Below are 103,512 nucleotides of genomic sequence, written 5' to 3'. Positions count from 1 at the left end.
TCTGAGGCCTGGCCTGGGAGGCCCCCCTCCTGACCCTGCCCTCAGCCACTTTCTGGAAGAAACTCTCCAAGAAGCCCTGCCTGGGCAGCAGCCAAACACTGCCCTGTTTCCACTTACAGCAGATTTTCCTCCTTTGTTCTCCTGCTCCACCCTCTCCCAAATGTTTCCACTTGGGGCTGAGACCACTGGAGGGCCAGGGCAGGAATTTCTGCACCGCTGCTGGTGGGCCCCCATGTGTTTTAAAGAGTGGAAATGAACTGGATGGGCAGGCGTCAGTGGAGTAACAAGGAGAAAGGAGCAGTTCCCTTCCTCCCCTTCCCACTTCCAGCTTCTCCTCCTAGGCAGAAGTGGGCCCTGCAGGTGCCAGATGGACAAGGGTAGGTGGGAGGGCAGGTGTCTTCTGGCGTCAAAGCAGAGGTGCTGGCTTCTTCCTGGGTCAGCAGAGACCCTTCAGTGCAGCCAAGCTGGGGACAGGGCCCTCTAGGACCCACACTGACATTCTGAACTGTGACAGTGCTTTGGCGCCCCCCCAGTGCTAAGTGGGCCCTCTATGCAGAGTCCCACACCCCAGGCTGCAGCACAGGGCTGCCCTTCCGGTGACCAACGGGCCCCACAGGTGGGATGGTAACCAGAGGGTGCTGACCATCTCCCTCTGAGGGCAGTCTGGGGAGCTACACCTTCTAAGCACCAGGAAGACAGGTGGGGACCTGGCAGGCTAGATGTGCAGTGTTCCACATTCTCTTGCCCCTCTCCCCCCGGAACTGGTGGGAGGTGAGCGCCAGGCAGAATCTCACCCTCCAGGTTTCTTATTTAGTGTCCCTGCACACAAGGTCCAAGGCCCCAGGGCCTCACCCTGGGGACCCCTGGAGTCCTTCTGCTACACCCCCAGCTGATGAGGCCTAGGGGCCCTGCTTGCTGCAGGCCAGGCTGTGCCCACTATCACCATCCTCAGGTTATCAGCCCCATGGACAGCAGTCGGGGCCAGCAAACCTGAGCGCAACTCCCTTCTTTACTAGCTGGGTGGTTGGGGGTACGGTCTTTGGCCTCCCTGTGCCTGAAGTTTCTCCACCTGAATCTGGCCTGCAGATCCTCAGTGTGAGGGGTGGGAGCAGTAGATGCAGTTTGCCACTCCTGTGGACACCTGGGCTGGGGAGTCCTTTTGGGGACTTTTAGCTAACAACCCCTGCTTTCAAGTCAAATTTGGTCACTTACCCTTAGTAATCTTGCTGGTGTCTGTGACTGTGGTGGCAGCTGAGCTCTCCTCCCAGCCTGCCTCCCCACCTTTCGTCCCTCCCGCTGAGCGCAATTCTGTCAGGGTCTTGGCCTTGTCTGTGCCTTAGGGTTGGTACTCAGTATGTGGCCTCTTCTGGGGCCCATCTCTTCATCCCTGAGTACATGTTCCACAAGAGCTGCTTGTTCATGAACCCGAGACTTGCAGTGCTGCCCCCTCCTTGGCCCAGCTGGCCCTTAATGCCATGTTGGCAGCCGGGCTGCAGTCAGGGACCAGGTCCTGCCATGATCTCACGGCTCCTGGGGTCCATCACGTGGCCCTGCCCGAGGAGTGCCTCTGGACAGGCTCTTCTGGGGCCCAGCCTGCGGGTGCCATCCCAGGGCCTCTGAGATGGCTTGACTAGGTGGTCTCCTGCCATCTGAACTCAGATGATGCATGGCTCCCAATACCCCAAACACCATCGGGGGTGCCTAGCCAGGCCCACGGTACCCCTACCCCACCCCTCACCCCCACAGAGGAAGAAGCTGAGCTGTGTGTGTGCAGCGACAGCTTTCATCTGTGATGACATTGTTCTGGCCCTGTCCTTCCACATCCAGGCTCCTGTCAGTGCCTGGAGAGTCCTCCTTGAGAGGATGAGAGCAGGGTCAGTGTGCAAGCCAGTGCCCGGCTGTTTGTGTGAGATATCTCCTGGAAATTTGTATTTACAGTTAGTGCTGCTGAATGATGGACAGAAACAGACCCCAGACTGTGTCAGTAGGGTGAGGCTGGGCACAGAAAGCAGAGTTCCCATATTTATTATCATACATACATACATACATACATATATATATATTTCATGTGTATACACAGATAGTCTCTCTTGGAAGTATTAAAAAAATTGATCAACCTTCAATCTATAAAAAATACCTACTCTACATGATAGAAAAATCTCTCTTCCAAGTTTACACTGATTTACACCCAAGGCTTTCCCCAAAATATACAATACGAGGCAACATCTTAAGTCTTAGAGTAGAAGGTGGGCCATGTGGAGGATGAAGGATGAAGGGCAACACACATGCTTACACACACACATGTGCATACACCTCACATACGCACTTGCACGCAGCAGTGGCCAGTTTGTGTGTGGGGTCTTGGCCCACCTGGGAGCACCTGGAGGCCTGTGGCCAGTGCTCGGGCTCAGGTGGGCAGCAGGCCCAGCATCCCTGTGGGGGTGACACTGCTGCTCCTGGTAGCACAGGTGCCAGGCAGTGTCAGCGTACAGCTGGGTAAAGGTTTCCTAAAAGGAACCTCCAAGTCGCTGGGGAAGTCTCGTTATCTGCTCCTGATCTCTCTCTTTGGAGAGCCTGCCCTGCCCAGCGTCCTGCAGAATGCACCTCGGGAAGAATGATGACTGCTAATGATTTAGATTCCCAGAGGAAACATTTGGACTCTGGCCTGGGAAAGTGGGACTTTACCGGGGGCTGCCAAGATCTGCACAGGGAGGGGTAATTCAGGAGGCCAGGAAAGCCTTACCCATGGGGAGGCCACACCTCACCATGGCCCTGCCTGCACCCCAGGAGTCAGAGAAGGCTGACAATGCCCCCCTCATCCAGATAGTACTTTCTACAACATTAGATTCTCAAGTACTGATTTCAGAGCAGAGGCTCCTGCCCCAGCCCCCACAGGAGGATGAGAGCCCCCAAAGGTTATTGTAGCAAGGATGCAACTGGAGACCCCTGGGCCTGAAGCTGGACTGAGATGCTTCTTCTGGCTGGGTGGTGGCCTGAGCAGCTCAGGGAGACAGCCCCAGAAAAGCTTGTGGGAAGGGGGGCCCTGCTGGTCAGACCCTGACTTGTATCAACTTCACTGCCTGTCTTTCACCTACCACCACATCTGGTGCAAAGGTCCTGGGGTCTCTAGATTGTCCAGGAGTGGCTGAGATGGGTGGCACCATGTCGGGGTACCTGTGAGGACATAGATGGCTGCACCCCAGATGGCAACCCATTTCCTTCCTTTCTCTCTGACAGGGCAGGAGAGCAGGAGGGTCTACTACGTGGGAGGGAGCTCATGGAGGGGCTCATGCCAGCCTGAGACACTGTCCCCACATCTGCAAACAGTAGGCGGCCAGAGCTGAGAGCAGGCCCAATCCCACTTGCACCTGCTGTGGGCTCAGAGCACTGGGCTTCCTTTTCCTTCTCCCTCTTCCACCACCCTGTCTTTCTGTGCTCCAGCTCAGCTGTGTGCTCTGGCCTCAGTGGGTATGGGACCTGCTATTCTTGGCCCATGTGTGCCATGGCCATCTCTGGGGTGTTGGTGGAGTCCAGAATCACCCTGGGCTGGGCTTGTCTGCCTCTACTTGACCTCCAGGATGGATGGGTTGGTCTCCATGATGGCCACAATGATCCTGTCGATGTAGTCTTGCAGGCGGAAGTTGATCTCTTCCTGCTTCTGAATCGCTTCCATGAGCTGTGGGAAAAGCAAGGGGTTGGCACTGGGCACACTGACTGGGGATGCTGTGGAGTCCCAGGTGTGGGGGAGTGGGTATGTTACCTCATCACGGGAAACTGAGCTGATCTCTGCGGCCAGAGACTCGGAGAAGGATGTGGAGAAGAGGTTCTTGGCACCCTGGATGCTCAGGTTTATGATCTGTCCATTGAGCTCATCATTCTGCTCCTTCAGGTTCCGGTTGTCCTGGGGTGGGCGGCACAATAGCATGATTCCTGGGCAGTGACTCCCCACGCTCCCCTCTCCCCATGCTGGCTGTCATGAGGCTTTTTCCAGGTAAAAGAGTATCTGCCCAGCTGTACCTGCTTCAGCCTGCGGACTTCCTGCTCCAGCTCACTCTCCCGGGTGCGGCTATTGTACTCCTGCAGGCCTACGCTGCTGCTCCGGCCCCTCCTCTGCTCTGCCTCCAGCTTGAAGAGCTGTAGATGCTCTAGCTGCTTGCGCAGGTCCTCAATTAGCTGTGTGGGACAGCAGGGTGAGCAGTATCAGCCCTGTCCCTGGCTTCAGAACCTCTGCATTTGTCTGAACACCATTTTTGAGGAGGATGGTAACGCCATACTTCCCAAATGCCACCATGCACCAAGCCCCTCTGTCCAGCCTGACAGTTAAAAGCAGTGGGTCCCCAGCTCATTCCAGATAGGCCCTATGTATCTGGGAGTTCACTGAGTGACAGCCAGGGCCTCTGGGCTTGTGCTCACCTCCTGTGTTGCCTCCTTGTCCTTCTGAAATTGGTGCCTTTCGTGACTCAGCCTGTCACCTAGCTTCCTCCTGTTTTCCTGCTCATCACTGAGCCGCAGCGACAACTCTTCAATCTCATCCAGCAGCTTCTGCTTCTCCTGCAAGGTGAAACACTTGCCATGGACATGCCTCACCTGCCATCCCACACACTGACTCAGGTGCATGTCTTGAGAGTATCAGCTTGCTGACGTCCACGGGGCTGCATCTGAGCTTTCTTTCCTGTGAAAGCTGAGGTGCACGTACATAGGCATGCTCTCTCAGGGCCTGTGCTGACTGCAAGTGCAATGCACATGGAAGGTGAGCCTGGGGCGCTCCCAATGGAAGGCACCTCCTCCCAACAGTACTGTTTCTAGGGGAAGGCAAGAGCAGGACCTGACCCATGGCCACTCAGCAGGAGCTGCTCACAGTAGCCAGAACCCAGGTGGTCTCCAACTTGCTCAGGGTTCAGAGCTTCCCAGGAGACACTTTGCAAGAAGCGGAGGACAGGGAAGGAGAAGCCTCTCAGTGAACATCTGCAGAATGGGGCATGAGGGGTCCAGCTGAAGTCAGCCCCTCAAGGACATCAGCCCTAGGTTCAGACCACAGGTCAGTCAAAGCATGAACCTCTGGGCCCAAAGATCCCACGTCTGTGGAAAAGCTGGGAAGCAGGAAGGCTCCAGCATCTTCCAGCAAAGGGGTGGCCCAAGCTGAGCTTGTCCCCTCACACACAGGCCTGGTAGGGCCCGGCACCATCAGCCTGCTCTTTGGAGCAGCACAATCCCCTGGCCTGTGGTGCACCCCTTGGCTGGCCATACTCCTGCAGACTCATTAGCTGGTCACATGATTGCCCTGCTTTGGGGAACCTATCTCAGCGTATCCCGATCCCCCAACAGGCAGCAGACCCAGAGGGTATGGAAAAGCACACAGGCCAGCCTGATGGGCCTTGGCTCAGCATTCTTCGCTGGCAGCTTACCTCCTCCAGGCGTTCGATGTTGGCCTTTAGACAGGGTGTGCAGGATCTCAGCTCACTGTTCTCCTCGTCCAGTTGCTGCAGCCTGGGACATAGAATGAGGCTGGGACCTGTTCCCTAGGAATGCGCCTCCTTGGGGTGAGGGAGGCCGAGTGTCTTGGAAACCTTGCTAGGGGCTGCCCAGGGATCCAAAGAGGCTAGCCTCCAGTGCCTACAGCCCAGCCCTTACACACATAAATGCTCTGGGCAAAAACTTTTCATAGGCCAGGATGGTTGTTAAATACACTTTGGGTATGGGGAGAATTTCAGGTTTACAGCAGTTGCAGACACAGTGCAGAGTCCCTGTGGACCTCGGGCCCTTTGAGCTTCCCCTGGAAGCATCTGCTCATCACTGCAGCAGGTTCATCACAGCCCACGCACCCACATCAGGACACTCTGGTCACCAAACCATGGATGCGATTCAGCTTTTTCACAAGTGCCCCTCTCTGTCCAGGATCCCTCCCAGGACCACACCACACTTAGTTACCACCTTTGTCCCCTAGGGTCTAGGGCAGTCTCTCCAGCTTTCCTGGTTTTTAATGACTTTGACAGTTTTGACAAGTTTTGATTATGTATTTAATAGAATGTCCCTCGAATTGGGTCTTTCTGGTGTTTTATCATGGTTAGATGGGTTATGGTTGGGGGAAAAATTCGACAGAAGTGAGGTGACCCTCTTATCACATCAGATCAGAGATGCCGAGTCCACATGACTCATCATAGGTGATACTGACCTGGATCACCTGGTAAAGGTGTGTCTGCCAGGTGTTTCCTCTACCAAGTTCTACTTTTCAAATCTATTCTCTGAATCTGGAAGCTGGTCACCTAGTCCAGCCCACACTCCAGAGAAAGGGAGGACGCAGCACCACTTCCCAGGAAGGGACATTGCCATGTACTGTATTTGGAGTGCTCTGTGAGGAAGGTTTGTCTTCTCCCCATTCACCAACCATCACATTTAGTTACACTCTGGGTCATGGTCCAATAGTATCATTAGTGTGTTGCTCAAATTGTCCCACCTTTGATCTTTAGTTGGCTCATGTCCCAGGTACATGTACACGTCCCGGGTACATGTCCTAGGTACATGTCCCAGATACATGAACCTCTGGGCCCAAGGATCCCACATCTGTGGAAAAACTGGGAAGCAGGGAGGCTCCAGCATCTTCCAGGAAAGGGGTGGTGGCCCAAGCTGAGCTTGTGCCCTCACACACAGGTCTAGGGACTGTACCTAGGTACCTACATGTACCTATCACTGTGTGTGTATGCTCTTGTTCAAGCACTTCCCTACTTTCTGGTACTACAAGATGATGCTCCAGGCTCCACTGGTCTACCCTGTCCCGGCTGCAGAGTCAGTCCCTTCTCTAAGGAGCCCTTGTTCCTTTCTGTAATCCAGTTGTCCTCACCACCCTGTTACTCTGTAGCCCACCTCACTGAGGAGTGTCTTCCTGTACACCATAATGGACTAAGGCCATGATGGGAAGGTCCCTGTCCTGATGACCCAAGGCTGCAGGGGCCTCTGAGGGCCTGGGCAGCCCCCTAAGAACCCCAGGCTTCCTCTGCCCCCCACCACACTCCCAGGGAGTTGCAGGAGGCCAACAGAGTCCAGGTGCACAGAGCCACTGACCCTCGGTGCATAGGGCAGGCAGCAGGTTTGGCCAGAAGAAGGAGTGAGTCCTGCCTCACTCCCCTAAAGCCGCAGGAAGCTCCGTCTGTGGTATGCCCCCGCAGGCTGCTATCCTGCAGGACAACCCAGCTGTGCAGGCTCTGGTGTGGACAGATGTGGGAGGCAGGATGGCCTTGCTTCTCAGCACCCACAGCCCCAGTGGATAGGGCACAAAGGTAGCCCTACAGCAGTCCTTTGGGAGAGGCTACCAGCATGCACATAAGAGAAATTGCTTTGAGTCCACTAAGCAGCACTGTCCTGACAGCCCAGGCCTGGCTGCCCTGGGTGGTGGCATCCCACTGGATGTCTGCATGTAAGGGAGCTTCCCTGTTCAGGGCGACCCTGGCACAGCTCTGCGTGCAGCCCACTCCTGCCACTCCACTTTTGAAAATGCCCTCCTAACTCTTCTTAGATAAAGTCAAAGTGTATCTTCCCAGCTTTAAGAGTTGGAGAGGAACATAAACTTAAGAAGAGTCCTCTTTCATGAATATTTAAAACTACTGTATTTTGTATTCTAAAAGTGGTACTGACTCAGCTAAAAAAACGTTCTATGAAATCCCCCCTCCCACGGCCACTCAGGGGAAGCGCTCTGGGAGGGGGCGCCACGGTGACCTTCTTCACCTTCCTCTGTGGTGGCCATCTAAGTTATCCGTGGGTTTTCTCCTACGGAGTTTTAAGAGAACCATCACTCCCATGTATAATTTTATGCATGTGCCACTCGCCTCCAGCCCAACTGCCTGGGTGTGGCACTGCCGTCTCCGGGTAGTATGGGACCGCTACCCCTGCTGTGCCTCCCGGGCGCGCTTCACGTACAGTGTGCTCACCCTTTTCGTCCCCTCCTTTCCTGACTTATGTAAGGCTTCTGCCTCCAGAGAAGTATAAAGGTAATTTTTTCAAGTAGCCTTAGAAAAAAAATTGGTATTTTCACTCAGATAACATCGATTAGAAAGAGATTTAGAGAAAGTCATACCCATGTAAGTTCAGTCTTTGAATTCAGATCTTTTGTGGCCTTTAGTAGAGTTTTACAGTTTTCTTCACATAGGTTTTCTACTTTTTCTAAAATAAAATTTGTTCCTAGACACTGTGCCTTCCTGGGGTGCAGAGTGGGGTGTAGCAACTACTGCATTTTCGTGTTGTCACGAATGGCTCTGGAGAGCCGTGGTGGCTTAGCCTACCTGGCCTGCAGGTTCTCGATCTCAATGCTCTTCTCTCTCTCCATCTTGCATAAGAGCTCCTTCTGCTTCCGTGTCTCTTCCAGGACCATCTCACAAGCTCTCAGCTCCTGCTCCTTCAACTGCTCCTCGAGGGCATTGGCTCTGTGAAGGCCAAGGGAGGATGTGAGAGACTTTCTGCCCTTCCACCAAGGGCAAGATGCTGCCTCAGGACCCGGAGAGAGCTGCCCCTACCTGGAGGAGGGATAGGAAGGCCGTGAGACTTCCCACCCACAGCTCTCATTAAAGGCAGTTCTGAAGGAGGAGGTGCCTCACCCCCGTATCCGCTCCCTGCATTGAGGGTGGTGTGTGGACAGGAGACCCTCTCATGGGCACAAGCCCAGGAGCACTCCCAAGGTACCTTGCACTGACACTCTAGGACCTGGTGTACAAACCAGCCCCACCCACCTCGTCTACAGCAGAGACAGAAGCAGGTGTCAATAAGAACACAGGGCCAAAGGAAATGTTCTCACAGGGGCCCTGACCCTGGCCCCTTCCCAGACCACTGTGCCCACCCACGGAGGCAGGAACTGACCTCCCAAAGACAAGGGCTCCTACGCCCTGTTATGGACGATATCGAGCCCAGAAGCTGTCCCCGCACACAGGGCTTCCCATCTGCTTCTTGGTGCCTCACACCAAAGAGTACACGGGTAGCCACAGATCCCCAGCTGCCACAGGAAAGCTTTTAATACAACATGGCCAAGGCCAACAGAAAAGGACCTCTAAGAAATGTATATCACACAGGAAATAGGAGGAAAAACCCTGTAACTGACAGAGGGCTAGAACACCACATCCACAAAATAGGGCTGATGTCACAGAAGGAACACACGACAAAAAGTAACTTAGAAATTAAATATGAAAAACACTTAAGTTCAACAGAAGAGCTGAAGAAGAAAAGCAAGGGTATTACAGAGAATTAAAAAAGAACAGAGCCCTGACTGGTGTGGCTCAGCAGCTGGGAGTCATCCTGCAAACCAAAAGGTCGCCAGTTCGATTCCCAGTTGGGGCACATGCCTAGGTTGTGGGCCAGGTCCCCAGTTGGGGGCATGCAAGAGGAAACCAATCAGTATTTCTCTTGCACATCGATGTTCTCTCCCTCCCTTCCCCTCTCTCTAAAAAAAAAAATTAATAAAAATAAAAATATTTTTAGAGAGAGGGGAAGGGAGGGAGAAAGAGAGAAACATTGATGTGTAGTTGCTTCCTACACACCCCCTACTGGGGACCTGGCAAGCAACCCAGGTATGTACCCTGACAGGGAATCGAACCAGCGACCCTTTGGTTCGCAGGCTAGCACTCAATCTACTGAGCCACACCAGCCAGGGCAATATAAAATATATATTTTTTAAAAGGCAGAGGATAAGTCCAGAAAGTCAGAGGAAAGGTCTAATATTTTATGAACAGAAGTTTAGCTAGATAAGAAAATGAAAGGCATTGTATGGAGAAATAATTCTAGAAGCCTTCCTCAAGCTGAGGGGCACACTTTCTAAGAGGTTGAAAACCTCGTGCCCAGCGCGGAAACAACAGGAAGCCCTCAGGTGTTAGCATGAGAACAGGGCAACACAGCGGTGCCAGGCGTCCGGAGCACAGCTTGGGTTGGAGGCAGCGGGGCCACTGAGTTCTCAGGGAACCTATTTCCACGCTGGGTGAAACAGTCTCAGATACGCGAGGTCTCAAAGAACCTGTTCCCATGCACCCTTTCCCAGGCAACAATGGGGGATATCCTCTTCAGAATGTAAGCGAAAACCAAAAGAGAAGAAAATGTGGGATCCAGAAAATTTTAAAAAATCAAATGCAGAGGAAGCATTTGGAATTCCTGGGATGGAGGAAGAGTAGGAGAGCTGTGTGGCAGGGCTGGCTTGGGCTGACAATGTTCCATGTGGGGAACACCAAGAAACTGCAGCAGAAGCGCACTGTTCAGGAGAACTGGGGCCGACACCAAAAGAACATCCACAGGAACTGGACGTGTCTGACCTTGGGAAAGGATGAGCCATAGGACATAGGCTTTCAACTACTTATGTGGATAACTGGTAAGTGCCCATCGGATTAGACTAATCTCACCAGTCAGCTTGAGAAAGGAGTCTGGTGATCTACTCAGACTTCCCTGGACAAGGACAGAGAGGGAGTAACAAACGTCTCCAGAGACGAGGCACATACTTGGTGCCGCACTGCAGCCCAAGCCCCTTCACAAATGTGGCAGACCCTACCCTGGCTCTGCAGCAGGGCCTGGGGCAGGCCCTCCCATGAGAACCCTGCGACTGCACGAGTGAACTAGTTTTAACTCCATAAGTGATCAGTAGCTTCCAGGATGAAAACATCACAACAGGAGCTGAGCACAACCCTGGAGCACATGAGGCGCATGCTGCATGAGTGTGTGCGTGCCTATGTCCCACACTGTTCAGAGCGCTCAGAGTGCACTTGTTCAGGTCATGGGTGTGGAAACCGGGGCTTTGAGGACAGGGCTCTTCTTGCCTGAGGTCACAGAATGTGTGGCAGAGCCGAGTTTTTGTTCCAGCAGCCTGGCATGGGCAGGCCGCTTCTCTCGTGGAGATCCCAACATACCACACTTCCTGCCTCTCTCAGGCCCCTGGGGGCTCCCCAGAGCCTCGCCCCCACAGCACCAGATGTACTCAGGTAGCACAGCCTGACAGCTGCTGCTTCTGGCATGGGGTTACACTGAATGACTAGTTTCAAAACACTAAAACTCACACAGTATTCTATAAAAAGTCCACAAAACAGGAGAGGGGAGGTAGCCCCCACCCCCTCTGTGCAAACACAGTAGCTAACCCCTGCTTCACACATCTGTTATTTCTTCCTCAGTGTTCTCACTGTTAGAGTCAGACTGTGCATTCTGCTGTGAACCCAGCAGTCCCCACTTGTTTCTTGCTTCTGTGGCTAAGCACCTGTAAGCACCTGCATGCCCCAAGGATGGGTCATGCTCCCACTGCAGGGGACTCTGAAGGCACTGGACCCCACTCCCAAAGCCCCCACTTGCTATTTGAGGCCCTGGGCATCCTCTCCCCACGTAGCCTCTGCCACCCCTGAGGTCAGGCCTCCCTCCACCAGGCACTCTGTGCAGGCGGTGTGAGTGCTGGCCTCAGCTGCTCCTGAGAGATCGGTGAGGCGGTGTCCTCTCCTATTTCTTTCCTCTGATGCCCTAAATCGGCTGGGGATAGTACTAAGTTGGAGCCATGCTCAAAAAGGTACCCAGAACCATCCCCTGGCTGGCTCCCAGCTGCAGGATGGAGGGCAGCTCCAGGTGAGAGCCGACCTCTGTGCAGCAGTCACGCTCTGTTCTGTGAGGTGAAGGGAACTGTGCCATGCTCACCTGTGCACCAGCTGGAGATTTTCCTGCCTCAGCCGGCTATGTTGCTCCCCATTGGCAGCAGTGTCCTTCTCCAGCTCTGACACCCGCTTCTCCAAGAAGACAACCTTGGGAGCAAGACAGTGTTCACTCAGCTGGAATTGGGTCTACCTTGTTCATGGACACTATCCCCATAAACGACATAGTGCGGCCCCCACAGACATCAGTGTGAACAGTGAGGATTCCATGGCCTCAAAACCCCAAGTGCAGATGTTAGCAGGGGGCTGGAGAGGCCTGAGTGACCTGATAGCGCCTTTGTGATGACTCTGTGATAGTACATAGGGGAGCCAACTATGGGCCCCCCCACAGGAAGGGGCACCTGCTCTCTGCCAGACCCAACCCACAGAGGCGGCATATGCCAGGGGACTCAAGGACAGAAGAGCCCCAGGGATTGATTCCTCCCTCTCCAGGGAGCTCACTAAATAGATGGGAGACAGACATCTACAAAAGTGGTAGGAGGAGTGAAGGCCACCAGCCTTGAGAGCCAGAGAAGGCTGTGCAGCGCAGATGCTGGAGGTGCTATAGAGAGGAAGTGAGGGGAGTCGGGAGGGGGTGAGAAGGGACAGGATGGGGTGAGAGGTGTGTGCTGCCACCCTCCTCTTCCCCTCTTTCTGGAGCTGGTCTTTCAGAAGTTTGGGCCCATTACCACCGATGGCTGTCTGGCTTGGCTCCACATAACCCATAACCCAATTACCTGGCTTCTCTCTTGGAAAAGCCCATTCCACACAATGTTTGGTTCTGCCATCACTTTAAGCTAAGTACCCTCGTCCCCCAAACCTCCAGTGCCCCCTGATCCCACCTCCATGGGCCCTGCTGAGCACAGTCTCTGAGTGTCAGAGCACCCAGAACTCAGCACATAAAATTCGGGCTGAGAGCCACTGGCGCTCACTGTTCTGTCCCTGTCTTCTTTCATGTACGTGAAATACTGGAGAACGGTAGGGCTGGAGCAGAACCTAATTAGCACTTGCAGCGCCATCACCACCTCCTGCTGTGCTCTATCTGCTCACCAGGACGTGGCCAGGAGCCCCACAGGCACCTCGCCCAACATACCCCCATGTGCCCATAGTGGGCCCACACCCCAGGGCCACGGTACCCGGCACAAGTCCTGAGACTGAGACCTGCTGTCTACACGTGGCCCCCTAGCCCCACCATGCAGGGCCTACCTTGTCCGCAATGTCCTCTTCCATGCCCTCCACGGGCTCTGGGGGCGGATCCTGCAGGGCCTCCATGGTCAGGACCCCTGACTGGTGCAAGTGTCTGTGGAGAAGAAACAACAGCCCAGTCCAGAAAAGGTCCTTCAGCAGAATAAAGAGAGAAAAGAGTGGGGAGCCCAATGCAAGTTCTTCAAATGTGAGCATTTCCAGGTCTGAAAAGCAAACCCAGTAGCCTGGGTTTCCACCAAAGGGAAGTCCGAGCAGGACGTTATTACCGAGGGGCTGGAGCCACTAGCTGCACTGTGTCTGCAGAGTCCTCCTGCTGGTCTTTGGAGCCTAACAAGCCCAGCCTCCCTCCCCACCAGCTGATGGGGCGAAGGTACTTTGTACTTAGGTAATAAAACATGACGTCTTCCTCCCTATGATACGACATAATCTCATCTTCCACTGCGGGCCCGTGAAGTATCAATTAAGGATCATGACTTTTGCACGCAGCGTCACCCACATACATGCATCTGTATTTGATTTTTCAAATACACTCCCAATGGCAGCAACAGTGAGAGACCAGAGGGGTCTCTCTGAGGCTGCAGAGGCGGGACTGTCTTCTGCCACAGCCAACTCCAACCACTGGCCCCAGTGGACACAGGTCTCCAGCAAAGTGGGCCACACTGGGCGGCGTGCAGCCCGGGGCGTGAGTGAGCACTAGCCCTGGCTGTCCTGCGAAGGAAGTGGCTCCACACCCTGGAGCTCCTCCTCCGCTCCTCAGCCACGGGTGCCGCAGCAGCTTGGGCCCTCCACGTCCCAGATGTGGGAGGCCGCGAGGAGATGGCTCAGCTAGGTTTCTACCTTCCTTAGTTTCACCAGCGGTAGCTTGACTGGGGCAAAATATGAAACTAAGGCAGAAAGTAATGTTAAAATTGTAACAAAGTATGGTTTGGAATTAATATTATATTAGTAAGAACACGGATGCTTTTCTGAAAGGGGTGATGTGACAAAACAAGTGGAGAAGGTGGACTGATGACGTTCACCTAAGCTGCCTCTGGACTCTAAGCCCTTAAGATGATAGAAAAATAAATAAATAAAAACAAAATGTTTATATCCCCAAAGAGGAAATGGCACCAGGAAAGAGATGTCCAGGGCACTAGGCAGTAGGGGGCAGAGGCAGGAGGACCGCAGCCAGCCGCTGAGACACGGGAAGCTGGCCTGTTTGCTCTGGGGAACCCAGGAAGGACCGGCACCTGAGAATGGGGCGGCAGGGATGAGCACAGAGGCTGGGAGGGGCAGTATCCACCATACCCTTGAAAAGCAGGACTCTCCTAGACCAGGAGGAGCCCTGGACTCAGGACACAGGGCCTACAAATGGAGTGCACCCACAGTCTGCACACTACACGGTGGGCCCAGCACAGCACCCCAAACGCCCGCAGTCAGGCAGGACCCTGTACTAGGAAAATCGGCCGGCCTGGCTGGAGAAAAGACCTGCTGACACAGGGGCTTGTTCACACTACCTGTTGGCCAGGGGCTGACTGCTGGCTGTGAGCAACCCCTTCAACATGCAGAAGATTTACTGGATGTCAAAAACTCCAGTTGTTTAAGAGAGATCTCTAACAAGAAGGACAGCCAGACGAGAATTCACGGAAGAGATGGGAAGGGCTGGTGGTGTGTGCGTCATGGCAGGCAGAGCCAGAGCAGGGAGGCACGCGGCAGCAAGGATGGAGGCATGAGGGGCCACAAGCAGGAATCCCAGAAGGAGCAGGAAGTGGAACAGAAGACAATGTAAAAAACAAACAAACAAACAAAAAAACACGCCCCCCCCCAAAAAAACAGGCAGAACTAAGGGACAGAAGCTTCCAGACTGAAATAGCACATCCTTCATTCAGCCTAGCATAATTAATGGGAGTGGGAACCCACAAGACTCATCATAAAATTTCTTAACTACCGAGATACAGAAAACAACTTATAAGCTTCCAGAGAGAGAAAATGGTCACAAAGAAAAACCAGAAAGCATTAGACCTCTCAGTAGCAGCCCTAGTATTAGAAGACAATGAGCAATGCCTCCAAAACTCTGAAGGAAAATTAGTTACAACCCAGACTCCTATTCCAAGCCAAACTATAAGAATAAAATATCTAGCAAGGTCCCCAAAATTTATCTCCTGGGCACCTCTTTTCTCAGCAAGCTACAGGACTTTTGCTGGACAAAAGGATGAGATGAAAAAATAGGAAGACAGAGTATCAGGGAACGAGAGGATCCAACACCTGAAACAAAACATCTGGTTCACACATTATGTGTGTGGGCGGGGGGGTGAGGACAGCAGGACCACCGCCACTGCTACGCAGGCTGCATACACCTGTGCTGAGGGCGGAGGCTCTGGGAGGAAAAGACCAGACAGGCACAGGGCTGCCTCGCGGCCCTGCTGGAGGGCGGGAGGGTGGAGGCAAGAGCAGCACAGAAGATGAAGCAAATAAAAACATGAAGACAATTACTGACTCCAGGGGAAACAATGACTTGTCTTAAAAAAGAAATACAGTGACATGTTACATGGCTTCCTATGAAGAATGCTGGCACCTTATAAACCCTGTGAAAATTATTTTTAGAACAAGCATGTCAGGGGAGAGGATGAATGTATGAGCTGTTACCTTTCACCATAGGACTCGGTAAGTAGTATCCAAAACTGAAAAGTGGAGAAATGGTCACAAAAGCATGTTCTCTAGAAACCCAGCATTAGGCACATCTCCTTCCTCTTCTCGTAACCTTGGGGAGCCGGCAGGGGTGGGAAGGGCACAGCCTTTGAAGGAGGCAGACCCAGACCCCGGCTCCATCCTGCTCTAGCTCTCTGAGACCAGGGCCCTCCTGGCTTTCTGCCAGTGAGCGGGTTAACCTGCAGCAAACATGCAGGGACATGGGCCCCCTTGTGGAGAATATCAATAAAATAGGAGGGATGTCAAAAACTCTCAACATCTACTTCCCCATCATAAATTCAGGTCCTAATCCACAGCTTTGGAAATTCTTTTCACAATCTGTCCCCTCAAATTATTTTGAATCCCAAAACATGAGAGGCAACTGACAAGTTTTAAAAAATAACTTGTTTTTTTTTAAAGAGCTAAGATTAGTGATACATCTCAGAAGAGTATCTCAGTAAACAGACAAAGGTTTCCTACCTCGCCACCTTCTTGCTGGAGAGCCGCTTCGTCGGACTGTGCAAAATCAAAATAAACAGAAAAATCATGTTAGAGAACAGACGGGGAGGAAACAGGAAGTTCAGGCTGCAGAGATATGGGGATGGGGGTGCGTTCACAGGCATGCAGCACCCTGCTTGCGAGGCCAACTCCATGCACAGAAAGGCCCGCTCAGCAAAACATTCAGGGACATGGGAACAATCTCAAGGGCTGGTCAAGGCCTCAGCAAGTCACATTATTCCACCCCCTCCAAAGTCATTTCCAGTAGAGCCACAATCAAATCTCCATTCAGAGGATGACCCCAGTGCCTGCACCCACCAGCTGGTTGCACTGGGTTCAAGCCACTGGCCAATGCCGTATCCCCACGAGGGCCAAGACTGAACAGTTGGCCCCCACATGAAACATGACACGGGCCTGTTTGTAACAGCCAAGCGTTGCCATCACTTTTAACTTCACCACTAACACTTAACACTCCAAAGTCCTACCTGGGCATCTTCCCCAGTGCCAGTGCCCAGCAGCTTCCCTGACACATGCTCTGGCAGTTTTGTAGCAAAGTACCTCTGGCGAGACCCCTCCCAGTGAACAGCTTTCTAGGCAGCCAGAGAGCAGACTTCTAGCAAGTTCTAGAAGGCAGATTCCTAGTAAGTCGTGTCTCTAACCCTCCCAACCCCTGTGAGGCACCACAGTGACACTTCTGCCACCCAGCTTGCCAGAGCCACACCCTCTGAAGCAGGGTTGGATCTCAGCCCTGGGTGGGGTGGCTGCTCCCTACAGAGTCTATTCCTCCCTTCTTCCGGGTTCTCTCTACTCTTACTAGCTGATCCCGGTGTAGTTAGTTACTCTTTTAATTACACTTACCCTGTTCAAATCACCGTGTGGCTCCCTCTCCTGACTGGACCCTGACTGATAACACAAATCTAATTTCATCCTAATAATACAGAGACCCCCCGAAACAAATAAGCTACAACAGACGCACCACTCAGTCTCCCTAACGGGCCTCTCAGGGAATGGGCGGTAGTCCAGTGACAGGGTTTAGAACGTGAAGATGCACCTCTGGGTGAAGCAGACTTCTACACAATTTTCTACAAAATGAACTGCTTTTACAGAGGCTCCCAGGTAACCTGGGAAATACGCTAGCTATCAGCATCTTCTAAGGCTCACTGATTAGAAATTCTATATGATGTCAAAGCTTCCAGATACAGTTTGGACTAAATCACATTTTATTTTCCACTACTCAAGACAAAATACATTTATTCTGAGGCAAGTCTACGGAAACCAACAGGCAAGATTCAGATCTTTTCAACTGAGTGTTTAGGGGGGAATTTCCTGACTGACAGTTGTGTCCTTACTACAATAATGATTTTAATGGTATGTTAACCAACCTTGGTAGGGTCTTTCGCAGGGAACTTTCAGAGGGGAGACCCCACTGGACTTGCTGGCTATATTTAGCCATGTCCCTGTCTGTTTTCTGCCTCACAAGGCCTAACAGAGGTGACCACAGCCGTTCTGGGACAGATTCTCCACATGGAAAAAAAATCATTTCTATGTCAAAAATCTTCAGAGAATGAGAAATGCAAACCTGTACTGAAACCCACTTAGCAGGAAGGCAAGTCTTCACATGGAAAGAAAAAATGACCCCTCACCAAAGCACCCAAGAAAACATACACAAGAGGTGAAACTGGTTTTCCCTAAAAGAGAGGCCTGCAGATCTTGGGAATCACCATACACCCCATTTTCTCCAGTCTCTCTGGCAGGCCTCCCCCTAAAAACCACTTCCAGTTTCTCATCACAGCTGCTGGGACCCCACCAGGCTTCCCTCTGAAGCTGCTGATGGGCCACAGATGTTGGGGTCTCGTTGTATCGTCTCCACTGAACTGGGCATTTGCTGCACTATCGCCTGTGTTGTGTTGCATGGAACGTAAGAAAAAGAGTCAAAGACGTTATTAAATGCACTGGAATCGGAACTAGAGGAAAAACAACACGTACAACAGGACCAAGGCCATGGGACCCAACAGGAAGACTGAGCTGGCCTTGGCTGAGGCTCTAAAGGGACAGGCTCCTCAAGATACTAAGTGACCTCTGACTGGTGTGGCTCAGTGGGTTGGGCATCGTCCTGCAAACTGAAAGGTTGTTGGTGATTCCTGGTTAGGGCACATGCCTAGATTGCAGGTTTGGTCCCTGGATGGGGGCATACAAGAGGTGATTGGTTTCTCTTGCACATCAATGTTTCTCTTCCTCTCTTCCCCTCTCTCTAAAAATAAATTTTAAATATCTTAAAAAAAAAGATACATAAATGGTTTTTAGAGGACTACTCTAAATCTTAAGTCATCAAGATGGTTCACATTTCTGCCACCATTTATGTAACCTCCCACGAGTCTGAGACCCCTTCTTCCTGGAAGCTTCCCTGGATTATTGCATGGTAGCCCACAGGGCTGACCAGCATTGGCATGTACCAAGTGGCTCACCTAGGGGCTTGCCCATATGACCAGCTAAATCAACAGTATGCTTAATGGGCATGTCAATACATGAAAACTACCCAAAAAATGTTTTCTATGATGGAGCTTGTGAAATTGTGAGGAGCCAACAAAAGGAACTGTCTCCTCTGGAACTCTGGCTTGAGCTGAGATTGGGTAATGGAGGTGGAAAGGGAAGCAAATGGTCTAACACAAACTGGGCCCAGGAGGTGGAGGAGGCAGAACAGACTGTTGAGTGCAGAGAGCAGCAGTACATGCTGGGATCCTGGTGGCCTGTTTCAAAAACAGGGCGGCAAAACTGGATTCTTCTTTTAATGGAGTCTGAGGCAGCCTTACAAAAGCAAGTTCAGAGGAGGGGCTCATCTACAGAATGCATACCTGATTTAAACCAACACTCCTGAAAGCTGACTGCAAAGTTGTTTTTAAGGACCAAATCTTACTTTAAATTTCCCATGCTGTTTCATGTGACTCCCAATTAAAGAAATATTTCAGTAAAATTTAAAAAGTATCTCTTTGTCAGCAAAGAGTTTCACATGGCTAGATTTCCTCAAGCAGGATACACAGTGTCTAAAGGTCGTCAGCAGGGAGAGAAGCAGCTGATTAGACTGCGGCATGCACACAGGAGCAAGTAGGGCGAAGGGCGCCAAACACAGGCTCAACACATGCAGGGCGGGCGGGGTGGGGCCAGGGAAGAGTCCTGCATCTGCACGCTCACCTTCAAACCACAATTCAGGCCCAGCTTCCAGAGGGAGCACCCCCAGAGTTGGCTAGACCGAGTGAGTGGCACCTGGGATAAGAACAGCCAGGGGCAGCTGTGGACAAGAGTCCCCCTCACCCTTGAACACAGACCAAGGCCAGGCACTACATCAGTTACCTATTCTTTTCAAGATCATTCAGGCGAGCAGAAAGATCCTCTAGGCGGTTGATTTGTTTATGGCACTGGCTACAGTAAAACTCAAAGGCCTCATCAGTGAGGATGCTGTGCAGCTTTGCGGCAAGCGGGTCGGTGCTAGAGAGACAAGAAGTGTCAGTTCAGGAAACAGCAAGGACTGGTCACGTTACCTGTGACTCCACACAGGGCTGGAGTTAGCCAGGCAACAGAGTGTTGTTAGGTAACTGACTGTGGAAGAGTCTCACTCTTACTTTCAGACTGCTGTGAACCCACCTCCTTCAACACCACCCATGACCCATAACGTGCACCACCAGCTCAGGCTGTGGGGGGTTCAGCCACACACCTGCTCCTTCCTGGTCAGGTGCTCAGAGGAAACGACTACCAGCTCAGAGGGTAGTCCATCAGCTACCCTTAGCAGGAAGTATGTGCCTTGATATGCTGTACCCTCCTTTGTCAAAAACTCATCCATGTGAGAGCAAAGCATGTCTTCATGTGGAGTGTTACTCACTGTACTGTAACTGCTTTAATAATGGCTCTAAAAGCAACCAATATCAAAGACTACATGTGAATTATAAATTAGCAATAATTCTGTCTTTTTTAAAGACCTTTGTTAAAAAGTCAGAATACTAGCCCTGGCCAGGTGGTTCAGTTGGTTGGAGCATCATCCTGTGCACTAAAAGGCTGTGGGTTCAATTCCCAGTCAGGGCACACAGCTCGGTTGTGGGTTCAATCCCTGGTTGAAGCATTTACAGGAGGCAACCAATTGATGTTTCTCTCTCACATCAACATTTCTCTCTTTCTCCATCTAAAATCAATAAAAACATCCTTGGGTGAGAATTAAAAAAAAATAAAGAATTCTAGTAGCCTCCCTGGGCTTTCAGGGCACTGGTGATACACCTGCCAGAAGGCAGCAACGTCCCTGGGGCATGAAGACCCACAGGCTTTGAAAAGCCAACTTGGAAGTTCAATTTGAAGAAAGGTTAAAGGAAACCATCGATTGTAGCATAGATGTTGCACTTGAGACAGAAAACTGAAACAGTGGACAAAAGACAGGAACAAATAGGAAGAGATTACCAAAACAGAACAGAAACACACACGAGGCATTGCCAAGTCCTTTGGCCTTGAGTGTGGGTATGGGAAGAGGAGAGCTACTGAAAGAAAGCTCACCGCTTCACTCACTCTCATTCCCAGAGACGCCTGTGGAGGGCTCCTCACCCTTCCCTGGTGGGCAGCTCAGGGGGTGGCACATGAAGAAAGCAAGGGGGACCCTGTCAGGCAGACCCTCCCGGCACTGGCCCCGACCCAGGTAGGTCCCCTAGGCCTGGGTAACAGTCTGGGCGAAGGAAGAATCTTATAGTTGCCAATTTCAAGATACTTGGCCTTTGTCAGCAAAGATGGAGAATTTCAAGAACTGGAGTGCACAGGAGAGAGGTGACTGTTCAGCCAGGCAAGGATCCCACCTGAAGAGAGCCATGTTCTCTGATGGGCCGGCCACCAGTGAAAGGCTGCCAGGCCCACAGGACAAAAAGCGCTGGTTTTCTCCCAGCGCCTCCTGTGAGGAAGGACAGCTGGGAGCAACCAGCTCCATAAGTGAGAATCTCGCCCTTTGGGTATTGTAGTGGAAAGCCATAACTTCCCAGACAGTATGGGGATGTTAGGTCATTATAAGGAAATGCATCCAAAGAACTGTTTGTGATGTTAAAGGCTCCCTCAGAGGCCGGTCAAACCACACAGATTTTCAGCTACAGAAATAAGGTCCGAGAGTCTAATGCACAATGCGGCGACTGCAGCTGACAGCACCATGACTGGAATGTCTGCACACGCATGCGTGCCCAGCTTCTCACAAAGCCAGCCAGCAACCACAATGAGGTCACAACTAGTGGCTCAGGGACCCACAAAGCTGAGTAGCCCGGCGTAGGCTCTGTGCCATGTGGTTCAGCTGAGGCCTCCCAAATGTGGAGCGATCTGGGAATACAACTGGACAGGAGAAACTTCAGCTAACGTTCACCAAGGCATGAATCTTGAGATTTGACGGTATGTTATACCACAGTGAATAAAAGAAGTTCCCTCTTACCAATTTATGAACCAAAGGGGAAACTTCCCCACAACTAAATACGGGGAGACAGATGCAGGAGGAGGACATGCACACCGGTGCAGGGCTGCGTTACCTGGGGGCGAGAAAAGCAGCATCTGCGCAGCCGGGCTCCTCACTGCAGAGAGTCTCTGGGGATAGTTCCGCCTCACTGCCCTCACCATAGTCCTCGAAATGCTCCTCGCCACCTATCACCATGACGACGGACTGGCTGTGCAGGTGGGATCTGAAAAGACAAAACAGAAATGACACCTTCTGACTCAGGGCCATGAGCAGCCCCCCCAACTGAGGATGTGACTCACACTTTCTAGCAAAAATGCTATGAGTCACATGTGTTAAGTTCAATGTTCTGGTAGGCACCTCAGGGAACCAAGATGACACCTGGACAGTGGAGGAAAGGGGAATCTTTTCAAAATAAGGTTGAAATGATTGAATATCAATACAGGAAAAACTATCCCTACCTCACACCATACACACAAGAGACATAACAGTCCTGGCTGGTGTGGCTCAGTGGATCGAGCGCCACCCTGCCAACCAAAAAGTTGCTGGTTCAATTCCCCATCAGGGCGCATGCCTGGGTTGTGGGCCAGGTCCCCAGCTGGGGATGTGCGAGAGGCAACGGACAGATGTTTTTCCCTCTCTTTCTCCCCGCCTTCCCTTCTCTCTAAAAATAAATAAATAAAATCTTTAAAAAAAGGGCTAACATATAAATATGAAGGCAAAACAATAGGCTTTTATTTATTTATTTAAAAGATTTTATTTATTCATTTTTAGAGAGGGAGAAGGGAGGGAGAGAGATATCAAAGTGTGAGAGATACATCGATGGGTGGCCTCTTGCACGCCCCCAACTGGGTACCTGGCCTGCAACTCAGGCATGTGCCCTGACCGAGAATCAAACCAGTGACCCTTTTGATTTGCAGGCCAGCACTCAGTCCAAGGAGTCACACCAGTCAGGGCTAAACAATAGGCTTTTAAAGGAAAGCATAGGTAAACATTATAATGATGTGGAGGTAAGCAAAGATTTCTCAAGCAGCACACAGAAGTGCTAACCACAAAAGGAAAACTGATAAACTGGACTAGAGTACAACAAAATGAAAAATATCTGTTCCGGCCCTGGCTGATGTGGCTCAGTGGATTGAGCACAGGCCTGCAAACTAAAGGGTCACTGGTTCAATTCCCAGTCAGGGCACATGCCTGGGTTTGGGGCCTGGTCCCCAGTAGGGGGTGCATAAGAGGCAACCACACACTAATGTTTCTCTCATTCTCTTTTGCTCTCCCTTCCCCTCTCTCTAAAAATAAGTAAATAAAATATTTTTTAAAAAGATGGGGAGCAACCAGAATCCACAGCATTGGCAGACATGTAACTACTCCTGTAAGTCCTGACTATAACTGTCTGAACTGCAATAAGTGAAATAACTTCTAAAGCTGAACATATGTGTTCCAGATGTACCACTAAAACACATGCAATGTTTACAGCCCCCCCCCCCCCATAAAACCCAAACTGTTAACTACCCAAGTGTATACCAACAGTAAATTAAAAGGCTGCAGCCCTGGCTGGAGTGGCTCAGTGGACTGAGTGCCAGCCTGAAAACCAATGGGTCACGGTTCAATTCCCAGTCAGGGCATATGCCTGGGTTGCACCTCCATAGGGGGCACACGAGAGACAACCACACATTGATGTTTCTTTCCCTCTTTGTCCCTGCCTTCCCCCCTCTCTAAAAAAATTTTTTTTTAAAAAATCTGTGGCATGTTTATACAATGGAATGCTCTAATAGTGAAAGGAAATGAAAAGAATATGGGTAAACCACACAGCCACAATGTTAAATGAAAGAAGCCAGGTGTAAAAGGATACTTCAATGTAATTACACATTATGTAGAGTGCAAAACCAGGAAAAGCAATGCTGCCATTACAAAGCTAGAGAGCCTGGGAGGGAAGCAACAGGGGGCCCCAGGTGCAAGCATGTCTGTGCACCTTTGACAGGTGCACTCACGTGTCATTATGTAATACTTCAATTAAAGAGAAAAAACAAAAAACTGTGAGGACCAAACAAAGAATTAAATAAAATAAGCAAAACAAAATAAAAACCAACCACTTCCAAGGTTGCTAAGCACAGTGGCTTTCCTAGTAGCACAGGGCAAAACCACAAGCTATGATTTGGGCCCAGATGAGCCACCAGCACCACTCCCACCCTTCCCCTTTCTTTCACTGGTCCTCAAGTGCATGGGGACACCTCAGGTGGTGGGGGGAGAAAGGAGTTCTGATTAGGGAGGCCATAAAGATGAGGTTCTAAGATCTTGACAGCAGACATTTACTGAATATTGCATCGTGCCTGGTTTATAAGAGCTATGATGACAAAATCTAAAAGACCAAGTTGTTCTCCTAGAATTCCTGTCTCTATATAGTCAAAGTAGTTGTGTAGTGTTCGTAAGTGCTATCATCCACCGTCAGCAAGAGGGGCATCTCCTGACAGGGAAGGCAGCTGTGACCAGAATATTGCATAGGTCATCTTGCAGGGTCCACACTCTCTCTCATGTCCTGTGAGGATTCTAAACCACTCTGACACGAACCCCTCCATGAACTCAACCTCCCATCAGACATGTCCATATGCTACCTTATGCACAACACCAAGGCCTTGCTGGGGAGGATTACAGACCTGCCTGGAAGCAGCAGCAGAGCACCATGGCCAGGCTCCTCCATAGCATCCAGGCATTCGGAGGGCATGGCCGAGCCACCCGCACTGTCCATGTCCCCTTCAGGCTGCAGCTCGGGATGCACCAGGGTGCTTGTGTCCTCATCGGTGAAGGTCTCGCACTCGCTGTAGGTGCTCTCGGAGCCCATGTACGCGCTGTCTGTCACCTCATTGGCCTAGAAGAGAGTGCCAAGAAGTCAGTCCTGGCACCCTGGAAATAATGATGCCCACATGTGGTATTCGGTGCAAAAAGGCCCAGTGCCCCACACAGCACAAGGCTGCTGTGGGAATGGAAATGAAGACGTGGAGAGGGAGCTTTCACGTGGGAGGAGTCCCTACTGTATTTCTAAAGATTAGCTCATAATACAATTCAATATTTTTTTAAATGAAAAAATAGGGCCCTGGCCGGTGTGGCTCAGTTGACTGGAACATTGTCCTGTAAAGTGAGATGTCATGGGTTTAATTCCTAGTCAGGGCAGAATGCTGGCTTGCGTGCTCCATCTCTCACACTGATGTTTCTCTCTCTCTCTCTCCCCTTCCCTTCCCCTCTTTCTAAAATCAATAAGCATGTCCTTAGGTGAGGATTTAAAAAAAAACAGGCACATGTCCAAGTACGCAAATCTACTAGAGTAATTTTTAAAGTTGGTTATATAAATATACCTAAAAGTGATACAAAGCATCCCAACACATGATAAATCCCAGGAGAACTACCCATTTTGTGGCTTCTAGCAGCAGAATTATTTATCTCCACGAGCTGGCTGGTGTGGCTCTATGGACTGAGCACTGGTGTGTGAACCAAAAGGCCACCAGGTGGATTCCCAGTCAGGGCACATGCCTGGGTTGCGGGCCAGGTCCATGCAAGAGGCAACTGACTGATGTTTCTCTCACACACTAATGTTTCTCTGTCTCTCTTTTTCTCCACCTTCCCCTCTCTCTAAAGTAAATAAATAAAATATTTAAAAAATAGATTCTAGAATTATTTATATCCAAAGAATTAGCATTCAAAAGTGTAAAAGTATGCCTTTTTAATTTAAAAAGTCACCATGAATATCTGTTCCATATGTTCAGGATATTGCTTTGAAATTCAATTACGTGGTCTAACTTCAAAATACTAGTTAATCAATTATTTAATCAATCTATTATATTCACTGGTTAAATGTCTACTTTCCCACTAAACATACCTTTATTTTACCCATATGGACTCGGCATCTAGCACAGGGCTGGCACACAGCAGGGATAAAATACTTGTGAATTGTACATATGAAATTAAAATTAAAGAGCCATTAAGCAGGCCATTTTAAATTTATAATCTCAATTTTAATTAAAATGCAATTTCATTCGTTAAGAAACATTGCCAACATGTCATGCTTGAAAGATTCTGAGTTTAACAATTTGCAAACAGGTTAAGATTTCAGAAAGCAGCTGGAGAAAGTTGCACTTTGTACTTGGATTCAGGTATCATGGAGGTGAACAGTCTGCTTCGATATGCTGTGGTAACAAAAAGTCGAAGTCCTGCCCTGGCTGGTGTGACTCAGTGGACAGCCTGAGAACCAAAGAGCTGCCAGTTCAATTCCCAGTCAGGGCACATGCCTGGGTTGCTGGCCGGGTCCCCAGTTGGGGGCGCACGAGAGGCAACCACACATTGATGTTTCTCTCCCTCTCTTTCTCCCTCCCTTCCCCTCTCTTTAAAAAATAAATAAAACCTTAAAAAAAGAAAAGCCGAAGTCCTTGGTTACCTTTGGGGGTGGCTAGAAGGCCTCATACTGCTGTGCCCCTGGGGCTCCTCGCCCCACCGAAGAAAGGCAAAGGGCCCTGGCCGAGCCAGAGGGAGCCTGGTGTTGCTCGTGAGAGGCCCAGCTCCACCCTCAGTCTGCTGTCTACCAGCCATGTGACTCCAGACTGGGGTCTCCGCAACTCTAAGCCCTGTTGTCTCATGTGTAAAAGGTGAGACTGTAAATGCTCACCTCACACAGTTGCAATCTATCAATAGAGACCCCAAAGGCAGGTCCAGAAACAGAAAGTGAAAGGCTGTGAGATTCATGTGTCACTGGTGGGTAGAATCCCTGCTAGCTGCTTATAGGGCCAGGACAGAATAGGGAAGGACATGAGATGTACGTACTGAGGTGTTCAATGACATCACTCATCTTTTTAATGGAAAACCCAATCTTCCTCGGAATCTAAGGCAACTAAGTTCACTTCAAAATCTGAAACCAGGAAATCACTTCAAAAAGTGCTCGAAGTGCTAGTCGGCAGCACAGGCAGAGACGAGACACCTGGGCCAGGCAGGAGGCACTGGTATGTCAGGAGGGGGCCCAAAGGGGAAGCCCAACCAAACAGGCACAAAATCCCAGTCAACTCCTGACATACTCTGAGGCGTGCCTGCTGACTGGTGACCCACTGGCACTGCTCACTCACATGGGATGCTCCCCAAGAACTGCCCAAAGGCACGAGGAAGACCCCTGCCCCAGACTTCCAACGCTAATGACAAAGACCAGTCAGCTACTCGATACTCAGCTGAAAACTCCTCCAAGAGCACTGCTCCTTACCTGCAGGACAATCCCGTGGACCTCCCCCACCTCAACCTCAGTCCTCAGGCCCAGGAAGCAGGCAGGGCCCACACACCATAATCCTCACCACATAGGACCATCGGGGGCCCCCTAGACATGACTGGGGGCCCTCATAATTGGTTTTCTGTGGGGAACAAAACTTGACTCTTGAGTTCGGCTTTTAGAAAGTCAACCAGCCCTGAGCAGAACGGCTCAGTTGGTTGGCCATCGTCCCGCAAAGTGAAAGGTTGCAGGTTCCATTCCCAGTCAGGGCACACGCCTGGGTTGCAGGTTCTGAATCCTGGTGGGTATGTATGAGAGGCAACCTATTGATGTTTTGCTCCCTCCCGTCCCCTCTCTCAAAAAAAAAAACTAAATAAATAAAATCTTTAAAATTAAAAAAAGCCAACCAACCAGCACTTCTAACAGATGCACGATGCTCCTCTCTGAACAGCATGGACCCCATGTCCTCAATGGCAGCTCAGCATCTATAAGAGCAAATCAACTCAGCACCTAGCCAGCATTTGTCCCCAGTGAAGGGAGGAAGGTCCAGGCACTTGGGCCTGTTCATTTCACCTGCAAGGAACTGCCATCAATTGTGCAGCTGAGGCCAGGGCTGGAGCCGAAATCCTCATGGAGCTTGGCCAGGACCGTTCAGGATGGAAACAGTTCTCCGCTGACACAGGAAAAATAAGGCAGAAGCTTTACAAACCTGAGTGCTCAAGTCAGGCACTCACAGACTCCATTCTGGGCATCTCCCCACCCTTCAAACAGATGGAGAGGGGAGACCACTCCTCCACCTTCACCTCCCTTTTTAAAGCCAACCTGTTCCCCTGCACCAAATGAGAGTCTTTCACAGATGAAAACTGTTCCCTACTTCACAAAAGGCTTTATGTTTGCACTTACACCTTAACTTGCCCCAAATTATAAACAAATGGGGTCATGGAAGTCCTGTCCCCACAGCACAGCTATAAACACTCAGACACCCTGGTGGGGGTACTGGTAAACAGCCTCTTACCCGGAGCTTCCTATGAAGACTGAGGGCACAGAGAAAGGCCCGAAGGGAACAAGAGACTGATGGGCTCCATGAACACCTAGGACAAAACCCAGGGAGGGCCAAGCGACCAGGAGGAAAGGGATAGATTATTTCCCAAGTGCTGCCCAACCTGTGCGACTCCTGAGGGTCAGTTTCTACTGGTGAAGGCTGCCCTGAATAAATGTCAGCCAGCAGGTAGTTTTCCAGGGCAGCTGGGTAAACACCTGTTTTTCGAGAGAGGCAGAAAGTCATCTTAGACATGGTGCATGCTCACCCACAGTCTACTAGACACAACGTAAGAGCAGCTCACAGGCAGGCCCCATTTGTTCATATGAGTCACCAGACAGGACCTAGTTTTGCCCAAAAGCCCAAAGTCTATGCCACCAACTATAAAAACATTTACAAGTCACACACATTAAGATGAACTCACATAGAAATCTAAGTGCATCTTAGAAAACTTCACTACAAGTTAATGTTACCTTCACCAATTAACAATCTGCCAACAGACGGACAAGGAAGGCCGCGTACAGAGCCACCAGTGAGGAACATGCGTGGCCAGCCCTGCCTGGGGTCCATCTCTACAGGCTACGGTCCCTCAGAGGGAAACTGACTGCTGGGCACGGTGTGAGCCGGTGTCCCAGCATGACACAGCCTCCTCTTACCCTCAGACGCTCGCCCGGGCAGCTCTGCAGGCTGAGCCTCGCTCCATGTACCAGCTCCAGCCAGGACATGCTCCCGGAGACGGCCTCCCATTGTATTGGATGTTCTAGGGCCTTCCGTCCAGACTCTCAACTGACAAGTTGTGCTGGAGTTTCTGCCAAACCTGTGTGTTCACCTGAAGGTACATCACTGCCAGTGAAAAAAGTTTAACCTGCTTCCAGACACGCTCTGTTAAACCTCCTGGAATGGCAGTGGAGGGGGTGGAGGACGGGGGGGTGGGGTCGAAGTTCAAAAAGTATTTTTGCTGGCTTTTTAACAAACAGTCATGTCTCAAAACAGAATGGCTTTTGTTCTTGACGCTCTAACCTTTCTGATAACAGTCTGCATAAAAGACACATTTTCCTGGTATTTTATTAAGGTAGCTCTTTTCTCTAGATGCTGGAAGTGGGAGAAAGGGGGAGGCACAAGGAGGCACACAGCAGGGACATTTCTTATCAGTTCTGTTTGCACCTGTCCCGTGACTTTCCCGCCCCTTCCAGAAATCCTGATACACAAGATCCTGATACACCCCCTGCAGGCCTCTAACTCCCCTACCTCACTCAGGTTCTCAGGCCAGGAGTTTTCTTTTCCATCTCTGAACATCAGCAACAAACCTTAAGTTACCTCCTCACCTCTTCCCCTTCTAGACACACCACATCAGTGGCTTTCTCCTAGGAGTTCTGTTACAGGCGACAAGCCAAAGGGATGCTCAGGGAAATGCTGGAGCTCCGGGACCCACCGAACGGCTCCGCTGGGAAAAGACCAGAAGCAGCAGCCCACCAGCAGCTCCCTGCGCCAGGCCCCCTGACCGACACTGCCGCATGTCCAGCCAGAAAAATCCATAAAAGGCTTATTTATCTCTCAAGATCTCCAGCAGAGGATCTCCAAATGTAGGGTTTGGATATAGCGTACATATTCTCTACTCATATTTTTATTGGACTTTTAAACAGTATTAAAATGTACCAGCATTTTTTTTAAAAAGAGAGCAATCTTTCTATAAGTTTCATAGTACTGAGTTTCGACTCCCCCAAAAATTACATCTAAAAACCTTAAAAAGCAGAAAATGACATGGAGAAACCTTAAACGTGTATTACTAAGCCAAAGAAGCCAGCCAGCAAAGGCTGTACATTCTGATTCCAACAATCTGAGGAAGGCAACACTATGGGGGCAGTAGAAGATCAGTGGTTGTGGGTCCTAGTGGGAGCAGGGCTGAATCGCGGCCGCAGAGCACTGTTAGGGCAGTGACACTACTCTGTACGATACCACAGTGGGGGGTACCTGACACTGTACATTTGCCTAAAACCACAAACTGCACCCCACACCAAGAGTGAACCCTCACGTACACTGTGAACGCCAGTTAATAATAATGCGTCAATATTGGCTCATCGGCTGTAACAAACGTACCACGCTAAGGCAAGATGTTCATGATGTTTACCATTAGTGTGTGGGGCCTGTACCAGGAACTCTCTTTCCTGCCTGCTCCATTTTCTACAAACTTAAAACTGCTAAAGTATAAATAGTATTACTTTTTTCAGTAATGAAGAAACTTATAAAAAGCATTTCCTCCAAAATGCTTTTGGAGGGAAAAAAAAAAGGATCTAAAAGCCTGAAAAGCATTCCTTTTGCGTACTCTTTGAAACGTCAGGTTCCCACCATGCCTTCCAAAGGCAAGAGGTAGGGGCTGGCACAACCTCAGGGCCAAGACCACAGAGGTGGGAGGGCCACAGTCATGTGGGCTAAGGGGGATCCACCCATTTAGAGGACAAAATAGGGCCACGGTCACACAGCACCCCTGCCTGCTCCATCCAGGTACCGGGGGAGGCAGCCCCACTGCAGTGGCTCACTCTCAGACCAAATGGGAACTTTAAATACAAAATGTGTTGATGCCTTTTACTATCCTGAATAGTTTCCTGTGTCTGCTATATTGAATTGCCATAAACTGGGCAGCTTAAAAGAATAAGAATGTATTCTTTTAGTTCTGGAGGCCAGAAGTCTGAAATCGAAGTGTCAGCAGGGATAAATTCTTCCTTCCTGTCCCTTCCAGCATCTGCAGGCTCCTGGCGTCCCTGGGCTTGTTACTGCATCACTCCAGCCTCTGCCTTAGCCTTCATACCGACTTTTCTGCTGTGTGTCCCCTCCCTTTCTCTTCTAAGGACACTCCACTCAGCATGAGCTATCTGATCTTGAGATCCTTAACTTCATTATATCTGAAAAGACCCCTTCTCCATATAGAGTCTTGTTCACAGGTTCTGGGTTATGTATCTTTTGGGGGACCACCATTCAACCCATTACACCCACCTACCCATAAAATATTTAAAAAATCGATGCAATGCCCTAATAGAAATATGAGAGGAATAAAACAAAAGACACTGATGATAAAGTGTATGCACTGGGAGACGTGGACCCTGCAGTACTACTGGGAAGGCAATTCTGCAGATGCTCCCAACAAAAAAGGAAGGCTTTCTTCCTGACCTAGCTGCATTCCTGGAAAATTCCAAGATGTGTCAAACCACAGAGTCTTCCTACTCAGGCCATGTAAGCAGCCTTTTCACAGTTACGGGAGCTGGCAGTTCCTCTGAAAGCTGATACATCAGTCACGCACACTCGAGGTCCCCCACCTGGCCAAACTGTGCCTTGCAGTCAACACAAGTCAGCCTCCACAAGCCAGGACGGAGCCTGGCCACGTCCAGTCATACCCAGAATGAACACAGGAGACAAAAGGTGATTGGCTCCTGCCTTTGGCGGGGAGTGGTGCTCAGGCCCACCTGGTATTTTGGGACAGACGTGTGAAGAGTGAACGTGCTCAGGTGGCCTGGGGGGTCCTGTGCTGCCAGAGGTGATAGTCAGGAAGTAAGCCTGTATTATCTGAGGGGTCACCAATACCTGGGGCAGCTTCTCAGAGAAGGGACACAGACACAGAAGGAAAGCAGTGGATCCTGTGGTGAGTTAATATGTAGAGGGACTTTCTGAAACTATTCTGTGCAACCCCCTCATTTTACAAAGGAGCTGAGGCTCAGAAGACTGCCATGCAGGGCCTCAGGCCCACTGGATCACAGCCTAACCCTGCTCCCCTCACTGGGCAACAAAGTGCTGAGGGGCTGGAGGTAGCCACCATGGCCTTCCCCAACAGTTCTTCAAGGACTCAGGAATTTCTCATATATTTAAAAAAATAATTCCAGATCCAGGCACCTTGCTCTCCCAACATCTGCTGCCCAACCCCCTCAACTTGTGGAACACAAAGCAGTAATCTGTCTTCTGTGGCTGTGTTCACAGGCCTTCCCCAAGCCTTGACAAAGAAAAAAACACCCCACATTACTGGCAACACCATATAACCATTGCAACCCTGGCTTTTTCTGGGGGTGGGGGGTGCAGTAAAGCAAGGCATCAGTCAAAGGTCTCTAGCAGACCCAGAAAATGGTTTGGAATTTGATAAAATTAAAATCTCATGATGAGTCCCCTGCTCTAGCCCTGCTTGGCAGCCTGAGAAAAGGTGACAGCATCACCAGAGAGACCTAACTGCTCAGCCTATCACCCCACTAACAACGGGCCCAGGGGCATCTCCTGCTAAGGGTCTCCAGTGTATAACACAGCGGACAGCCACCGACTATGCGCTGCAGCCACGAGCCACCCCCCCAAAGCCTTGCGCCCACCAACCATAGCACCCCCCACAGTGCACACAGGGCTGCAAAGTGAGCCCTGCCCTGCCCTTCCAGCCTAGGGAACCACAAAGCGAAGTGGGACTTCAGAGTGCACAGAGGAGGAGGTATAACGTCAAATTCCCTCTCAGCTCTCTCATGAAAGTCACTTGCCTCAAAAGTAACGAAGTCCTCGAACTCATCAGGGCAGGCCTGCGACCCCTCGTCCTGGGCAGGTACAATGCTGCACAGCTGGCCATCAGAATCTGTGGGAGAGAAGACCCAGACTCAGCAGGTGACCCAGACCATCCACAAAGGTCGAGTGGGAAACTGCATGAACGGTCTATGGAGTCTGGAACGGCTGTGAGGAATGCAGGGGGCAGAAAGGCTACATAGGGAAGCAGGTCTCCCACCGAAATGACACTTCGTGCCAGAGTTCCCAGGCAGTGGTGTAGAAGCCAAATGGTAACTATTTCTTCAAAGACTTGGACAGCACTGTAAAATAGAAGGAGCACAATACTAGCTCTGTGACACTGCTCACGGCTTTAGAAAGTAGTAGATACCAAACTTGAGTTTCTGAAAAACTGTACATGTTGGGGAGGCGCGAAACAGTGCCAAAATAACAATACCTTGTCCTCAGGGCTGGACTCACGGGCAGTTTTTATTTTCTTCCTTTTTGCTTAAGTTTATCTTCTACAGTAAATGTTTATTTTTATAATGTGAAAAAGTTTAAAGGAAAAGCAATCTTTTCATGATGGACAGACTGTAATTCTGATGTTAGCAGTAGAAATACCACTTTTCTCAAACACGACCAATGCCCACAAAGAAAAGGCACTGGTACCCTGGCTGGTGTGGCTCAGTGGATTGAGTGCCAGACTGAGAACCAAGGGGTCACAAGTTGGATTCCCAGTCAGGGCACACACCTGGGTTGCAGGCCAGGTCCCCAGCTGGGAGCGTGCAAGAGGCAACAGATAGACGTATCTCTCACACATCAATGTTTCTCTCCCTCCCCCTCTTTCTAAAAGTAAATAAATAAAAACTTAAAAAAAAAGAAAGGAAGAAAAGGCACTGGCTTCTACAGTGTCCTGGCCATGTTCAGGTATAACACTTTCTAAAGAGCATGCAAGTGATGGAGTCATGAATCATGATGTTGTCTCACTACTGTGATGCTGTCATTTCATAGGAAATATTTATCTGGTCTTCATCCCCAGTCCTGACACACAGCTCCTAAGGAGTATGTGTTGTTACTCATCAACAAGCCCCATTCAACCTCACCTGGGTTTAAATTAATGGAGAATGGGGGCTGGTTAGGGAAACTGACTGATTAGAGGTGGAACTTTCAGCTCCACCCCCACCTCTTTGGAGAGGGAGAGGCTGGACACTGAGCCAATCACCAATGACCTATGACTAATCAGGCCTGTATAATGGAACCTTCATAAAAAACTCAAAATGAGGAGGTCTGGAGAGCTTCTGGGTTAATGAACACATCCATCGGGAGAGTGGTGCACCCCAAACTCCACGGGGACAAAAGCCTCTGTGTTGTGGACCCTTCCAGGCCTGCCTATATACCTGTTCATTGTAACCTTTACAATAAACTGGTGATAGAACTAAGGTTTTCCCTGGGTTCTATGAGCCATTACAGAAAATTATTGAACCTGAGGAAGGAGTTGTGTTAGATGGAAGTATGGGTAACCTGGGCACCTGAAATAGGGCCTGTGTTAACCCCGGGCAGTTGGTATCAGAATGAATTAAATTATAAAACACCCAAGTGGGAACTGCAGAGAATTAGAGAATTGCTTTGTGAGGAAAACCCACACACTAGGTGACAAGGTGTGAGCAGAAAGCAGATCACACAGTACTTATTTAAAATGTATCAGTGGCGCCCTGGCTGGCGTAACTCAGTGGATTGAGCGCGGGATGCGAACCAAAGCATCGTAGGTTCAATTCCCAGTCAGGGCACACGCCTGGGTTGCAGGCCATGGCCCCCGGCAACCGCATATTGATGTTTCTCTCTCTTTCTCCCTCCCTTCCCTCTCTAAAACTAAATAAATAAAATCTTAAAAAAATGTATCAGTCACTTATTCAATATATTTCACATACTCTTAACATCAGTCACTTATTTAAAAAGTGGAGTAGAATCTTAGAGGGCTAAATGGAAGAGCAAGCCTCCCTGGACACTCCTGGGAAGAGAGTACTCTGAAATGGCCATCACCGGCTTCCTTGGCCAGAAGATATTCTTCGGCAAATAGACCATGTGGGGAAAATGCTGCCCTGCTCCCCAGCCAGGTTCTGAAGGGTCGGGGGTTTGAAGTCAATATGATGGCCATTGTAATTAATGGGAAAGGAAGAATGAATGTTGAAAGACCCTTACCGCAGAGCAACAGCTGGACACATGGCTACCCTGTCCAGTTTCTAAAAAGCTCTCTCCATTCAAACAACAATACTTTCCCTCAACATTATGCAAGTTCAAGCATTTATGCATTCAGTAACTGCATTCAATAAAGTGCCTCTGCCAATTCAATACTGCTTTGTAGCAGGGATTAAGGCCCTTATCCAAAAATCCCTTATGTGGCTATTGTTTTGTATTATTTTCCCTGGAAGCGTGGCTAAACACCTGAGTGCCTCAGACTACAGTTTAAGTGGAAGAGCCCCAGAGCACAGCAGCCTGGATTCGATGCAGAGGGTCAATGGCCTTTGGCTCCTGCACTTGCGCCCTACCAAGTGGGCTGACAGCCTTGGAACCCCTGCTCTGGAGGTTCGGGTCTTTGGTGCAGGTGAACTACAGCAGAGCAACATAAGCTCTTTTTGAAGGGGGAGAAGATTGCTACGGACAGAAGTTTTTTAGTTTCTGGGATAGGAAGTGAAGGAGGATCATTATCCCACTGCAATTTGAGATCACACACACACATTTTGTAAAAAGCTAGACTATCTTTAGCCTATTTCCCCCCTTTTTATAAAAATATTTTATTTAGTCATTTCTAGAGAGAGGGGAAGAGTGGGAGAAAGAGAGGGAGAGATACTTGGATCACATACCCCCAGCAGGGAACCTGGCCTATACCAGACATGTGCCCTGACGGGGAATTGAACCAGCAAACTTTCAGTTCGCAGGCCAGTGCTCAACCCACTGAGCCACACCAACCCGGGCTATTTTTCTCCTCTAAGTGTGAACAGCCTTGCTTGCACTTCCAAAAACTGAAACAGAATTTTAAACTCTTAAAACTTAGCCAATCACTGCAGACATGCAGACATGTGCTCAGATTCCAGTGGTGGGCATATGATCCAGAAGTCTGGCCTCACATGGCAAAGAGGAAGATGTGAACGTCTATCTGGTATTTTTATATTCTTGATGGGACTAAATAGGACTCTTCTATCAATTTTCTCTATAAAAACTAAAACAGTGGAAATTTTTAATGTGCATTTATCTCATTCTTCCACAGCCTGGGGAGGGGGGGGAGCTAGAGCAATGGCCTATTTGTAACAATTCCCTATCTCATTCTATTCCTGAAATAAGGCCTGTGGTTATGATGGTAGCAATCTCTTGCACTCTTCCTGCAAAGTGGGTCAATACGTCAAGTCACTTGCTATGCCACTCCTGGATGCAGAATAAAAGTCTGACAGACCAGACAGCTGTGTGCAGCTATGATGGTACACTGGAGGAAAGCTCCAAACTGAACTTGACCTGAAATTCAGTTCAAATAATCATGCTTTTCACTATTCCTAATGCTGTTAAATAACATTTCAAAATCATCTTTGACTTGCTTTTCCCCTAGTTTTATTTTCACTCTCCTTTCCAAACAAAAGCTAAATGATAAAGTCAAATTACAGTCCTGACTCTTGTGGCTCAGTTGGTTGGGCATCACCTTGCAAAGTGAAAGGTCGATTGCCAGGATTGTGGGCTAGTCCCAGGGTGGGGGTATGCGAGAGGCAACTGATCGATGTTTCTCTCACATGTCAATGTTTCTCTCTTTCTCCCTCCCTTTTCCTCTCTAAAAATACACTAATTTTTAAATCTTAAAGACAAGTCAAATTACAAAAAAATTTGCAAATAACCAAAAAGGTAAAGCCAACCCCACAGCCTTAAGCTGGACCAGCGGTACACCGAGTGCACGGGATGGGGTGTCTCCACCAGCACTGCCTCAGCCAAGCCACGCACTCCAAGAGACAGTCCTGCCCTTCTGGCACTGAGCCAAGGAGCCACTCTACGGCCCTTCCAGAGGGAGCCTGGGGCTGGAGTTGAACTGTGAGGCCTCTTGGCGAGAAGGTCAAGTCCTCCCACAGTGGCCACAGCCCTGCCATGCCCATACCTTCTCATCCTGGTTGCCCAAACCAGCCACACTGACACCTCTTCGGTTCCCATACGTGCAGGGCATGCTCCCCTCAGGCCCCCCACCTGCACCCTGTTACCCCTTCCCAAACTTTCTCAAGGAGGCCTCTACTGACCACCTCTGGCTTCACCCTCCTCCTGAGCTCCTGTCACTGCTTGTAGCTATACTGCCTCACTGTTTGTGGGTGTCCTCCAGTGGGTGGACACCAGCTCCCAAGGGCAGGGGACTGTGTGCTTCCCAGAGTCTAAGACAGTCTGGCTGGAACAGTCCAGCTCCACAGTGTCCGTGCCCATGGTTCTTACAAGTCTCACTGTGCCCTCCCTTGGCTGCTGCCCTCCATCCAGCCTGACTCAAGATCTCACCACTAAAGCCTCCCCTCAGCACACCCACTCAAGGACCTGGCCCCATCTGCTGGAAGGCCAACCCCCTCACCAGCCCTGTCCAAGGCCCCCAATCTCTCTGCCCCATCAACCACAAACCCCAGCAGTAGCCTATCCCCCAGGGTCCAAGGTCCATTCCCTCACTTCAGGAGCAGGGGTCTGCTCTGCACAGGCTAAACTCAGGTCGGGGTGGGGGACACCACCTACAATGCACCCCACAATGTGGTATCATGTTGAGACCTGGCCTCGCCTTCTGAGGATGCTTCTATTCCAGAACTTGCCATTGAAAAAACAAGCACCATTTCCTGAAGAATCCATGCTAACTCCAGGACTGGCGGGGGAGCAGGCGGCAGGGGGGGGGGCGGCGTTAATTAAATCAAAGTAGAAATATTACCAAAAAGAATGAAAAGACAAAGAGATTCAAACAACCCTAGTGGGGCTCAGTGGTGTGTGGGGGCTGGCCAGAGGCAGGACTTCCCCGAAGTGAACTGATTGGGGGGCTCACAGTAGCAGGGGGCTGCTCCCCCTGCTCCCCCATACAGAAGGAGGAGCAGCTACAGTGAACTGGGTGCCTCGGGGATGGGGACAGACCAGGTGTACCAGGCCAGGTGAGCCAGGAAGAGATTCAAATGGGAGAGTGGGCTGCAGAGAGCTCTGGGTGGGGACCCAAGAGCCCTGGCCAACTCCTCCAGGCAGAGACAGAGAACCCAAAATCCCTCCCAGGGCCTTGCCTTTGGCTCCTTTCTGCCAGCCCCTGGGAAGGACAGAGAGTACCCGAGAGAGAACATCCCTGGTAAAGGCAAGGAAGAGGGTGGAGGGCTGGGGAGTGCAGGCAGAGGCCCGTCTTAGAGCATCAGGGTAGATGGTTAACCATTGAGGAAAGCTTGGGACTGAAGGAGACAGGTCATTCTCAGGCAACCCTTTGCTCTCACTGGATTGATAAATATCTAAGCACACCTTAAGTTGCTAAACTACAAGACATATGCAACCTACAACATGAGCACACAGGTCATCTGAGCCAGCAATCCCTCCTGCTTGACAGACAGAGAATCAGCCGCTGCAGAAACAGCTCCTCTCCCACACCAGGCAGGTCAATGGCTGGAGAATTTATTACCGTGGACTGGGTTGCATCTGCCTGAGTCACAAGTTTCCTGGGAGCATGTGCTGACTTTCAGGACACAACCCCCCAGGAACTCCTGCAGAAGAGCTTGCTCCATTTCACACTAACTGTGGCCCAAAAGAACCAACCTGGACTTTTCCTAGAGAGGGCCTCAGAGCCACATAGATGGCCCCAGCACCATCTCTCACTGGCCACTGCCCTGGGTTCCTTCTGGCCCACACCCAGGGGCCCAGTTGCCACGGCTGCTCCTAGCTTGACACTTGAAAGGAATCTGGGATCTTCAGCCACCTGAATCCCAGGAAGCCCAGTCTCAACCCCTGGTTGAAAGGTGCAGAGACCACAAGGGTCATGTCCAAGGCCCAGAGCTTCTCATGGTCCCTTTGGTTTTCAGTCCCTGGGAACACAGTGATGCCATCATCCCCTGTGGGTAAGGTTGTACACCTTGGCCCCAACCCCAACCTGTCACAATGACAGCAGCAGCACCCTGTTGTTCCCTCCCTCACTGTGTGCTCTGTACGCCCAAAGACCCTGGCCTTGGGTTCACCACAGGGTCTCTGGGCAGTGCTGGTGTTCCCACATGTGCACTGACTGGGTGAAAGAACAAGCAGTAACACACAGGGCTCCACACACACAGAATGCTACCCAAAGCCATCTGGGTATTTTAGGAAACCCAGGTCAAACATGCCACTGCTGGGGAGATGACAGACAAGACAGGTGAGACTCCATCAACAACTGCTAATAAGACCTGGGACCCAAGGGCACCCCCTTGATTGAGCCACCAGGATGAGAGTGGGTCCTGCTGAGTCTCTTTATGTCCCTCGTTCTCCAACAAGGTGCAGGAAGGAGGGAAAAGGCCTGCAACTAGTGACTTCCCAGTAGCGTCACCCCCACACCACCTGGCTGAAGACAGAGAATGAGAAGGAAAGGTCTACTCGGAGCTTCAGAGTTTCATTTGAAGAGGACAGTGTATGGGCAACCGGTCAGAGAGTGAAATGGTACAACCACTTGGAAGAACACCTGGCAGTTTTGTAAGAAACTAAACTCACGTGCATGTGACCAGTCACCCCACTGCCACGTACAGGCCCCAATGACATGCAAACTGTGTCTACATAGATTGGCACACAAATGTCACTTGAAGCTTTATATATCGTCCCAAACTGAGAATATCCTAGCCCCAAACTAGTGTCCACCTCTGGGGTACAAGCATACAATGGAGCACTACTCCATAACAGAAAAACAGGCTCCTGATACTTAAAACAACAAGGATAAATCTCAAAAATATCACATTCAGGCAAAAGCCAGAAAAAAGAGCAGCTACTGATGATCTTATTTACATGAAGTCCATGACTTGCAAAACAAATCTATGGTGACAAAAATCAGCAAAGGCACCAGTAGGGCCTTGGTAGGTGTGGCTCAGTGGGTTGAGTGTTGGCCTGCAAACTGAAAGGTCACCAGTTCAAGTCCTACTCAGGGCACATGCCTGGGTTGACGGCCAGGTGCCCAGTTGGAGGCAAGCGAGAAGCAAACAATTATGTATCTCTCGCACATCAATGTTTCTCTCTCCCTCTCCTTCCCCCTCCCTCTAGAAATAAATATAATAAAAAAAAAAAAAAAGAAGAAGAAGGTACCAGTAGAAAGGAAGGATTACTGTAAGGCCATGAGGGTAACTGTCTGTGGTAATGCCAATAACTCTTGATAGCAATTTGTATTATCAGACATAAGGCTTTGTCAAAATTCACACAATGGTACACTTAAGGTTTCACTGTAGGTATATTGTTACTCAAAAAAGACTGCAAACAGCCCTAGCTGGTGTGGCTCAGTGGATTGAATGTTAGCCTGCCAACCAAAGAGTCAGCAGTTCGATTCCCAGTCAGGGCACATGCCTGTGTTATGAGGCCAGGCCCCCAGTAAGGGGAGCGTGAGAGGCAACCACACACTGATGTTTCTCTTCCACTCTTTCTCCTTCCTTCCCTTCTCTAAAAACAAATAAATAAAATCTTTTGAAAAAATTTCCCGTTAAAAAAAAGACTACAAACAAATACAGACTCTAGGTAATGACTGATATACATGTGGTGGTGTTCAGGCTGAAGCGTATGGACGTGCACTGATTTGAAGTGCATCCCATCAGAAAAAAGGAGAACAGACTGTTGGACAGGTGGGAAGATGGATGGATAATGCAGACACAATAAACACTGTCTGCAGAATACATATGACGGATATGATACATAACGGGTGTGCACTGTGTGCATCTTTCGTATGTTTCAAAGTTTCCATTAAAAACTCCTTGGGGAAAATGGTAGTAGTTTTCTAACATTATGGACAAGTAGTTGAGTTAGTCGATTCTGGAAGACAGGGTGTGTAAGGAGCAAAGAATAAGAAACAAGAGAGAGCATCCTGAAACCTGGGGCATTTTAGGGGCTTCAGAGAAGGGAAGAGGTTAAGCTCAGCACAAGGAGTCTGAGGAGAAAGGGTCACTGATCGGGAGTGGCTGAGCGAGAGGGAAGGACAGTGGTGGAGTGAGGAAGGGGGGAGGCAACAGAAGCACAGAGTGGGAAAGACTGACCTCCATTTCTGATGGCTGTGATTCCTCGGCAGAAGTCTTCAAAACTGATCACGCCGAGCCCACTGGGATCCAAGTATTTCGTTAAGTCCTTCACCTGCAATTGCCAAGTGAGAATATGTTACCCAAACCTTTACAAAATTGGGGGTGTATCAAGCACTTGACCTTTCACCACATTCAGAGAAGCAGCCTAATTGCAAGGTGCCGTGCTGAAATTAAGAGCCACTGCTTCCTCTGATCCAAAGGCCACCACCAAGCCCTGGCCAGATAGCTCAGTTGGTTAGAGTGTCATACTGGTATTAAAAGGTTGTGGGTTCGATCCCCAGTCAGGAAACACTCACCAATGAAAGCATCAATAAGTGGAACACCAAATCAATGTTTCTCTCTGTCTCAGCCTCTCTCTCCAAAAATCAATAAATATTTTTTTTAAAAAAGGCCACCAACAGCTCCAGAGAAAAGGTGGTATCCTAAGAGAAGGTGCCAATAGCACCTGGGACCATGAGTCATAGAATAAAATCCTGCTCTTGACTTCTGGCCAAGATGGAGGCATAGATAGATACACTTTGCCTCCTTACACAACCAAAAGAAGGACAAAAATTTAAAACAAACCAGAAAACCCCAGAACTGCCAGAAAATCAAATTGTATGGAAGTCTGACAACCAAGCAGTTGAAGAAACATTCGTTCAGACCAGTAGAAGGGGCAGACATGAGTAGCCAGGGTGGAGAGGACTTGCAGCAAGGCTGCAGCTGGAGGAGCTAGGCAGGCAAGGTGGTGGCTGGTGAACCGGGTGGTCTCACATTTGCATGTGGATAAACTGCGAGGACCAACTGGTGAGCAAGACAGACCGTGCAACCCAGGGTTCCAGCAAGGAGAAATAAAGCCTCAAGGCCTATGACTGTGGAAAACAGTAGGGGCTGCAGCAGATAGAGAGACTCCCAGCCTCACAGGAGAGTCCGTTGGAGAGACCCATAGAATTCTGGAACGTGCACAAACCCACCCACCCAGGAATCAGCACCAGAAGGACCCAATTTGCAGGCAAGTAGTGAGGAAAGTGACTGAAAACCAGTCAAGAGCAGAGCAAGTGACACTGTTCCCTCTCAGACCCCTCCCCCCACACAGTGCCACAAAGCAACAACATGGGTTGACCTGCCCTGACATATATCTAAGGTTTCGCCACTTACTATATAGCAGGTGTGCTGAGACAAAAATATGGCCCAAATGAAAGAACAGATCAAAGCTCCAAAATAGAACTAAGCGACGAGGAGATAGCCAACCTATCAGATGCAGAGTTCAAGACACTGGTAATTAGGATGCTCACAAAATTCGTTGAGTATGGTTGCAAAATAGAGAAAGAAGTGAAGGTTATGCAAAATTAAATAAAGGAAAATGTACAGGGAACCAAAAGTGAAGGGAAGGAAACTGGAACTCAAATCAATGGTTTGGAGCAGAAGGAGGAAACCAACATTCAACTAAAACAGAATGAAGAAACAAGAATGAAAAAAAAAAATGAGGAGAGGCTTAGGAACCTCTGGGACAACTTTAAATGTTCCAATATCTGATTCATAGGGGTGCCAGAAGGAGAAGATGAAAAGCAAGAAATTGAAAACTTATCTGAAAAAATAATGAAGAACTCCAATCTGACAAAGGAAATAGACTTCCAGGAAGTCCAGGAAGCTCAGAGAGTCCCAAAGAAGTTGGACCCAAGGAAGCACACACCAAGGCACATCATAATTACATTACCCAAGGTTAAAGATAAAGAGAGACTCTTAAAAGCAAGGGAAAAGGAGACAGTTCCCTACAAAGGAGTTTCCACAAGACTGTCAGCTGATTTCTCAAAAGAAACCTTACAAGCAAGAAGGGGCTGGAAAGAAGTATTCCAAGTCATGAAAGGCAAGTACCTACATCCAAGATTACTCTATCCAGCAAAGCTATCATTTATACTGAAAGGGCAGGTAAAGTGCTTCCCAGATACAGTCAAGTTAAGGAGTTCATCATCACCAAGCCCTTATTGTATCAAATGTTAAAAAGACTTATCTAAGAAAAAGATGATCAAAACTATAAATAGTAAAATGACAACAAACTCACAACTATCAACAACTGAACCAAAAACAAAACAAACCCAGCAAACAACTAGAACAGGAATAGAAACGGAGATCACATGGAGGGTTATCAGTGGGAAGGGGGAGGGGAGTTGATGGAGGAAAAGGTACAGGGAATAAGAAGCATAAACGGTAGGTACAAAATAGGGGATAGTTAACAACAATATGGGAAATGGAGAAGCGAAAGAACGTATTCATACAATCCATGGACATGAACTAAGGTGGAGGAATGCTGGTGGGAGGGGGCAGTACAGGGCGGAGGGGAATTATAGGGCAGAGGGGAGTAAAGGAGAGAAAAAAATGGGACAACTGTAATAGCATAATCAATAAAATATATTTTTTAAAAATCCTGCTCTCAAAAGTCAACAGCCATGTTTCCTGAGTGGAAAGATCATCAGTGGTGACATTTTAGATATTATTCTAGCCAGTATCTAGACTATTACACATAGCATAGATCTACCCATCCATTCCAACAGCTGTGCAGACTCCTTAGAAAAAACAAGTTGAGCAAGTAGACCTAAAAATCATAAAAAGTAAGTAGGACAATTCACACATGGATGTTACAGAGAATGAAACTCTTCAAAAAGAAGATACATTTATATTTCCAAGTATAAACTGGATTTCATCAACATTTGTAAGTTTTGCACTTCGAAAGATACCAGTCGTAAAACTAAAAGACACAGACTAAGAAAATAGAAATTTAAACAGTTATTTATCAAAGAAAATATACAAATGGCTTATAAGCACACAAAAAGATGCTCAAGATCATGAGACCTGCCCTGCCCAGTGTGGCGCAGTTAGTTGGGCATCAGTTTGATTCCCAGTCAGGGCATGTGCCCAGGCTGCAGGTCCAGTCCCTGGTCAGAGCTCACGCAAGAGGCAACTGATAGATGGTGTTTCTCTCCCTCTCTTTTTCCCTCCCTGTCCTCTCTCTAAAAATAAATAAGTAAAAATTTAAAAAAATATATTGAGTTCTTAGGGAAATGCAAATTAAAACCACGAGCTATCACTCACTAGAAGAGCTGTAATCAAAGGTACTGACAGTAACAGGGGTTGGCGAGGATGTGGGAAAACTTGAAGCTCATATATTGCTAAGAGGAATGTAAAATGGTCTGGCCAATTTGGAAAATCATTTGGCAGTTTCTTGAAAAGTTACACATAAGCTTATCATACAACACAGCATCTCCATTCTTAGATATCCACCCAAGAGGAAAAAAATATCCAAAAAAGATGTGCAAATATTTAGAGCTAAGCAGCATTATCATAACAGGAAAAGAGCAAAAGCAATCCAAACGTCCATCAACTGAGGGATGGATAAATAAGATGTGACCTATACATACAATAGACTATTATTCAGTCATAAAAAGGAATGAAATACTGATACATACTACAACATGAATGAACCTCAAAAACATTCAGCCAAGTAAAAAAGCCAGACACAAAAGACCACAAATTATATTCTTTAATTTAGAGGAAATTTCAGAAAAGACAGATCTATAGAAATGAAAAGCAGATGAGTGGTTGCCTGGAAATTGTGGATGAAAGTGGGACTGACTGCTAACAGCATGAGAGACCTTTCTTGAGTGTGGAAATACTATAAAACTAAGCCGTAGTGATGACTGCAGAACTATAAATTTACTAAAATTCATGGATTTGTACACTTACAGTGAGTGAATCGTATGGTACATAAACTATATTTCAACAAGTCTTAAAAGTAAACGAATAGCCCTGGCTGGTGTGGCTCAGTGGATTGAGCGCCGCACTGGGAGCCAACAGGTCACTGGTTCCATTCCCCATCAGGGCACACGCCTGGGTTGTGGGCCAAGTCCCCGGTAGGGGGTGTGCGAGAGGCAGCTGATAAACGTATCTCTTCCTCTTTCTCCTTCCCTTCCCCTTTCTCTAAAATAAACAAATAAAATCTGTTAAAATATAAATCAATAAAGAGATAAAAAGGATTCAAGAGAAAAAATGACAAATAATGAAGACAAAGATATATGAGGATGGCTAACAGAAGTCCCTGAGAAAAAAATCAAAACAAAGGACTCATGGACATGGACAACAGTGTGGTTGGTGATTGGGGGGTGGGGGGGTGGGGAGGGTACAACGGGGATAAGTGGTAATGGAAACAATACAATAAATAAATGAATAAAAAATTTTGAAACCTATATTTAGAAAACTTCCCTAAAAAAATTAACTACATAGTGCAAAAGGTACCTAAGAATATCAACTCCTAAACCCAAAATACCTACTCTAAGACTTAATCTGATAAACTTTTTGGACTTTATTTTTTAAAATTTTATTTATTTATTTTTAGACAGAGGGGAAGGACGGGAGAAAAAGAAGGAGAGAAACATCAATGTGTGGTTGCCTCTTGTGTGTCCCCTACTGGGGACCTGGCAAGCAACCCAGGCATGTGCTGACTGGGAATTGAACTGGCAACTCTTTGGTTCGCAGGCCAGTGCTCAAAATCTACTGAGCTACACTAGCCAGGGCTGGACTTTAAAGGAAAAAAAAATCCTTTGAATAGCTATGTGAAAAATCAAGTGACTTTATAAAAGAAAATTGGATTATCATTATACTTCTCAGCAGCAACACAGGAATATTCTAATCCCATTATTCCAAGTGTTGTTGAGAACTGGGATCCTCCACATCACTATTAGGTATCACTCATGATGTATTAAAAACAAAATAAAAACTAATTTATGCAATTTACAGTGAGCACCTGTAGCAGCTAGGTTATGGTATTTAAATTGCACTTTCATTAAAAGGAGTCAGGACCCTTGTAGAAATGCCAGGACATAGCAAGTTGAGCCTAGCATATATTGTCATACCTGGAAACAAAGCAGCTATCAAAGACTGTATTAGGTCACATCAAAGAACTCAGGAGCCAACCTAAACAGGATTTCACAGACAAAAATGAGACAATATAAACACTGATAGGAATGGAAAATACAACAGACTGAAACACATCACATTTCAATCAATGAAAGCAAAATTCCAGTGAAATATAACCACTCATCATTGGAGGATGCTAGTGAACCAATTTATCACTGTAAACATTAATAAAGGGAAGGAACCAAGCAGTTATCCTGCCTTTGCTATAGACACTGTTACTCAGGTTAAGCAATGGTAGTCATGTGGGGAAGTGTCTCTTTAAGGAGAGATCCAGCCAATAATAGAAGAAGGAATGATGGGATTAGAATGTCACCATCCTGCATTCTTTGATGAAGTAATGGACATGATCAATGACCCAAATGCCTCCTGATGGAAGCATGTGACACCACCTAAATCAAACCTGAATCCAACTACCAATTTACAGGAAATACAATGATTAAAGCAACATGTTTCAACAATATCGCAGGGATATAGTCAGCAAAACCCAAAGCAGGAGGACTTTGAAAGAAACAGATAAGTGACCTGCTATTTTCAAGGAGAAGAAAAAAAGGATACAGAGAGTAGTAAACCTTCTTCAAGAGACTTAGAAGACATATCAACCTATTGCCTCCATGTAAAGGACTTTTTGGGATCCTGATTCAAATAAATTGCTTTTTAAAAGTCATAAGATGGTTAGAAATGTGAATAGTGATCCTGGATATTGAATACTGACTGAATATTAGATATTAAGGAGATGTTGTTAATTTAAGCACCTTGCTTCCCCCCCTCAGCTGAAGACATGTTTTATTCATTTTTGAGAAAGAGGAAGGGGAGGAGGAAGAGAGAGAAACATTGACTGGTTGCCTCCTGTATGTACCCTGACAGGGCATTGAACCCACTAACTTTTTGGTGTACAGGACGACACTCCAACCAACTGAGCAACCTGGCCAGGGCAGCACATTGCTTTTCTGATATACTAACTCAAATATTTAGAGATACTTAAAAACCTGGGACTAAGGTACATATATGGATACACACATGTAACGAAATGGCCATGACCAAGAACCACTGAGGCTGGGATACTGAGGAAGCATTACACTACTCTCTCTACTTTTTTTGTATGTAGTTGAATTTTTCCATAATGAAAACTTTAAAGAGAAAGAAGAAAATAAAGACAAAAAGAGCAAAGAAGAGCAAGAAAGCAACTGGAAGATAGGGGGAGGGAGAGGGGAAAAAAGAGGAGGTGGTTAGCCAGGGAGAGGTGACCACGAAAGGAGGGAAGGACCACACGGGAAACCAAGAAAGGCAGGAGGGTTTCAGCTTGTGGTTCCTTAGGGATAGGGTGCAGGAAGGGTGTTTCAAAGGTGGAGAATCAGAACTAAGGCTGCAACAGGCATGAGGCCTGGCTGAGGCCAAACCCACATCCACATCATCCACAAATATTCCTCAAGGCCTCCTCAGCACCAGGCAGGCTAGCAGATGCTGTAACATTCAGCCCTTTCAGCATTGTTTGTTGACGGATTGCAACATAAAGCCAGACTGAAACTGGACCAGCTCAAGCTAACTCACCCCAACAGTCCATGATTCTTGAGCTAGAGACAGCATCTCCCTTTTCTCTCTCCACAATGGGGAGAGATGACAGCCACCATCCCTCCATCTCAGACACTGGGCTCGAAGGTCCCTGCATCAGGTGATTTCTTCAAACAGCTGACTGACTCCCTCTTTAACTCACAAAAGCCTTCATTCCTAAAGCGCATGATGTCTAGTGAGAATCTTGCTGGGTATTTAACCTGGACTCCATACTTAAGTTGTCCTTAAGGTTTCTAAGAATTGACAGTGAAGTTCTGAACACAAAATACCAAGTCATTCATTCTGAAACATTAACCCAATGCTTTATAAATAAGTAATTAACCAAAGAGGCCCTTTTATAGGTTACCATGTTAGAATGAGCAAAGATGAATCAAAGTATACATTTTTTAGAAGTACACTTTATATTTCCTTTGGAGAATAAATCAACAATGATTTGGTGATGGTTCAAATGATCGAAGCCCAAAGTTATCTATTCACAAGCTTTCACAAAAAAAGAGTAATATTGTGAGCCCTGGCCAGGTAGCTCAGTTGGTTAAAGTGTCATCCCAATACTCCAAGGCTGTGGGTTCGATCCCCAGTCAGGGTACATATAAGAATCAACCAATGTAAGTGGAACAACAAATTGATGTTTCTCTCTCTCAAATCAATAAATAAAATAAAAAAAAAACAATAAGACTAAAATATAAGAACCTGCCCTTTCTTGGAAAATTAGCAGAACCTGGAAACCAAGCCAAGAGCAGTCAAAGGAAGCCAGCACTCTGTCTCACAAATGGACACAGCAAGTTACAGGAACACCACGGGAGAGGAACCCACCCTGCAAACCAGCTGCCGACAGACAGGACTGGTTCCTGCAGGATGATTCCAATATGAGAAATTTACTAACAAATTGTATTGTTTCTGCTACAGACGTGACGACAATTTACAGCAGACAGCAGAACAAGCTTTGTAACCATAGTTAACTTCAACTATAGAAACACGGCTCACAGAAATCACAGTGAAAGCACAGCACTTCACAGGGAGAAACTATCCCCATTTCTGAACCTTGTTGTGACAAGTATATTTGAATTATAACATTTTCAACAAAGCTTATCCTATCTGAAGCCATGGTGATACTACTAGTAAGCACCTCAACCTACCTAACATTTACAGAATGTTTCAGCCAATGAAAGCAGGACACACATTCCTTTCAAGCAAGTGCTCCTGGGATATTTACCAACACAGACTATCTTCTGGACTATAAAATAAGTTTAAATAGATTTAAAAGGATTCAAGTCAGTATTAGCCATTAGGGAAATGCAAATTAAAACAATAAGGTACATACACATCTATTTGGATAGCTAAAATTTAAAAGATGGGCCCTGGCTGGTGTGGCTCCGTGGACTGAGAGCTGGCCTGTGAACCAAAGAAAGGGTTGCTTGTTGGATTCCCAGTCAGGGCACATGCCTGGGTTGCGGGCCAGGTCCCTAGTTGGGGGTGCACAAGAAGCAACCACACACTGATGTTTCTCTCCCTCTCTTTCTCCCTCCCTTCCCCTCTTTCTAAATATAAATAATAAAATAAAATCTTTAAAACAACAAGAAAGATGGGCCCTACTGTGTATACCAAGTGTCTGGAAGCATGTGGATGTACTGAGATTCTCATACACTGCTGTTGTGACCATAAAATTACACGGTCACTCTGGAAAACTGTTTGGGAATTCCTTAAAGGGTTAACCATGTATCTACCCCATGATCTAGTCATTTCACCACTCCTAGGTATTCCCTCAACTTAAGAACGCATAAACAAACTGTGGTATTCCAAAAGACTTTTTAAAAAAAGCAGCAGTCATGGTACTAATAAGCAGAATGTTCCTAGGGACTCCCTTAGCTATTCATAAACTTCACACCAGATTTGCAGGTGGGGAACAGAAGCAACTCTCAAAAACCTAATTATAGGTCATGTCTAAATGTCCACACTAAGGCCTGTAGCTTGCCTACCTCATGGCACCTGCACTTTTTTTAATTAATTTTTTTTCCAATTACAGTTTACATTCAGTATTATTTGGTATTACTTTCAGGTGTACAGCACAGTGGTTAGACAATCACATACTTTACAAAGTGTACCCCCTAATATTTCCAGTACTTACGGGCACCATACATAGTTATTACTATTACTGACTCTATTTCCTTCACTGTACTTTACCTCCCTATGAATATTTTAAACTACCATTCTGTATTTCTCAATCCTTCACCTTTTTTCACCCAGTCCTCCAATATCCCTCCCCTCTGCCGATCTTCAGTTTGTTTCCTGAATCTATGCATCTGTTGTCTTTGTTCGTTTATATTGTCCTTCAGATTCCACATATAAGTGAAACATAAAGTATTTGTTTTTCTATGACTGACTTATTTCACTTAGCATAATACCTGCGAGGTCCATCCATGCTGTCACAAATGTAAGATTTTATTTTTTTGCCCTGGCTGGTGTGGCCAGTGGATTGAGCATCAGTCTGTGAACCAGGTCTCCAGTTCGATTCCTGGTCAGGGCATATGCCTGAGTTGTGGGCCAGGTCCCCAGTTGGGGGTATGTGAGAGACAGCCAATAGATGTTTCTCTTGTATATCATTGCTTCTCTCCCTCTCTTTCTCCTTCCCTTCCCCTCTCTCTAACAAATAAATAATGTTTTTTTAAAAACTGTCCTCAACCCTGGCTGGCATAGCTCAGTGGATTGAGCTCAGGCTGGGAACCAAAGTGTCGCAAGGTTTGATTCCCAGTCAGGGTACATGCCTGGGTTGCAGGCCATGACCCCCGGCAACTGCACATTGATGTTTCTCTCTCTCTCTCCCTTCCTTCCCTCTCTGAAAATAAATAAATAAAAAAACTTAAAAAAAAATGTCCTCTCCTAAGGATAAAAAATATCTTTTAAAGATTTCATTCTTTTTATTGGCTATTTATGATTCATATTTTTGATGATTTTTTTAACTTCTTCTTAAAGAAGACCCTTTGACATTTCTTGTAATACTGATTTGGTGGTGATGAACTCCTTTAACTTTTTCTTGTCTGGGAAGCTCTTTATCTGTCCTTCTATCCTAAATGATAGCTTCACTGGGATTACTATCTTGGTGGAAGGTTTTCCTCACTCTGAGTATGTCCTGCCACTCCCTTCCAGCCTGCAAAGTTTCTGTTGAGAAATTAGCTGACAGTCTCATGGAAGCTCTTTTCTACAAAACTAAATGCTTTTCTCTGGCTGCTTTTAAGATTATCGCTTTGTCTTTAACCTTTGGCATTTTAATTACAATGTGTCTTGTGTGGGCCTCCTTGAGTTCTTGCTTGGAACTCTCTGTGCTTCATGGATTTGTATGTTTATTTCCTACACCAGGTTAGGGAAGTTTTCTGTCATTATTTTTTCAAATAGGTTTTTAATTTCTTGCTCTTGTTACCAAACAAAAAAAGGGGGGGGGAGGATTTGGTTGCCTTTTGCCACAAAAGCCAAATTCGTGAGGCAGGTGCTGATACAAAAGGAAAAGGTTTCATTTGGATGCTGCACCATCTTGGAGAATGGAAGACTCCCTGTCTCAAAGCTCATCTCTGCAAAACCCCGCCATCCTCTGCAAGACCAGAACAAAAAGACAGTGCCCAGAGTTCCTGCTCCATTTTAAAGTACTGTCCTTTGGAGCCCAAGGCAGCTGCTAAGTGGTCATCCAGATAGCTTAGCTTGTTCCCAGACACTGTTTGGCTTCAGGGCCCCGACCTGGAGGCTGTGTGTGGAGACAGTGCAGCCATAGCCACAAGGCTGCTAGGACTGCAAAGCCACTTGCCCATACAGGGGAACATGCAAGCACACCAGAGAATCCTTCACCAGGTCAGCGAGAAAGAGACTCCCTCCTGGAGGCCATGGACCACATAGCTACTAAGGCCACATGGCCTGTGGAGGACAGGCCAGTGCACTGTCCGAGTGTAGGTCCAGAGCAGTGAGTGATGAGTGACATGAGCAACAAACAAGAGAGCAGATCCCAAGCAGTGAGTGACCAGCAAAAGGAGTGCAGGTCCAGAACAGTGACAAGGAAGAGAGAAACCACAATTAAGAGAGCACAATTAACTGTTTCTTTGTTCCCCTATATGTGTTGGGTGCGGGACCCACCAGCTGCTTTCTCAGAAAAACCAATTAACTTCCTAAACTTTAGGTGTTTTGGGTGGGTACACCTCCCAACTAATCACTTCTTTCCCCAGGCTAGACAGACAGGCCTCTTTGTTTCAGCACTTCGCCATTCAGACTTCTAGGGTGCACATGCCTGTCTTCCCTTGGTCCCACCCCTAACCTGGTACTAGAAAGGTGTAGGCAAGGGATTTTCCCCTTATTCAATTATCTTTCTAGCTTTTGGTACCTTGGGCTCTATCCATTCATTCCTCTAGCTGTTAGCATGCTGGGTCACACCCATTCACCTTTCCAGCTTTCCAGGCCTGCCTGGGGCCCTGTCCATTTATCCTTCTAGCTTTCAGCCCACTCAGTGTAAAAACATCCCCCTGGTCACTAGTTGGGGAGACTCCCCTGACTCCACTGCATCTGAGATTGCCCCACTTCCCAGACTTCAGGGCCTCAGGCCACATCGCAGTGGCTCAGCCATCTCCGGGTGAACGTTCCACTGCAACCAGGCCCAACCACCACTCTAACTAGGGGAGGGGGCGCCCTGCCACTGGCCACGCCTGCCACTGGTTCCCACTGCCTCTGGGCTGGGCAGTTATGCAGCCAAGGTGCCATGATCAGCTGAGTCTCCAGACTCCTTCCCCACCTGCAAAAGGGCACCCCCTCTTCTCTGCAGCTCCACACAGTCTGCTGAGCATCGTGCGCCCTGGCTCACTGAGAAGGGGCCAGCAGAAGGTATGAGCTCATCCACTGGTAACACTGTCTCTCTTCTCCTTCCAGCACCCCCGTGACACCAATGTTAGTATGCTTGACGTTGTCGCAGTGACTCTTTAGACTATCCTCATTTTGGACGGGGGGGGGGGGGATTCTTTTTTCTGTTCTGATTGGGTGTTTTCTGCTTCCTTATATTCCAAATCGCTGATGTGATTCTCGATTCCCTGTAATTTATTCTTCATTTCAGTTAGTGCATCCTTCATTACTTTTTCATGGTTTCATTATTCTTTTCATGCTGTTTAAGTTCTCACTAAGTTCCTTTAAGTTCTAAATTCCTTGAGCATCCTGTTAAAAATAAAAGATTTTATTTATTTCTTTTTAGACAGATGGAAAGGGGAGGAGAAAGAGAGGGAAAGAAATATCATTTCTTTCATTCATGAAAGATCATTGATAGGTTGCCTCACACCCCCCCCAAACTGGGGACCTGAACTGCAACCTAGGCATGTGCCCTGACCAGGAATCAAACTAGTGACCTTTTGGTTCACAGGGCAGTGCTCAATCCACTGAGCCACACCAGCTAGAGCATCCTTGAGCATCCTTATAAGCACTGTTTTGAAGTCTGTATCTGGTAGTTTGCTTGCTCCATTTCATTTAGCTTTTTTTTCTGGAGACTTCTGTTCTTTCCTTTGGGACCTCTTTCTTTGTCTCCACATTTTGGCTGCATACCTATGTTCGTTCTTTGGGACATTATGTAGAGAGCTGCTACATCTCCTGGACTTGGTAGAGCAGCCTTGTGTAGTAGGTGTCCTGTAGGGCACAGTGCCACAGCCTCCCCAGTCAGCCAAGTTGGGTGTTCCAGGTGTGCCCATGTGAGACGTTTGTGGTGTCTTGTTGTAGTTGAGCCTTGATCGCTGTTGGCATCACGAGGAGGGACTGACACCCAAGGCCAATTGGAATTGAGGACTGGCTGTGACTATAGCAGAGGCGCTGCTATGCAAGAGGCAACCCTTCAGAGCAAGACTTGCATCAGCGGGCTTTGGTGCTTGCCGATTCTGTCCCTGCTTGACACACTCCCTTGAGTGTGTCACTTGTGGAAGTGGTAGGGTTGTAACCCGGCATGGTCTGAAGCTGTTCACTGGGTGCACTGGCTCTGAGGCCTAGGCCTCCTGGGAGATTTAAGGTCACCACCACCTGTGCCCTGCCTGGGGCCACCTGGCATGAGCTACAGAGAGATCCTCATATGGCTACTTGTGTTGGGCTTGGAGGTGCCCAAGCTGCAAACCAAGGCCAGCTGCCACTAGTGCTTGGCCTGGGGTCACTTAGCAGAGGTACAGAGCACACAGGAGCCAGATGCTGCTTGTTTGAGAGATTTTAGGAAATTCCAAAGCATAAAGCAAGAGAGGCCATTTGTATGGAAAAGCCCCTGGAAGCAGCTTGGGTGCACCTACAAGTTGGATGAGGCTGGGTCTCAGGGATCACCAAGGCAGAGCAAACAGGTTTAGCCAGGTTGATGGAGACTAAGATACAGTGCCTGCCTTTGGCTCTGTGGGGGGAGGGCTCAGAAAAGGCACAATGGCCCCTGCCAGCACTTCTATTTGAGGGAAAGCTGCCTTTCCAGCTCTCACCTTGGTGCCAGACAATTCAGTTCCTCCCTGTGTGTCCCTGGTGCCTTTTGAGCTGCTGCCCTAGCACCGGAGCTCAGAGTGAGCAAATCCAAGTAAATCCATACATGGGCCTGTTAAGAGGAACACCTGGGACTCAAGAAGCTCTCTGTCTCCCTTAGCCTCTATTACCACTAGCTGTTTTTGTTTTGTTTTTTCACTTTGTGGCCCTTTATTTTGCAGCCCGTGCTCAATCCACTGTGCTTCACCAGCCAGGGCTGTTACCACTAGTTTTTACACTATGGGAAAGTTATGGAGACTTCTCTTTCTGGCACTGGAACCCTGGCCAAGGGATCTGGTGTGGGGCTCAGGCCCCTCACTCCTCAGGGGGACATTTGCAGCCCAGCTATCCCTCTCAATATTCATCTGCCCCATGTAGGTGTGGGGGCCACCGATTCTGCATCTTGGCCCCTCCTACCAGTCTTGATGTTGCATCTTCTTTATATCCTTAGTTGTAAGACTTCTGTTCAGCTAGATTTCAGAAGGTTCTGAAGATGGCTATTCTGTAGTTTAGTCGTAATTTTGATATGGTTGTGGGAGGTTCAGAGTACCATGCTTACCTATGCTGCCATCCTGAATGGAACCCCTGCACCTCTTTTTAAGGACATCTATAAAGCAGCTAAATAAATGTACAGGGATTTTCCCTGCTGCTTCTGAGAAGTCCTCTTAGCTGTGCTGAACTGCACACCCCAGGCACCTACCTAAAGGGACCAGCCAGTGTCCAGGGCATCAAGAGTTCTCTGGCACAGAAAGCTCCCTCTAGCTTTGCTCTTGCGGGTGTGGGCCCTGGCCAGCACCAACACTCAAGATGCCATTTCCAACTTTTCTTGCCAATTTCACGGAGGAGCAAAAACTAACTCATTTTTATAAATCCAGAAAAGACTAAATGTCATGTAATTTTTAAAGTTTATAAATAAGAGACAGGAAGGATATATGTCCCGTTTTTTACTGACACCCTTGGAAATAAGCCTGGAGTATTTTACATAGAACTATGATTTTCAGGATAATTTTATGGTTGTGGTTTTCTTCTGGGAGATGGTGGGAAGGAGAGATGAGGAAGAAAAAGGGGTGGATGAGGCTACAACCATGTCTACTTTCTTAAAAGTAGATATGCACTTGAGGGCGGGTTTTGCTGATTGGTTCATTTTAATGGAGATAACTGAAGGATTTTTAGAAATGTAAGGAAGTTTGTTTGGTAAATAGTAACACGCTTAATATAAAAGCAGAAAAAACTGTGTACTCATCAGAATGGGCACTGTTTTGAGTTCCTAGATGAAAAAAAAAAAGAAAAAAAAAGAAATGCCACAAACTTGTTCTCAGGGCCTTTGAAAGGTAGACACACGTGATAGATGAGTCAGGCTTCCTTCTCAGCAGCGGTGACTGTCTGTCTGTAACTGTCTAGAGAACTGGGTAAGGAAGAGCTCCCTCTGTATAACATTTCCTAAGCCGGCAGGAACTGTCACACTACGGCTCCAGGACCTGGGACAGCGCTGGATTTTTTTTTTTTTTTCTTTTAACATCTACTTGGCAAATAATTTTTTCAGGGGTTATGCTCAGCAATTTATGCTTGAAGACTGCTTTCAAAAATATCCAGATACTTAAAAATTTCCAAGCTGTTTGGACACAAAATGAAGGCTCATTGTCTCCCTAAACACCTTAACTAACCCTCTGGAATTACTGGGGCCTGCTGGGGAAAATAAAGTCCTAAGAGTATACATCTAATGTTTACTTTTTGGCCAACTTAAAAGGCAAGGTATGTTTATTTCCAAACTTAAATTTTAAAATACGACAATAAAATAAGGTTTTCCAACACTGCATGTGCTCATTTGGAACTGTTTTTTTTCTGCCTAAAGTATAAAAATAACTTTTTACGTCACCTGTGATGAACTAATTAACCAACCCTAGTTTAGGGAGTAGGGCTTATAAAACTCTGGAATGAAAGCATTAAACTGGTCTTACATGGACAAGATCATTCCACATGCCTCCCAAGGGGCACGTATGCCATCCAGGAGTTCATTTTTGTCTTTCAGAAATACGTGTTGCAATGTCACCAGCTGTGCCTTCCATCACTGGAAGGAGCCTGCTCAGCACCCAGAGCTTGACTAGCTTTTTTTTTTTAAGATTTAGTTTATTTATTGTTAGAGAAAAGGGAAGTGTGGAGGAGAGAGAGAGAGAGCAACATCAATGAGAGAGAGAAACATCGATCACTTGCCTCTCATAAGTTAAGCCCCAACCAGGGACCAAGCCAGCAACCCAGGCATGTGCGCCAACTAGAAACTGAACCAGTGACCCTTTGCTCTGTGGAATGATGCCAGACCTACTAAGCCATGATAACCAGGGCTTGGCTAGCTCTTCCTGATGTTATTAGGACAGGGCCGTGGGTTGCCTCCAACACCAGAAGCTGCTTTCTTCCTCCTCTGTCAACAGTGGGACTCTGGCAGACGGCTATTCTCCAACAAGTCCAACACCCACTCTGCAGGTTTCAGTTCAGCAGGGGTCGGGTGGGGTGGGGTGGGTGGTAGACAGGCCAGGGTCTGGGACAGTGTTGACTCTCCATGTTAGTTCTGTTAACAGCTTTATGGAGATATAGTTCATATATCACTCAATTCACCCATTTAAAGGGTACAATTCAGCGGTTTTCAGTATACTCACAGTGCTGTCTCTGTGTTATTTTAAAGACAATAAAATCATAAAATGCACATGAGAATATTCAGAAAAAGTCAACTGGACACAATCAAGCTTTATGCAAACACACTGAGGAAATAAAAAAGAATTTACAGAAGTTACCAAAGAACACATGCATTCAACATTCATGTAACCACGTTAATCTGAGGAAACAGTGGCACTTCAGGAAACAGAAGCCTCTCCTGCTTGTTCCTGCATTTCATGTCTGGTGTTGGGAAGGGCCAAGGGTGCCAGAGGAGGGAAAGGGCGCAGCTCTTGGACAGGGTCACTCCTGGCCTGTGCCCCGCTCCAAGAATCTATAAAAATGACCCTTCTCTGGCTTTTCTCTGGAATGCTAACCAACTGGATAAAGGGCGATTCAGCTCACAGAACTCCACACCAGGCTGTGAGAGGGCGGCATGCCCTTCAGCCTTTCTGAATGATGTCTCTGCACGCGACCGAGAACTGAAGGGTTCGTTCCTTACAGGGACACTCCTAGACCCCTGAGAGTAACTGTACAGGAGGAAAAAACAAAGCAGAAAGTTATCAAGCGCAGGTACATAGTTCAGAAAGTCAGTGCTGCGAGACCTGGAAGCAGACAGCAGCCCCTTCCCCTCACCCACCTCACCCTGCTGGGAGAAGCCCTGCTTTCTACTCTTTAGCTTTTGGGGAGGGTGGGGGGTGTTCGCTGCCTCCATGCCTCAAATTTACATGTTGCATTTTGGCCTCCTATGGTAAAAAAAAAAAGAGAGAGAGAGAACTTAGCACTCTCCCCACACTCTCCCCAGTTTGGCTAGGTCTTCTGCAGTGTTTACATCATTGATGACATAAATATCTTTCTCTGCTAGACCACATTTAAACTATAGCACTGCCTTTCTTATGTAAATTTTTCCTATACTTAGCAATTCCCTTGCCTTTCATTGCCGGAATTTTCTACATACCTATTGCTCTAACATCTTTGCAGAATTACATGCCTCATTTAGACCATTCCCACATGACCAGGCCCCTGGGGCCTCATGCCTGGCTGCTGCCCCTGCATTCCCTGCTCTGTGCGGGCAGTTCTCTAGGCACTCCTTCCTGGAAAAATGTGTGGTATGCACCTTGAAAACCTTCTATCTGAAGCACCTGCACTCTTCCCTCCCTGGCAGGTGCCTGTACACACAGCTGTAGACTGGAAATGGGTCCTGAGGCACTGGAAAGGCTGCTGCCCCAGCCTCATCTCACTCCTGCTGGAGCTGTGGAGTCTGATGCTGCCTTGTCCTGATGGTATGTGTGGGGCATGTTTTAATCTCTGGAAGCTGCTGGGAACCTCCTCTCTACCAGCAGAATTCCCTGTTTGCTGGGGATACTTTCTCTTCATTGTACTGCGCATAGGAAGAGCTCTCTCAGACAGAGATACAGACTGGAAGAGTCCCTGAAGGAAGAGTTCCTGAAGGACCCTTTTGATACGGACCCTGCCTACCTCCCCAGCAAGGCTGTCAGGCAGTATGCCTAGTCAGTCACGTGCTTTCCTATCTTTTATCTCTCATTCTCTCTGCCTTTTAAAGAACTTTCTGGGATATGGTAAATTTTGTTCCCTAAAATTTTAAAATCAATTTTAGAGAGAAGGGAAGGTAGGGGTAGACAGAGACATCGATTTGTTGTTCCACTCATTTATGCATTCACTGGTTGATTCTTATATGTGCCCTGACAGGGGATTGAACCCTCAACTTTGGCATATAAGGATGATTCTCTAACCAAATGAACTACCCAGCCAGGGCTTCAGATATATTCTTGACTTGATCTTTCTTTTTTTTTCTTTTTTTAAATATATTTTATTGATTATGCTATTACAGTTGTCCCATTTCCCCCCTTCTCTCCCCTCCACCCTGTACACCCTCTCCCACCCACATTCCCCCCTCTTTAGTTCATGTCCATGTGTCATACTTATGAGTTCTTTAGCTTCTACATTTCCCATACTATTCTTGCCCTCCTCCTATCTATTTTCAACCTACATTCTATGCTAGTTATTCTCTATACCTTTTCCCCCTCTCTCCTCCTCCCACTCCCCTGTTGCTAACCCTCCATGTGCCCTCCATTTCTGTGGTTCTGTTCCTGTTCTAGTTGTTTACTTAGTTTCTTTTGGTTTTGCTTTAGGTGTGGCTGTTAATAATTGTGAGTTTGCTGTCCTTTTACTGTACATGTTTTTTCTTTATCTTCTTTTCTTAGATAAGTCCCTTTAGCATTTCATAAAATAAGGGCTTGGTGATGATGAACTCCTTTAACTTGACCTTCTCTGAGAAGCACTTTATCTGCCCTTCCATTCTAAATGAGAGCTTTGCTGGATAGAGCAATCTGGGATGTAGGTCCTTGTCTTTCATGACTTGGAATATTTCTTTCCAGCCCCTTCTTGCCTGTAAGGTCTCTTTGGAGAAATCAGCTGACAGTCTGATGGGAACTCCTTTGTAGGTTACTGTCCCCTTATCTCTTGCTGCTTCTAGGATTCTCTCCTTCGTTTTTACCTTGGCTAATGTAATTATGATGTGCCTTGGTGTGTTTCTTCTTGGGTCCAGCTTCTTTGGGGTTCTCTGAGCTTCCTGGATTTCTTGGAAGACTATTTCCTTTGCCAGATTGGGGAAGTTCTCCATTATTATTTGTTCAAATACATGCTCAATTTGTTGCTTTTCCCCTTCCCCTTCTGGTACCCCTATAATTCAGATGTTGGAACGTTTAAAGATGTCCTGGATGCTCTTAAGCTTCTCCTCATTTTTTTGAATTCTTATTTCATCATGCTTTCCTGCTTGGTTGATTCTATCTTCTTTCTGGTCCACTGTATTGTTTTGAGACCCAGTTTCCATCCCTTCATTATTGGCTCTCCTCCGTATATCTTCCTGCATCTCTTTTATGATAACCTGCATCTTTTCATCTAATTTGTGGCCAAAATCAACCAATTCCGTGAGCTTTCTGATCACTAGTGTTTTCAACTGTGCATCTGATAGATTGGCTATTTCTTGGTCGCTCAAAAGGATGAATCCTGGGGGACTGATCTGTTCTATTGGAAACATGTCTCTCCCTGTCTCTCCTTTTTTTTTTTTCCTTTTTTTTTTTCGGTCTGGTCGCTCTTGTTAGGTGGGGGGCGGAGCCTTAGGTGTTCACTGGGGCTGGGCACCCCAGTCGCTAGATTGTGACGTTATATGTGGGGGCAGGAGGAAACAATGGCGGTAGTTCCGTTCTCCTGGGATCTCAGTCTCTTCTCTGGGATCCTGGGCTGCGAGCTCTGCCCTGGTCCATAATCGCTGCCTCACTGGGTCCGCCAGCCACAGCTTGCGTACTCAGGGACCCCCGCTGCATTCTTGCACGCCAGATGGCTCTCACGCCGATTTTGCGCCCAGTTTTCCCCGACCTCCGCGCACCGCTGACCCGCGCCCGCCAGGCTCATCCACTCCTACCTGTCTGGATGTATGGGTCTACTTCAACTTCTTGGCTGTCTGACTTCCATTCAGATAAATCCTCTGTCAGTTCTGGGTGTTATTCTATCTGTAAATTATTGTTGTTCTAATCTTGGTTGTGTGAGGAGGTACGGTGCGTCCACCTATTCCTCCATCTTGCCGGAAGACCCCCTTGACTTGATCTTTCAATCCTTCAACTGGATGCTTTTATTTCGTGTTTAATTTCTGGGTATGCTTTCTAGTTCTCTGAATGTAATTTCTTCTTTAATCTGACAATATAAATCGTTTCATTTTCCAAGTTTTTTTCTGCTCTCTGCACTGACTGTTCCCTTTAAGTGCTTTCTACTTTTATGTTGTTTTGTTTTTAGTGTCTCCCTTTCTTGTGGGCTTTCCTCAAGTACCTGAGGCTCCTGACCATTTCTTTATACTTAAAAGTGCTCACTAAAAAGCTGATGTAAAGCTAGGACTGCCTAATGGGCTTGTCAACTAGGGGTCTTACTACTGGTGACCTGGGCAGTGACCCGGCTCCTCCTGTGTCGTCAGCTACTCCAGAACGGCCACTGTGGGGGCAGGATCCTGAGAAGGCTTATAAGGTAAATGTGATGAAACAGCTGTGCATCACAAATTCGATGAGCCAGTCACTCTGTGCATGCGTTAACGACAGCAGACAGCTGGCCACAAAGGAAAAGAAGCAAGCAGCCATGCCATGGGAGGGTCATATGGCTGGGCCTGAGGGTGCCAACTGGGACCTGGTGGTTTCTTGCACACCAACCACCAGCAAGAAAACAGGAATCTCAGCCTTACAAACACAAGGAACTGAATTTTGCCAACCACCTGGCGCAATGTGGTGGGGAACCCTGAACTCCAGGAAAGACCCTGAGCAGAAGAGATGTGAGACAGAGTGTCTCAGACAAAGGGCACAGCCAGTGCAAATGGCCTGAGGAGGAGGGTGCCTGTAGAATGCAGGGATCCTCAAGGAGGCTGGTATCTGAAGCAGAGTGAGTAGGGGGTCGGCAGCAACAGATGAGATGAGAGGCCCCGGGAGAGTTTTGAGTACAGGAATAACATGACTTGCCTCCAGTGTATTTTTTAGTGTCTATTGAGAAGAGATGGGGAAGCCCTGGCTAGTGTGGCTCAGTGCCTGAGTGCAAACCAAGGGTCACCAGCTCGATTCCCAGTCAGGACACATACCTTGATTGTGGGCCAGGTCCCCAGTAGGGGGCACACAAGGGGCAACCACAGACTGATGTTTCTCTCCCTCATTTTCTCTCTCTCTCCCCCTCTGTCTAAAAGTAAATAGTATCTTAAAAAAAAAGACGAGGGAAAGCAAGACAGTGAACCATGGTGGCTCATACCACAGAGTAATAGATGAGGCCTGGGAAATGATGGGATTCCAGGTATACTCTGATGGTAGAGCCAGCAGGGTTTCCTGAGAGAGCAAATGTAGGGTGAGACAGAGGTTCTGGCACGAGTCACTGGGAGGATAGGATTGCCATTAACTGAGATGGGGAGACTGCAGGTGGCACTCAAAGCCAGGTGAGTCTGAAATGTCCATCTGACATTCAAGTATGACCCCGGAGTTCAAGACTGGGCTGGGCCAGAGATATGAAATTGAGGTCACTGGCACAGAAGTCACATTTAAAGCTGTGGGTCTGGGAATGAGTGCAGATAGAGGAGGAGTGGGAGGACCCAGGACCAGCAAAGACTGGAAGGAAGACTCCAGCGAGTTAAGACTAAGTGAGTGTGGTCCCAAAAGCCAGGCGGAGGAGAAGCAATCAGCAAGCTGTGTTCACTACTGTGGCAGGTCCAGTAAGTGAAACTGAGAACCATGAATTGGATATAACAGCACAGGTGCTGTGATGAGGCAAAAGCCTGTGTGGACAGTATGTATGGCTTTCGACACGTCTCCCTGATGGAGAACTAAGGTTGCTTTTGTTGATGCCTTCACTCTCTGAAGCATTTTAATATTTATTGTTGCTTTACCTTCAGAAAGGCTATGAAGGTATACTTTAAAAAAAATACTTTATTTACCTGTAGAGAGAGGGGAAGCAAGGAGAAAGAGATGCGAGAGAGAAACACCTACTGGTTGCCTCTTGTACACATCCCAACTGGAGACCAAACTCACAACCAAGGCATGTGCCCCCACTAGGAATCGAACCATTAACCTCTGCCTTGCGGACCAATGCCCAAACAACTGAGCCACATCGGTCAGGGCCTGAAGGTATACTTTAAAAATATCTTTTTTGCCCTGGCCGGTGTGCTTCAGCAGCTGAGTACCAGCATACAAATCAAAGGGTCACCAGTTCGATTCCTGGTCTAGGGCATATGGATGAGTTGTGAGCCAGGTCCCCAGTATGGGGTACATGAAAGGAAACCACACATTGATATATCTCTCCCTCTCTTTCTCTCTCCCTTCCTCTCTGTAAAAAATTAAATGTTTAAAAATATCTTTTTAATTGTGATAAAATATACATAACAAAATTACCATTTTTAGGTGTACAGCTCAGTGGCATTAAGTACATTCACAGTGTTGTGTGACCATCACCACCATCCCTGTCCAGAGCTTTTTCATCCTTCTCAGCTCAACCCTAACTCCTCACTCCCCCTTCCCCAGCCCCCTGTAACTTCTAATCTATTAAGATGGCCAAAAAGTTCGTTTGGTTTTTTTCTATAAGATGGGTATAGTAGCACTTAGTTACCTTTAACTTCATTTGATTGTATTGTGGCAGATGTCCTATAAGAGTGCATTTAAAAAAATTATCAAAATTGGTAAATTTTTGTGTAGCCATTTTAATATTGAAGATAAAAAAATATGTAACATTTTTTACATACTATGCTTTACTATTTCGAAAAAGGTAAAAACTCAATGAAACACACACACACAAAAAATTTGTGCAGCCCTGGCTGGTGTGGCTCAGTGGATTGAGCACAGGCCTGCAAAGCAAAGGGTTGCTGCTCAATTCCCAGTCAGGGCACTTACTTGCCTGGGTTGCAAGCCAGGTCCCCAGCAGGGGGCATGCAAGAGGCAACCACACATTGATGTTTGTCTCTCTCTCTCTCTCTTTCCCTTCCCCTCTGTCTAAAAATAAATAAACTCTAAAACAAAAATGATAAAAAAAAAAAAAGATTTGTGCAATGTATGGAGAAGGTGCTGCTGTGACTAATCAAATGTGTCAAAAGTGGTTTACAAAGTTTTGTGTTGGAGATTTCTTGCTGGATGATGCTACATAGTCAGATAGACAAGTTGAAGTTGATAGTGATCAAACTGAAAAATTAATTGAGAATAATCATTATACCACCCAAGATACCCAACATACTCAAAATATGCAAATCAATAAAGTTATTGGTAAAAAATGAAAAATGTCTTTTATTTTTTAAGTATATTTTATTGATTATTCTATTACAGTAGTCCCATTTTTTCCCCTTTTATCCCCCTCCACCTCCCACCTGCAATCCCCCTCCCACCAGCATTGCTCAGCCCCTTAGTTCATGTCCATGGGTCATTCATATAAATTCTTTGGTTTCCCCATTTCCTATATTATTCTTAACCATCCTGTCTATTTTTGTACAGACCAATTATGCTTCTTATTCCCTGTACATTTTTCCCCATTCTCCTCCTGCCCCCTCCCCATTGATAACCCTCTATGTGATCTCCATTTCTGTGATCTCCACACCTCCATGTGATTCTGTTCCTGTTCTAGTTGTTTGCTCAGTTTGGTTTTGGTTTTGGTTTTGGTTCAGTTGTTAGTAGTTGTGAGTTTGTTGTCATTTTACTATTTATAGTTTTGATCATCTTTTTCTTAGATAAGTCCCTTTAACATTTCATATAATAAGGGCTTGGTGATGATGAGCTTCTTTAACTTAACCTTATCTGGGAAACACTTTATCTGCCCTTCCATTCTAAGTGATAGCTTTGCTGGATAGAGGAATCTTGGATGTAGGTCTCTGCCTTTCATGACTTTGAATACTTCTTTCCAGCCCCTTCCTGCCTGCAAGGTTTCATTTGAGAAATCAGCTGACAGTCTTATAGGAACTCTTTTGTAGGTAATTATCTCCTTTCCTCTTGCTTTCAAGATTCTCTCCTTATTTTTAATCTTGGGTAATGTAATTAGGATGTGCCTTGGTGTGTGTTTCCTTGGGCCCAACTTCTTTGGGACTCTCTGAGCTTCCTGGACTTCCTAGAAGTCTATTTCCTTTGTCAGATTGGAGAAATTCTCGTTCAGTAATTTTTCAAATAAGTTTTCAATTTCTTGCTTTTCATCTTCTCCTTCCGGTACCCCTATGATTCAGATGTTGGAATGTTTAAAGTTGTCCCAGAGGTTCCTAAGCTTCTCCTAATTTTTTTTAATTCTTGTTTCTTCCTTGTTTTAATTAAATGTTTATTTCTTCCTTCTGCTCTAAATCACTGATTTGAGTCTCAGTTTCCTTCCCTTCATTGTTGGTTCCCTGTATATTCTTATTCATTTCACTTTTCATAGCCTTCACTTTTTCCTCTATTTTGTGACCATACTCAACCATTTCTATGAGCATCCTGATTACCAGTGTTTTGAACTCGGTATCTGATAGGCTGGCTACCTCTGCATCACTTAGTTGTTTTTCTGGAGCTTTGATCTGTTCTTTCATTTGGGCCATACTTCTTTGGGTGCACCTGCTACATTGTAAGTGGCAGGGCCTTAGGTATTGAGGGGGGCAACCCACATTGCTGTGTTGTGGTGCTGTATGTGGAGGAGGGTCTGAGAGGGAACAATGCTGCTTGCTCTGCTCTCTGGGGGCTTTCAACCACTTCCCCTGTTACCCACAAGCAAATTAGGTCCTTCTGGTGCTGATTCCCAGGTGGGTAGGTTTATGTACATTCTAGAACCCTACAGGCTGGCTCCTCCAAGAAACTCTCCTGTGAGGCTGGGAGTTTCTCCTCCTGCTGCAACCCCACACAGGTTTTTACAGTCAGAAGTCTTGAGGTTTTCTTTTCCCACACTGGAATCTTAGGTTGTACAGTCTTTCTTGCTCCCCAGTTGTTCCTCCCAATTTATCTGCACACAACTGCCAGCCAACACCTTGCCCTGCCATCTCTGCCCCAGCTGCCCATCTCCACCCCTCCTACCAGTTTGAATTAATGTTTCTTCTTTAACTCCATCGTTGTTGGACTTCCATACAGTTCAATTTTCTGGCAGTTGTGGTTGGTTTTTGTTTTTAAATTTGTTGTTGTCTTTCTTTTGATTGTGCAAAAAGGCAGAAGTGTATCTACCTATACTTCTATCTTGGCCAGAATTCCAAAATGTATCTTTTATTTTATGGAAGAAGTGAAACAACTTTTTGGCCAACCCAATACTTCCTGTTTCTATAAATCTGACTATTCATATGAATGAATGAAACCATACAGTGTCTGTCTTTTTGTGACTGGCTTATTTCACTAAGCATAATGTCCTTAAGGTTCATCCATGTAGTAGCATCTGTCAGAATTCCCTTCCTTTTTTAGGGTTGAATAACAGTCCATGGTATATATACACACCACATTTTTTATCCATTCACCTGCCAGTGTATGTATGAGTTGCTTCTATTTTTTTACTATTATGAATAGTGCCACTATGAACATGGGTGTACAAATACATAACAGTATACTTTTAAAAAGAAAAAAATGTACGAGTCATGTAATTACAGCACACCAATATTTGGCTACCTAGGTAAATATTATATTTGTTCTCGAAAGAATATCTGTGTAAAATGGTAGTGGTGACTTCTTCCCATTTCCAATTCTCCCTCCACAGCTATCGAAATGCTTTGAATTTATATCTCCTGTATGAATCTGGCTGTTTTTCTTTCTTGGACCAAGTAAACATTTCCTTATTGTATTAGCTTCCTGTTGCTGCAGTAACAAGTTACCACAGACTTCATAGCTTAAAATAACAGAAATTTATTCTCTTATACTTCTGAAGGCCAGAGTTTCAAAGTCTTACAGGCTAACACCAGGGAGTCAGCAGGGCTGGTTTCTACTGGAGGCTCTAGGGCAGAATCCATTCCTTGATCTTCCCACCAATGTTCCCCAGACTGTGTCAGCACCACGCTAGTCTCTGCTTCCATCATTGCATTCCCATCTCCTCCTGTGTCATCAAACTTCCCTCTGCCTCCTTCTTCTGAGGACCGTTGTGATTATATTTATGGCCTACCAGGATAACCCCATCTCGAGACCCTTACTTTAGTCACACTGACAAAGCCCTTCTGCCATATGAAGGAACATTCACAGGTTCCAGGGGTTATGACTTGGATATCTTTGGGGGCATTATCAGTTATCATCCTTTAATACCTACCTTACTTATTTAAAAATATGTTTTAGATACAACTTTACCCTATTGTTTTAGTCTATTCACTGTATTTTTAAAACAAATTCAGCTTACCTAATGCTAATTTTAAGTCTTTATTCTCACCTTTTTTGGAAGACCATTGATACTGATACTGATCACATCAATCAGGCAGTGATTCTGAATGTGATTCTAAATAACCTTTGGTAATAAAGTACACAAAGAATTTTAGGTTAGTCTTTGAACATCAGTCATATTAGCTTACATTTGATGTCATAAATACGTACTTTTTCCTGGGGCCAATCATCAGGTGGAGGATTTCTTTTTTCTAGAATAATGTTTTTGATGAAATGCATGGAGAAAATAGTTTTTTTCTATGAAATAACCTTTAAAAACATATCTGTTTTGTTACTGAATACTCTTGCACTTCATAGATACAGTGTATCTAAAACACTTAGAAAAAAACTGGGATTTTCCTCCATTTTGCTCAATGCTGTACCCCAGGGTGAGAATAATTTTACTGAACTCAAGAGGTCCACCCTTTGTGGTGCTCTTTTAAAAAACGAGACCTGGCTGTTGCAAGGTAATTTTGTTTACTTGCAGCAAGTAGACAGGGGAGATCTGGCCAGAGGTTCAGTTAGCTGGAGCACTGTCCGGTACACCAAAAGGTTCCAGGTTTGATCCCCAGTCAGGGGACATTTAAGTTGTGGCTTTGGTCCCTTGTCTGGGTGTGTATGGCCAGCAATTAATTGATGTTTCTCTCTCCCATTGATGTTTTCTTTCTTTCTCTCCCTCCTCTCTCTCTCTCTCTCTCTCTCTCTCTCTCTAAAAATCAATAAACATATCCTCAAGTGAGGATTTTTAATTAACTTATTTATTTTAAAAAAGATAATTCACGCCCTGGCTGGCGTAGCTCAGTGGATTGAGCGCGGGCTGCGAACCAAAGTGTCACAGGTTCGATTCCCAGTCAGGGCACGTGCCTGGGTTGCAGGCCATGACCCCCAGCAACCGCACATTGATGTTTCTCTCTCTCTCTTTGTCCCTCCTTTCCCTCCCTAAAAATAAATAAATAAAATCTTAAAAAAAAAAAAAAAAAGACAATTCACATATAAAACTATGCCTCCCCTAAAGGGAGGTTAGCTATTGCTTATGTATATTATTTGGTCAACTACACATTGATTTCCTCTTTACAACTGGCTACATTTATCAGGATGGATTCCAGTAAAGCTTATCCTGTTTACAGCTGGTCTGCAAAATACTGTGCTACATTTTAACATTTAGCAAAGATAGCATTTAGTATAAAAATGGCCCAGACCTTGAGACCCTTGTCCTATCTTACAATAGTGCCTAGTCCACAGCAGGTGCTCAGTAAATATTTACTCAATAAACATTTTGCTTCAGTTGAACAACCAACTTCTGAAAGGAGTGATACATCACAGTGATAAGAAACTGGAGGCATCAATGGGAGGCTTGCTGGGAGACTTAAATCAGTTCATCACCACAGTGGTACTTCCTCTGGCCAATACAAACCATGCCCTGGAAGAACACTGGCTTTTCCCGGAGCAGGTGGCTGCCTGGAGTAGACTTTAATGTCCCCCCTTTATGGTAACAGACCCCACCTCTCCACTGGGAAATGCAATGCCCTTTCAGATCCCATGCTCTGCCTCAGAAAAGGGTCCCTCTCTCCCTTGATGAAATGGAACCCCAGTGCTGCCATGCAGGGATAGCCTGCCTAAGAAGACACCAACCACAGAAGTCCAGGCTCATAATGGTCCCTCCTGGACTGAGAATTAATGAGGCTGGCATAGAATGCTCATAACAAGGTCTGGCATGTCATGAATTGTCATTAAAAATAAGCTCTTACACAATTATAAATAAGACATGGTACTAATATTTGTTTTGTTTCCTGGGAAGTTATATACAAACACAGAAAAGAACTGGGAAGACACACATTTCAGTGCTCTCTAGCAGGAAGGGATCCAGAGAATATGGTAAAGCCTGTGACTTGAATATGCTTACTTTACTAAAGAATAGCTACATATGCCATTTGAAACAGACGAAATCACTGTAGTAAGGTACCTAACCACCCGCTGCCCCCTGGATGCTCCAGACATGTCCAACCCAAGGTGCTGGATGAGCACAGCTGAGAACCTGAAACTCTTTCCCTGTGCCTTTAGCTCCCACCTGGGTATGTCAGAAGGTACAAGTTCATAAACAACACAGAAGTTTCACTATGTGATTTTAAACTTAAAGTCATTCTACTTAAAAACAAAAAACAAAAACGTTGAGGCCTTGGTCTGGTAGCTCAGTTGATTAGAGCACACACAAGAATCAACCAGTGAGTGTATAAATAAGTAGAACAACAAATTGATACTTGTTTCTTTCTTCCTTTCTTTCTCTTCCTCCCCAAAAATCAGTTTTAAATTTTTTTAATGCTTTGAGATACATGAATAAGCAGCACCGTGTGGACACATCCTCATACCCTGCCATACTCAGGAGCCATCCTAATGAAGATGTGTTCTGAAAGACACGTCTAGACCCTGGCCCGCAGCGGCAGAGCTCTCACCTGTGGCTGGCCCTGTAGGCGCACCAAGCCTCTCTGCCCCACTGCAAGCACGCCTAGGCGAACAGTAGCAAGGGCCACTCTGGAAAGACAGCCCCCCAAATGTCACTTGTTAAGTCCTCCTAGAGGAGACATCCTCTACCAAGGAGAGCCTACCCTACAAAGTCATCACCAGAAACAAAGCAAACCTTGATGCCCCTGCTCATGGGTGGCACCAGTGTTTTGCTTTAGTTGGACAAGCAACTTCTGATATGGGCCAGAGAGGTAGAAGTAGAGGCAGAGGCAGAGGCAACCTCTAAGGAAAGAGATGACAAGGCAAAAAAGCACCCTCTCCTGCAAGTCTAGGATCACCAGAAAGACCAAAGCACCCCCTCCAATATCATTAGGATGCAACTCCCCCAACTGCCATGTTGCACCCTGATCTCTGTACCCAAAACAAGTTCTTATCCCCACCGGCTCCACCTCAAGCATGCAGGGGCTACTACCCAAACCTCAGGGTATATTCTCACCCAGAGAATATCTTTCCTTGGTAGGCTTCTGGGTACATACATCCTAATGTTCCATGTGCTCATCTGCCTCTCTAGGCAAGTACCAGGCCTGTCCCATCCACCTCTGGTGGCCTATACCTGGCCCAAGGTGACACAAAGCACACCCTGACCAACATACTGCTGAGAAGGAATGGGTGAGTGCCTAAGAGAAGGCAGGTTCTATTCTGAGGCTCCCTCAGTTCTCCCGGCAGGAACCTCCTCCCCATGGGGAACCCAGTAAAGGAGCCAGCCCACAACAGGTAGTCAAGCCTCTGGTTGGCCATCTGAGTGGGAACGATGCCTCGCAGCCCTCACTTGCCAGCACCAGACCTGATCAGAAGGACACTTCTGCGTAGTCCGTGGCTGGTTTTTGGTTTTGTTTTTGAGAGTTGGTTTAAATCTAGAGGTAACAGTTCCTAGATTAAGATAATACCCAGGATCCAATCTTGAGAGGACCAAGACTTTCCAGAAGCTCTAAAATGATAAGCATTAAACCTTGGTGTATCAAACCACCACTGATGAATAAAGTTAATTGTAGAACTGCCCTAATGTCTATGATTATCTTTTTTTTTAATTATCCAGAGACCAATCAACAGCAGAAAAAACTTTAAAGTCAACACAGAATGAAAATTCTTCAGGCTCTCATTCTACCTAACACCATCCAAGTTTTCTCTGCTTACATATTCTGTACTTGGCTCTTTAAAAACAGAACATTAAACCAAAACAGACAGTGTTTATTTCTAATTTAATGACATAAAATAGCACATAACTGAAACTTATGAGAAAGGATAACACCACAAAAGAAAGGAATGCCAACAGGAACAACATTTTTAGGGCTCCACAAGGTTTTAGAGGCTGCCTGAGCCAACCCGCACCTCACAGATTAAGGAACGGAGGCCTCAGGCCAGGCGACACTCACGCGATGACACAGAGGACACACATGCACCGAAGTCCTTATTCAGTAACAGTTTTCAAAGAACTTCAACTCAAACACACAAGAAAAAGGGAAATCAAATGATAGAGCATTTTTCCTTTATCGAATTGGCAATACTTTTCTAGTCCTTTAAACTCTATATATCTGTCACTCCTGCAATTTCATTTTTAAGACTTTAACCTAAGGAAGTAATAAAAATTTCTCAGGAAGATTCAGCTACAGTAAAACTTGTAACAGTAGAAAGGCAAAACCTGAAATACCAAACACAGAAGGTTTAATCAAATAAATTCTAGCTCATCCATTCATATATTAAAAACCAGCCATAAAAAACATGTGGAAGTCGATATACTGATGTTGCTACTGAAAACACACTGCTTTAGAACAGGTTACAGCCCTGAGAGCTTAGTTCAATTGGTTGGGCATCAGCTCACGAAGTGAAAAGGTCACCAGTTTGACTCCCGGTTAAGGCACATACTTGGGTGGTGCACTCGGCTCTGGTCGGGGCACGTATCAGAGGCAACCATTGCTTGTTTCTCTCTCACACCGATGTTTCCCTCCCTTTCCCTCGGTCAAAGAATAAATAATACTTCTGGTCGAGAGAGTAGCATAGGCAGACGTGGCTTGCCTCTTCATACAACCACATCAAAACTACAACTAAAATATGGAACAACCAACACTCAGAACCATCAGAAATCAAGTTGAATAGAAATCTGACAACTATGGAATTAAGGAAACCACATCCATCCAGACTGGTAGGAGGGCACAGACAGGGAATGAGCTGGTCCCTCACCCACATGTGGTAGATAAATATTCAGGAGGGATATCTTGAGAATGAGGAGTCCCAGACCCACACCAGGTACCCCGGCCCAGGGTTCCAGCGCTGGAAATATAAGTCCCCACAACTTCTGGCTGCAAAACACAGAAGGATCATTGAGTCAGTGGAAGAAACTTCTGGAGCCCCAAGGAGTTCCCCTTAAAGAACCCACACATGGACTCACTGACCTATTCAGATTCACTGTCTCTAAGCTCCAGCACCAGGGTAGCAGCTTGAAAGGCACCAGTGGCATACAGGGAGAAAGTGCGGTGTGTGGCATCAAGGCAAGAAGATGCCATTGTCCCTTTCCTGAGCCCTCCCCACACAGAGCCAGGAAGCTGGTGTCCTATCTGAGACTCCTTCAACGTGACCAACTATTTGACCCACCTTGGAGAGCCCTAGAAACTCCACCCCACCCAACTTATGGCCCACCCAAGCTGCTTTTCCATATGAATGGCTGGTCTTGGCTCAAGCTGCACAACTTCCTAAAGTCTACCAAATGAGCAACAGCTGGCCTCAGTGAGCCCCAGGCCCGGCACTAGCAACAGCCAGCCTAGATTCACAGCTTGGCTTCACCTGGGAATCTCCAAGGCCAGCACAAGTAGCAGCCTTCTCAGATTGCTTTACAGCCCAGGCAGGATGGCCCCTGGCAAAACACAGGTAGGGGCTGACCTTGGCCTGCACCACCTGGGAAACCCCAGAGCTAGCGCAACAAGTGGACAGCTGCAGACCACATTGGAGTACCACCACCCCTGCCCCTGTACAGCTGATCCTCCACAGATGGCAGAGGTTGGTGGCCAATGGTCACAGCCAGTCCTTGCAGCTGACTGGCCTGAGTAAATCCCTCTCACTGATCTGCCAGCAGCAACCAAGGCTGAACTACAAGAGGAGGGTGTACTCAGCCCACACAACGGGCACACACCTCAAGTACCCAGCTTGGGTGATAGGGGAGGTTGTGCCACTGAACCCTACAAGACACTTACATTAGGCCACACTACCAAGACAGGGAATCAAAGCAGCTCTACCTAATAGTTCTACACAGCAGCTGTAGCAGCTCTACACACAGGGAGGCTGCCAAAATGGGGAGACAAAGTAACATGGCTCACATGAAAGAACAGATCAAATCTCCAGAAAAAGAGCTAAATGAAATGGAGATAAGCAATCTATCAGATGCAGAGTTCAAAACACTGGTTATAAGGATGCTCAAGAAACTTAGTGAGGACCTCAACAGCATAAAAAGGATCCAGTCAGAAACAAAGGATACACTAATTGAAATAAAGAGCAATTCACAGGGAAACAACAGTAGAATGGATGAAGCTAAGTATCAAATCAATGATTTGGAACATAAGGAACCAAAAACAACCAGTCAAAACAGCAAGAAAAAAGAACCCCCCAAAATGAGGATAATATAAGCAGCCTCTAGGACAACTTCAAGAGGTCCAACATTTACATCATAGGACAGGCAGAAGGAGAAGAGAAAGCAAGAAATTGGAAGTCTATTTGAAAAAGCAGTGAAAGAAAACTTCTCTAATTTGGTGAAGGAAATAGACATGCAAGTCCAGGAAGCAAAAAGAGTCCCAAACAAGATGGATGCAAAGAGGCCCACTCCAAGACACATTATAATCAAATGCCAAAGGTTAAAGATAAAGAGAGAATCTTAAAAGCATCAAGAGAAAAGAAGTTATTTACCTACAGAGAAGAGTTCTCAAAAGACTGTCAGGTGATTTCTCAAAAGAAACTTTGCAGGCTAGAAGGGTTTGGCAAGAAATATTCAAAGTCATGAAAAGCAGGGACTTACAGCCAAGATTCCTCTATCCAGCAAAGCTATCATTTAGAATCGAAGGGCAGATAAACAGCTTCCCAGACAAGAAAAAACTAAGGGAGTTCATCATCACCAAACCATTACTAAATGAAATGTTAAAGAGATTATTTTAGAAAAAGATCAAAACTATAAACAATAAAATGGCAAAAATACATATCTATCAACACAACTGAACCTAAAAAACAAACTAAGCAAAAAACAGAGACAGAATCATGGATACAGAGTGTGTTTTGATGGTTGCTAGATGGGAGGGTGTGTGGGAGAATGGGAGAAGAGGTGAGGGGATTAAGAAGTACAAATAGGGCCCTGGCTGGCGTAGCTCAGTGGATTGAGCGCGGGCTGCGAACCAAAGTGTCACAGGTTCAATTCCCAGTCAGGGTACATGCCTGGGTTGCAGGCCATGACCCCCAGCAACTGCACATTGATGTTTCTCTCTCTCTCTCTCTCTTTCTCCCTCCCTTCCCTCTCTAAAAAAAAAAAAGTAAATAAATAAAATCTTTAAAAAAAAGTACAAATAGGTAGTTATAGAATAGCTATGGGGGTATAAAGTATAGTATAAGAAACAGAGTAGCCGAAGAACTTTTACACATGACCCATGGACATGAACAATGGTGTGGGGATTGCCTGAGGGAGTGGAGGTTGCTGGGTAGAGGGGGGTCAAAGGGGGAAACATCAGGACAACTGTAATAGCATAATTAATAAAATATAATTTTAAAAAAGAATAACATCTTTTAAAATAAAATAGCTTAGAACTGAAAATATATTGATTTAAAATAGGTTAAAACTGTAAATTATGACTCTGATTTTATTTCTCCTATACAAATAATAATTTAAAAGCCTAGAAGATTGAAAAGATATATAATGCTAGATGGGATTTTTGTTTTCTCCCTTTTTTGTATACTTTTCTTTAAATCTGTAATTTATTTCTTTTTGAGTTTCTTCTTACTGCTTTAATGGCAATAGCAACAATGAGAACAGGTTCCTTATTCATGTATCACAAATGCTGTGATTCCTCCCACTGCAAAGTTCCTATTGTGTGAGAGAGCCCAGTGTTCTCCTGAGTGCTGATTAGGCATCACTAACTGGGACTTCCTGTGAAATGCATTATATGGCAGGCTTCTTGAGGGATGTATCTTAAAAATAAAATCACCCAGAGGAAAGTGTCTGGCAACTTAGTGTCTTTTCAATCCTCATCAGCTAGAGTGAATCAGGTTGATAAGGATGAACTTTCTCATAAAAGGGCTTTGTGTTTTCTGCAGCAAAAAAAAAAAAATGCAACCTTGTTTTTCTTGGATTTTAGTAAAGTAAATCAACCCACCCAATGCTGGAATGAAACAGAACTTTGTAAACAAGTGAGAAAAGAAGGGTGAGAGAGGGCTGGAGGAGGAAAAGAAGAGAGGGAGGAGCAAACACTTGTGGAGGTAACCTGCTCTATCCAGCATGGTCTCTCCTTACTCTCCCAGATAATCATACCCGACTGGAAAGACTATCCACCTGTCCCCTTTGTGCTCAAAGAGCCACCTGATAAAACAGCTAGGTGGAACCTGAGCTCCTACCCACAAAGGGTGGCTGCCCTTGAAACCTGAGCGTAGATGCGAAACACCATCTCTGTGCTTTTGGGCAGCTCAGCAAATAGGACTTGACTATCACTGAGTGCTGCTCCAAAAGCAGAAATGCAAAAAAAGCATTCAAACATCTAGAATAAGACAGAGCTGAACAGGAAAGGGACGGCTGCTCCTGAACACAGCCCAGGGCAGTCTTTGCCTCCTTTGCAAATATCCACAACCTTCATGAGCATTATCACAGGCTACAGAATAAAAGAGAAAAAAATACTTTGTTTCAAAGCATGTACTCATGCACCCACACCTATTCTGTCCTCCTAATTTCTCCTTGAGCACCCTTCACACTGACTGGGCCTAAACATGGCAGGGGGCAGGACCCAGCAAGGGAACCTCCGCAGTGACAATCACAAAAGAAGCGTGTGCCCAAACACCGACTTTAAAGCCTGACCACAGAACAAAGTTTAAGTTTACTGATTACTTACTGGCAACAAAGGCCCCACTGACTGACCCAGGCTACCAAGCCCCCACAGACCACCCAATACACAACTCTGAGAAGGTAACAGCTCAAAGTGGAAAGTAATCGGACCTTGGATTTGACAGTTTCAGATCTAAATTCAGCCTCTCTCACCAACTGTCTTTCTGACCTTCTTAGAGCTTTTTCTCAAACAAGTCACCTGAGCTAAGGTGACAGTCCTCACCCACAAGGCAGTCTGCACCACTCAAACCTGCCCCAAGTTCACGTGCTCTCACCCGCCTAAGGACAGAGGTTTTCCTTCACAGCAAAGTTCTCAACTTTGCATAGTGTAGAACAAGGAGATTTTCTGCTCTCTTCCTAGTCCCAACTCCAGAGTCTCAAACTGTCTTCGGCACAGCTCTGCTGGTAATTCTGTGTGCAGCCAGGATCAAGAACTACCTGGGAACTGGTTAGGAACACAGACTCTTAGGCCCCACCCAGAACTTGCTAAAAAAGAAAACTGCTGATGAGACCTAGCATGAGCTTTTTAAAAATTAATTTGAGAGAAATAGAAAGATAAATATCAATTTGTTGTTCCCCTTATTTATACATTCATTGGCTGGTTCTTGTATGTGCCCTGACCGGGTATCGAACCCACAACCTTGGTGTATTGGGATGACACTCTAACTGAGTGATCTGGCCAGGGGACGTAGCACTGAACCTGGCACTGAGTTTTAACAAACCCTCCGGGTGGTTTGATGTCTCTGGAGCTTGAGAACCCCTGATGTGGAGGAGGGAGGAGCAGAGGCTTTAGTTCAAAGATCTCAGTTAAGTATGTAACTCCAACTAACATCCCCAAACTCCCCACCAGCAGAAATACTGACCCCATTTCAAGAAGTAGTACCATGTAGGGAACTTCATATTTCACAGGTTGTGAATATGAACCTGGATTCTTCCTTCTTTAAATACACAAGTCAAAAAAATACATGCCTGACCATCAGTCACTCAAAAACTGTGCTATCACATCACAAGAAGAGAGAATGGGGCCTGGGCATGGGGATGTAAGTGTGTGTCTGCTGAGTGGTGCAACGCAGCAGCGCAGGGCAAAGTGCACCATCTGGTGGGTAGCTGCACTGGCTGTGAGGTCCCGCTTCCAATTAGGGTTCATGTACATGAAATCATTTTGTAGCAGAAACTACAGAGTATCAGGCATAAAGGATTATTTTATTATTACTACAGCATATTTCATATACCTAGTTTATTTTCATCACTTGTCTACATGTAGGCCTTTAAATTCATCAGGAACATTTTATGGGGAGTGAATGCGGAGAAAGGTAAAAATTTATCCCAAGTGAGAACACACTGCCATTTGTTAATAGTGACTGGGGAAGATTTCATACCCTGTGGTATGTGTCTCTGGAACACTTGTTTGTTTTTTTAACAGTCGGCAAATATGCCTTTAGTTATCAGGAATATCAAAGGTTAAAGAATGATGGACCCAAGTTCATCTTCCTCCGTTCTAAAGGAGGCTGGATGAGGAAGAACGTCTGTCCATGCACCAGCGTGGACAGAAGTGTCTGTTCTCACCTCCTTGTCCTGCCTCCCCTCTTAGCTCTCAGCTGTGCCCACAGGGGACATGAGGGGGCCTCCTTCCCCATCCATAGATGGCTTCCCTGGTATGACTGGTCTCAAGCACTGACATCCCAGATTTGGCACATAGCACTTTCTTTTCTTTTTTTTTTAATTGTATTTTTTTTTTCTCAGCATACAGCATTTTCAGAAATAAGTCTCTCCTTCCTTAAAGGATAAAATAAGTTTCACTGTGTCTTTGAACACGTTTGTGAGGAAGACGCATCTCCTGCCTTCTGAGAGACAGCAGGCAGAGTGCTGGCGGCAAAGCAGAGGGAGCTCTTTCAGCAAAGAGAACATTCCTTTAGGAAGCTGATACACCAGGCAGGCCTAAGGAGAATGCCCGCCAGTGATGGCATCCTCTGGGAAAAGGAGGATAAAAGGGAGGAGAGAGAAGCTGCCCTGGCCCAACTTCTCCCTGTACTTCTGCTTTCCACAGAAAGCAGTTTCATGCCCAATGTGATATCACAAGTTCTTTAGGCCATTTAGTAGGTCTTTCATAAAAAGAAAAGGAGCACAGAGATTTATAGTGCACAAACACTGACACATGGTTTCAGGTAAACCCACAAACCACAAATACACATGCAGTTACTTTAAGTTCCCCCGGAAACATCCCAGAGGGAAATTAAAATCCTGAGAACACTTTGCACACAGTGAGCCTTCAATCACTCTGGCTCTTACTCTTGACAAAGCACTCTCTCAGTGTCGGGATGTGTTTAATTACAGCTGCCTTATGCACTGCTCACAACCACCGTGAACTAGGAACCACTAAAATCCTCATTTACAGAGAAACCTAGAGTAGGTGAGTAACAGGTCAGGGTCTTTAGCCTACCTTAACAAACACCACCCTCTGCCCCTCAGCCTCCCCTCCTCAGCTTCTTTTGAAATGTCTATTCTGTGACCTCCACCCTGCTTCCTCTGTTCCTCCCGCTGGCCTTCAATGGTGTTCTCTGAGCTCTCCACTGGTGACTCCAGCTGAACACCATTGTTCACTGCCGGCTGGTCACCAAAACTACTCACCCCCTTTTTCTTGCTGACAGACCCCAATTTTGTTCAGATCTTCCTCCCTTCCTTTAGTTCAGCAAATATCTAGGAGTGCTACTGCACTCGGGCCCACCTGGCACATTCATGGTGGGTGGGTGGGAATGGAGGCAGAGACAACAAATAGGAGAATAAATTAAAACAGAGTTTGGTAGATAACGGTAAGTGCTAAGGAGAGCAGTAAAGTAGGGAAAGGGGAACAGAGAGTGTTGAAGGCAGGAGAGGCCCAGCAAGGAAGGCTGCCTGTAGCCAGGCCAGGAAAGTGATCCCGACTGGTTTAACTCATGGTTCTCACATTCACACGCTCCACTCCAACGTGGGTGCTGCACTCCTAACAAGCCCCCAGACAATGCCAATGCTAATGGTGCTGCCGTGGCGGTGCAAGGACCCCACTTTGGAAAGCTCTGCTCAAGCCAACTGTGGTTCCTCTACCTGGTTCCCCTGGCAGGGACAGGCCTGGACAGCTGTGAGCAAAGATGGCCAACAAAGGGGAATAGGGGCAGTGGACCTGGGGAGGACTGTAGAAGAATTTCTTAAAACAGAGACACAGGAAGAGTGTTCTCTTTCTGCTTCGGGATGCTGTCTGCTGTAGCCACAATGAAATCAGGGAGGCAGCACATTGAGCAGCACAGACAGGGCTGGACTTAAGGACGCTGTTAAGGTGTCACCTACCTAGTGCTCGTCCTGAGAAAATGTTCGTAATTTTTAGAGCCATTTATAATCCAGCTTTCTGTTACTTTCTGCTGGAGTCCTTCTAACTACTGAACTCTCAAGACCGTATCTCCAGCCCAGACCTCTTCTCTGAGGTCCAGGCCCAGAGAGACTGGACAGCCCGTGGGTATGTCCAGAGGTTCACAGCAGGGCTCCCACCTCCCCAACCCCTCCTCAGCATCCCCACCTTCCCACTCCCTCCTCAAGGACCCCACCCACACCCATCCAGCCATGGGGGTCACATCATTATTGCCTCCCAGAGCTTATAGCCCCCTTTCCGCTCCATCTCCTGGAGCACCACCTAAGTCCAGGTCATCGCCAGCCCCACACTGGCCTCTCGACTGGTCTCCCCCACCTACTCCTGTCCTCTCCACATGGAGGCATCCTTTGAAAAAATATATCTTATTATCTACCTTCTCTACTTAAACTTTTTTTTATTTTTTATTTTTCAATTACAGTTGACATACAATATTATATTAGTTTCAGGTGAACAACATAGTGATTAGACATTTGTAACTTACAAAGTGATCGCCCCAATAAATCTAACCCATCTGACACAGTTATACAATATTATTGACTATCATCCCCTATGCTACACTTTATATCATCATGACTATTTCATAACTATCAATTAGTACTTCTTAATTTCTTCTCCTTTTCAACTCTTGCCCCCAACCCTCTTCTCATCTGGCAACCATCAAAATGTACTTTGTATCTATAAGTTTGTTTCTGTTTTGTTGGTACATTTATTTTTAAAAAGATTTTATTTACTTACTTTTAGAGAGTGGAAAGGAGGAAGGAAGAGAAACATCAATGTGTAAGAGAAACATCCATCGGCTGTCTCTCACATGCCTCCAACTGGGGATGGGGCCCGTAACCCAGGCATGTGCCCTGACAGGGAATCAAAACAGCAACCTTTTGGTTCACAGGCTGGCACTCAACCCACTGAGCCAGCCACACCAGCCAGGTCTGTTCATCTTGTTTGATATATTCCACATAGAAGTAAAATCATATGGTATTTGTCTTTGACCTATTTCACTTAGCATAATGCCCTCTGGATCCATCTATGTTGTTACAAATTGCAAGATTTCATTCTTTTTTATGGCTGAGCAATATGTCACTGCATAAATGTACCACTTCTCTTTTATCCATTCATCTATTGATGGACATTTTGGTTGCTTCCACAACTTGCCTATTGTAAATACTCTGCAATGAACATATGGGTGTGTGTATCTTTCTGAATTAGTGCTTTGGGTTTCTTTAGAAAAATACCCAGTAGTTGTCTTTGGATAAACACCCAGACAAATTCTTTGTAATTGCCGGGTGTTATAGCCTTTGTTGTAAAGTGTATTTTGTTTGATCTAAGTTTTGGTACCCCAGTTGTTTTCTTTTCCATTTCCCTTTATCTTTTCCAACCCTTCACTATGTATGTGTCTTTCAATCCAAAGTGAGTTATTTCAACTCTTTAATGCCTTCAAACCACTGTGGGACTAAACACCAACAACCCCAGTGCAGCCCTATGAGGTCTGGCCCACCATCCCCTCCAGCCTCACTGCTCTTTGTCTTTCTCAAGCACCCTATTTCCTCTCCTTCAGGCCTCTCTATGGCTGCACCTCCACCTGGAATGCTCCGTCCTCTTCTACCCTTTGCCTTACGAATTCTACTCAGCTTCAGAATGTCAAAAGTTCTCTCAAAAAGAAAAAGAATCAAAAAATTAAAGAGGGACTTCCCTCTTTAATTTTAACTTTAAACTTTTCTAAGGAGGTCAGATTCACTGTTACACATTCTCAAATAATCTCTGCTTTTCCTTCACTGCATTTCTATCAATTTGTAATTACTGGAGATTACCAGTTTAATAACTTGAGAAAGGACAAGAAATGTTCTCGCTTCTCATTGTGTCTCCAAAACCTATTCCACTGCCCGGCATGAGGAATATGCTCAATAAACATCATCACACGGACTTCAGGCCAAGATGGCAATGTAGGTAGATACACTTTGCCTCCTCGAACAACCAAAAGAAGGGCAACAACAAATTGAAAAACAAAAAATGACCAGAACTGTGAGAAAATTGAACTGCATGGAAGTCCAACCAAAAGGAGTTAAAGAAAACACATTCATTCAGACTGATAAGAGGGGCGGAGAAGGGCAGCTGGAGGATGGGGCAGGTGAGGCAGAGACTGGCAGACCAGGTGGTCCCACATTTGCAGGCAGATAAACCAGGAGGAACAACTGGGGAGCAAGACTGACCACGCAACCCAGGGTTCCAGCATGAAAAAATAAAGCCTCAAAACCTCTGGCTATAAAAACCTGTGGGGGTTGTGGCTGCAGGAGAAACTCCCAGCCTCACAGGAGAGTTCACTGGAGAGACCCACGGGGTCCTAGAAGATACACACACCCAGCAACCCGGGAATCAGCACCAGAAGGGCCCAATTTGCTTGTGGGTAGTGGGGGAAGTGACTGAAAGCCAGTGAGAGCAGAGCAAGCAGCACTGTTCCCTCTCTGACCCTCCTCCAGATAGCGCCACAACACAGCAATGTGGGTTGCCCCACTCTGGCAAATACCTAGGGCTTTGCCCCTTACTATGTAACAGGCACACCGAAACAAAAAAAAAAAATATGGCCCAAATGAAGATCACAGCTCCAAAAATAGAACCAAGCAATGAAGAGATAGCCAACCTATAAGATGCAGAGTTCAAAACACTGGTAATCAGGATGCTCACAGAAATGGCTAAGTATGGTCACAAAACACAGGAAAAAGTGAAGGCTATGAAAAGTAAAATAAAAGAAAATGTACAGAGAACCAACAGTGAAGGGAAGGAAACCGAGACTCAAATCAATGGTTTGGAGCAGAAGGAAGAAACAAACATTCAACCAGAACAGAATGAAGAAACAAAAATTCAAAAAAATGAGGAGAGGCCTAGGAACCTCCCAGACAACTTCAAACATTCCAATGTCCAAATCACATGGGTGCCAGAAGTAGAAGAGAAAGAGCAAAAAAAAAAAAAAAAACCTTATCTGGAAACATAAGGAACAACTTCCCTAATCTGACGAAGGAAGTAGGCTTCCAGGAAGTCCAGAAAGCTCAGAGAGTCCCAAAGAAGTTGGACCCAAGGAAGTACACACCAAGGCACATCATAATTATATTACCCAAGGTTAAAGATAAGGAGAGAATCTTAAAAGCAACAAGAGAAAAGGAGACAGTTACCCACCAAGGAGTTCCCATAAGACTGTCAGCTGATCTCTCAAAAGAGACCTTGCAGGCAAGAAGGGGCTGGAAAAAAGTATTCCAAGTCATGAAAGGCAAGGACCTGCATCCAAGATTGCTCTATCCCGCAAAGCTGTAATTTAGAATGGAAGGGCAGATAAAGTGCTTCCTAGATAAAGTACAGTTAAAAGAGTTCATCATCACCAAGCCCCTACTACATGAAACGTTAAAAGGACTTATCTAAGAAAAAAGATCAAAACTATGAACAGTAAAATGACAACAAACTCACAACTATCAACAACTGAACCTAAAACAAAAACAAAAGCAAACTAAGTAAACAACTAGAACAGGAACAGAATCACAGAAATGGAGACCACATGGAGGGTTATCAGTGTGGAAGAGGTGGAGGGAGGACGGGGGGTGGGGAAGGTACAGGGAATAACAAACAAAAACGACAGGTACAAAATCGACAGGGGGAAGTTAAGAACAGTATAGGTTATGGAGAAGCCAAAGACCTTATATGAAGGACCCATGGACCTTCATAGGGGTGGTGGGGGAAGTGGAATGCTGGTAGTAAGGTGGTGCAGGTCAGAGGGGAATAAAGGGAAAAAATGGGACAACCATAACAGCATAATCAATAAAAAAATTTAAAAAAAAATATCATCACACAAACCTGCTGAATGAAAGAATGAGAAGTGGCTGAGCCAGAAACAAAACCCAGGTCTATCTGACACCAAAGCCCCAAGGACACCCTTTGATTTCCTTTAATGTTACACATAACATCCATTTTATAGAAGGAAGCACAGCCCTTACATAACTAATCACAAAAGAACATGATTCCCAGCGACACTTGGCCAGAATGCCATCACCTACAGCACCTATTCCTCAAAGCATTCGTCACCCGCAACAGCTCATCAGACACTCAGGTCCCCAGCACCCAAGCACCCACGACAGGGCCCAGCTCCTGCAAACTGGGCAGGGGATGAAGATGCCTGCAGTTGCTCAGCTTACAGATTCAGGGACTGTATTTAGAGCCAGTAACAGGAAGCTCTTGCTGAAACAGATGAGGTATTTCCAGAAACGCAGCCAAGGACTTCTGCCTCCTCCCTGTATTACCTCCTCTGATGCCACAGAAAAAGCACTGAAATGCTTAAGAAAGCCTGATTAAACTTCTTCCAAATATCTACAACTTCAAAGTCCAAGACAATATCCCCGATAGCCCCAGCACAAAAAGTAGGTCCTGCTATCAGTTAGGTATGTGAAAACTAACCTGTATGGCTGGAGGTGTGGTGGCATTACTCCTAGTAGAGAAGAACTGGACAAAATAAATGCCTAGCAACCATGGTACACCCACATAATGAAATACTCCAGGGTTACAAAAACCTAATTTCAAGTATGTGGACTTTGTGAAAAGTTGAAAACACTCACACACACACAATACAAGGTGAGAAAGGCTAACCCAAGTAATTTGTTGACACAGATTCCCTGAAGATCACAGTCCAGGGAGGACAGAGGGGGGCATCAGCGTCTGAGTCCCCGCCCTGCCACCCCCAGCTTTGCGGCTCCAACAAGTCCTGCTCTACTGTATCACAGACTACAGTGGGGGCGGTGCGGAAAGTGCACAGACAGATTCTTAAGCCTGGTCTGATAGCTACACGTGTGGGGTGTGGAGGAGGGAGAGAAGCTTAACAAAGCTAAAGGGTGAACACGAGTTTCTCTCTACTTCCTCCTGAAAGCCCACTGTAAAAATGCAGCTCCAGAGGAAAGGCCCCAAATGTTCCAGAAGATGGACAAGGGGGAACTCAGAGCAAAAAACACATAAATGCCCAATGATCCAGCAAAGCACAAGAAGCAGAATAGGCATTGGTGTTGAACCTGATAAAAGAAAGCCCAGTTATATGTCTGACATGGAACCTCAGGCAAGAAAGCTAAATCAGAAAAGAGAGGCCCTGGCCCAGTAATTCCATTGGCTGGAGCCCAATACGCTAAGGTTGCAGGTTTGATCCCCAGTCAGGACACATACAGGAATCAACCAATGAATGCATAAATAAGTAGAACAATAAATCGATGTTTCTCTCTCTCTCCCCCCTCTTCCTCCCCCCCCTAAAATCAATAAACTTTAAGAAAAAAGGAAAAAGATGACCAGGGATGCTCCCAAAGCAGGACACTGGGCCCAGAGAACAGGGGTGGGGGTTGGGGCGATGAGCCCCTGTGTGGAACAGGAGCCAGTACACAACAACGGAAGTCCAAGGGTATGTGCTGAATGATGAGACTCCTGAGACAGACTACAAAGAACTATTGATAGTCTGTAGAAAACTAAGCAAGCAAAAAGCATAATGTGACTACTAACTCCAGGAAAAGCAAAAGCTGTATTAGGAAATGTAATCACAGCATACCTAACGGCTATGAAAAATATCCACAATCAAAATACAGTAAGATAAATACAGAATGTCTATTTAGCCAAGATTACGATTAACTGTATTGAAATAATGGAGGAGACAGAGAAACATGTACTTTCTACAAGAGGAAATCAACAGAAACTACCTAAAACGGGGGGCAGGGGGACACTAGAAGGAAATAGACAGGAATCTAAGAGTGCAAAGAAAGGAGAGTGTAGCTACTTTTTTTAATACAATGTGTAGTACACTACTGACTTTTTAAACTATACATATGATAAAAATGAAATTTAAACCAAAATATAAAATTAAAATTAGTACAAAGAAACTGCAGCAAGCTGAGGCTAGAGCACAGGTGGTAAACACAAGGCCCTCGAGCCGAATCCGGCCCTCCACCTTGTTTTGTCTGGCCCGGCACCTTGTCTCTGCCTGTTGGCAGCGCCGAGCTCCTTGCCCCTAGTTAAGGAGTAGTTACATTTACACAGTCCTAAAATTACATTCGGCCCTTTGAAAGCAACCAGGAGGCTGATGTGGCCCCTGGGTGAAAATGAGTTTGATGCCCCTGGGCTAGAGGATAGGAGAGACATGTCAAAAAGAATGGGCCAAGGTATACAGACTTCCAAGTCTGGTTTCTGGTTTTTCACCTATGCTTTTCTACTAGACAGAAAACAGCCCTGGCTCGTGTGACTCAGTGGACTGAGCACCAGACTGTGAACCAAGAGGTCACCTGTGCGACTCCCAGTCAGGGCACATGCCTGGGTTGCAGACCAGGTCCCCAGTGGGGTGCACTCGAGAGGCAACACATTAATGTCTCCCTCGCTCTCTTCTCTTTCTCCCTCCCTTCCCCTCTGTCTAAAAATAAATAAATAAAATCTACTAGACACAAAACATTGAAGGCAGAGGGCATCCCTGAGGCCTTCTGAGGAGCTAGCAGAGTGGATCTCAAGTAAACATTTACGAAATTAGTGTTTAGGAATAAATACGTCAGTGAGGAAAAGAGTGATGTTAAAATAAAATATAACTGGGGAGGGGAGGATCTTTAAAGAGATGAAAACATTTTCAAAACTGTAGAAAAGCAGCTGAGTGAGACACCAGGACCAGCAGCAGTAGCACGCCAGGAAGTAAACAGAGACATACTGCATTTTTTTAAAGATTTTATTTATTTTTACAGAGAGGAAAGGGAATGAGAAGGAGAGAAACAACATGTGTAAGAGATATGCTGACTAGTTGCCTCTTGCACACCCCCAACTGGGGACCTGGCCTGCAATCCAGGCATGTGCCCTGACCAGGAATCAAACCAGAGACCTCTCGGCTGAGGGACAGTGCTCAATCCACTAAGCCACACCAGCCAGAGCAGAAGCACATTTCTTATCAGGCCCCACTCAAACCAGACAAATCAGGCACTCCGGGGTGGGCCCAGCAGTCAGTCAGTTTTAACGGGACCTCTAGGTGATTCTGGTGAGAGCAAGTGTGTGCGGTCAGGCAAGAGCTGGGGCACTTCACAGCACAGTAACACTGTCATTCTCAACAAGTGGTCTAAGAGTCCCGGGGGAGACGGGTGTCCTGGGGGGTGGGTATCCAAGATCAAAATGAGTTTTATAACATGCTAAGACATTCTTTCTTTCATCTCACTCTCTCACGAATGCACAGTGGCATTCTCCAAAGGTGACATAACACAACAGATTGCTTCCAGAGGCCGATGTGAGAATCCAGGAGACTTGCAAAAATGCAAAACAATGCCACTCTTCACAGTATTTTATAAAGTAGTTATTTTCCATAAAAATTCCATTAATGTTAACATGTAATGCATTATTTTTAATAGATTAGTAAAAGATGTCTTAGGGTTTTTTTGTTTTTGCTTTTTCGTTTTACTTTCTAATATAGCAAAGATCAAGAGATGTAACTCACATAAGCAAAAATTCTTCAGTATTCAATAACATTTAACAGTGTAAAGGGGTCTGAAACAAAAAGTTTATGAAGCAGGAGTCTCACAGGCTTCGACAACCTAAACAAGGACCTTCCTGACCATCACAGCGTGTATCTAACCCAGTCTAAACACTTTCTATGTCACTAACAGTGGGAGCAGGTAAATTGGTGGCTTAAACCAAACCCAAACCACAAATCCGATTTTACTGTACTTTGCTGATACCCAAATCTACAATGAAACCCCCATAACTTCTGCATGTAACACCGCGTCACATACACTGAACACTCTACAACAGCATCTACCTGACCATTACCACACCAAAATAAAACACAAAGCAGAAAATGCAGCTGCACTTAACAAATTAATTTTTAGGTACCCTAAGCATTTGTTAGCTCTTTTCACACATTTACTCAAATCTGGATTTATCTCATTTGAATATTATCAATAGGATGGGAAAGTTCTCTCTTAACTTCCTTTTAAGGGCATCTGTATGCTGGACAAGACATTTACATCTCTTCGGGAGCACCATTCCTTGATAGAGAAGAGCATGGTTCAATCACACTCCTAGTGTTAAGAGGAGTTGTTTGAATTTCCCATTTCAGAGAGAGTGGTCATTTTACACCCTGTGTACTCCATGAGCCAACAAATGCTGGACTGGGTATCAAATTAAAAACAAAAACCTGTGTGCCTATGTGTAACATTCCTTTACTTATTTGGGAACAAAGGGGCTTTTTGTTTTTGTTGGTTGTTTATTTTTTTAACTTTTTTAAAAAATTTTATTTATTTATTTTTAGAGAGGGAAGGGAGGGAGATAGAGAGAGAGAGAAACATCGATGTGTGGTTGCTGGGGGTCACGGCCTGCAACCCAGGCATGTACCCTGGCTGGGAATCGAACCTGTGACACTTTGGTTCGCAGCCCGCGCTCAATCCACTGAGCTACACCAGCTAGGGCTGTTGGTTGTTTTTAAGATTAATAAAAGCCACACATTCTAACATACATTACAAGATGAAGTGTCAGTTATCATCAATGAAATTCCCATATTGTGTTTTTCCTTTTCATTCTGAAATATGCTGAACCCACTGCAAAGTTCAAAGAGTATAAGAAACATGTATATATCCCTCCGCTAGATTCACCAATTACTAATGTCCTTCCACATTTTGTTTATACCTCTTTCAACACACATGCACTTTCTCTGAGGAACTACTAGAAGTAACCTACAGACATCAAGATACTTCCCTAAATTCTTCTAGCATATATTTCCTAGGAGCAAGGACTACCCTCCTACATAATTACAATACCATTATGACACCCAAGAAATTTAACACTGATATTATCAAATATTTTGTCTATGTTCAAATTTTCCCAATCGTCCCAATAAGAGCCTTTATAGTTTTTGTTTTGTTTTTTGTCCACTGAGGCATTTTATCTGCATGTATGTATTACATCCCTAGACAAAGAATCCCAGGATTCCCTCCTGTGTGTTTTCATCTTGCTTCTTCACGGTCTGTGAGGCCCACTGAGGCTGTCAGCACAATGAAACCAAATTGACAGGATGGAAGCAGGTTGTTCTGCCCTTTTCCTAAGTCTTGGAGTTGCACATCAAATCGGGGCCGACTACTCCACGCTTGTCTAACCTGCTGTGAGGTTCACTACAGCTTTTCCAGCTCTGTGGTCATCGATAGTATCAATCTGGCCAATGTAACCATGCTTTGTCATCACAGAAACTGGACAATGACTTCGGAGCACGGCCTAGTAAGAACCTGGCACGGCCTCTCTTTTCAGCATTGTCGACACTCTTGAAGCCATCAGCCAGGACATTCATGTGCACCATTGTGGCTCCACGGAAAGATGGCAGAAAGAGCTGTTTTGTTTTCTTTTAATCCGGGATCCAATCAAGGACCAGGCATTAGTTGTCACAATTCTTTGGTCTGCTTCAATCTAGCAGGGTCCCGACCCTTTTTATGACACTGATATTTTCAAGAGGCCAGGCAGCTGTTATATAGAATGCCCTATAGTCTGGGTTTATCTGATTATTACTCATTAGGAGACTCAAAGTAAACATTTTTGGCATCCCATCCAGAAGCATATAATCTACCCATTATTAGGGAGTCTGAGTTTGATCACCTGGTTAAGGTAGAGTCTGGCAGATTTTTCCAATATAGAGATTAACTTTTTCCTTTTGTAATCAATCATCTGTGGAATGATACTTTAGACTGTGAGAATATCCTGTTCCCCACCCTCATCCCTCGCAAATGTTTACACAATGTTTTTTGACAACCATTGATGATTCTTGCCTGAATCAATTATTACCTTGGTTGCAAATACTGATTTTCTATATCTTTCACTCTTTCTACTTTCACCACCCCCCTTTGAAGTATCACTACAACTAATTTTTACTCACTATGTGGTATGAACTTTTAAACTCAATATATCCTTTATCATCATTATTCTTAATTTTTTAAATTTATTTTTTAGAGAGAACGGAAGGGAAGGGGAGAGAGAGAGAAACATCAATGTGTGAGAGAAACATCTGTAAGTTGCCTCTTAAATGCCCCTAATTGAGAAGCTGGCCCTCCACCCAGGCATGTTCCCTGACTGGGAATCAAACTGGAGACTTTTGGTTCACAGGCTGGGCTCTGTCTACGGAGCCACACAAGCCAGGGCTATCATCATTATTCTTTTTTGAAGGTCAAGATGTCCCAGATTTACCTAGCAGAAACCCATTCAAGCTGCTCCTTTTTCAACATGTCCCCATCAATTTTTGAACACTTCCTTTCTTTCTGGTACAATACAATCCAGGCTCACAGTGAATTTTGCCTGCCCAAAATCTGGAATATTTCTCCAAGGATCCTTGGTTCCTTTAGTGGGAAATATTTGACAACAAAGATCTGGGAGCTAGGTGTACTCATTGCTGTTGGAGTGTAATTGTCCCCAGGCCCTGTCAGAAGACAGATCTAGAAATTTTTAAGTCATATATTCACACTGATATGTCTAATTTAAATCCCAAAATGACAAGATTCTTCTCTCCCTTTTCCATGCTATATTTTTATCTCCTTTTTCCCAGAGAACCGTGGTTCCCAACACCAAATAGTATATTTATTAATTTACACTATCCCAAAATACACTGAAAGTAATTGCAGAATTACTACTGCTGATCTATCAACAACAACCCTAACTTTGTAGTAAATTTATTTGTCGTTTTTTTCTTTTGAATATATTCCACTAAAAGTATACAAAGTACTGTATTAATGTGATTTGGATTACTTTCCATTGTGGCTATGTTATTAATCCAATATACTCCTAGGTTTGTTTGTTTCTATTTGAATTCAGTTTAGGTTTGTTCTATTAGTGTTGCTTTAATTTTATTTCTTGAGTATGCAGAATATTTCCATGGTTCAAAATTCAAAATTACATAAAAAGGCATACTCAGATATCATTCATATCCCTTATACCTTGTCCCCACCTACTTGAGTAAGTTATTTAAAATTAGTTTCTAGTACAGCCTTGGCCGAGTGGCTCAGTTGATAAGAGCATCGTCCCATACACCAAAAGGTTGTGGGTTTGATCCTCAGTCAGGGAACATACGAGAGGCAACCAATTGATGCTTCTGTCTCACACTAATGTTTCTCTTTCTCTTCCCCTTCCTCTCCCTAAAATCAATTTTTAAAAATCTCCTCAGCTCTGGCTGGTGTGTCTTAGCAGATTGAGCCCTGGCCTGCAAAATGAAAGGTCACTGATTCAATTCACCACCGCAGCACATGCTGGGTTACGGTCCAGGAGTTACAAAAGGCAACCAATCAATGTTTCTCCCCCTCTCTTCCCCTCTCTCTAAAAAATAAAATAAAATCTTCTTTAAAAAATATCATCAGGTGAGGATTAAAAAAAATTAGTTTCTAGTCTATCCTTCCCATGTCTTTTTGCAAAAAGCAAATATACTCCTATTTTTATTCCCCCTTCTTTCTCATTAGTTGCATTTTCTTTTTCTTTATTCTTACAGTCAGACCCTGCTGGCCTAAGCCTGCCCTAGAGTCTGTAAGCACAGAAACCTTGGGTGGGTGGAGGATTCTGACTACATGACCAGAAGGAGAAGGGTAAGAAGAGACTTGGTTTGGGGATTGTAAGGTATGGTTTCTTACTCTACTCATGAATTCCTCTTCCTCTGAGCTGAAGTCCATCACTTGGGGTTCTAGGCCTCAGAACCTCATCATTTTTTTTAAATTGTAGTAAATTAACCATTTTAAAGTTACACAGCTCCATGACATTAAGTACATTCACACTGTTATATACAACCATCACCTTTATCCACCTCCAGGACTTTTTCATCTTCCCAAACTGAAACTCTACCCATTCAACACTAGCTCCCTATTCCCCCCTCCTCTGGCAACCACCATTCTGCTTCCTGTCTCTATCAGCTGACTGCTCTAGAAGCCTCTTACAAGAGGAATCATACAATACCCATTTTTTCTTACCACCTGTCATGTATATTAATTTGCCATTTTTTCCACTCAATGTATCTTGGAAATCACCCCCTATCAGTTCATACGACTCTTCCTCTTTTCTTTTTGCAGCTGTACAGCTCTGTTATACAGATGTACTTCAGTTCACTCATCCTGGATGGTTATTGGGTTGTTTCCATATTCTATATCACAGATAATGCTGCCATGAATACTCTTGGGCACCTGTGGTTTGTATTTATGAAGGTATATTCTAGAAGTGGGACTGTTAAGGTCAAAGGATAAATGCACACACAAATACTGTTAAATTCCCCCTGATGAACATTGTACCATTGAACATTGAACATTTTGCACTCTCACCAATATGAGAGTGTGCCTATTTCCCAAGAGCCTCACTAACAGAAGGTGTTCATGCTTTTACACTTTTTGCCAACATGATGAGTGAGAAATGCTATCCCAGTGATTTTAATTTCCACTTTTCTTATCATGAGTGTAGCTGAGCACCTTTGTTACCCAGCAAGGGCTCACGACCTGACAAACATAGAAGCCAATAAATACTACAGCACCAGCTTTTCAGAAAAGTCTTTATTTGCAAGTTGACTGGCAGGGAAACGGAGGCGAGGCTCAAATCTGTCTTCCTAGACCCAGGTTTAGGGGCAGAATTTTAAGGTGTTTCACCACCAGATCTTCCTAGATAACAGTCCCACACTTTTGAAAGGATTTGGGTTCCCATCGGGTTCCAGCCCTTTGGTTCTATTAGGAGGAGCAGTTAACGGTTCACAAGCGTTACTCATAAATGGTGTATCCAAGGTTTAACTTTGTTTCTGTGTTTTGTTAGAAACAGGACAGGACCACTATGAGCTGGTTCTGCAGTTACATTTTTTGTATGTTTAAGGGCAATTTGTATATCTTTTTCTGTGGAATGTCTTCGTATCTTTTGTCCATTCTTTTATCAGATTTTGGTCTTTTTCCCCTGTGACTTTTCTTTTAAGAGTTTTTGTATCAACCTTTTATCCGTGTCTTGTGTTTTTTTTACATCCTACTTCAGAACACACTGGGCCCCAGATGGTGTGCCTCAGAGGATTGAGTGCCCACCTGTGAGTCAGAGGGTCACTGGTTCAATTCCCAGTCAGGGCACATGCCTGGGTTTCAGGCCAGGTCCCTGGGGGGGCGGACACCAGAGGCAACCACAGACTGATGTTTCTTTCCCTCTCTGTCTCCCTCCTTTCCCCTCTCTCTAAAAATAAATAATTTTTTAAAAAAAGCTTAATTGCTTAAAAAAAAACCAAACACTGGTTAAGCTGGCTATATCCTATGAAGATCTGAGATGTCTCCACTGACATAAGCAGGACCAGGAATCAGACTACACACAAGGAAGCTGGCCACCCTCTGCTCCAATCTTTCCCACAACGCACAGCCTTCTACCCACCCCTCGTGTATTTCAAGTTAGAATACTATTCTCACTGGCTGAAGTTTTTAAAAGGTATTTTGTAGGTTTTCTTTTGTTTTGTTTTGTTTTTTAAGTGGAGTAGGGATACAGAGACAGGAAATTTCAGAGAGTAAGCCACCATTTTCAAAAAATTGATCTGAGAGAGAGGAAGGGGAAGAGAGAGGGAGAGAAAGAAACATCGATTTGTCATTCTACTCATTTGCATTCATTGGTTGATTCCTGTACGTGCCCTGACCAGGGCCCTGGACAACGCTAAAGAACTGAGCAACCCAGCCAGGGCTACTTTAACAGGTTTTCAAAGGAAATGCTAATTTCTCTAATCAATGTGTATTTTTACTTATTTTTATTGTGGCTCAAGCAATTTATTAGTAAACTTTAAATTACTATTTAACTTTTAAAAATATGATTTATCAAGTTCACTGGCAGTTACCTCAATCTAAAAAAAAAGTTTATAAAATGCTCCTGGATTGCAAGTAACAGTAAAATGTCCTGTTTACCAACCCAGTGTTTTACAGCAATGAAGGTCTTTACGACAATGAACAAAGACTATACTGTCGGGGATCATTTCTATAGTTTGTTACAATACTGAACAATTCCTCTTGTCAGAACAGATAAAACACCTATAAACAGACTTAGCCAACAGCCACCAATTCATTCATAACCTGAATTTTAGGTTTTAAACTGGTTAAACTTGCTTAAAGACAAATCAGAATAAATTACGTTAAATGAAAAAGAACAAGGAATCATAAAAGCCTCTGCTATCAACAACACTGATAACCTACCTACAGATACCATGAAGCCCTAGCCAAAATAGGGACACAAACAGGCAAGCTCACTTTTGACTAGAGCAGGTCTGTTTACCTGTGGGCACAGAAGGCTCTAACAGGGGGTGTCCAACCAGCGGCATGGGCCACATGCAGCCCAGGATGGCTATGAATGCACCCCAATACAAAATCATGAATATACTTAAAACCATTTTTTTTACTCATCAGTTTTCATTAGTGTTTGTGAATTTAATGTGTGGCCCAAGACAACTCTTCTTCCAGTGTGGTGCAGAGGTGCCAAAATGTTGGATACTCTCGCAAAAACTTTTGTAAAAGTTTTATGAAATTATCCAACAAAATTAACAGTAAAATAGATCATTTAACAAACTAGAATTCTAGGAGGTGTGCATCTTAAAATCCTTCTGAAAATATGGGTCTTTAGAAAAATAACTAGGATTTCCAGCAAATAGCTAGGAATTTCAGAAACAATGAGTTTCAAGTTATCAACATATAAACGATGTGTACAAAAAAAGACTTAAAATAATGCACAAGGATAGTGCTTCCTCTGTTTACAACTAACAATACTAAAATGTTATTCAATAATTGGCCTTTCAAACGTCTCATATTTTGAAGCATCCATCCATGACATCATGCCCACAACATCCCTGCAGGAAAGGGCACAGCACCCATGCAAGGCCTGCTGTTGTCAGCCCAAGGCTGTCTTCAAACCACTCTTCAAACTAATTAAAATAAAATCAGTAACATAACAGAAAATTTGGCCAGTACCTTAAATAAAACCAAATCCCATTCCCGCCATACATTCCCCTCCTACAATTACATTTACCCAACACATACACACAACTAAAAATAATTTTTAATATTTCTGCCAAGACTATTTTCACATGGATTATTTTACAGTTATAACTGTGGTATACATACAGCTTAGCATACCCCTATCTTTACTTATATCAGAAGCACTAATCTAAATTATATTGGAGACTTTGTAATTATCACTTTTGAAGACCACATAACAGCCTTCAGTGGATACCTCTTTGTTTAATATTTCAATTATAACTAATGTTTAGACCCTATTTTCAGAATTCAAATAAAATAAGTGTTTGGAAGGGAAGGAGTCCATGGGCTTAGTCCCTTTACAACCTTGTCTGTGGAGTCTAAACATGGAATTAAATTCTTCCTATAAGTTAGATCTAACACTGGAATAATACCTAACAATTTGGAATATTCCTGGGACAAGTAAACTTTAGACTTCCTTTAAAGTATACACTTAATACCAGAAACCTTCAATTTAAAAAAACTAGTCAAAGAGTAGGATCAACAAAAATAACAAAAATAAACAAATAAAAAGCAGGTTCAAAACAAAAATATGGTGTTGTGGCTGGTGTGGCTCAGTGGATTGAGTGCTGGCCTGCGACAGAAACATCACTGGTTCAATTCCCAGTCAGGGCACATGCCTGGGCTGCAGGCCAGGTCCCCAGTTAGGGGTGAGCAAGAGGCAACTGCTCAGTATTTCTCTTACATTGCTGTTTCTTTCCCTTTCTTTCTCTCTCCTTTCCCCCTCTCTCTAAAAATAAATAAAACCTTCAAAAATATATGGTAATTATACAGTTTTAGTACAGAGAACATTACTATATGTTTTTTATTTTTAATTATTATTTTATTGATTATGCTATTACAGTTGTCCCAATTTTCCCCTTTTGCCCCCCTCTACCTAGTAACCCCACACTCTGTCAGGCAAACCCCACCCCATTGTTCATGTCCATGGGGCATGTGTACAAGTTCTTTGGCTACTCCATTTCCTACACTGTACTTTACACCCCCATGGCTATTCTATAACTACCAATTTGTACTTCTTAATCCCTCACCTCTTCACCCATCCCCCCCACACCCCTCCCATCCAGCAACCATCAAAACATTCTCTGTGTCTATGATTCTGTCTCTGTTCCTTCTGTTTGCTTAATTTTTTCAGATTCAATTGATGATAGATATGTACTTATCACCATTTTATTGTTTATAGTTTTGATCTTTTTCTTAAATAAGGTCCTTCAACATTTCAATTAATAATGGTTTGGTGATGATGAACTCCTTAGTTTTTTCTTATCTGAGAAGCGCTTTGTCTGCCCTTTGATTCTAAATGATAGTTTTGCTGGGTTGAGCAATCTTGGCTATAGAGCCCTGCGTTTCATAACTTTGAATATTTATTGCCAATTCCTTCCAGTCAGCAAAGATTCTTTTGAAAAATCAGCTGACAGTCTTATGGGAACTTCTGTGTAGGAACCTAACTGCTTTCCTCTTGCTGCTTTGAAGATTCGCTCTCTATTTTTAACCTTTGGCAATTTAATTAAGATGTATCCTGGTGTGGGCCTCTTTGCATCCAACATAATTGGGACTGTCTGTGCTTCCCAGACTTGCATGTCTATTTTCTTCAACAAATTAGGTAAGTTTTCTTTCATTATTTCTTCAAGTAGATTTCCAATTTCTTGCTTTTTCTCTTCTTCTGGCACCCCTACGATGCGAATGTTTGACATCTTTAAGTTGTCCCAGAAGTTGCTTACACTATCCCTGTTTTTTGGATTCTTTTTTTATCTTGTTGTTCTGATTGGTTGTTTTTTTGCTTCCTTATGTTCCAAAACATTGACTTGATTCTCGGCTTCATCCATTTTATTGTTTCCCTGTAAATTGTTCTTTATTTCAATTAGTGTATCCTTTGTTTCTGACTGGATCCTTTTATGCTGTTGAGTTCCTCACTAAGTTTCTTGAGTATCCTTATAACCAGTATTTTGAATTCTGCATCTGCTAAGATTGCTTAACTCCATTTCATTTGGCTCTTTTTCTGGAGTTTTGATCTGTCCTTTCATGTGAGCCATGTTACTTTGTCTCCTCATTTTGGCAGCCTCCCTGTGTTTCTATGTATTAGGTAGAGCTGCTTTGACTCTATCTCTTGGTAGCATGGACTAATGTAATAGGTGTCCTGTAGGGTCCAGTGGCACAACCTCCCCTATCACCTAAGCTGGGTACTCGAAATGTAACCTTTGTGGGGGCTGAGTACATCATCCTCTTGTAGCTGAGCTTTGGTTGCTGTCGGCAAATCAGTGGGAGAGATTTACCCAAGCCAGTCAGCTAAAAGGACTGGCTGCGACCACATACCCCCACTATGTGGATGTATGCAGTCACTATGTGACTGCATAGTTGACCCTCTGTGGAGGGTCAACTATGCAGGAGCAGGGTGGTGGTGTTCCAATGTAGTCTATAGCGGTACACAGACTCTGGGGTTTCCCAGGTGGTGCAGGCCCAAGTCAGCCCCCACCTGTGTTCTGCCTGGGGCCACCCTCCATAAGCTATAAAGCAATCTGAGATGGCTGCTACTTGTGCTGGGCTCGAAGGTTTCCAGGTGAAGCCAAGCTGTGAATCTAGTCTGGTTACTGCTGGTGCCATCCTAGGGCCACTTAGCAAGAGGTAAAGGAGCTAGGGGCTCACTGAGGCAGGCAGCTGCTTCTTTGAGAAGATTTAGGAAGTAATAGAGCATTAGTCAAGACCAGCCATTCATATGGAAAAGTCACTTTTAACAGCTTAGGTAGGCAAATAAGTTGTGTGGGATAGAGCCACAGCCAATCTCCAGGGCAGAGCAAACAGTGTCAGCCAGATGATGGAGTCTCAAATATGGTACCTGTCTGCCAGCTCTGTGACTCTGTGGGGGAAGGGCTCAGAAAAGGGACAATGGCCTCTGCCCACCTTTCTGTCTGGGAGAAAGTCGTCCACCAGTTCTTGCCTTGATGCCAGACACTTCAGTTCCTCTCTGTATTCCACTGTTGCCTTTCAAGCTTCTACCCTGGTGGTGCTGGAGCTCAGAGGGAGTGAGTCTGAGTAAGTCCATGTGGGAGTTTTTTAAGAGGAACTGCTTAGGACTCCAGAATTTTCTTCCACCAACTCCATACTCACTAATTTTTGCAGCCAGAAGTTATGGGGACTTACCTTCCCAGCACTGGAACTCTGGGCTAGGCAGGAAGTCTGGTGTGGACCTGGGACTCCTCCCTCCCAAGTGTTTATCAACCACACATGGATTTTGGACCAGCCTGTTCCATGTCTGCACCTATCCTACCAGTCTGGATGGATGTTGTTTCTTTAATTCTACAGTTGTCAGACTTCCATTCAACTCAATTTCTGACAGTTCTGAATGATAGTTGATCTATATTTAGTTGTAATTTTGATGTGGTTGTGGTAGGAAGTGAATCGTGTTTGCCTATCCTCCATCTTTACCATAAGTCATACATATATATAATTTTTTTAATTTACATATTGATACTTAAATAGCTATCTTATAGATGGTGGTACTATGCTGACTCTTATTTTTCTGATAATGCTTACTAGTATTATTTATTTTCGTTTATTTTTCTTTTTAGGTATTTTATTTTTTTTAAACATGGAACACCTCACAAATCTGTCATCCTTGCACAGGAGCCATACTAATATTCTCTGCCAATTTTAGTATATGTGCTGCAAAGCAAGCACTACTCTTATTTTTTTTATTTTTTCCTTTTTAATCATTGTTCAAGTATTTTCTTACTTTTATCTTTTTAAACAATAAACATCTATAAAAATAATTTAGCTTCTACCCAATATGAACTCAATTGTGTACTTCTTTAGACAGTCGTGTATGTGTGCCTGTGTGTGTTTAAAAAATGTCTAGAAGGAAATGTACTGAAATGCTAATTGTATTTTTCTCAGAATTGTGGGACTATTGGTCATTTTTTGTTTGTATTTTACATCACTCTATTCTCCAGTTCTTTAAAAATAATAAGCATGTGTTATTTTATAATACTGCAAAGGTGCCCTGGCTGGTGTGACTCAGTGGATTGAGTGCTAGCCTGCAAACCAAAGGGTTGCTGGTTCGATTCCCAGTCAGGGCACATTCCTGGCTTGCAGGCCAGGTCCCCAGTAGGTGATATGCAACCTTACACTAATGCTTCTCTCCCTCTGTTTCTCCTTCCCTTCCCCTCCCCTCTGTCTAAAAATAAGTACATAAAATCTTTAAAAAAAAAAAAGTTGCCTGTGATCCAAGCACATAAAGGAATGTCACCTGCCTTTTAGCAATCTATCCAACATATAAACCAAGAGTTACACATACAAACACACACACACACACACACAGTTTTCGCATTCATCTGCTTTTACAGGTTCATTCTCTCTCATACACATCAGCTCCTATGACCTGCTCAAACACACTCATTCGCTCTCACTCATGCACACAGACATGCTCGCACACACTCAAATTCAAGGCCAGGGTAGAAAATGGAAAGGACACTGAAGTAACTGAAAAGTGCAACCAAAAGAAAGAGACAAAAAAGGTGCAGCCAAATGTCCCTAGGGACTTCTAATTCCTACCAACAGAGGTGGAGAATTAGAAACCAGGAGACCTTCTGAGCATCAACACTTCCTTCAGCAGCCTACTTATGCAAGTGCTGTACTGAAGAGCACAGACAATGTCTACAAGGTTCCTGAAGGGCATTCAGGCTTACATGGGGAGGGTTCTCTGGAAAAGATCAGTGACTATCAAAATAGAACTGTGTAACTGTGTAAGTGAGCGTAATAATACAACGTGAAGATAATTTTTACAATTAATTCTTTTGAAAAATAAAACCAAAATAAACCAATCATCCCTCACAATACTTACAATTTATTCTATAATTTTTACTTTACAACGAGTTAGTGGTGACTGCAAAAGCATCAGTCCTCTCAGTATGAAGGGGTCATGTTGATGAGGAATCTTCAGAAATGGTCGAGGCTGTTAAAAATAACCTATTCAAGTTCACAACTGGTGCCTGGGCACATCTGACTATCAATTACTGTTTCAACCAGAAAGCTCCACTGTAGTCCTCTTTCTCCTTTCCTCTGCAGATTCCTCTTAACACTTATGTTACACCACACCTGATCTACCACCGGGTGATGTAATGAGATCCAGACACACTGTGACATTGCTGAAGAGGAACACAAAGCCATCTGTATTATAAATGGGAGCTGCTTCTAATAAAACTTCAGATACAGAACTTAAATAATTTAAAATGCTTCCTTTATAAACAGATTACATAAAATACTGAACATGCTACCTTTGAAAATTTTGCAATTAAGATAATCTAGTTGATATTATCAAGGACAGTAATGTGACCAGCCTAACAGTCTCACACACTCAATATTCTGAAATCCCAAAGTGGAAAATACAAAAACTTAAGGTCTTTATTTCCGTTATCCAGCTTATCTGAACAGTTTCTAAGGTTTTAAAAAATTGTGAATACTTTAAAACGAATCCTTATCTTTCAGAGATATGAACTGACATATTTATGGATGAATAATGTCACATGTGTTTCAAAAATAATACGGGGTTGGGGGGTTTACAGGTGAACCAAAACTGCTGAAACTGAGCAATGGTGAAGGGGCAGAGAGGGAGTTCACTAGACTAGCCTTTTCTCTCTGCTTCTATGTATGTTCAAAACTGTTCTTTTTTTAAAAGATTTTATTTATTTATTTTTAGAGAGAGGGGAAGGGGAAGAAAAAGAGAAACATTGATGTGGGAGAAATAACATCGAGTAGTTACCTCTCATACAACTGAGGACCTAGCCAGCAATCCAGGGATGTGCCCTGACTGGGAATCGAACCAGTGACCTTTTGGTTTGCAAGCCGGCACTCAATCCACTGAGCTGCACCAGCCACAGCAAGACTTTTCATTTAAAAGTTTAAAAGTATTCATCGTGAGATAGAATTCTTCACTTTTTTTATATTACTTTACTATCAGAGAATATTTCCTTCATTTGCTCCTCTATAAAGTATTCTCTTTTTTTAAGATTTTATTTATTTTAGTTTTAGTGAGGGGGAAAGGAGGGAGAAAGAGGAGAGAAACTTTGCCTGGTTGCCTCTTGTACACCCCCAACTGGGGTGCATGGCCTGCTACCCAGGCATGTGCCCTGACTGGGAATAGAACCTGAGACCTTTTGGTTCACAGGCCAGCACTCAATCCACTGAGCCACACCAGCCAAGGCATCCTTTATAATGTATTCTGATAATGGACTTGGAAAAAGCAAGCCTAAATCATAATAAAGGATAGCTAATCTTACACCAACAAAAGTCAACCTTTCATTACCCTGTGAATTATCTGCTCCAAAACAGATCTCCTCCACCATCCCAGGAAGCTCACTCAAGTCTGGGTACTTAGATCAAGTCTAACACTGCTTCTTGAACAGCCTGGGAGAAGAGACAGAAGGGGCAATGCCACAGGTTCCTTACACTCACCCATCGCCACCAAACCGTGAGTCATACAAGCCTTACAACTAAATTAGAAATTCCACCAGGAGCTAACAGAGCAAAGAATTTTGACTCATTTCTACTTTATGATTATAAGAAAGTTCAGCCCCAAATAACAACCCAAAGTTTTCCCCATTGTGATCAATAAGGACAGTCTCAACAAAAGGTGTTTCTTCAGTGAAAAGGATTTTATGAAATTCAATAATATGAAACTTAGTGGGAATATTTTGAGCCACCAAATCTAAGAAGTTGAGCCCTGGCTGGTGTGGCTCAGTGCCACACCAGCCAGGGGTTCAATTCCCCACAGGGGCACATGCCTGGGTTTCGAGCCAGGTCCCCAGTTGGGGGCACACCTGAGACAACCACACACTGATATTGCCCTCCCTCTCTTTCTCCTTCCCTTCCCCTCTGTCTAAAAATAAATAAATAAAACTTAAAAAAAAAGAAGTTGAGAGCCACCTAAATGTTATTAGCCAAAAAACCTAGTTCTGGTCCCTGTTCTAGCACTGACAATTTAATTTTTGGGCGGTTGGGAAAGTTGTATAACCTTTCAGGGCTTCCATTTCTTACCTGTAAAGTGAGATGAAGCCTGCTTGCCTACTACTACCTCAGAGAAAGGTGGTGATGATCCAGTGAAAACATAGATCAGCCTCACATAAGCTGTAAAGTACTCTATCCGTGTCAGGTTATGATTAAAAAAACAAAACACACACACACACAAATGGGGTATTTTTAAAACATTTTTGGTGCAATGAAAAAGGGTATGTTTGGAGGGAAGACCCATCATACTAGTTAATAACAACCAACAATGCCCAAGGTGCTCTCCAGCCCAGGGGCAAGAAGGAAAAGCACCAAAGAACCTGGACCAATAATCACTATCCCTGCTAACCACAGAGGAAATTATATATTTCTATGCCCATTAGATTAAGACACGGGAGACCCATCTGAGCAATGTCTTCCAGCCCAGCGCTAAACACAAGTGCATGCTGATGGGAGCTGACTGGGGGCTGATGTGGGCACACACATCTTCCTGGGCTCAAGGAACATTGTGAATACTGGGGATGGGGGGCGGGGTATGGCACACACGTCCCTTATAAAGGTTCTTAGATACAACACCCTAAATACCAGGGTGTCAATTTTACCTCTTTTCTCAAAAATCTCTTGGCTTAAACATGCATCTCTACTTGAACACCCACTTAACAAATGTCTGCATGTGTTGAGAAGGCAATAAAATACAAAAACTAGATCAGCATTTTAGGGATTTCTTACTACTAAGCAAAATATTTAAAAGTGAAAACCAGTAACCTATTTCATGTTTACCCAGTTATTAGCAGAACACACACAGCCCTGCTGTTATCTCCACCAATTTTCATGAGTGCTGAGACGGAAGAGAAAGGCTGGACCTTGAGACCCACCCACTCCCAGAGCAGCTGCAGCCCCTGGACGCTGCGTGGGACCCACGTCACATTGTACTGTGCACTCCCATGGTCGGCTGTCTATGTCTCACCTCTCCTACAAGAGTGGAGGTGGCCCTGATGAAGTTCTGCTCAACTCTGTATTCACCATGAGGCTCTCAGGCTCATCCCCAGCCCTCCTCTCCTTCTCATCATTCCCTTTCCTTCTACACAGAAGGTACAAAAGTGAAATTTTTTAGTGCTCACTGTCTCCCAAACAATAAAAGATAAGTGTCCGTAGAACATATGCCAAAAAGGTGTCTATCATCATGATCTTAAGCAGCCAGGCAGAGCCTGGCTTTTGAGGTCTGAAGGAGTGAATTACTTCAGCCAATCCAGATCTGGGCCCTCCTCAGTTAGAGAGACTGCCAGGCACTTCATTCAGGGGGCACTTCTATCAGGCAGCTGTCACCGTGTCCCTACGCCAGGAGCTCGTGTGGCGCGGGAGACCGCGGGGCGGGGGCGGTTGCAGGGCAGTGAAAGAAACAAACTCTCTAGAGCAGCACCTCTTTAAAAGGAGAAAAAGGGGCGCATTGGTAAAATTGAACCAGGAGTGAGGGCAAAAATAAATAAAAAGAACAAACGGGCCCACTGGTCCTAACCATGCATTTCGCGAACACAGTGAACCGTGTCGGCCCGACGGAAGCGGACAGGGCCAGGCTCTCGTGCTAAGGGCCCAGGCGTGCTCGCCGAGTTACCTGCTCTGCTCCGTAAACCGTGGCGAACTGGACGAAGTCCTCCATGCGGACGAAGCCGTCCCCATCACCGTCCAGGGCATCGAACACGGCTCGGAGGCGGGGGCCGTCCTCCGCACAGCCCGTGGGCTCGCTCGTAAGGGAGCGGGTCTGGCTTAAGTCCGATGGCTGGTGCGCGTCCCCGGGACCCACCTCCAGCGTCAACTCCAGGGTCGGCGAAGGTAAGGAAGGAAAGAAGTCGACCTCACCCCTCCCGTGGTTGCTGTGGCTAAAATCCTGTGCGCAGAGAGAGGCGCTCTCCTGGCAACTTTGGGGCCCATAATCCTCTGGCTCTTTAGTCCAGAAAAAAAGCGGGCCGAGTTCTGTCAGCTGCTGATCAGGGTCTGGATCGGGGTCAGGGCAGTCGGCCTGAATCCGCGGCAGGTAAGAGGCCCCCGGAACCCGCTCGGCGCTCAAGTCGGCGGGGTCCAGCGGGCTGAGACCCGGACGCGGGGCAGGATCGGCGGACGTGGGGGGGACCACCGGCCAGTCGAGTCCGCCCGGCTCCGGGTCAGGGCACGGGCCGCCCGTGGGGGAAGCCGGTCGGCCCGGCTCCATCTTCATGGACGCGCCCCGGGCCGCAGCGCGGGCCCGCGAGGCCAGTGGTGCGGCGGGCAAAGCGGGCGGCAGACAAAGGCTCTCAGGGCGCGGCGGCGGGCGCGGGCATCCCCGCGGTGGCGCGGGCGTGCGCGCACGGGGCTCCCGGGCTGCTCAGGCTGGCTCTCGGGCCCTGCTCCGTCCTTGCCCATGTTGGCGCGGCCCCTCAGCTGCCCTCGGCCCAGCAGCGCGGCGGGCGACGGCCCATGGCGGTAGGCACGGGGAGGGCAAAGAGGAGGACAGGCGGCGGCGTGCGGCCCAGGGGCCAAGGAGAGCGACCGAGAGGACGCTGAGGAGGACGCAGAGTAGGGTGAAGAGAGAGGATGAAACGCCGGAGGTACCCTAGCGAACGCCGCCGCCCTTGCCCCGCCCTCTGTCCGGAGTTACGTATACACGCCGCGGCGCCCTCCAGCCCCGCCCCTCGCCGGCTTGCTACAAAAGGCGTGCGAGGGACGGTGGGACCAAGGGATACTGGGGCAGTGTGCGGTAACCTCAACGCAAGCAGTGTGGGTTCTTATTCTCTTGTTGACCGTACCCTGATTTGGACCCCGACCCTCAGACTCAGGAGGCTGCTGTCCTCGGAAACTGCAAAGGCATACGTGATGTCACTGCCGGGCATGCGGGGATAGCCGTCCCACGCACGGTGCGAATGAATAAACTGCGCTGAGAGGAGAACGAAAAACCCCTATGCGCACCTGTCCCAAAGGGTCTGAGTCCTGCCTGCGTAAAGCGCTGTCACAAATGGATAAACAAAGAACACCATCCTAGTGGGATGGGGTACTGCGCGTGGCACTGAGCACAACCCCCACGTGGCACCGCCTCCTGGCGCACGTGCGTTGCTGTGCCCGCCCCTCTCCTCCCACAGCCCGCGCCCCTCCGCAGATGCCCACAGCGCGAATAGGTCGCAGGCTTTACCTGCGGTGGCGCGCAGAGATTGGCAGAAGCAAGACTTGGACCGCGCTATCCCCGTACGAAGGTGGGAGAGCACTGAAAATGCTGTTTTATCTCACTTCTAACCGAAGGTACACGTGGTCGAACACTGAGATTTTTTTAAGCCTATGAAAAAGGTGTTTTTCACAGGATGTACAGTGTTGATCACCAGTCAGCAGCCAGGCCTCTCAAGCAAAGTGGCTGTCTTTGACAACTGGCATCTGTTTCTCTAGATGTCACTTTCATCAATGAGGACACGGGACGCCAGACAGGAACATGGGCACCCTGCTGCAAGCATGACAGTGGAGACATGCCAGTTAGGAACAGGTGAACTGCCGGC

The 103,512-nt window shown here is 46.0% G+C and overlaps 1 protein-coding gene and 1 pseudogene across 2 annotated transcripts; both read right to left on the bottom strand.

The window, feature by feature from the left end:
- Positions 1–1,981: 1,981 nt before the first annotated feature.
- RAB11FIP3 (RAB11 family interacting protein 3) lies at positions 1,982–102,604 on the bottom strand. Of its 2 annotated transcripts, XM_045849330.1 has the most exons (15): positions 101,610–102,604; positions 40,451–40,544; positions 32,237–32,328; positions 24,111–24,322; positions 21,533–21,682; positions 19,347–19,481; positions 15,981–16,016; positions 12,834–12,927; positions 11,635–11,738; positions 8,274–8,414; positions 5,406–5,487; positions 4,414–4,551; positions 4,018–4,173; positions 3,761–3,901; positions 1,982–3,676 (listed from the first exon to the last, which is right to left on the bottom strand). In XM_045849330.1, exons 1-15 carry the CDS (start codon positions 102,207–102,209, stop codon positions 3,563–3,565), a joined length of 2,289 nt encoding a protein of 762 aa, XP_045705286.1. In that variant the 5' UTR covers positions 102,210–102,604; the 3' UTR covers positions 1,982–3,562. The 2 variants fall into 2 exon arrangements, with proteins under 2 accessions (XP_045705286.1, XP_045705287.1); XM_045849331.1 differs by lacking the exon at positions 19,347–19,481.
- On the bottom strand, positions 96,579–96,673 carry LOC123825719 (annotated as a pseudogene).
- Positions 102,605–103,512: the final 908 nt, after the last annotated feature.

Source organism: Phyllostomus hastatus, unplaced genomic scaffold, assembly GCF_019186645.2.
Source record: "Phyllostomus hastatus isolate PE091 unplaced genomic scaffold, TTU_PhHast_1.1 phas_contig_64, whole genome shotgun sequence".
Classification (NCBI taxonomy): Eukaryota; Metazoa; Chordata; class Mammalia; order Chiroptera; family Phyllostomidae; genus Phyllostomus; species Phyllostomus hastatus.
This window is presented reverse-complemented; position numbering and strand designations above follow the sequence as displayed.

Excerpts from the sequence above, each read along its gene's own strand:
- RAB11FIP3 (XM_045849330.1), bottom strand. The coding sequence starts at position 102,209 with ATGAAGATGGAGCCGGGCCGACCGGCTTCCCCCACGGGCGGCCCGTGC. Across the intron at positions 40,545-101,609 it reads CGGTTTACGGAGCAGAGCAG|GTGAAGGACTTAACGAAATA; the intron begins GTAACTCGGCGA and ends TGGCAATTGCAG. Across the intron at positions 19,482-21,532 it reads GCTGCTTTTCTCGCCCCCAG|CACCGACCCGCTTGCCGCAA; the intron begins GTAACGCAGCCC and ends TTGTCTCTCTAG.